At 38.4% G+C, this 127,919-nt stretch overlaps 2 protein-coding genes across 20 annotated transcripts; both read right to left on the reverse strand.

Annotated features, from left to right (window-relative positions):
- Positions 1–13,352: 13,352 nt before the first annotated feature.
- Positions 13,353–91,020, reverse strand: SETD5 (SET domain containing 5). Of its 19 annotated transcripts, XM_037055679.1 has the most exons (26): positions 54,699–54,776; positions 54,051–54,141; positions 53,671–53,895; positions 49,877–50,069; positions 49,490–49,595; positions 48,955–49,163; positions 48,555–48,613; positions 47,689–47,867; positions 46,709–46,747; positions 43,287–43,529; positions 42,614–42,762; positions 42,113–42,230; positions 41,285–41,394; positions 40,079–40,331; positions 39,618–39,728; positions 38,634–38,891; positions 35,920–36,240; positions 35,264–35,506; positions 30,312–30,441; positions 26,183–26,427; positions 23,280–23,336; positions 20,854–21,324; positions 17,440–17,735; positions 16,430–16,563; positions 15,860–15,948; positions 13,353–15,550 (listed from the first exon to the last, which is right to left on the reverse strand). In XM_037055679.1, the coding sequence occupies exons 4-26, from the start codon at positions 49,966–49,968 to the stop codon at positions 14,942–14,944; spliced, it is 4,521 nt and encodes a 1,506-aa protein (XP_036911574.1). In that variant the 5' UTR covers positions 49,969–50,069; positions 53,671–53,895; positions 54,051–54,141; positions 54,699–54,776; the 3' UTR covers positions 13,353–14,941. The 19 variants fall into 19 exon arrangements, with proteins under 19 accessions (XP_036911574.1, XP_036911578.1, XP_036911579.1 ...); XM_037055683.1 differs by lacking the exons at positions 49,877–50,069; positions 53,671–53,895; positions 54,051–54,141 and adding exons at positions 58,180–58,239; positions 90,691–91,020 and having other exon boundaries at positions 54,699–54,885; XM_037055684.1 differs by lacking the exons at positions 49,877–50,069; positions 53,671–53,895; positions 54,051–54,141 and adding exons at positions 58,110–58,239; positions 90,691–91,020 and having other exon boundaries at positions 54,699–54,885.
- An 8,614-nt stretch (positions 91,021–99,634) lies between these two features.
- On the reverse strand, positions 99,635–126,277 carry THUMPD3 (THUMP domain 3 tRNA guanosine methyltransferase). Its single transcript, XM_037055699.1, has 10 exons — positions 126,180–126,277; positions 125,024–125,312; positions 122,422–122,499; positions 116,711–117,187; positions 114,876–115,006; positions 112,325–112,394; positions 106,587–106,699; positions 103,336–103,446; positions 102,553–102,676; positions 99,635–102,365 (listed from the first exon to the last, which is right to left on the reverse strand). Exons 2-10 carry the CDS (start codon positions 125,276–125,278, stop codon positions 102,213–102,215), a joined length of 1,512 nt encoding a protein of 503 aa, XP_036911594.1. The 5' UTR covers positions 125,279–125,312; positions 126,180–126,277; the 3' UTR covers positions 99,635–102,212.
- Between the last annotated feature and the right edge of the window lie 1,642 nt (positions 126,278–127,919).

Genomic DNA, 127,919 nt, shown 5'->3' on the forward strand with positions numbered 1-127,919 from the left:
TACCTACTGTCTATGCTATTTTCTGTACCTTCTCCTCCCTTCTCCTCCTCCCACTCCCCTGTTGCTAACCCTCCATGTGTTCTTCATTTCTATGGTTCCACTCCTGATCTAGCTGTCCTCTTGGTTTGCTTTTGTTTTAGGTGTGGTTGTTAGTAACTGTGAGTTTGCTGTCCTTTCACTGTTAATATTTTTCATCTTCTTTTTCTCATATAAGTCCCTTTAGCATTTCATATAATAAGGGCTTGGTGATGATGAACTCCTTGAACTTGACCTTATTTGAGAAGCACTTTATCTGCCCTTCCATTCTAAATGAAAGCTTTGCTGGATAAAGCAATCTTGGCTGTAGGTCTTTGGATTTCATGACTTGGAATACTTCCTTCCAGCCCCTTCTTGCCTGTAAGGTCTCTTTTGAGAAATCCGCTGACAGTCTGATGGGTACTCCTTTGTAGGTGACTGTCCCCTTATCTCTTGCTGCTTCTAGGATTCTCTCCTTCATTTTGGTCTCGGCTAATGTAATTATGATGTGCCTTGGTGTGTTCCTTCTTGGGTCCAACCTCTTTGGGACTCTCTGAGCTTCCTGGATTTCCTGGAAGTCTATTTCCTTTGCCAGACTGGGGAAGTTCCCCTTTATTATTTGTTCAAATAAGTTTTCCACTCGTGGCTGTTTCTTTCCCCCTTCTGGTACCCCTATAATCCGGATGTTGGAATGTTTAAAGATGTCCTGGAGGTTCCTAAGCCTCTTCTCATTTTTTGAATTTTCATTTCTTCATTCTTTTCTGGTGGGATGTTTTGTTCTTCCTTCTGGTTCATTTCATTGATTTGAGTCCCAGTTTCCTTTCCATCACTATTGGTTTCCTGTGCGTCTCCCTTCATTTCAATTAGTTTAACCTTCATATGTTCCTCTAATTTGTGACTATAATCAACCAGTTCTGTGAGCATCCTGATGACCAGTGTTTTGAACTCTGCATCTGAGAGTCTGGCAATCTGTTGGTCGCTTAGAGTTATGGGCTCTGGGGCTTTGAGTTCTTCTTGTGCCATCTTTTGGGCTGTTCCGTGCCTGTTACGTATCAGGATCGGAGCCCTAGGCGTTCACCAGAGCAGGGCAACTCAGTTGCTGGGTTGTGACACTGTATGTGGGGGTGGGGTCAAAGAGGAGCAATGGTGGTCCTGTCCTCTGCCTCCCGCCACCGCAGCTGCCACGGTCATCCCACTGCACTTGAGTGTGCCACCGCTGTCAGCCCTCCACCACTGGGCTCGCCCACTGGGGCCTGAGTGGTCCGTCTCACTGTGAGTAAATGTGCGACCGCAGTCAGTCTGCCCCACACCCTGACTGGGTCTGGGCTGCCTGCACGCCTAGGTCGGAGGATCCTTCCTGCCCTGCCGTGCTCCGCTGCTGGCTCCGCCCCTCTTACTGTCCCGGTTGAACAGTTCGTATTCGGACTTCCGTATAATACAGTTTTCTGTTCTTTGGCTGTGTCTTTGTTTTCCAAACCTTTGTTGTATTCAAACTCGGTTGTGGGAGAAGGCACAGTGTTTCCACCTATGCCTCCATCTTGGCGGAAGTCGCCAGAAGTTCCCTGGCAACCAATCTTTTTACTGTTCCAATAGTTTTGCATTTTCTGGAATGTCATCTACAGTCATGCACCGCTTAGTGACAGCAGTACAACCTCGTCATTGTGTGCACATCGTAGAGTGCACCTACACAAACCTGGGTGGGCTAGTCCCCTCACACCTAGGCTCTGTGGCACAGCCTATGGCTCTTAAGTTACAAGCCAGTCCAGCACGTCACTGCACAAAATGGCACAAGATTAAGTCAAGCGTAAAAGAAAATACAATCAAAAGGTGCATGCAATGAGTATGATATGAGGCTACGGTTGGCGTAACACAGCATGTTACTTTACCACAAACCTCTTTTTAAAAAATATTTTAGTTATTTATTTTTAGACAGAGGGGAAGACAGGGAAAAGAGAGGGAAACAACATCAGTGTGTGGTTGCCTCTCACACACCCTCGACTGGGTACTTGGCCCGCAACCCATGCATGTGCCCTGACTAGGAATTGATCCTGTGACCCTTTGGTTAGCAGGCTGGTGCTCTGTTCACTGAACCACACACCAGCCAGGACCGCGAACTTCTTTTTTATAAGTAGAAAGAGTATACTCTAAAATAACAATAAACATACAGTATAGTAAATACATAAACCAGCTCCCTGGCCATGTATTATTATTAACAAGTATCATGTACTGTACATAAAACATCTAGTATGTGCTACACTTTTACACCATTAGCAGTGCTGTTAGCACCAGCATCAGCATGGACCTACGAACAACACACTGCTCTACAATGTTAGGACAGCCACGATGTCATTAGGCAACAAACATTTTTTAGCTCCACTAGAATCTTATGGGACCACCATCGTGTATGTGGTCTGTCACTCACTAAAACATTGTTATGTGGTGCCTGACTGTAATTGGAACCATACAGTTCTGGCTTCTCTTACTACTAGCAATAATCATGAGACATTCCAACATGTTTTTTTCATGGCTTGATAACCTCATTTCATTTTTAACACTGAATATTCCATTTTCTGCATGTACCAGTTTAGGTGTCCATTCACCTACCGAAGGACTTCTGGGCTGCTTCCAAGTTTTGGCAGTTATCAGTAAACTGTTGTAGTCATTCATGTACAAGTTTCTGTGTGGACGTATGCTTTCAACTTCTGTGGGTGAATACTGGTAAGTGCAATGGCCAGATCTTATGGTAAGAGTGTATTTAGTTTTTTTAAAGAAACTGCCACACTATCTTCCAAAGTACCTGTACCATTCTGCATTCCTGCTGCTCTGCGTCCTCACTAGCACTTGGTGTTGTCAATGTTTCGGATTTTGGCCATTGTAACAGTTAGCTAGTGACAGCTCGGTGTTGTTTTCATTTGCAATTCCCTAAGGACATATGATATGATACTGAGCATTGCTTCATATGCTTATTTGCCATCTGTAAGTGAGGTGTGTTTTGCCATTTAAAAAGGAATTGGTTGTTTCCTTGCCAAGGATGTGATTTTAAAAATTCTGCATTTAACCACACATGTAAGTTCTTTATTTGAACTCTAGCAGGTTTATACCTACTGGTAGGTATTAATACTATTGGACCTTAAAATTTATGCATCTTTAAGAAGAGCCTTTAAAAACCAATGTGCTGATTGATTCACTAAACCTTCATTAATAAATTGAACACAACCCCTTTTCCTCACTACTGTTTTTTTTTTCATGTTTCTTTTGGTAGGAATTTTCTTTGACTTGTACTTCAGGACCTTAACTTTATCTACTGGATTTTCTAAGATATTAGGAAAATCCATTTATTCCTCCAGGAGGTTAAATCTCTCCTTTTCTTCTCACCTCCCTTCTGTCACTTTCTCAAAGAATTAAGCATATTCCGCATGCAAAACTTTGGAAAATAAACAGTACCTCTGGCTGGTGTAGCTCAGTGGATTGAGCACAAGCCTGCGAACCAGAGGATCGCGGTTTGATTCCCAGTCAGGGCACATGCCTGGGTTGCAGGCCGGTTCCCTGCAGGCCAGTTCCCAGCAGGGGACACACGAAAGGCAACCTATATTGATGTTTCTCTCTCTCTCTCCTTCCCCTCTAAAGAAAAATAAATAAATAAGATCTTTAAAAATTTCAAAAAAGAGAGAAAATAAACAGTAAAATCCTGACTATAAGGAAATTATAGTCATATTGGGAGACATAAAAGATTTAAGTAGAGGAAATAAGGTTTGAAGTATAGGCTGGACCTAAAACAGGAAAACTACGCACACACACTGTTGTATTCCTCTCCTGGTTGTTTGAAATTGAGATATAACTGACGTAAAACATTAGTTTCAGGTATACAACATGATTCAATATATGTACCTATTGCAAAATGATAGCCACGATTTCTGACATCCATCACCACTGTTACAGAATTTTGTAATGAGAACTTTAAAGATTTTCTCTTTTTGCAACTTGCAAATATACATACAGTATTATCAACTAGTCACCATGCTGTACAACAATAAGACTTATTCTGAAACTGCAAGTTTGACGTTTCGATCACATTAACCCATCTTGCCACCTCAGGCCCCATCCCAGGCCTTTGGCAACCACCCATGTGTTTTCTGTAGCCGTGAGTTCATTTTGTTTTTGTGTTTAAGATTCCACACATCAGCGGGATCACATAGTGCTTGTCTTTCTGGCATGTCATTTAGAATATGCCCTCAAGGTCCATCCATGTTGTGGCAAATGCCAGGATTTTTTTTTTTTTTATGGCCAAATAACACTGCATTGTGTGTATCTGCACATTAAAAAAAAAATCCGCCCTGGCTGATGTAGCTCAGTGGATTGAGCGCGGGCCTGCAAGCCACACAATCGCGGTTCGATTCCTAGTCAGGGCACATGCCTGGGTTGCAGGCCAGTTCCCAGCAGGGGACTCATGAGAGGCAACCATACATTGATACTTCTCTCCTTCTCTCCTTCCCTTCCCCTCTAAAGATAAACATCCTCCTTGGCACTTGCTGTCACTTGTCTTTTCCATCACAGCCATTCTGACAGGTGTGAGGTGATATTTCATTATGATTCTACTTGAAATTGTATGAAATTTTATTTAGTAAAGATGTGCCTTAAAAATATTGTATAAGCATGAGGCTAAATATTACATGTGTGTAAATTTTGAGTTATTTCATTATGGTTTTGACTTGCATTTTCTTGATGATTAGTGAAGTTGAGCACTATTTTAAGATTTTATTTATTTATTTTAGAGAGATGGGGAAGGGAGGGAGAAAGAGAGGGAGTGAAACATCAATGTGCGGTTGCCTCTAGCACACCCCATACTGGGGATGTGGCCTGCAACCCAGGCATGTGCCCTGACTGGGAATCAAACTGGCGATGTTTTGGTTCGCAAGCCTGTGCTCAATCCACTGAGCTACACCAGCCAGGGCAACTATTTTATGTACATGTTGACCATCTGTATGTCTTCTTTCGAAAAATATCTATTCATATCCTCTACCCACTTTAAATTTATATTTTTTGTTATTGAGTTGTATGAGTTCTTCATATAGTTAGATATTAACCCCTTATCAGATATATGACTTGCAAATATTTTCTTCCATTCCATAGGCTGCCTGTTGCTGTGCAGCTTCACAGTTCAAAGTCATCTCACTTGTGTATTTTTGCTTGTTCCCTTGGTCTTTGTTTGGTGTCAACGTCATAAGATTTTCACCAAAACTGCTGTCACAGAGTTTACCACCTGGGTTTGATTCTAGAGTTTTATGATTTCAGTCATACACTTGTCTTGAATCCATTTTGAGTTAATTTTTGTGTATGGTGTTTGATAGTGGTCCAGCTTTATTCCGCACATGGCTGTCCAGTTTTCCAAGCACCATTGTGTACTCTTGGCACCTTCGTTAAAAAATTGAGCGTAATCTCTGTACATAGACTGGCTGGGCCTCACCACCTGCATGTGGTCCTCCTACAGTATTTTTAGAAAAATACGTTTTATTGATTATGATATTACAATTGTCCCATTTTTTCTTCCCTTTATTCCCCTCTGCCCTGCACCCCACCCTCCCATCAGCATTACCCTCCTTAGTTCATGTCCACGGGTCGTACATATAAGTTCTTTGGCTTCTCCATTTCCTATTCTATTCTTAACCTCCCCCTGTCTATTTTGTACCTACAATTTATGCTTTTTATTCCCTGTACTTTCCCTCCACTCTCCCTCCTCCCCTTCCCCACTGATAACTCTCCACGTGATCTCCATTTCTGGAGATCCTGAAATGTTATTCTGGATATTTCAAAATAAATGAACAGAATAACTATCCTTATTCTGTTCCTGTTCTAGTTGTTTGCTTAGTTTGTTTTTGTTTTTTTCCAGTTCAGTTGTTGATAGTTGTGAGTTTGTCGTCATTTCACTGTTCATATTTTTTATCTTCTTTTTCTTAGATAAGTCCCTTTAACATTTCATGTAATAAGGGCTTGGTGATGATGAATTCCTCTAACTTCACTTTATCTGGGAAGCAGTTTATCTGCCCTTCCATTCTAAATGAAACCTTTGCTGGATAGAGTAATCTTGGGTGTAGGTCCTTTCCTTTCATGACTCTGAATACTATTCTCCAGCCCCTTATTGCCTGCAAGCTTTCTTGTGAGAAATCAGCTGATAGTCTTACAGGAACTCCTTTGTAGGTGACTGTCTGCTCTTCTCTTGCTGCTTCTAGGATTCTCTCCTTAATTTTAACCTTGGGTAATGTAATGATGATGTGCCTTGGTGTGTTTCTCCTTGGGTCCAACTTCTTTGGGACTCTCTGAGCTTCCTGGACTTCCTGGAAGTCTATTTCCTTTGCCAGATTAGGGAAGTTCCCCATTATGTTTTCAATTTCTTGCTCTTCTTCTTCTCCTTCTGGCACCCCTATGATTTGGATGTTGGAATGTTTAAAGTTGTCCTGGAGGTTCCTAAGCCTGTCCTCATTTTTTAAAATTCTTGTTTTTTCATTCTCTTCTGGTTGAATGTTTATTTTTTCCTTCTGTTCCAAATCATTGATTTGAGTTCACTTTCCTTCTCTTCACTGCTGGTTCCCTGTACATTTTCTTTTATTTCACTTTTCACAGCCTTCATTATTTCTTCTATTTGTGACTATACTCAGCCATTTCTGTGAGCATCCAGAATACCAGTGTTTTGAACTCTGCATCTGGCTATCTCTTCATTGCTTAGTTGTATTTTTTCTGGAGCCTTGATCTGTTCATTTGGGATATATATATATATATATAATTTATTTATTGTCTCAGCATGCCTGTCATGTAGTAAGGGGTGGAGCCTTAGGTATTTGACAGGTGGGGCAACCCATATGGCTGTGTTGTGGTGCTGTGTGGGGGAGGGGTCGGAGAGGGAATGATGCCACTTGCTCAGATATCCCATCACTTTCAGTCACTTCTCCCACTATCCATAGCCAATTGGGCCCTTCTGGTTCTGACTCCCAAGTGGGTGGTTTTGTGTACGTTCTAGGAACCTGTGGGTGGATCTCTCCGATGAATTCTCCTGTGAGGGTGGGAGTTTCTCCTGCCACCTCAGCGCCCACAGGTTTTTTCAGAGAGTTTGAGGCTTTATTTCCCTGTGCTGGAACCCTGGGTTGTGCAGTCTGTCTCACTCCTCAGTTGTTCCTCCTGGTTTATGTGAACGCAAATGTGGGAGTGCCCGCTGCGCCAGCCGACACCTCACCAGCCCAGTCCTCCAGCCACCACGTTGCCTTGACTCTTCTCTCGTCCAGCTGCCCCTCCTACCAGTCCGGATGTTTCTTTTTAACTCCTTGGTTGTTGGACTTCCACACAGATTTTCTGGCAGTTCTGGTTATTTTTTGTTTTTAAATTTGTAATCATTTTGGTTGTGAGTCCTGCTCCCAGCCTTCCAAAAGCTGGGACACAGCCCCTACTCAGAACTCTTGACCACCACCAGACCCTGGGGTTAGCTAAGGGAAAGCATGCCTGAACATTAGTTTTCCTACCCTTCTGCTTATAATCACCAGCCACAGGAAAATCTGAGGACAACCAGAGACTCTGGGAGATGGACGTGGTGGGGGCCCCCACTCTGTCCCTCCTGCACTTCTGTAACTTTCCATAGCTGGAGCCTCTTCCTCCTCAGGGTCTCCTCAGCCTAGCCCTCTTGGCCCCATCCCACTTGGTGCTGTTGAGTGGGGGTTCTGCCAGGAGCTGAACTCAGTGAGGAACCACAGTGTGTATATGTGCACAGGCAGGGACAGAGGGGCTCATGGAGGGCTGCGCCTAGGTGTTAACCCCTAACCCCTGGGGAGAGTGAGGCAGGGCAGGAAGTCTCTGGAATCAGTCCTAGATGGCACTTATCTCTCCTTCCTCCACTCTAAACCCTGGGGCCCTCAAAAGGGGTAGGAGGGTATGGGTAGGGACTCTCCTAGTGTGGTTTGGAATGTTGGGTTCCTGAATACACTGTAATTGCTTTATGAAATATTAAGTTAAAAAAAAAGTCAATGCCAAACTTTCTAGATTCTCTCCTGTTTTCTGGGTGTTTAATTGTTGTTTTTCACATTTAGGTCTTGATCCACTTTCAGTTAAATTTTGTGTAGGGTGTCAGGGCTGTGTCTAGATTTATTTTTGTTTTGCATGTGGATGTCCAGGTGGTCCAGCACCATTTGTTGAAAACTTATCTTTTCTCTGTTGTATTGCTTCTGTTTGTCAAGTATCAGCTGACTGTTTGTGTGGGTATATTTCAGTAACACACTGTCTTGATTACTGTAGCTTTATATTAATTCTCGAATTCAGGTAGGGTTAGTCCTGACTTTGTTCTTCTCTACTGATACTCTGTTAGCTATTCCGGTTCTTTTGCTTAACACAAATTTAATATGACTCAAAATAACTTGCTGGGATTTTGATTGGGTTATGAATCTACAGATCAGGTTGAGAACTGATTTCCTAACATTGAGTTTTCTTATCCACGGCCATGAAATCCATTTACTTAGTTCTTCTCTCAGAGTTTTGTAGTTTTTGTTATATAGTTCTTGCACATATTCTGCTATATTTGTTTCATTCTTTTGGGTGCTAATGTACATGTTACTTTAATTTTCAAATTTCAATCATATATTGCTGGTATACAGAATAGTAACATAATAACATTTGTGTATTAATCTTCTATTCTACAACTTTGCTATCATTTATTAGTTCTGCAAGTGTTTTAAACTTTCTTCAAGACACTGTATCATCTGTGAACAAAGTTTTACTTCTTCCTTCTCTATCTGCACTTATTTTCCTATCCTGTCCTATTGCATTAGTTAGAACTTCCAGTACAAATATTACGAGAATGGGGAAGAGTGAATATCCTTAGCTCATTTCTGATCTCAGTATCAAAGCTTCCAGTCTCTTTCAATTCTAAGGATGTTAGCTACAGGTTTTTTGTAGCTATTCCTTATCAAGTTGAGACTTCCCTGTATTCCTAAGTTTTTGGATGCATCACTTTGCTTATCTGCCCATCTTTGGCATGCTTTTATTGTCTGTGGGGATATTAGTCTGCTCCTTTCTTTGGCATTTGACTGATCCTTTCTGTTACCCATATTTGTATTTTAGTTTTTCTGCAATTTTAAGGAGACATGATTTATGAGTTTTTCTAGTTTCAAGTTTCTACAGTACTTTTTGTAAGATATTAAATATGAAATGTGCAAATGTTTAAATTCAGCACAGAATATGATAGGACTTTATATAAACTGTTTTAAAAAAGATTTTTAGAGCAAGGAGTAAGGGAAACATCGATGTACAGTTGGTTGCTTCTCACTGCCTCCACCCTGCCCCCGAGCTTCGGACCTGGCCCACATCCTGGGCATGTGTGTGCCCCTGACCAGGAATTGAACCAGTGAACTTTTGGTTTGCAGGCAAGTGCTCAATCCACTGAGCCACACTGGCCAAGGTTATGACTTTCTTTCAGGAGTTAAAGCACAAGGTATTTAACATCCTTACAGTGTTCCTAGGACAATGTATCCTGCATTTAATGGAACAATTTTAGTTTCACTCATTCAAATACTTCACTGAACATGATCCCCCAACCCCATCTTTGTTGACTGTCCTGCTGAATTTGGATTGTTACTAACTTTTCAATGTGGAGCTCTGTCCTGGGAGCTTTGCTGGTTATAAATTATTTTGGGCCCAGGCTACGCCAGACCCTTGGCCTAATCAAGCACCCTTGGTACCCACTGCAAACCCTTCTCAAATTTTGGTTCTTGTCCTCAAACTGGCTCACAGAACTTTCAAGTGAGTACTTGTTTTGGAGTTGTGATCGGATGTTCCCTCCTCTGGAACATGTGATACCATGTAGGTCTTGTTGCTATTGGTACTTCATTTCTACATACCTTCTTTTGGGCTCACGGGGATACTGAATTTTCCTGTACTGCTGCTCAAGGTTTTGTTTTGCTACCATGACTGGTCTGTGCACTTTTTTGAGGGATTTGAGAAATATTCAAAACAATACTACCTCACAATCTCTGCCAGGTTAAGATTTGAATGTAGAAACAGGTAAAAGTTATAGGAGACCACCATCTTCTCCACTTATGTGTTTCTTCAAGCTGTTGCCATTATCAATCTTGAGCACAGGGTGTATTAAGAACCTTGGCAAACCCTTTTATCTCTCTGCACCTCACAGGTTATACAGGCAGCCCAGTTTCAGTTGATGAGTTGATAATCTATGTAGTTTCAAAGCAAATAGTCTACTTTATTTAGACAATTGTGCACTTTTTTCTTCAGGGTGACCTCTGCTACACAGAGAATCCTGTACCACCACACTGATGCCTAAGGGCCAACAAGGGCTGACTGCTGTTTACAAGGTAGATAAAGGCATGACATACTTTTTTAGCTAGTTAAGGGATTTCTAGTCCGTTTCACAGCATCTCTAGCTTTTCTTCCCCCACCCTGTACCTCCCTGCATGGATGTACTAAAAAATTTCCAGAATTGTCAGTTTAGGCCTGCCATTTAGAAGAGAGAAATCTTGAACAAGTTGTATCCTCGGAAGTTTATTAAAAACTTATGAAACAGAATACCTACCTTATACATTAAGTGCAAATGTGCTAGCCAATGGCATAAATGAAAGAAGAGTTTGGTATAAATGAAAGAAGAGTTTGGTAAACTGTAAAGCCACAAATAAGGTGCACCATTCCACTAGTTTAACACTGTTCAGCTTACACTTAATACTGTATCAAAAACTAAGTCCCCAGTAATAGAGTAGGTACTTGGTAACAATAGCAAACAGACTACTAATTCCTAATAGGCAGTTGGCTGGCTTACATTCATATTCCTAGCACCTTACGACAGTGCAGCACCTCATCTGTTTTGTAAATGATTATGGAACTGAACCTTCCATTTCTGACAAAATTCAGATAAGCTTACTCATAATCAGAGGCCTTCTGGTACAGCTGGAACGCTGCACTCGGCCTCAATCCGTCATCTTTAATCTTTAGTATCTGACGTGCTTTCATTACAGAACTAGCAGACCAAATACGACGCTATATACAGAAGTGCTTTTAAGTAAGATCACACACCTATTTTCTTACCTCAAGCAGAATTCACTTGTGGCTGTTGGAAGGGTAAGTATTCCTATAGGATTTGGGGAAGGCCTTCTAAAAAGACAATCGTTTTTAGTATGTGTTCAACTAGTTACTTTCTAAGCCCCTTAAAGAAATAGATAGCCTTGGTGGGGTAGCTCAGTTGGTTAGTGCCGTCCTGATACACCAAGGTTGCAGGTTTGATCCCTGGTCAGGGCACAAGCAAGAAACAACCAAGAATGCACAAACAAGTGGATCAACAAATCAATGTTTCTCTCTGTAAAATCATTAAAAAAAAACAAAACAAAACAAAACAGGATAGCATTTTCTCCATCTTTGAATCCCTTATATGCTTAGCAAAATGCAATCTATCATTGGTCTCAGTAAATATCTGTCAAATAGCTGTTAGAGCAAAATACGGTCACAGCATCCCATCAACAAGCACTGCTTGCTTGGCAAGACACGCCCTGGTAACAAGTCCTTCTCATCCCCATTATTAATCTCTTAACAGAAGCCATCACCGTATTATTGCTTGACTTAAATAACTGCTACAGCTTCCAAATGGTTTCCTGGCATCTATCCATGTCTCTCCCATAGAAATAAAACAATCAGAGTAATTAAAAAAAAAACACAAAAAACTAATCAACCGACAAAACGTAAGTTAGACCATGTCACCTCTGCTTAAAATTCTGCAATGACTTTCCCACTGTACTTAAAATCCTGATTCTTTAAACTAAACCCATAGGCTCTACATTAGGGACCAGTGAACTACACAGCCTGCAGGCCAAACCTGACTAGCCACATGCATTCTCGCTCCCCACCCCCGCATTTAACGATTTTACTTGTTTTTAGAGGGAGAGAAACATTGGCTGTGTCCTGTGTGCACTCTGACCAGGAATTAAACTGGCAAACATGTGCCCTGTGGGATGTTGCCCAACCAAGCCACTAGCCACTTATTCTGTAAATATAGTTAATGGAGCACAGCCATGTACTTACTGCCTATGGCTGTTTTTGTACTGCAACGGCAGAGTTGAATTAGGACAAGAGACCATGTGACTTACTTGTAAAGCCTAAATATTATCCCACCCTTCATAGAAACAGTGTGCTGACCCTGGCGCTCTATGATCCAATCCCTATTTCCTGTTTTACTGGGTATCTGCCATCTGTTTCCCTACCCTGGTGATGCACTGTATCCTAACCAAGCCTCTCTTACTCTAAGCTTTGCACCTACTGTTCTAACTCCCCAGGAATTGTCTTTATTCATCATCCCATGACTGCCTCTCTATCACTAAGGTCTCAGCTTAAACGTCACCTCCTCGGAGACCTTCCCTAATAGACCAATCTGGAGTGGCCCTTTCAATCCCCCTATGTACATGTCAGCCAGCAAACAGTACATGGTAATGACTACTTGAAATTACGGACTGGTTTAGTTCCCACCCTGCTCTAGGGTATAAACGCTTAGGGAGTTTTATCTGCCTGCCTCATGCCCATTTTAATCAGCATAAACCCACCACCAAAAACAATGCCTGGAATTGTTTAATAAAAAAAGCAAAAAAGCTGATAAATAGTTGCTGAATGAGTATAGCCAAAGTCAGGAACTCTAGTTCTGGTTCCAGCCACTGTGCAACGTGCGGTTCCACTGCTGCAGACTGACCTGCCCTTACTCACCCTAAAAGGCAGGCAGACAATCAATCTACACTCCTAGCCCCATGACGGGCAAAAAACTCCACCAAAAGTATATCATGCTGAATGTACACCTTGCCCTCTTCAGGTAAGGAAACAGGAAAACTAGGTAAGGCAAGGTCACAAAATTGGACAAATAAGTTCTCAACTTTATGATTATTATGGTTAAGAATTTTATTATCAAAATTATTACATCTCTTGTGAAAGTTCAAATGTTACATCAAGGTGTAAACACTCCACTTGAGAAAGAAGTGATACTTCTTTCCTTCCAAGAGTTCCCCCCACCCCCCGCCCCCATCCCCCCCAAGAGGTCTGGTCTTGACAGCACCCTGCCCACACAGAGTGGCTGGGGTCTCTGCACGTGCCAGGCAGGGTGAGGGCCGCCTGCCCGCTGGCCTCTCCCCTTGGTTAACAGCCAAGGGGAGAATGCAAACCCCAGCCCAAATGGAGAGACATTTACATACGTTTTATATAATATACAAAGAAACCAGCATCCCAGGCAACATGATTTCCACTCCCAAGGCTCTCCCAGACTGATGGGTTTGTGGGGGAAACAACAAAAAGAAAAGTATTCTGCTGAGGTTTCAGCATTAAAAAAGAAAAAAAAAAATCTCCCCTCATTTGAGCAAACACCTGATTTCAATTTTGAAGAAGTGAAATTTTGTAACAGTCACACAAAAAGAGAGAAGACTGTGCATATGATAGTTGTAGGAGAGGGTAGAAGGAAGGGGATACAAGAGGCTGGGGGGATAAAGGAGAAAACAAACTGGAGGGAAGGACGGAGGGAGACTCACAGTATTATCTTGTCCAAAAGAAAAGAAGTAAGGTCCACTGCAGCACCAGGGATTACACCTGTCATAGATCTGCTACCCCTACCATGGTTATAACTGAATACAAAATTAGATAAATAAAAACACGCCGGATATTACAGTAAACAAGTGAAAGAAATAAGCTGGCAACCGTATGGAATTTAAAAAGATTGTGTACCCCACCTGGGCTGGCTCCAGAGCTCCTCCAGGGGTGTACAATAGGCACAATGCACTGATGGGGAGAAGCCAGTCTGCTCTCGTCTCTCATCCCGAACAGTCAGGTGCATGGGCGGCTTTCTCACTCTCTCACCTGTGCCGCTATCAGATGAGCAGCCCCTAAAGAAACGTGGAACACGCCCACACACAATCACAGTCCTGTTGGCACCACTCCACACACACACCTTTCCACTCTTACCCTGCAGTCACGAGTGCATGCTCCCAAATCATGGAGGCGGTCCTACTCATGGGATCATTAACTCCTGATTAACTGAGAGCAGAAAAATAAAATTCAAGGAATTCCCAAACCACCTGGGGTCCTTCCTAGTACATTTATTGCCAACAGCTGATAAGTAGCACGGCAATGGGCCCATCTCACGTAACATTCGTCTTTTCTTTACCTATCTACTTTATGGGTTACTGAACTGTGAAACAGCTTGAGGAAGGGGAGTGGGATGGTAACAGTTGGGGGCTCAGACAATCTACTAGGATAATCTGCTCCTGAATAACCAAGAGTTGACCACAAGCTTTTCTTCAGGGAGCCAGGCACCCCTTAGAGTACTCACTGCAAGCTTCACTATCCCTGCCTATTTCATGGTGATTTAAAGCACAGGTAGGGAGCATTCTTGGTGGACACACCTTGGATGTCTGCTTTTGGAATGGTTGTCTTATGGTGGACATTTTACATACCTAACTTTCTTCTTAAGTGCATAAAACCCTAACACTACTCAGATGGCTTGGGGCTTTGAGATCAGCTCTTTTCACATCCCCCACCTTTGAAAACTTATTTTTTGGATTTAAAAAAGATGTCCTCACTGCACAAGTGACTACAGGCTACAGGCAAGGATGGGAGATGGAGGCTTCAACACAACTCATTGCACTTAGAACCGTTACTAACTGAAACACCATTTGCTTGTCAACAATGTACCCTTAACAGCAGGGAGAAACTTCTTTATAGTCTCTGCTTCAGACAAGATTTACATCTTTCTCCCAAGGCCAGAGCCAGTTGCGACCACAAGTCTTGTTTCTTGTTGACCAGACCCAATCCTCTGGCACCTTGTACCCTCTTCCCCAGCGATCTGCTTGGCCTAGGTTCCAGAGGCAGCTGGAAGGAAGCAGCTATGGGCTCATTCAGTTCTGTTTGCCCAAATCCAGAAGCCCTAGGAAAGTCCTGTCTGAGTCTTGACTCCTGACCCTTGCAGCGGCTGGAGTCGGTACTGGTGCACACCTCCACTCCCGCGGTGTGGATAGTGCTGTGAATTGGAAACCGCAGATACCCTGGAGGCCTGGTAGGCAACGGACTGCCCAGCACTGGGCAGACTGATAGTCCGTAAATCTGATGGCAATGACGACCTAGAGTTCTGAGGAAAGGAGGTGGAACTCAGAGTTCCTGTGCTGGACTGGGAAACCGAGTCTGAGGTCGGTGAGTCTGAGGGGCCCTGTGGGGTAGGGCTAGCAGCACTAGAAGGGCAGCTCCTCCTTGGAAGATTGCTGCCCGTGCTGTTTCCAGAATGTGGCTGGCTGCTATAATACCCTGGTGTCCCCGTAAATGAAGCCAAAGAGTCTGTGGACACAGGGTGGGCGGGGCTGGAGTAGGATGTGGAGGACAGGGAGGATTCTGAAGAACCGTGAGAGGGGGGGTTTCCAGGTCTCAGTGCAGTAGTTCGGTAACTGTATCCTGGAGATTGGGTAGGGTGTCCTCGAAAAGGGGAGGAACTCTGCTGAAGGAGGCTTTGTGATTCCGTCCGTGGACTATCACACTGCAGGAGCTAGAGTTGAAAAGAAAAGCATAAAGAGGTGAGTAAGTCCCTATTTCAGCCGTTAAGGTTTGTGAATATTCACAACATGCCGCTTTTTCTTCTTCATCTTCTTAACTATTTATTCTTTTTAGAATACCAAAGACAGTAAAATGGCTATTTCTGGTCACTTTATTTTTTTGGAATGATTTATTACCTGAAGGTGAGCAGATGATGGCTTACTTCCAAGGCTGCTGAAACTATATGCAAAGATGGCATCTCAAAACATTTGGAACCCAGAACATACTCCTATGCCCAGAGATGAGCAATTTCTCATCTCACCTGGTAGCTGTATCTGGAAGGACTGTAAACAGCTGCTCCTTTCGAGAGTGCTGAGCTCAGTGTCTCTGGGCCTTCTCCATCTGCAGGGTCTGGAATGTAATGGAGAAATGAACTTGGCTTCTTTGAATAAGTGAGAAATAGCCACTGTTCATTCAAATCACCAATGCCATCACTAATCCATGCTACTCTCTTTCTGACCAATCAGGTGAGTGCAGCATGCCAGAAGGGCAAAAGGAGTGGTTAATTATGGGTTATGTCTTAAATGCCTGATCTGATTCCTGTCTCCTCCTTTCTCTTCATCCTTCAACAAGGTAGATTTCCAGGCCTTTGGACAGATGAGTTACAAAAAGGTATCCCTTGGAAAAAAAAGAGCAGACAGAGAGCAAGCAATGCTAGATTTTAAGAATGCAGTAGCCCAAAAGAGTAGAAGCAAACTGAGCTGGAATCTTGCATACAGTACAGCCCGACTATGTAAGAAGCTGACACTTTAGCCTAGCATTCGTTCTACATTGTGTGAAGCCTGGCTCATGTGTCCCTGGAACTCACTGGCAGCACAAGACCGTAGCTCACCTGCATCTTTTTCTGTGATGTTACTCTCCCACGTGGGCGAAGGCTCTCCTTTTTGGGCCACCCTCACACTGCTTCGGAGGACTTTGGGGATGCTCCCTCCTTCTCGGAGTCGTTCCACTGATGTGGGAACCATCCTGTGAAGGCAACAGGTGCATGTTTATGACACAGAATTTTAGTGTCAAGAGTCTGGAACAAATGAAGGTCTGACAAAAGGTTGTAGAACATATTCCCTTAAAAACATCTTCTTAGACATTATTTTCTTCAGGACCAATTTAAAACAAGGTATCTTCTCTGCCTCAAACTATGTCAGGTACAAAAGAAAAAACACTGTTAAATAAAAAGCAATCAAGGAAAAAGTAAATGTTAAGATGTCTACTTTTAACCCCCATTGTGAAAGGCTAAGTTTTCTCTTCTGTGAAGTCACACGCCCGACATACAGTAGGTTTAATATAGACTTCATACATTAATAAACACTATTCATTGGAGCCCTCTCTCTTCTTTTGCAGACTTCATTTCTTCAGTTCAAGATCCCTGAATTGCCTCATTCTCTGTATTACTCATCTGATACTCTATATTTGCCATTAGTATTATTGATCTGGGATCTCCCCTAAACCAGACAAGTCCTTTCAGAATATATCTTACCTCTCTGTATATGCTAGCTGTGTAGAACTGAGACGTCTGTTGTTAAGTTAAGTGGAACTGAGCTGAACTCCTGACTTACCTTTCATATGAAATGAGAAAAGAGAAGAGGCAGTGTTAGTGCCCAGCAAATACTATAGCTCATCTGTGTTCACAACTATGCAGTCCCAAGTGGTAGTCCAAAGGTTCGGTGGCAATTCTTTGCTTCTGAAAGGCCAGTGCAGGGGGTGGGGAGGTGCATTGGCTGATATTATTTACTCGGGTGAACAGAACAGAGGCACTGTTGGCTGGCTCTCTAAGTGTTCCTGCACAATTTAGGTAAAACTGGGAATGATCCATTTAATCATTTAAAGCATCCAACACCAACTTACCATCTACTGCTGATATTCTCTTGAGGTCTGCAGTGAGATGAAGTGCCTCTGGATTCAGACGGGCTTACCGCCTCCAAATGGGACAAAGAGGAATGAGACGGGGAGAACTTTTTGTGAGGGGAAGATGGGGTTCGGGCTGAGGATCCCTGCACACCATGGGCACCAGTGTCAGAAAGTGAGTTACTGCTGCCTTGCCCAGCTCCTGCAGACTTGCTTTTGCTCTGTGCAGAGTCACCTCCCCCACCAGAATTCTCCTTGGCTTCTTGTTTCCGTTTGCGGTACTCCAGCAGGGATACCTAGGAAGGAAATAAGAAAGCAGGACTCCAGCTACTATTACTTAATCAGTAGCAACTGGGAAAGATGGAACCCTAGTAAACCATTAGCAAGCCATGCAAACAAAGCAGGCACCAACACTGCTGACTTTTTTAAGGTGTGAGAGAGATCTGGGCACAGCTACACATTTATATGAGAAATTGGTAAGGAGAAGATAAGGTTTCAGGATACGACATTTTTGAAGACTGATGTTCACTAATAAAACTCAGCTTTTTTTCTGCCTTTAGAAAAACCTGTGAAATTAGTTACCTGGTAACAGAAGTGTGTATATATATTATAGTTATCTGCAACAATGGTAGCTCCCAGAAAAGGGAGGGTAGAGAAATGGGAATTCATGTAGTTTGGAAAAGGCTCCCAGGTGATTCTGACAGCTTTCTCACTCCCTAGAAATAGTTGTTAAAAATAAAGAGAAAATACCTGCCTCCAAAACGAAAGCAAAAACCAATGCTTCAGGGTTCTTAAATGCACTCAATTATCCAACAGACACCCAGAGATTCATTAGTGTTTCTGTCTTACATATAGAGAAACTAGCGTACAATGAGAAAGGAAACGACTTTGGTTTTTATTTTAGTAAGCCGGCTGTACTAAACCTATACACACTTGGAAATTTCTTCCCAGCCTGTTGTTCACCTGCCTCCTTTCCTGACCTCCAAAACAAAATCCTCTCCCTGCCCCACTGGCACATTTCTCCCGTGCTGTTACAATCCACTGTGCTCACATGGCTGGCAACCTGTTACAATGTCTTGCTCGTTTCTCCACTAAACTGTATGTTCTACCAGGGCAAAGACCAGGTTTATTTATGTGTAACATCCAGCACAGAACTGGCCAAAAACAGATGCTTAGCAACAATTCTGAAACAAACCATGATTTCAGTTATTTTTGCATGTAATAAATGAAACCAGAAATCCAAAGACTGTTTCCATTTTTGTTCCTGATAATCAATAATATTCATGCAACCGTCTTCAAAACACATTGCTGTTTTATTCCACACTATCTGCCAGTGTTTCCTCCTTCTATCCTCTTAGGGCTCTCTTTGTTTTTTTCCCCCAAATATAAAAAATATCAAAATCTCAAAGACAATTTTGTATTTGCATTTTTTGTACACAATCTCGGAAAGAAGTCAATAATAATGACTTCTAACCCTGGCTGGTGTAGCTCAGTGGATTGAGCATGGGCCTGCGAACCAAAGGATCGCGGTTCAATTCCCAGTCAGGGCACATGCCTGGGTTGCAGGCCAGTCCCCAGCAGGGGCCAGTTCCCAGTAGGGGCCACATGAGAAGCAACCATACATTGATATTTCTCTCCCTCTCTCTTTCCCTTCTCTTCCAAAGATAAATAAAATCTAAAAAATAAATAAAACTATAAAAAATGACTTCCAGTAATGTAGTTTACTGTAAATTTAAAAAGCCACTTTTTACCAAGGACACTACAGATATTTTACAATTATGTGAGACTGTCACACACAGAGAACATTTAGCTTCTCTAGCCCTGCCCAATAAATAGAAGTTGCTATGTGGACCCAAAATACACCCATGCATATCCTAATACCCCTACCCGAAAACCAATGATATAAAAAGCAGATTTCTGGCCTTGTTATTTCTATAAGAGGCATTGCTTAGAAGCCAAGTCCCAACCCATTAGCCAGCTCTCAATGGCTGGGCCCTGCCCATCTCTCTTTATCCTCCTCTTGACTCTCCCCAGCTTCCCCCTGACACCACAGCAATATTCAACTGTTTGTAAACACACAGCAGCACCGTGCTGCCCATCCAGCGGGGTGTCACATAATTACTCATTCTGCTCCCTCTTTTTTTAAAAAAATAATATTCCATTGCTTGGATGGACCACGTTTTTTTTTTTTTTAAAGATTTTATTTATTTATCCTTAGAGGGGAAGGGAAGGAGAGAAGGAGAGAAATATCAATGTATGGTTGCCTCTCGTGAGTCCCCTGCTGAGAACTGGCCTGCAACCCAGGCATGTGCCCTGACTGGGAATCGAACCGGGATTGTGTGGTTCACAGGCCCGCGCTCAATCCACTGAGCTACACCGGCCAGGGCTTGCCCGCTCTTCTATAATATTCGCACCCTCATCTATTGGCTGATTGATTCTTCCTTATTGTCTGAGATCAACTAAATCAATGGCCTGTCATCTTCTACTCCAGCATCCCTCAAATTGGCCTAGAGCCTATCTATACTTAAAGCACCCTCCACGTATCTGACTAAGCCAGGTGCCCCCATTAAGATGTCTCAGCACATCTGGCTCTGGCTGGTGTGGCTCAGTGGATTAAACACCGGCCTGTGAACCAAAGGGTTGCCGGTTCAACTCCCAGTCCAGGGCATGTGCCTGGGTTGTGGGCCAGGCCCCCAGTAGGGGGCACTCAAGAGGTAACTGAACATTGATGTTTCTCTCCCTCCCTTCACCTCTCTAAAAATAAATAAATAAAATTTAAAAAAAAATCTCAGTACATCTGAATAACTAACTCCTTTGGAGAATCCATCACCATTGTAAATATTTATTAATACAATTATCTGCTAAGCTCAGTCTCACTTGCTATAAGCTCCAAGGGTAGAACCTAGGCAGCAATATAGCATGGTGGCAGTAAGAGCGTGCAATCTAGAATCCAACAGACCTGGGTAGTGTCCTGGCTCTTCCATTTACTAGCTGTATGACCATGGGCAAGTTACTTAACTTGCTGTAGTTTCCTCATCTGCAAAATGGGAAATTACCTATCTTACAGGATTATTATGAGGATTAAGTGCATATAAAGAACTTATCAGTGCCTAGAACATGGAAAGTGCTAAATAATACAAGTAATAAATAATATTCTTTTCCACTGTTCTATTCTTTGAACTGCTTACTGCATGTACAGCACATACATTATAGGCATTTAAATTTCCTGATTATGTACAACATTTATCAAGTTGTACTAAAGCAATCTGTCTCTAATGGGACATGGCAGAGATCTTGTCTTACTTATCTTTGTTTTCTTGCACCGGGAATAGTGTTGAACACATGGCGTTAACTTCATAGATATCTACTGAATGTTAGTGCTCTTCAAAAGGCCCTGCATCATGTGAAACTTACCTTTTTCCTCTGTGGTGGGTTCTGGGGGGCAGATGGGACTCCTTCACAAGCCCTTTCACCACCAGGTGACATGGATCCACGAGAGACGTCTTTCATAAAACCATGTTCATATCTGCTGGGAAACCCTTCTGCAGGGGAGCAATATCCCCCGTCCAAATGTAAAGGCTTCCTATCCCCTACTAGGGGAGACCCTCGATATAATCCATCTGCTCGAGGCATAGAGTTCAATGGGGAGTAGGCATACATTAGGTTAAATTCTGTCCGAAATGCCTGGTCTGAGTTTCTCATGAGGGTCTGATGTCCATCTCCACTCCTGCTTGGAAAGCCAGTCTCAGAGGTGGGTCCGATGGAGGGATGAGGAGGCAGGTCAGAGTGACCTGAGTTGATCAGGGAAGGTCTGTCAGCACAGCTGTTAGTGTTGGAGTCAAGGTAGCCTACTTTTGTCAAGTCCAGGTCTTTTCGGTGACAAAGCTGAAAGAACAAAAATCAATGGAGACATGGGGTAGGGGAGAAGGGAAAAAGTCAAAGGGGCAGAAAAGAAGGGAGGTAAGAGAGGCACAGGTGAACAGCAAAAACAAGAGGGATGGAAGCAGAAGAGAGAAAGTCATTAACATCTGTAAGAGTCCCATGTAGCAACAGTGTATACAGGCCAGATCGCTAAATAACCCCCACCTTGCCCAAATTAATGTCTTTCTGGAGGAGGATACTGGGAAAATCAGAATTAGGTAACTGGCCAAATGTGATTACTTTGCCTGCTTAGCCTTTCATCAGGTTTGCTGAACTACCTCACGCTGCATCAAGGGGTGGGCAGCAGAATCTGGGATTTACCTGAGCCCCATGTACGCTACACCGAGGTGAGACCAGCTGGTGTCTTAAGATAACTGGCTTCTGGAGTTACTCATTTCTAAGTTAATATTGATGGAAGGTGGAAAGAGGAAAAAAGTTGAAAGAAAGTAGAAAGTAGATGGGAAGTCAAGTATTTAAGGTACTGGTTCAGTAAAGGAGAATAAATAGTATTAAAGACATCAACCAACCAGTTCTCCACTCACTTTCACTACTAAGTAGATGTGTTTCTCATAAAAACCTTCTGGCCACTCAATTCTTTTTTCTTTATCCTCTACTGTATGTCAACATACCACAACACCACTAATGTCCATCACTGCCAAACACGTGAAATGCTGAACTGTACCAAAAATAAACCCCATGTACTATTTGGTTATCATTACCTCCTAATACCTAGGTTTCTCATCACTATGTCAAATAGCTAACTGTCTTGAAAGAATTGTTCCAGGAACCCAGACACCATACCATTGTCAACCTCCAAATTATGCTATCTTAGAACTTTTAGCACCTGAGGAGAGAACACTGTTACTTTCCTTATAAGACAGGGCAAAACCACCCAGAAAACCTCTAGGACACTAGGAATACAAGCTTTTTCAGTTTCACATTAATCTATAAAATCCTACTGATTCAGAATTTGGTCAACTATCACTGAGTTTAATATTAATTCTTCTTATTAGAAGGAGGGGGTTAACAGCTCAGTTAATTTCTAAAAGGTTATGAGAGACTTTAACTTTCTCTTTACGATGAAAAAGACTCCATGTGGATTCATGGCATTAAATCATTACTCTTTCCAAATCTTCTAATAGTTAAAAAAATGCCAGCATTAAAATCTGAATTTTACATCTCCACAGCAGAATTTCTGAACAAAGCACTCAACTGATATCCTAAGAGACACCACTTATACAGCAACCACATCCCAAACACTGTAGAAGGAGGCCAGTGCCACAGAAGCTCTGAGCTGATGTAGTTTCCTTGTGTACCCAGTAAGGAGCTATAAAGAAAATGCAGAACGCTGAGAGAGGCTTGACTCCCCCATTTTAATGAAGCTACTCAATCTATCAACCACAGTCCAGAACATCCAGTTAAATACACCTCTCTCAGGTTAACCCAGGAACAAGGCATAAATCACTGCTTAACTTTTCCAGGAAGCTGTTCCTTTATCAGCCTAAGATAATAAATAGCAAAAGAAAGCTCCTACCAACTTTTGATTCAATTTTTCTTATTTAATGAACACATTATTTGTTACTTTCTTTTACAAGTCTCCTACCATGTCTTCAGCCTCCTTTAAACTTTTAACTTTTAGATTCTGTTCTTCTTTTAAAAGAACTCTTTAGCCACTCCCTCCCCCAAACAACAACAAAAACCAACCCCCACCACACACACATAGCTACTTTATTTTCCTCCGCCTACACTGAGAGTTCTGAATAACCAGTCATACATGGGAAGATTCATTCAACTTACAGTGACCAATTGGCCACCCTCCAGCCCATCACCCCATTCACTTGAATACCCCAGCCCTTCCCACACACTCATGCACACTCACTCTCAGCCTCCAAGTGTGATTGAGATGGTGTGATAACTACCTCGGGTGACAGGGACTCGGGCCTATTCGCAGGGTAACTCTCAGGGGAGGATATGTTCTAGAGGAGGGAAAAGCATCTTGTTATTCATCTACTTGAATCCAAGAAGCAAAACAAAACAAAAAATAAAGAAAAGCAAGCATAGATGGTTAGCCACAACTTTTAGGGGGGTGGGGACAAGAATGCACAAGGGGAAATGTTTAACTGCAGAATTCATCTTAATGAACAGGATGACTTGTTAAAATGCTTCCTGGTGTCTTTGAAAGCATTTAAGAATAAATGTTTCATGCTACAAGTAAACATCTCAAGCAGGTATCAGGAAAGAGATAGGTGAAATTTTACACTATTACAGCAGACCCTTGAACAACACTGGTTTGAACTGTGCAGGTCCACTTATATGTGAATTTTTTAAATAAATATGTACAGTACTATAACGCTATTTTCCTTATGATTTCCTTGACATTTTTTCTCTACCTTAAGAATATATAATACATGTAACACAAAATATGTATTAATGGACTGTTCAGGTTATCAGTAAGACTTCTAGTAAAAAATAGGCTATTAGTGGTAAAGTTTTTGAGGAGCAGTAAGTTATACATTTTCAAATGAGCAGGAGCTTGGTGCCTCTAATGCCCATGTTGTTCAAGGGTTAACTGTATATTTCTCTTTATGTTAGATGAGTTTAGCAACCTGTGGTATTATTTGTTACTGGGCACCCAACCACTTATTCCTCCTTCAGGTAACCTTTTTCCTTCACCTCACAGACCCTTTTGAACATATTTTCTCATTCTCTTATGTGACTCAGTCCCATCACTGTTATCCAGAGAAACTACTTAGCATGCTGGGGGATGACATGGCTAGGAGGATGGCCAATTCTTCTTTAACTATAGTTACAGAAGATATGATTGATGGACTTTCTAGCTCATAGACTAGATGGTTCTTGGTATAATCCAATTAAGCCTGACCACACCTACTAACATTCTCTGATGTTATAATCCACTGTACTTGCGGGAACAGAAGGGAAAAAAAAGCAGATGTCTATACTCTGAGTCCCTATGTCCTAAACAGGTTTACTCTTAAGGGTTTGTACCTGAGGTATCACTCCCATATAAAACAGAAACTGGGCAGTGAGCTCTGGCGGGAAGATCTGAATGGTAAACAGTGGAGAGAATAATGGTGGTAGTTGTAACAAGGATTCAGGGTTCCAAGGGTAAGTAAGGGAAGGGATTCCTAATGTTGTGGCTATGGACAACTGTGTCTGTGGTAGGGGAAGTGAGCCTGCTTTAGCAGAGCTGAGTACTGGCTGTTAACTCCTGAACTCCTTCCCCTGGAATTGGAGAGATTTCTGTTTTTCTCCTGGAATAATTTTTATTTTTCCTTTCAAAAATATTCTCCCCCCTACCAAGCTGATCTTTACTTGTGACATCTTTTGGATATTTTTCTGTGCCACAGTCTTGGATGAAAATAAGGTCCCCCACTTCCTTATACTAAAAAATAAGAGGGTGTGGCAATTAGAATGATAAGAATGGTCAGGATGATAAGTTTTTTCACTTTCATAGCGTTTCAGTTATCCAAGATGCTACAAGAGACAGGAAATGCACCAAGTACTAAACCTAGCTCTTTAGGAAGGCGACTTACCTTCTAATTTTACATTTAATTATAATAAAACCTGTAATGACAAAGTATGAAACCCTATTCCTATAATATACTGCCCTCCAAGTCCTCTCATGAAATGTTACTTAACAAACTCTAGTTGGTAACTGAAAAGTCAACTGTAATTAGACCAGGTAAACGTAGTAAGGCTTGAATTAGCTGCTTTACTATCTGGCTAAAAAGAACACAAGAAGTAGTAACTTCTCTAGAAATCAAATGTAACCTCTCCCCACCAAAAGGAAAGTTAATATAATCTAGCCTAGGTATAGCTGCCTCTTAGTTTCAAGGAGGCTAGCTACTTCTTTCTGAGTTAGTCAATTTCAAGTCCATATATTTTTAACCCCCATTCTCTCATAAAAGCTGACCAGGGAGGAGGATGGCATTGGTCAGGACATTCACCTTTTGAAAGAACACATCTGGAGAAGTGCAAGTTAGGGGCAGAGTTGAGTGTGTTTTCTGGTAAGAACAAATTTTTCTGAGAAAGAAAAGATCGTGTCTGTTTAGTTTAATTATAAATCAAAGCAGCATGCAATAGATGAGTTTTTTAATACACATGGAATCTACTTGGCAAATCTGCTGTCACCCAAGTTTGAATATTAAAGTGATTCAGAATATTTTGAAACAGTTGATACACATTTCTAACTTAATCCAGAGAGTGAAGGTAATCAATGTCTTTATAAACACATGTTGCCAGTTTCTGTCTCACTTCTAATACCTTATGACAAAAAGGGAAGGTACTGTGGTAGGGAAAAAACCCATTTGCCATAAACCATATGCTTTCTCAATCTATATTCAGTGAGTCCATAATCAGAATACAAAACCATAGGGAAAGACACTTCACTGATTTACAGGCTTAGAAACAAAGACAAACAGTATGATCAGAGCTCTCAGGCTGGTGTCATTAATGATTACCAGGCACTTAGATGCCTATTTTAACCAAAGTAGTGAAGACAAAGATGGAGATCTAGCAGGCTTACTACCTAAAGTTAAGGAGACTGATGGACTGCATGCAAAAGGCAAATGAAAATGAACGTCACCTGTGGTAGAACTATTCCTATTTTGGGAATTATATGGACTGCCAAGATGAGAGGCTACCAGGTAATAGTTCACACTGACCCTGAAGTTTCCCATTCTATTGCTGAGACAGGCAAGGAACATGGTAAAAAAGCATTTGAAATGATACTGTATTTGAAATGAGGAGGTGCAAATGACCACTTTATATTCAGCACTCCCAAAAACCAAATCCAAATCACCTCAAACTGCAGAGGAGTATTGCAGCGACTAGCAGTAGTAAGAGACGTAATTGGTGAGAACATGAGGCTGTATCCATTTCGACATTCTTCTTCTGGGTGGGATGGGCCAGGTGTGGTCAGCTGGGGGCTCTTTGAGCCTGAATTAGGAGGGGGTGGTGTGACTGGAGAAAGAGGCCTAAGTAACTTGGTGACGTTCTGCTCCATTAGATATCGAGACTTCCATTTCTTTAACGGGCTCAACAGGTCTGTAAAACACAAAGCATGGATGAGAGGCTAAAACCACAGTTTAAAAGGAGGTTTGGTAGTGAAGCCAGTAATCTCTAGCCCACAATGGCTCTTCACTGCTCTTTTGCTTTATCCCATTGTTATCTCCTGTGATCAAACTAAAAGCCTAAAGAAACTCTTTTAATTGCTACACTGAAGTAATTTTCAAATCAATCTCCCAGAGAAACTGCCAGATGAACCTGACACTTCTGACTGATTCCTGGAGCTAATTAATCTTTTCTAGTAAAAAATGTAATTTTTTTAAGAGTTTCCAAAAATCCCAAATCTGTGTCAATTTAGTAAAATCACCCGTGACTTAACATGTCACCAACTCAAGCTTCCAGAATGCTAACTACATACTTTTCTCTTCTATTTTTTTGCCATTTTTTCAGCAGCCTTCTGTAACACTTTTTAGTAGAAAAGAGGTACAATTACCTGATCTACAATAAGTTCCTAATTTAGAGTGATTCAAAGTATGAAATGACTCCAACAAAAACTCCATACCATTTAAAAAAACTAGGCTGGTACTTTTTCTCATTAGAATGTCCTACTCATTATACTTTTTAGGTCCACTTAAAAATGAATTATTATTGTATATGTTTTAGTGATTACACTTAGGCCCAAAGTACCCATCTCACTTTCTTTGAGGAAAAAATCCTATATTTACTCATTTACAACAGTTAGAAGATTTTTATTTACTTAATACTCCTATATGAAAATCAGTGGCCTAGTTTATGTGGGGGGAAATGGCAATCATATCTATTTAAAGGCATTTACAAATTTGTATGAAACAAAATATATGCAAAACATATTTAGTATAAGTTTAAGAATTCAACAGAGGTGATCATACTGCTGTTAGTAAAAAATAATTATGTGTTTAAGTGCTTATTATAAACTAAGCACAGTATTAATGTGCTTTACGTGAATTTATTAGATTTAATTCCAACAACTCTATAAATCCAGAACTATTATCATTCCCCATTTTAAAGATGAGGAATTTGATGTGTAGAGAGATAAAGACTAGGTAATCTGGTTCTCATCTTTATTTTTAATAATCACTAAGTTAAATTATATCCCAAAGGCTTGGTAAATAAAGTAACACTTATTTATTCCAGGCCTTCAAAGAAAAGTTTTGGAACTACAGATCACACTGACGCTTCAGGAACATTAGTCTGGTAACAATGGTTAGAACTCGGAAACTATCTGAATTAATGGAGTTGTTAATAAAGTTATGAGGCACTGAAGTACAGTAGAGTTTTAAACACAGAGAATAAGTGCAAAAAAATATTGGAGACGCATATTTTCCTTTCTAATATCTGAGAACTTATTTTCCTAGATTAGAAATGTATTTGTATTTTCCTTTTGCTCCAGACAGTAAGTTTTCTTTCTTATTTACTTTTCTCCTTTTGAAAAGTGCCTAGGTATCAAACACACGTGTGATCCACGACTTATACTTAGAATACCTTTTCTATAGTCTAACAGTATTAAAACAATCAATCTTTTAAAAGACTACTATACTGCTAGGTCCAACGCTATTACTAAAGGCAATTGTATGTGATGAAGTTCATTGTGGAAAAGCTAGAAAGTACAGATGAACCCACTGCCGAGTCAACATACAGGTCATTCATTTAAAATATATTTACTGAGTCCTTATCATGATATCATAATCAACAAAAAAGACCAGATGCCTGCCCTTATGAAGTTTATGGGCCAGTGTTCATTTGCATTTTTCTGTTAATAGTACTATATTTATGAAAAAATGTTTTCCAGTTTCATTTTTCTTTGCCATACATAGCTTTCAAATTTTATGTGTTATAAATGTATCCAGCTTTCATGGTTTTTTACCTTTATTCAACTACTTCCCAAGATCACATAAGTGAACATCCACATATTTAAATATACAACTTGAAATCACAACCCCAAATTAATGTACTGCTAATATCCTGGTGTATTTTCATATAGACATCTTTTTACTTAACATGGCTTTATTGACTCTTGCCCAAATCACACTGCTCAATAACCAAGGACTCTCACTCAGAAATACAGGGCAAAAAAATCTTTCCATGACAATAGAAATCTAAATTAAAATTTTAATAGCAGTATGGCATTCATATTGTTAAAACTTAACCCACTTCAGGATTTTTCAATTTTTTTTATCTTGTTCTTCACTTGTAAGGACTCTTTAAGTAATAAGAATGTTGACCCTTTGTCAAAAATGTTGTACTCTCCCAGTCTGCTATCTGCCTTTTAATTTATATTAATCTGGTTTGAGTAATCTCTGTAATATATGAAGAAGGGAGTAAGATATTTTAAATAGACGGTGTCATTTATCTTGCCCATGTCCAACACTGGGGTTTTATTATACTAGGGTTATACATGTGGTGCTTTATAAGGCATAATCCAATGTAGAGAAAGAAGAATAAACTAAGCCAATAATGTGTGTGTGTGTGCGTGGAATCTAGCATCCTACTTTTTCCAAAATACAGTATACAAAATTTTAAAATAAAGCAGACAAATCTATCTAATTCAAGTTCGTATTTATTAAGCAGGTCAAAGAATAGAAACGACGAAGTGGTTTTTATAAAAATCTGAAATATTCTCATGTTAGCTGTAGCCTTACATAATCTTTAGCATCTAATTTATTTTGTTTTGATTTTGTATTATCTACAAAATTGATTTAGAGATAAACTTATAGAAATACAGAGACTTCTCAATTAAGTTGATATTGGCAGGAGAAACTTACTGGCAGTAAAAGAACTATCCCAAAATAAGTCGGTACCACAAATTCATGCCCCATGATTTCAACTGCAATTCAGTGAAACACCCTGCAAAGAGTCACTGTGAAAACCAGTGCGCCAGATTTTTCATGACCCTGTAGTTTTGAAAAACTTATGAGAACTTTAATTTGAATTCAAGGTTGTATCTTCTAAATAATCTTACACTAATAGTACAAGTCCTTGTCAAAACAAACAATTCATAGTAATTTCTCATTTATTCCCTTCATCCTAACTGTTCAACCAAGCCACACCCAACTGAGTTACCTACACTTATAATTCATTGTTGAAGTGTTCCACATCTTTCTTGCGTATTTTCCCTTTTATAAATGTAAATAAAGATTCCCTAAACTTACTACTTTAAATGTCTCTAACCTTTTCATAACCATTTCTGCTGTTATCTGTACACTGTCTAGTTTCCTCTTTGTTGTCCTGGGAAAACTGATCCCTGACTTGAGATCTCTCTCTTCCTCTGTAAAGACAGATGTAAAGTAACTATTTAGAGAACAATGCTATTTCATATATAATTTTTTTCTTACCCAAGGACAGACACACTTACTGATTTTATTTTATTTTAAAAATATTTTATTTATTTTTGGAGTGAGGGGAAGGGAAGGAGAAAGAGTGGGAGAGAAACACCAATGTGTCATTGCCTCTCATGTGTCCTCTACTGGAGACCTGGTCTGCAACCCAGGCATGTGCCCTGACTAAGGACTGAACCAGCAACCCTTTGCTTCACAGGCCCGCATTGAGCTAAACCAGCCAGGGCACACTTACTGATTTTAGAGAGAGGAGAAAAGAGGAAGGGGGGCGGGGGGAAGAGAAACAGTAATGTTAGAGAGAAACATCAGTTGCCTCTTATATGCGTCCCAACCAGGGACCAAACCTGCAACCTAGGTGTGTATCCCGACTGGGAATCAAACCTGTGACCTTTCTTTCAGTTTACCAGATGATATTCTAACCAAATGAGCCACACGGGCCAGGGTTGCTATTTCTTTTTTATATCAGACTTTCAGTACTTGTATGGAAATTTTTTTATGTGGACTGAAATAATCATTGCTCATATATTCAGAAAGGTTTGAGATACGTACCTGCATTGTCTTTGCAGATACTAGAAGAGTTACTATTCTCATTACTTTGGTATAGGTGCTGAGTTCTAGTCTCTTGGGATACAGATGATGTTTGAGTCATCCCTTCTTCCAAGGCTTGTTTTATCCAGCGCTATAATGGGAAAAGAACCAGGGAATTATCAATAATCACTTAAACTTCAATACATCTATTTTAAATACATTAACCAGGTTATTACATATCAACTGGTGACAGATGTAATCAAACACACATTCAGTTCCACAGTCAAGTATTTTTTTGTCTTGTGTTTCAGTATATTAGAATATCACCCACCCATCAATTCCTCTACGGGGCAAAATGGAGAAAACCTAGATTACACATAATGAGATCCCATTTGAAAAACCAAAACAATAATAAAAAAAAAGATTTTGCAACTTCTCACACTGCTTAGACTGGGGGAAATGGAAAGAGACAGGAAGAAATCTAAGCATTTATTTAAGAGAGACTGACCATACAGGATAAAACCAGCACGTAAAATAAGTGCTGAGAAGGAAGATAGTAGATCTTGAGTTGTCTATCCTGTGAGCTGGGGACGACATCTGAAGAGGTAACAGAAAAGATTCACAGGAAGACTTCGGATGAGGACAGCTCTTCACTACAGGTACCAAAATACTTCTAAAAGGTCAGCTCTTAGTTGGAGTATCTTGTGAGTTTTCTTCTCCCTATCAAGTAGTTTGCATGAATAATGCAAATCATCAGAATAAATGATCTTCTGCGGAAATCAAAAAGGGAAAAAAGGTCACTTTTTTTGCAGTGAATACTGACTTCACTAAATGATGAGAAATAAATTTAGGTCAGAAAGTAAGCCTGCAAAGATTAGAATAGTAAGATTATGCACCCTGTAAGAGATTTCTTACCTGTAATTGTGTTCTCTTAAGATACACAGTTATAAGTTGCTCACAAGTCTGTGGCTCTCCTGCCCTAACACACACCGAATTTTGATAAACATCAATTTCAGAGTCAGACCCTTCCCCAAATAGGAAAAGCAAGAGATTATAATTTCACACCTTCAAAGAACAAGTATTACAGGTAAGTAAATCTTCTCTTCACTAAACAGAACATTCTGCTTTACCCTCATAGAAACTTAGGAAATAATTACTTCTCAGGAAATAAGTGAGAAAAATTTCACCAAGAAAAATTTTACATTATGCAAATGGCATTGTGGACTGCCAAATTAAAGCAAAAATGAAGTTGCAAACATGAGGAGAAAAGCGTGAACAAATATATAAAAAGAGATCTCAATGATCAACTGAATTACATCAACTTTGCAAGCTATGGCCAGGTCTCTGAAAAGCCAAAACAAGACCAAAAATACACCCTCTTATACACAGAATATCGATGTAAAGATGAACTGTCAGACCACAGCTCCTTATGACTTAGAAAAAGATCTCAGAGGTCACCTTGTCCAAATCACTCAGTATGTATAGATGAAAAACAAAAATAGGGCCAGGAAGAAATGAGTACAAAATCCTGTTATAGGTATCTTCTTTAGTACATACAGGTTTTCTTTTCAAAGCAGACTGACAGGACTCATTTGGGGTTACTGTGCTTTCCTTATAAGAGAAAAGTGGATGCAACCATAAAGAAATTTACATTCTGAATCTGGTAACTACAAAAAGGTAAAATAAAACCAGGATGGGGCATTTTAAAAATTAAGATGCTGCTATGGTGATGTAAGGTCAAATACATAGAAGGTCAAGCTTAGCAAACATGATCTAACCCATTCCTCCTGTCCCTACTCTATGTCGACGTAATATTTTAGGGCTCATAAAAACGGAACACGAACATTTGTATTTAACTATAGTTATTAAGGTCAAAAGAACATTTCTTCCTTCTCTGAAACTCTGTATAGGAACCCAAGAAATGGGAGAGAGAAATGTTTAAAAGGGTCAAGAGCTGGGAAACAGTTTGGGTTCAAAGGTCTGTGCTGACACTTGGCTGTGCCTTTTACTAGCTGCCTAACTCTGGGCAAGTTACTGAACCCTTCTAAACCAAAGATTATCCCATCTTCACAGGGTTGTCATGTAGGCTAAGTGAGATAATGCATGTGAAGAAGGCTTGTATCAGAGTACTGAACACACATGTTCAGAGAGGACTTGTTCAGCTGAATTCAAAGCTATGTATAGAGGGACAGAGACTAATAGCACTCCAGAGTATACAATGAAATACCAATTCAAAGCAGGGTTTCATTTTCAGTCAGGATGGTTTCCTAAGAAAGCTGGGAGATCAAAGGACCCAACATACATTAATGCCAACAAGGTAAGTTTAGAGAGGATTTACAGAGAACAAGGAGGGACACTACTGAAATACTTGTTAGCCACTTATAAATGCTACAATTCTAAAATAAGATATGAAGGAAGATCCAACAAAAGATATACACACCATAATATGATTTTTAAGAACTACGATTCAGTTTAGAAACTCTAGGAAGATCATAAAATATTCTGTGAAATACTCTAAAAATCTGGGTGCAAATACACATATGTGACTTTATACTCTTTTTTAACTTATGAGGTCTGTGACTCCTTTAGTTAGATATAAAATAGTAGGCTTATTAAGAATAATAAGCCTATATACTGTTCTGGGGAGGAGCAAGAATGGGGGAAAAGGTACAGGGAATAAGAAGCATAAATGATAGGTACAAAATAGACAGGGGGAGGTTAAGAATAAGACGGGAAATGGAGAAGCCAAATAATTTATATATATGACCCATGGACATGAACTAAGGTGGGGGAATGATGGTGGGAGGGATGGTATAGGGAGGAGGGGAAAAAGAGAGGAGAATAAAATGGGATTAACTATAATAGCATAATCAATAAAATATATTAAAACAAACAAAAAAGAATATATACTGTTCTAACCAACTTAATGGATGATGGTTTTTCTTATCCGTGTAACTTACATTGTTCTTTAAGAGATCTTCAGAAACTTATCATGATTTTGTTTAATCACAGAAATCCTATGGCCTGCACTAGATGAATACTTTCTAACCAATCTATGAATAGTGCTCCAACCCCATCTAGAATAGAGCTGAGTTCAATTGCTAGATGAAATACCCAATTTCATTAGTTTTACCCCATAAAAAACTATAGTCTGATTTTAAAATATAAACAATTCAGATCTAAACAAGACCCAATTTAAGTAAGGTAATTTTGTTATATTAATTCAGCATACATAGCCTGAACTCCTGAAGAGTGGTACAATACAAACAGATGGAAGTGCCTGAGCAGAGCCTGTATAAAACAAGACTAAGGACAGACAGACACATTTGCAGAATATAACACAAACATGAGTTAAATGGGATTTCTATTCATTGCCAATGGAGATACAAAGATGAACCATAGATACAAGCTCTAAACCATAACCAGGTAAAAAGAGCTCTAAGAAGTGGATTTTCTCTGGAATTAGAAGTCTTATTTCTACACGTTTTTGGATTTTATAGGACTCTGCTAGTTGGAAGAGCAAGATGGGAATAGAATGATCATAACTCAGTATCAGAATAATCAAGGCGTCATTTCTAGAGGCTTGACAATACTATTTACAATTCAGACTTCACTATTAATCTGTACCAGATAATTGTCCACACTTCATAAAGGACCAAAATAGAGGAGATTCTACAATCTGGCTTGATAAGATACTTCAACAGTTAACATCCTTAAAAATCTAGTACTTTTGTTATTGCATTATCTACAAACCCTTTTTGCAAAGATCTCATTGTCAAATTTCTCTTTAGGAGTTCTTCTACTTGGGAATTTTCCCCAAACCAGTAAGTGACTCAAATACTTAAGTAGGTAAGATGTGCGATTAAGAAAAGACTTTCTTCAATGTATGCTGCTCAGTCAGTGGTTGGGCCCTTCCTTTGTGCACAGATCCCTGTTGCCCTCCTCCCCTCCATATCCCACACCACTCTGGCTCATCTTTCATGCCCCCCTCCCCCCAAGAAATAATTTCTGCTCTTTGGGGAAAGAGAAAAGCTTTAAGTTTGGAGGAGTCAGGGAAGACCTGCCTGGAGCTGGAGACTTCATCACATCAAATAATCTACATGCAGCATCCTCATGTACGTGATGCCAGTGGAGGAGGGCAATGGCAGACACTGAGGAAGGCAGCCTGAATCCAGATCTGAGGATAAGAGAAAAGGGTGTTCCAGGGAACAGACTACCTCAAAGGAAGACCAAATGAAAGTGTGTCCTATACTTCTTGAAACACAAAAACGACATTATGCTCTGAGGGAGTGATCTATTCCCGAGAGACACCTTTGGAAAATACTCAGGGCTTCTGGGAATTAAGAAAGAGCATTCCCAAAACAACCAACCATCAAACACTACTGCCACTAGATCCAAAAACAGTATGTAACTAGAGAAAAGGACAGATAGGAAGAGAAAGAGAGAATGAATTTTATAGTAGGTCCCATATTCACTAGGGAATAAACAATCCAACTTGTCATTTGATCAAGGAACAGGAATTATGCCAATTTAATAGGACTTTCTCTCTACTCACATTCAAATGATAATAGTGACTGAATTAATTTAAAACACAATTCGATCATTTTTTACTTATGCAACAGTGCTCTAGAACACCTGGGGCCCAATCTCACTCAAATTCACAAATGAACGTATTAACCAATACCACAAGAGCACACACAAAACATCCCTCCCTACCCAGGCATCAAATGCTGTGCGCTCTCAACTCAGTAACCTCAAGGGCTCTCTGAAAAGACAACAGCGAATACTCACAATCTGAGCACCAAAAAGACAGTATACACCCCACCTTGGTCCCACTGACTCTTGATGCATCAATACTCATGGTTGAAGAATTAACTTAATAAACTTACATGGGCAGAGAGTGCCTATCTGGAGGATGTGTTAGATATGTCATGATTACAGGCAACCTAGGTTAAAAATAAATATAGACATACCTTTTTACAGGAGCTGAATGTGCCATCAGGCAAAAGGGGCCTTCGACGCCTCTCAGGGATAAAGGGTGAGCCAAAGCGAATGTAGTGTTTGGGGGTGGTGCAAATTAACGGGGAATGGATAAGACCAGGTAACATGTTCAGGGTCGTTGCCAGTACAGTTGGGTCCGTAGTAATACGTAAAGGGCATTCAACAGGACATTCTTGCTTCTCTGCCTTGTCATTCAACCATTCTGTAACTAGATACTAAGGTAAAAAGAGATCATTAGTTGGTGCTGTAGGTATAACAGCCAGAGGCAACAGTGTTAAGATGATAAAGATAAACTCTACCTAGAAACTAGGACACAGGTAGATACAACAGCTGCAGAAAATATGAACTGAGCATTCGAAATGCAAGGATATCTTCCTTCGCTGTCTTTGTAACCACTAAGGCAGAAAAATCCCAGATAACACTATTTAGCTCAGCCTTAAAATTATGGGACCAAAAGAACTGTAGTAGAATGGCTTCAGCCCTCTGCATCAAAGCATTGTATCTAAAACTTTTAATTTAGTAATACTTAAGAGTATTTGTTTTTTTCCTGGGTATTATAGGTCCTCTCACTTTACTAAGTTACAATCCTTTGCCAGACTGGACTCATAAAGATGTTTTCATGACTTACCTTTTTGGTTTTGGGGTATTTAGATGCTGTACGGTTGACATGGGATCCAGCAATTGATATCATAGCCGGGTCAGACCCTGTTAATTGTCTGTTTTCTCCTGAACTGTCTATACTTCCAGCTTCAGTAGGAGTTACGGAACTGTTATTTCCTCCCTCTTCCAAGGCAGCTTGTGACAACTCTGCCTGCTGTGCAATGGCCTGCTTCTGACGCTTTAGTCTTTGGGCTGAACTGGTCCGGTACCGAGAAATTCGACTCTTCGGTCGGGGCCTAGAAGGCTTTGCTGGAGGTGGTTTGGGGACTGGTTTTTCTGCAGCAACATCCTATAACAAGAGCAGAGTAAAATGCTTACTAGGAATTTTTTAACAGCAAACATTCTATTTAGTCTTCTATTACTTTAAGCATTCTGAATGTTACTTGTGAAAAAGTGAGTATTTAGAAGAACTAATTTCAAATCTAATTCTTACAAAAATGTATACATTTGAATCAGCTAAACGGCTGTTGGCAGGTGTCTTGGTTAGTTGTTTTTATTTTCCTCTAAGTACTGGTATTTATAAAAGAGGTCAAATGTCAGCTGAAAGTAGTCACCTAATTTTAGGGTTCTTAGCAAAGACGACAACTTTTCCTTTTCTTACCAAGATACTGAGGTTTTAGCTTAAAGCTTAGAATTCATGGCTAGGGTAGGATAGGGAAACATGAGTTTACCCTGAGAACCCTACCAAAGGGCAGCTGTATAACTGTCCTATACAGAAGAGCCAAAAGAGAAATCATGTTTTTATGAACTCATCACCAACAGTTTATTTGGCAGAAACAGTATGAAGTTTCATTGTAGTCTAAAGTGTCTAGTCAACTTCCGCCAAGATGGAGGCATAGGTGGAAACACTGTGCCTTCTCCCACAACCAAGTTTGGATACAACAAAAGTTTTGGAGAACTAAGACACACCCAGAGACCAGAAAACCGAATCATACGGAAGTCCGACAGCTACGAACCATTCAACGGGGACGATAAGAGAGGCAGAGCCAGCAGCGGAGCAGGGTCGGGAAGGACAGACCTAGGAGCGCAGGCAGCCCGGACCTAGTCGGGGTGCGGGGCAGACTGACCAAGTTCGCACATTTGCGCGCAGTGAGACAGACCACGCAGGCCCCAGGGGGCGAACCCAGTGGTGGAGGGCTGACAGCGGTGGCACACTCGCGTGCAGTGGAGCGGGGCGCGTGGCCCTGGTGATGGTGGTGGCTGCGGTGCTGGTGCGGGTCGCGGAGGCGGGCGGAGGAGGGAAGCCATTGTCCCTCTTTGATCCCGCCCCCACATACAACGTCACAACCCAGCGACCGAGTTGCCCTGCTCTGGTGAAAACCTAGGGCTCTGTTCCTGCTACTTAACAGGCACGAACAGCCCAAAAGATGGTGCAAGAACTCAAAGTCCCAGAGCCAATAACTCTAAGCGACCAACAGATTGCGAGCCTCTCAGAAGCCCAGTTTAAAACACTATTTATCAGGATGCTCACAGAACTGGTAGAGTACAGTCACAAATTAGAGGAGCTTAGTCACAAATTAGAGGAATATATGAAGGCTAAACTAATTGAAATGAAGGGAGATGTCCAGGAAACCAACAGCGATGGAAAGGAAAATGGGACTCAAATCAAGGGAGTGGACCAGAAGGAAGAATGAAACATCCAACCAGAAAATAGTAAAGAAACAAGAATTCAAAAAAATGAGGAGAGGCTTAGGAACCTCCAGGACATCTTTAAACGTTCCAACATCGGATTATAGGGGTACCAGAAGGGGAAAGAAACAGCCACCAGTGGAAAATGTATTTGAACAAATAATAAAGGAGAACTTCCCCAGTCTGGCAAAGGAAATAGACTTCCAGGAAATCCAGGAAGCTCAGAGAGTGCCAAAGAAGTTGGACCCAAGAAGGAACACACCAAGGCACATCATCATTACATTAGCCAAGACTAAAATGAAGAAGAGAATCCTAGAAGCAGCAAGGGATAAGGGGACAGTCACCTACAAAGGAGTACCCATCAGACTGTCAGCTGATTTCTCAAAAGAGACCTTACAGGCAAGAAGGGGCTGGAAAGAAGTATGCCAAGTCCTTATTATATGAAATGCTAAAGGGACTTATATAAGAAAAAGAAGATGAAAAATATCAACAGTGAAAGGACAGCAAACACACAGTTATTAACAACCACACCTAAAACAAAAGCAAACCAAGAGGACAGCTAGATCAGGAGTGGAACCATAGAAATGAAGAACACATGGAGGGTTAGCAACAGGGGAGTGGGAGGAGGAGAAGGGGGGAGAAGGCACAGAAAACAGCATAGATGGTAGGTAGAAAATAGATGGGGGGGAGGGCGAGAATAGTGGGGGAAATATAGAATCTAAAGAAGTTGAGACACGTGGTTATAAACTAAGGGGGGGGCGAAGGGAGGGGGAGGGAGTGTGCGGATGGAGGGGAATGAAGGGGGGAATAGAACAACTGTAATGGTATAATCAATAAACTATATAAAAAAAGAAAACAAACAAACAAACAAAAATAAAGTGTCTACTCAGTCCAATTCTGTCTCCCTAAATCCTGCAGCTGATGAAAATGGCCTTATTTAATGCATTATGAGGCAAAGCTGAAAATGCTGATTTTACCCATTCCAAAACACAGGTCACTGACATATGTAAAAAAGCAAGGGTGTCGAAGGCCTGGAGCTTTTTCTTCTCTTACCCCAGCTTGGGAAGACCTCCGGGTGTTCACCCCAATACTCTGTGGGGTGCTTGGGATGGCCACGTTTAAAGCAGAGTTGCTAACTTCAGATTCAGGGGCTTCGGTTTTTGTTTCTTCCCCTACAAGTGTCTCTGAGGTGGTGGTAGTAACCTCTACATCAGAGCTGCTTTGTTCCAAGGACTGATCGCGTCGCTTCTTTCTTTTCTCTAAGTTTTCAAAAGCATGCATGATGGCTTCAACTTTCCTATCTTCCCGAGTCTAGAAAGAAATAGCATAGAAGAAAGCCTCAACCAAGATGAGGAGACAGTTTTTCAGAAATATTATTTATGAAAATTTAGAGGCATTTACAAAACCCTATTACATATATTGTGGAGAATAAAAGAGAGAAACTAAAAATAAAATATTTAAGTGTTAAGAGTTGCAAAGGAAGGTAAGGTCAAACATGAACTTTTCAAAGAAGGCCAGCTATTTTGAAACTTTAATATAAAAGAAAAACAGTCATCAAAACCAGTATTTCTCTCCATTTTCAGAGTTCAAAAATAACCAAATAGTTTTTCTTTAACTTCTTTGCAGGTACAGAAATAAACATGAATGGTTTCAGCAAAAAAGTAGATTTTCTGAACCCATATAACCAATAGGGATTTTTAAACGTTGGAACTCACACAAACTTAGAAAGTTCCTAAGTTAGAGCAAGTAGCTCCAACAGAGACATTTTGTTTCAACCAGACAGTTTTTGGGAAAGGAGGTTGTTAGTAACACACCTCTAAAGACCACCACCACCCACCATCATCACAACTAGACAAATACCTGTGTGCGCAAAAAAATTATCAAAACGAAATCTACTTTACAGAAAAAGCCCCATTTTTAACCTACAGATGATGGTATAGTATGTTGTCAAAGATGGTACAAACTAGGAGAACAGGGCTTCACATGCTGTAGGTAGAAGAAATCAGCAGAAACGAAAGGATGTTAGAAGGTACCCACCCTCCTGCTATGAGCTGGGTTCTCCTGGTCATCTGTAACCTCTTCTTTCTCTTCTTCTGGATTGTCTATTTCCTTTAAGACAGAGTCAATATTCAGTTGTACCCTTAAGCTCTAGGGGGAAAAAAAATCAATGTTTTTTTCCCTTCCTGGTAGCTTAAAACTCTCTAGAAACAAGCACAATTTCTAGTGCTTGATCGTGTTACTCGTGGAACCACAGGGTAAACAGAGATTATAAGCCCTATTCTCGGGACTAAAACTTGGAGAGTAGCTGAAGAGATGTTATTAACATTGCTTAAAGAGAGAGAGAAATAAAAAAATGAACACACACCCACACCCACCTTGATATGAAGGGCATTAAATGTTACTATCGATTCCCTACATCACACTTGTGGCAACCTGGGATCCTCCTCATTTAGAGAGGATCAGTACCATAGCAACAGCCTCTGGCCAAGGAAAATTACCTCATGGTCACTAGATACAGTCACTTTCTCAGAAACTTGTTCTGGTTGTGGGTTGGTATCCTCTTCCACAGCCTCATTCTGCTGCTCCATCTCTAGCTCTTTCCGTCGTGCTTTTCTCCGTCTAGTCTCTGCTCCGATGATGGGTAGGCTTGGGGGAGGTGGGAGTGGCAGTTCTACAGCACTGGGATTCCTTTTCTGTATAGGGCAATTCCGGTTCCCCTTGTGACATGCACAGTCCACTTTATAATTACTGCTCCAAAGAAACAAACAAAAGTGCCTGTCTCAGTACCCTTAAAATACCAATCACATTACCCATTCTTTCTCTTGAAATATTAGTGTATTTCTTGTGGTATTATCTTTGAGTAAGTAAAAGAGTCATTATAGTCTGTGTAATTTATTCAAAGAAAAGCTAAATGAGTATTTTCAATATTCTGTGCTTCTATATAACCTCAACTTTTACCACTGACATATAGTTAGTGGAAAGGAAAGAAAGCCCCCACCAAATCCAATTCTCCCAACTCCCTTTTGTTATTTAACGGGTAGCGAATCAGTAAGTTTGAAGTGGCCACACTTACTATTCTCTGTTTACATTCACCACATCCTAACTTTTACCTACTAATTCCCTACTTATTATTATCTTTTCTTATTGTACATGTACCAAACATCAACTTACCATATAACCTTTTTTTTTTTTTTTTTGCCTAAAAGGACCAAGGAAGAAAAAGCATCCATTTAATAAAACCCATCCCATATTCATCTGTGACTTGCCAGCTCTGTTTTTCTGCATTGTCATACATAACTGGATTACATGGTTGAGCAGATAGGGTGAAACTTTAACCCCTCATTCTACATGACCCCTAGCACAAGTGCTGTGTGCGTAACAACAGATGCTATTGCAATTTCTAGGAATGTCATACATAATCCCCCCCTTTACTATTCTTGCTATAAAGGAATAAGCCAAAATACCATTGATAGGAGACTATTAAGCAGTATCATACAATGTACCAATGTCTCCAAAAAAACAACCAATCAGCCAACCCCAAAATGCCCTAAGGCTACCTCTCCCTCCATAATTTCTAGGCAGAAAATGCAATACTTGTGAAAAGATTAGTTAAAATAGATGAAAATGGCATGAAACAAAAGCAGACTTAGTAACTTAATATGTAAGATAAGGCCATTCATGTCAGGAACATTTGGAGGTCTTACCAGTTACTGTACTCATAATCAAATGCTATGGTGACCTCGGCATCCTTGGTGATGGCAGACACAGCATAAATACACAGGTGAATCATCCCATCTGCAATCATGTGTCGCACCTGTGTAAACGACACATACGGTCGATGATTTACCATAAAAACGAGGAAATCTCCAAAGGAAGAAAAAACTTTTAATCCAAATAATTTCTCCCCACTTAAGAGTTATTAATTATAGTCTATTATGTATCATTTCATTTGAAACCATTATGCAGTAATTGTTCTAAAATTTACTTCAATAAATTCTGAGATGTAAGAAATCAGGGTAAGGTCACTGTTCTACACCTTAAAGCTATTTCAGAGAATGAAAATTTCTTACTTAGTCTGTAAGAAAAGCCCTGTAATTTTCTTGCTTCATTTGATATGGGTGCACACACACACAAAAAAATCAATTCTAAAAATGCCCAGAATCTCTTTTATAACGCTATTAACTAAAAGCTAAAAGATAGCTTAACTAAAAGCAACCACACAACTTAGTTTGGGCCCAATGACATATTCTGCAACATTATATGGCAACTTCTTTAATATAACCCCTTTGACTTCTAATCCAGCCTAGCTCTTTCTCTTCAGCAAATGCTTTTTTCCTTGCTAAAGAAAATCTATTTTTTGCCTACATCCTGTTGAAATAAAAGCATCATTAGTTTTGTTTTTTGTTTCTCTCACAATGAAGATCACAAGCATTATCTACAGACCTTAATCTGGGTGAAGTTTTCAGATTGCTTCTTCAGTAGACTTTTCTTTGGTGATTCCATTCAAAGAGAAGTTGCTACACAAATCTTACCTCTGCATTTGGTGTACATGATCTTCTGATGAACCGAGCGTCATTACCAAATGTACGTGCATCCACACACATCTCTACACCATTGAATTTTGAGTAGAAGAGCACAAAGGGGTATGGTCTAGGGATATAATTAAAATTCCTGTAATTCTCAACACAAATAAAAAGGCCACCCCATGACTTTAAATATGAAGTAAATATGAAGCATATGCTGACAGAAGCAATCTTTTGCAATCACTAAACTTGGAAAATATCACATGCTGGTCTGCTTTTGATTCAAGAATAAGCACAAAACAAGAAATACTTGGCTCAGAGTTATCACTACTTTACTCATTAAACAATTTGCAGGTTAATTTGTACTTCTCCAGCAATGCAGACAGAAATAAGCTTATTTGAGCTCTAATTCCCCACCATAAGAGCAGTCTATCAACCAGGTAGTTTTACAGCCACAGCATTCACCCAGGCCCTCCTTAGCTCTCAATGCTCAATAGATGATATTCTTACTTTTTGAAGAAATGCCCATTGACCTCAAATTGCTGTCGTAACATGACTTTCCCTCGATACTCTATTATAAGAGTATCCAAAGCCAAATCTCTTGCAGCTCTCAGGATCTTCCGGTGCTTTTGTACACGAGTGACTCTTCCCAACTGTAGCTGAATAAAACCAGAGTATTAACATTAGACAATAGCAACAGGAGCTTAGTACACTAAAAATATTTCCTAACTGAGGAATTTGTATATATTATTTAGGTCAACGATCAGCAATTTTTGATTTGCTAAAAGGTATTTCTAGGAAACAGATTCTAATGTAGTGAACTTGTCACCTCCTCTAAGGTAAGAAAAGATCCAAGAAAAATATATCATTAAGATTTTAGTGGTCTACGTCTAATGTAAGAGTGAGGAAAAAACAAGCTTAGCTTTCTATGAATCATAATAATTCCTACTGAGGCTGTATAAAATTTTCTATCTTTATTTTTAAACAATAAAAATAGGTAAAAAATGTGTATCTGGATAGTTTCCAGTGACTATAACCTGCTTTGGTTAAAGATTCTCAGTAGGTAGCTAATTAGTTATTCTAAGTCCTTGAACATTTGAAAAATATGATAACTCCAACATATGACCCCTTCTTAGGTTCTTAACAATCACTTACTTAAGAGTCATTAATCCTTGATCCTTACCTGCATTTGGGAACCAATAACTGTATTATTACAGGCCAATTCAGTCTTATTGATAGTGTCTAAAATAGCAGGTTTGCCCACAAATTCCTTGCTAGAATGCAGATGTTGTTCAAGGGCGTTCTGTACATCGGCACTGTACTGATTAGTGAAAGCTTCTTCATACTGATCAGTCCACAGTCTTATCCGATTTTCCCATCCCTCAGTTGTATTCTCATCTAAATTCTGTGCTTCAGAAGGAGAATTCTGCAGAGAACAAAGGTCAGGTAGGTTAGCAGAGTCCATGAATAAAAATGGGAAAGGGAGGAAAGAGACTGAGTCTCAAAGAAAATTTGTTTTTGCTTGGCATTTGGTGTAGCATAAACGAACAATAGCTTGGGAGTCAGGGGATCTGGCTTCTACCTTGGTTTCATTACCAATGAGCAGGGAAGCCTTGAACAACACAGAAAAGCTCAGTTTCCTTATTTCTAAAGGGAGAAATTAATCTGGATCATAGTTCCATTCCATCACTGTGATGTGGATGACCATGTGGATGTGTGTTTTATGACCATTTTTAAGTCATAAAAATCAATTTTGTTATTAGAAGAACAGTATCAAGTTAACAAGAAAGTTTTCATGAAAATGAACAAGACACCCCTCAAATATCACATCCCTTAAATTTCAACACTTCTTAACATCTGCCTTAGTGTGCCTGCCCAAACTGCTATTATTTTACTTCTCTCTAGGAGAATGTTTTTTATACAATTAATACATGTTTATTCTAAATATACATGTGACCCAAAATAAATAATCCATCATTTCACTTCCCATAAAAAAGTTATTATTCTGGAGTATATCTAACACTCTTTTTTGACAGTTTAAATAGCTGCATTCTAGTAAGGTGAGGCGGGGCGGGTAGGTAGAGTGTAGAAAATGCTGAGAGGTACCTTACTATACTTCTTTAGGAAAACCATTGCTCTCTATGGGGACAGTGCTAAGAAAAGATTATTACAGAAACATTATCCTAAACAGATAATTTTATGTGTTTGAACTACAGAGACAAAGCTTAAGTCTGACACATGTTCTCCTTCATGGTGCTCAAGACTTAAGGTGGCATCAGAAAACAAAACAAACACTGATACTGATGATGTCATACCAGCGATGACTAGAAAGAAAAAGACAGTATAGTACCAATGCTCTTTACAAGTCACGTCCACACTAAACTTGTAAAAACAGGCATAAGAAAATTAAACATATACTCCATAAATTATATAGAAAACATTTATACCTATTACAACAACAGTTTTCTTTCATTTTTGTGTCACTGGTTTTAACCAACTGTTGTCTACCATCCTTTCCCTATGAAACGGAAAATGGAAAAACAAACCCCAATACTATTGTTCTCTACATTTCTCACTAGTCCGAAAAACTGAACAACAAACAAAGAATCTAAGGACAACACACTGAGAACACAGTATCATTTCTTTGCTTGACATGTCAGTAACGGCTGAACAAAAGAAAAGTGCAAAACTTGGGACTTAAGGGTACTTGCTTATAAGACTGAGGATTATGGGTGCACAAACATTGTTTTCAAGTTTAAGCAACTAGTAGAGATCATTAAACTTTTGACTCGTTAAACTTAATGCATAATGGAAGCCTCTGCCACAGTATCATACGCTATTTATTAATATAACTCGTCTACTCTGCTGTCCCATTCTTCTGGGTGTTAAACATCCCATCTCAGAGGATTTAGAACAGTGGTTTCTCAACCAGAAGTAATTTGCCCATAAGGAGACATCTCATAATACTGAAGTCATTTTCCAATACCATACCTGTGTGTTACTGGTACTGAGTAGGTAAATGCCTGGGATGCTGCCAAATTGCCTATAATGCAGAAAACAGGTCCCTGCAACAGCCCAAGAATTTCTTGCTTCAAAATGGTATCAAGGTTGAGAAATTGAGTAGTCTCCAAGTAGGGAAGCTCTTGACTTTGGGACTAAAAATCCAAATGATTTCCCCCCCCATTCTTATAGCTCTCACCCAGATCTTTGGTGGAGTTTAACAATTAGGAATTCTAAGTACGAAATCTGTAACTCAACATAAAATTCTGGTGTGAGAATTAAACTAAACTGACCAGTATTTTTTATTGTCTAAATTTTAACACGTTTATTGAATTATTTGTCAACATTTCAAAATAGCAAGCAATACTTGGGGTTTATGTAGTTTTTCAGGAGAGTCACTACATATCTTTCAAAACATTTCAAGCTCCTGAAGGCACTTTACAATAGTTGATAATATATAGAAAAGGGCTTAACAGCTGGGACCAGGGATGTGTCTGTTCTATGCATCTATCAACGGTCCCCTGTAAGCAAAGGAGACAAAAATAAAGGGGTAGTTAAAGCAAAGTTGGTCCCTTGCAGTAGGATAATTAAGTTGTGTTCCAAGGCATCTCAGGACTTTGATGCTCTTGGGCTCTAAGTCCTCTTCCCATCTCTTTTACAGATGTGCACAAGGCAAAGCCTTTAAATTTTAGGTAAAGTGCTACCTGTGATCTTATCTTAACACTGGTCTTAAAGCTTATTCTCACTAAAAGATGTTAATCTTTTCCATATATAACTGTGAACAGGATCTGTGATAGATCCTTATTCTATATACTTTACACATTTAGGAATATGAATACTTAAAAAAGTAAAATAGATCTTAATTATAATTACATGCTTGGAAGCCCTAAGGAATTGTTTGGGAGGTATGTCATTCTATATATACATAGGTAAAGGAAGACACCAGGCTACCTAATCAAATCTCCTTCAGGCAAACTGTTTTTATCACCTAGTACCTAAAAGTTCATCCAACATAACTTCTCTATTCCCCAACTGCTACCCAAAAATCATACCTCATAAGCTCTTCTATTTGATAATCGCAGAAAAGAAACACATTAGCACCATCAAAATCTTCTATACCAAATTGATATGAGAGGAGAAGTCAGTTCAAATATAAGTAATTCCAATAAGAGTAATTCCTATCAATAAACACTACATTCCTACTGATGAAAATTATCCTTCCAAATGGCGATTAAAGCCCATATGGTGCTTGGGTGGGTACATAAGAGATGCTCTATCCCCAGAAAACCCTTGGTCTTGAGGTTGAGGCTAATCACAATGACAGAACACATCAGCCCCATTTTGTTTAGGAAAATGTCACCCCCAGAAAAGCAGCTAATGAAAAACCAACACATGAAGTCTTAATTACAGAAAGGGAAAATATTTCAGAAAATGGCCAAGAAAATCTACTTTGGAGAAAGGCTCTATGAAAACCGAATGGCAACAATTACAAACTAATGAAAAGCAGAATCCAAGATTCCCAGACCATCAATGTCAGGAAAGAAGCTGACCAAAATGCAAGATCACAGTGAAGTAAACACAGCATCAGGGAAGAATACCCCTTACCTTCATCCGCAAGGACTTCCGGGATCCCTCTCGAAATGCCTATCCCAAAGAGGAAAACAAGTAGAACAAAACAAAACTTGGTACCAAGAATGACAGTTATACCTATCTGAGACTAAAACTAAGGCAAGAATTAGTGTTCTAGTCTGTCCCCTTTCCCTAGGTAACAAACACAACTGAATTCCCCACACTGTTATCAAGAGTAGGGGTCGCTCAAGGCCAGTGAACTCTGTGGCTAATTCTAGTGCACCCCCATTGTGAAACTAGGTAATTAACAGGGAAGAGCATGCACCACTTAAACCCTAAATGCACCCCGACACTAAAAGAAAAAGCAAATCAAACTGTTAAGGTACCAGATTTACCAATTTTGAAATTAAGAAGGAAACAAAGACCAATCCCCTAAACAAGGGATGGGCAAGTCACCTAGGAACAACAAAGTTGCCCTGATGGGGAAGAGAGAACACAAAACAGAAGAGGTTTCTCCTGGAGACTTTTTATTTGAGAACACAGGAAAGTGACCACGACACTGAGGAAGCCTAGACCATTCAAGAGAAGTTTCCTGATTTATTTTTTTTGAAACAAGGAAAAAAAATCAACCCAATGACATGAGGTGGGCATGTACCAGGACAAGAACTGCTGACTGCTTTGGGCTGAGGAGGCAGGGAGACACTGGAAGGAATAGTGGAAGCCTAGACTGGAGGCTGCTGTAGCACATATGGGCTTGTGCCAGGTGGGGCCGGGATTTCATACCTGGGATGGGGCTTGGAGGAGAAGAAACTGTGCCAGCTGTGATGGTATGGAGTGGCAGAAGAGAGGTTGGTCTACATGTTCACGACACAGATTAGCTGATTTTTGCAAGTAGAGCAAAAGTGGCCCTTCAAACATCTGGATCAAACTTCTTAAAATTTTTTTGGTGCATTCTTGGTCCAAAATTTGAGCTATTTCAGAAATATTTCTATTTAAGATACTTTTACCCTCCATACCTTGATTTTCTTTGTCTTTGGTGCTGCACGACCCTTTTCTGGACTCTTTTTCCGCTTCTTGGGTTTGGTTCTTCTAACAGTTAAGGTGATGCTAGTAGGTGTGTGCTGTGTTGCTGTATACAACACAGTGGAAGGAGAAAGCTCCTCATCCCAGCTTTCTGTTGCACTGCTATCCCCACCTGAAAAAAGATTATTTTATAGTTCACACTGTATAGATTTAAAGGAGCATTAAAAACAGTTTATTCCATTAGATCTATACCATATCCAGTGGGTCATTACTTCCACTATCATTGTATTTCACTGTGTACGATGTGTACTTTTTTTGCCCAAATTTTTGAGGGAAAAATAAGCATACACATTATACATGGATATGATGATTACACACCATGGGCACAATAGTCCTACATATAATGTACACAAAAACACTGTGCCCATTATACATGTGAGCACATCACATGCAGCAAAATATGGTAACTATCACCTGCAGAACAACATAAATACCCACCTTATTTATGAAAATAAGATTCTTTCTGTACCATTGGCAATAAGACATAAACTCTACATTGTATGTATTTCTCTCCTTATATTCAGTCCCAAAGTTCCACTGCCTCAATATGTAACATATAAAAAAAAAATCTGATTTTCTGTGCTCACTAGACATATTTTGATTGCTACAGGGCTAAACGCCATTTATGGATACATTTAATTCACAATAAGAGAATTACATAGCAGTCTTGTGAGGACTTCTTTCTCTTTCCATGAAACGAGCTAGGGGACCGACCACAGGAACTTAGAGGAGGAGTTTAGACAAATATTTAAAATACAAAATTATGTCAAAATAGGGGCATAACCCATCTTCTGATTACCTGATATGTTGTCCTGCTTCCGCCGATGAAGTCTAATAACCTTCCCCCTGCTCATTCCCCTAAAGAGGGAAAATAAACTTAAAGTAGTCCTTCCAATAGCATGCAGCACATTATCGCAAAAATGGGAGAAGTGTCTCTGCATACACTACCCCCTTCTCCTCCCACCTACCAAAAGTCTCCAGGACATTAAATTTCATATCAAATTCAATAGCTTTAACATCAATCTCTCATTCCTTGTTGTCACCAATTCTCACCTAGTGCAGAGAATTCGAGCCAAGGAGCACTAAGGAATCATCTACATTAACAAACACAAGAAAGAATACTTTTGAGCTTTTTCCTACTAATAAGAAACCCTAATCCCAGCAACCCAGGCTTGAATTTAGATGGAACATGATCTTACCTGCACTTGTCACAGTTGAGAAGGAAGCCATCCTGAGAAAGACCACAGGGACACCAGGTAGGAACGGTCTCTCCTTCAGAGTTCGGGCTGTCTCCACAGCGTTCCTCTACGGGCGACGGCAGGCCATTCAGGTCAGAACGAGGGATGATCGTCTGGACAGGGGGAGAAGCAGGAGGTGTCGGAGGAGGAGGGGCTCCGTAATTATGATCCTGAAAATAAGATTTTTTAAATCAACAGTGTCCAAACACTGGCCCCTCTCTCCCCTAAAGTATGGTACATATGGAAAGAAAGAAGAAAGTAGTACCCTTCGTTTTTTGGCTTCAACCAGGAAAGTGATAAAACAAAATGCCAAGGTCAACTGGGACATAAAAACAAGAACAATGATGCAGGGCTAGACGTCCGCTGGAGGCAGGGAAGTGCAAAAGGGGCAACTTCGTCATGCTGCATATAAACATTGCAAGAAAGTCACAATGTATAAGAATGGATTACACTCCAGGAAGATCACTGCTTTGGAGAAAAACAAATGCATACTCACAGCATAAGGCAGTCCTCGACACCCATGCCTCTGAGTGGTCCCATAATTATGAGTGGAATACACGCTCTTCTCATTAACTGCTGGACTAGCCTCCACAGATTCAGGGCTGCACAAAGGCGAAAAGCAATGCATGATAGCATAACACCTAATCTTTCCTTAAACTAAGACTTAGCTTCCCATTCTAACCCCTCCTCTTTCCACAACCACCAGCTACTAGGATAAGAGAAAGAACTCAGTGAAACAATCTTATTAACATACTAAGCCTATAAATAACACTGGAAGTCTTATTAAATGTGGATTTGTGTGTAACACGAAGCCAGTACAGGCAGATGTCTCAAGGCAGGCACCTGGGATACAAGGTGTCCCTAATGACAAACACAAACGTACCAGCTGAGCAGGGAGTTTCCCCTAGAGAAGCCACTCTGGGCTGCTTTAGACTCAGAACTATTCTTCTTAATTGGATCTCTTAATACTTCCATGAAACCTCACATGACATTTGCAGTGAGTGAGATGATGAAAGTGCCTTCTGTACTGCCCCAGGGACCAGGCCCTCTTCCATTCACTACCAAGACAGGATACCCTGAAGAAAGTACAGGTAAAAACAATGGCATCTTATATTTATACCTCTCATCTTGATGAACCCCCAAATATCTTTAAATAACTTCTCATCCACCAGTGACATGCAAGCATATAAAGGACACAATTATTTTACAGCTGCATGGTAGTAATATAACAGAACTTCAAAATAAAACTGTACTTAGAAGTTTTGTTAATCTAGTGACAAATAATAACAGTAGTAGTGGCCACCATTTTGAATTTCCTATTACTTTCTAGGTACTTTATATATATTCATTCATCTACTCTATGACTACTAAACATGGTAAATAGCACCCCATGTTTACAGAAGGGTAAACTAAGGTGGTGAGTTTCTGTGACTTCCCCAAGGTCACATACTAACACAGCCAGGGTTTGAAATAATGTTTGAGTCCAAAGCCTGTGCTCTTTGCACTATGCCTAACTGCTTTGTAAACCAGGACAACATTCTACCTTTAAAAAAAATTATATGAGATCTTAAGTAATCACGCTTAGTGAGAAGCTTGGTTAAGTATCTTGCTGTATCCCCCTGAGTGAAAAACAAACAGTTCAGGCACAATTTAATAAAAGAATTTTGTAACTGTTCAAATTTAGAAATTTAATGTAATCCTTTACTTGGTAATAAAAAGGTATAGTTGGCCAAGAATAAAAATTAAATTTTAGGGAGAAAAAGAACTTAAATTGGTTAGGCTTTGGGGAATTTGAAAGGTAATTGTATTATATAACTTTCCAGAACTGGGTAACAGATACGTCATTTAAACTAACCAGACCAGAGACTCACAAATTAGAAATTTCAAGGACACCGCACATAGCTCAGCCTTATATATCAAAGCACATCAAATAGCGCATACTATTTGCCTCAAGTAATGTATGTTTTCCTGCTTAGAAACACACAACATATAGTACTTTGCAGGAATGAAGTGTGAGGTTCAATGTGGCACAATGTCAACTGAGAAGTGAGGGATAAAAGAAATTTCTGACACATGTATCCAACTCACTCAGTTATATGCTCCAAAACTGAGAAGGGATCTTATTTATACTGGCAAAGATACTTTCTAGGTGAAGAACTTCAGACAGAGGAAAGTATTCTCTGTTGGTGAGTGCATGCATTTTATTACTCTAAAAGAGTGCCTGCAGATGGGAACTGGGGGGGATAATACATCAAGAATGGAGGTCAGTATTCTTGGGAAAAGATGATCTGAACATGGCTCACTGGGAGGCAATCAGCTCCGAGTATTAGGAAACAGGTGGCGTTTTCTAAATGAAACCAAAGGCAAATAAGCATTAATAAAATGAAGGTAGAATTTAGCTTCTATGATGGACAGTTAAGAGAAAGTAATTTCACACATTAATTTACTTGATAACCAAGTATTCTAAAGAACCGAACCAATTCTATATTAAGAGATTTTTAATGTGAGAAAGTAATTTCACACATTAATTTACTTGATAACCAAGTATTCTAAAGAACTGAACCAATTCTATATTAAGAGATTTCATGGGGTGAAACATGACAGCTGTTTATCAGGAATGGTTTAGGTTTTTTTTTTTGGACAGGAAAATGGAAGGTGATATGAACTAAAAGATGGCCATGGAGATGTAGCTATGTTGGTTTTATCTTACCCATCTCCAAACTGGGTAAATATAAACATATGCACTTCATGTGCAAGTCTAGGGAATAAAAATAAAATGTATGTTTTGGAGGTTAAAAGGCCATCTCACTGCACAATACTTTCTAGTCAAGTATAGCATTTAATATATAGCTATGCATGCCAAGTACTAAAATTTAAGCTCCTATGTTTTGATGATAAAAATTTTTAATTTCCACATTGGCCACTGATTCAATACATAGTTACAAGTTAACAGGTAAATATAGGATTTCTTAGGATATCCCCTGATTTTATATATATGTGTACACACACACACACACACACACACACACACACACACACACCCACCAGCTTTTATCTATATTTTAGTATATGTGCTACTGAAGCGAGCACAACTCTTATCTATATTTTAAAAGGATTAAAAACTTGGGAGTGTTACAACTGCATCTCTTTATTAGTCAACCATTCTATGCAAATGTTAACTACAGTCTTTCTTCCTCTATGTCTGAACTGCTATGACAGTTGGGCACATACCTGGAACCCATGCTTAAAACAGACTCCATCAATTGTGTTAAAAATACAGTATGCAACCTGGTGCTATAATGCTACCTATCTGGAAATGTCTTAAATTCATTTGTGGCAGGACTGTAAATTCAGAAAAATCTTTGCGCCCATTGTTGTATCTAGAGTGACCCCCTACAAATATACTAAAAATGCATAATGCATAATGTTGCCATCAGCTTAAAAAAACTGTAAGATTTGGGTCTTTTTCCTTGTTTGAGTACTTCATCCTTCATACCAGAGCCCAGAATAGTGACATATGCATGACAATAGAACATACATGGTAAGTATTAAATATATCATTAATAATTTAACAGAATGTTATATAAGCTAGTTGTTGACATTCTCTTGCTTTGTAGAAATATTAAATAACTGTTTACAACAATTAGTTATGACCACAGCATTAAAAATCTGTCTGGAGATTGTGAATGAAATGTCTCAGGAAACAGAAACACCGCAGTCCATTTTTCAAGCCAGAATTATTTTTTCTTCCTGCAATTACTTCTGTACTCCCTAGCAACACTTATGGGCAGTCATCTGTATACTCTGGGAAAAATACCAGTTTTAAGAATAATTGTTCTTGGTCTTTATCTACTTATCCAAAACTCACTGATTTAATTTCTTTGCAGAAATTTCTCACAAATGTTAATGCTGTGTACCTATACAGCTTGCTAGTCAATCCATATAGGAGTTAGTGGCTGACTGTAAAAAACCTCAACGCTACCTAACAAGTTATCTACTAATGCAAGAAGATTTTTAAGTACCTTATTTGGGAAATAGTTATAAAATTGGAAACCTCAGCTATTAGTATAACTAAATCTCTTTGGCATGCAAAACAAATAAACAAACAAACAAAAACTCCCAAAACCCCAAAAGGGGGGGAAAAACATGCCCAAGACCCTCTATCCCCACCACCTCAAAAAACAAAAACAAACCAAAACCCCCAAAACCCCACACAACACACACACACACACACGAACAAAAAACCACACACACACACAACCCAAAACAGGGGGGAAAAGGGGGGGAAAAAAGAAAAAAAGGGTCCTGGAATAAACACAATCCACCCTTCCCCACCCCGCACCCTCCATCTTCCTTTTTGTATGGCAATAAGGCCAAACACTGCTTTAAACTGCAGACTACCCCAGAATACAATACACTGCTGCTTAGGGTAGCTTCTTTGTAAGCCTTCCTCTTTAAGGAAGTCAGTAAACAGTTAAATTGTCCTAGGTGGCTTTGTGAAGAAATATACGAGCTCTTTACTAATATTCTCAGTTTTAAGGAAGAAAACCACTATTAATCAGGGATGCAGTTGAACCCAGAATTCTGGTGCAGTTACTTTTCTTTGCTGAAGGGGGAAGAATCCCCAGGGGACTGTGAAAATGGCAAGAGAAACAGGGGAATTAGAGCAACACCCACCTCACTCAAGAAGTGGCTGTGGGATCAAGAGTCTGAACTGGACCTGAACATATTCAAAACACCAGGATTTTTCCAGCCCAGACCCTAATCCCTGGTACTGCCTGGAATAGACTTGGCTTCTGGGGGTGTGCTGCCCCCTAGGCCCCTTGGGTCTCTTTCGCTGGACTTTCACATCCTTGTGTAGTGCCACTTCGTCTTGAAAGGTAGGGGGCTTCCACTTCCTTTCTGTAAGCAAGGAAGAGTGGGTACAAGGGAGGTAAAAGGACAAGAGGGGGAATCTGTAAGCAGGGGGAATCTCGGACATTTAAAGAGAAGGGATACAAAAGGCTAAAAATTTTAAAACTGTGAATAATATATAAAGTTTTATAACAAAGGCCTACCTTCATTGCCATTTGGCATTTAAATTCTTCAAGAATTGAGAGTCTATTTTTAGGGATTGGGCTTTTCGACAATTCCTAAAGCTGCTCTTAGCTGAAAAAAAAGTTTGGTACCACTGATTTTGAAGGTCCTCTTTCTAGGCAATGAATATTATAATAAAATAGATGACACTGCTTTCCACGTTTTCTATCCCAAAATGTCAGGAAGCTTAAGTAACTTGTCTACATAAAAGTTCAGCCCCTTTACTCTAGAACAATGAGAAGTACATAGGAAGAGGCCTTCAAGGAAAATCAGTTGGAGAGAACTCCCCTTTATCTCCATCCAACAGAATAATCATTAATTCTACGAAAGCAGGTAGTGATACCTACTTTATTTCAATCTCCCCCACCCATCAAAACAAATGAAAATATAATCACTACTTTGCACATTTCATTCTACTATTTACTTAGAGTTCCCTCCCCCCATTCTTTCCCACCCTTTTCTATTTTCCCCCCTCCAGCATCTATGGGAGAAAGGGAAAGGTCTAATCTCATTTACAGTGGGCTAGGCTTGAGTTTAGAAAATACTCCATATTTATTATTAGATGCCCATAAGAAAGTTGTCTCCACACAAACTGGTAATTCACCTACTACCTAGGAAGTAGCACTTACTCTGATCCAGCAGCCATATCTGAGTAGGATGTATCTGGTGTGGTGACTCCCAGAGGGATTGCAATGCTCATGACGTCCAGCACAGCAGAAAGTGGAAATCACGGGGTCCAATTAATGGAGACTGGCCACTCTGAGAGTGGGGGTGAGCTGCAGAGCCTCAACCAACATGTTATGGACATGAGGAATCCTGCCACAGAAAAGGAAAATAATATCTAGTAACCAATAGTTCTTCAAACTTATCTTCAATGTTATTACTATTCTCCCTCTTCCCCATTTTTTAGTAAGACTTTAAAGGGATAAATATAAAACAAGTACAGCAAGGGATCTATACATTGTCCCATGTTTACTATGTACTGCATTAATGAGGTAAAGAAGTTATGTTTTCTTTTCATTCTATGTTTATTTTTTCTTTTTCAAGTAAAGAGAAAGTAATAGTCTGCTCAGCTTACTAATAAGCACATTTCCCCCATTCTACAACTGCTCATCAAACAAAATTTTCTAGTAATGTAGAACAACCTTAAAGATATGAAATGGCTAATAGAAATACCACAGTTTAATTTTTTGACAATTCAAGATCTTTGTGTAAACCCTGCCCTGCCACAATTGCAATTTTTCCAGCAGCCAATGTTATTTCTTCCAAATATAAGAGATCAGTTTGTTTCTATTTGTTTGGACACAGCTGTTTCTTACTGCCTTATTCTGTCACAGAGCAGTCTTCCTTTTTTGAAACAATTTTTCTTTTTTTAAAAAGATTTTAAAAATTTATTTATTTTTAGAGAGAGGGGAAGGGGAGGAGAAACAGAGAGAGAAACATCAGTGTGTGGCTGCCTCTCACACACTCCCTATTGGGGACCTGGCCCACAACCCAGGCATATGCCCTTCCTTACCAGGGATCGAACCGGCGACACTTTGGTTCACAGGCATGCGCTCAATCCACTGAGCTATACCAGCCAGGACTAAAATCATTTTTATTTTAACTATAATTTTGGGAGAAGATGCAATTACCTTAACACCTGTATTTGTGAGGTAATATCCACTGGTAGGTATGAATAAAAACATAAATCAAAAAGAGTACAGCTTCATGATAAAGATCAGAAAATATTATATGGAAAAGTAGTGAGAATACCTTGAGTTTGCAACCATAAGTAGAGGAATTTGGGAACAGAAAGACCCACAAACAACTTAAGTGTAAAAATGCAAAAGTAGATTAAGAGATTTTGAAGTATGGTACAAAGGGGGAAAAAAGTGTACTTTATATGAGTGGTTTTATGTTATAAAAATAACCACTATAAGAATGAAGTAAGAAGCACTGTATGTGGGAGACAGTCAATGTCAAAGATCCAGATTAATCAAGATTTCTGCAAAAAGAGACTACAAGGAATCATGATTGATATAGTGATTCACGATAAAACAATTAAGATGGAAGAAATGTCAGATGACTGTTTATACTAGAAAAATTAAATAAAATGAAAAGTATATGTTATTGAGTCAATCCAGGGGACCAATGCGAATTTTAAATGGTAGACAACCCGAGATGCTTGAATCTTATTTTGATGTCTGAAGCAAATTAATGTGAGTAAAACACCTACTTGTGAACAGTGAAGTCAAACCAGTATTATGCATTAAGATGACAGCACTGGTTTGTGACGTTGTTTTAGAACGCTAGAACGGGTATGAGCTAAAAAGTCCTCCTTGGCACCTACACTGTGCAGGAGCTTGGTCTCACCAACGGATCCAGGACTCTCCAAGTACGGGTGTGGCAACAGATCTGTTCCCACTCAACAGAAGGTGACACATTTCTAAAACTTGGGACTAAAATGAAAAGGGCAAATCTTCCCGTCTATTGCTTCCTCACAGTTCGTAAAAGTGACTAATAACTTCTGCCTTTGGGCCCATCTTATGCATAACTGTTTCCTTTCACTAACAATATAGATAAACAGAGATTTAAGCAGTATATCCTTAAAGTCTCTGGAAAATTGAAATAAAATCTGCAAATGGTAAAAGAGAGAACACATCAAATAAGTCCAAAGGGCATAAAGTTAAATACTGGGGCTTGTTGGTTTAATTTTCTCTAATTTTAGTATCACTGTATAATTCAAATTAAAGAAGAAGATAAAAAAGCCTTCAAACTCCTGGTTTGATAATCTAAACAGAGTCTGATAATAATCATACCTTTCCTGACCAATATACAGTAATCTGAATTACTATTATATTACCATTATATATGATATAATTACTATTATATTATTATATTTTCAGTAAAGAATAACAAAAAAGTTACTTAGTACCATTAAAACTCCTGTCACAGGCATTATTAAATGCCCATAAAAAATGTACACTTCTGGATACTTACAACTTATAAATCTACACTGAGAGTTGTTATTTTTCTGAGAGTAAAACTTTAAAAGTTACATTAAAAGGAAAAGATGAAAAGATTGTAGTTTCAGATAGTATCTCCTTAGTACATTACTTCATGAAATCCCACCCCAGCAAATTTGGATAGCTGAAAATAACTTTAAGAAACATCAGGTAGTTAACTATAGATTTATCTTTAATGGATTGCTCCATTTTCATTTTGTCCAGTTTTACACAATTCTTCCACTCTTCTGATGAAAGCAATTATAAGGTTACCTTGGCCATCTTGTTCTAAATAATGTTTTCATAATACTGTAGGAGTTTCTTAACTAAAAAAAAAAAAAACACACAAAAAACACACAAAAAAAACACCAAACAAACCCCAAATCAGTAACAATAAGCCCTGGCTGGTGTAGCTCAGTGGATTAAGCAGGGGCCTGTGAAGCAAAGGGTCACTGGTTCAATCCCAGTCAGGGAACATGCCTGGGTTGCGGGCCAGGTCCCCAGTAGGGGACACATGAAAGGCAACCACACATTGATGTTTCTCTCCCAGTCTTTCTCCTTCCCTTCCCCTCTCTCTAAAAATAAATAAATAAAATATTTTTAAAAAAGGTAACAAAACCAAATTTCTGACATAACCCTGAAGATAGTTCCTTTCTTAAATAACATTCTTCAAAATGTAGCTATTAAAATGTTCACTGAAGACCTTTTAACAGATCATCTACATATAATATTTTCTTATGATAATGATACTAGTTTTGTAATTCTAGTAATTCTATTGTAATTCTATACAATAGATTCATAGTTTACTAATATATATCATAGTTTGGAGATGTGTCCTAGAGAGACCGAGAAGAATTAACACTCTCTCTGGGTGGAACAATTTCAAGATATTTTTTACTTGCTAATCTGTCTGTCTATTCCTACTAGAATATGAACTCTCTAAGGACAGGGATTTTTGTATTTTAATCTTCTGCTCTAGTTCTAATGTCTAGAACAGTGCCTAGCACACAGATGGTGTTTGAGAAATATCTGCTGAATTTTGATCATCCTTACCTCAACATTTGATTTTAGCATTTATCAAAATACAAAAATCAAAACAAAAAAATTTATTTGGCTCAGTCACCTTTGTATAGACCTCTGAATACGAAGTCCCAAAAAATTATCTGTCAGTAGCTCTGAAGACCTAGAAAAAGTTGAGATACAAATTAGTATAGAAAGAAATAACATCAATAAACTCACAGAATAGAACTCTACAGAAATAATATTTTAATGGCAACTGTGTTTGTTTCATCTTTGCATACTGTCTTGTTTACCCTCCTATGTTCCCTCTGGTACTGTATTTTTTTTTTTTTGGTGGTACTGTATTTTTGTTCTTTAACCTTTACATTCTATTTTCCTGTAACCAAGACCTAAATAAAGGGTGGAAAGGGAGATTATTTTTTGACTTAAGTGTAAAAACTTGTATCACTGGGTATTCCTTCTCTTTCCTGCAAATCAGAATTCTTTCCCATTTCCCAAGGGATTCCTTCTTTTGATCTCTCCCAGAAGGTGCTGCTCTTCTCCACTGACCCCATCCCAAATTTAGAGGCTTTTCTTTAATCAAATGTCAATTTACTCTTCAGTCAGACAAGGAGCTGCCACCATCCAGTTAAGTTCGTATTACTCCTTTACCACCCCCTACCCCGCCATCCCATTTATGTCCTCTTGTCCTACTATAGAAAAAGACTGTAAAAAAGGGAGACATTTCTATTTGTGGTCAACTCCAAAACAGAAACATGTGAAAAAATAACGCCTTCATCAACTTTCTACCCTCCAAAAAAGGACAGAAAAGCAGGTGATGGATGACCCAGGACTTTTGGGAGAAGAAAGTGAAATTCAACACCAGCCAGAATGAGATGTTAACACCTGAACTGTTAACACATTATATAGGTGAAAGAGCTGTTCATATGTCATTTCATTACTAAGGAGAGGAAATGTACTTTATGTTGATATTTTATTAATCTCAAATTGATTAAAAGTTGGAAAATAAACTATTCTTTACAAACAATTCACAAAGAGCATATTAGGAATTATAAAAACAAAAGAATAAAGGTAACAGTACAAGAAAGAAGAAATTAAATCCAGAGAGATGTACATCTTTTAGCAGCAACAATTAAGAAATACAAGAAATGACAGAAGGAAAAGAACAAGTAAGTAGGAATGTACGATGGGGGGGAGGAATGAATGTATCAGAATTTCAATTTTATTTCAAATTTAAGTATCTCCAGAACAATCCGTTGGAATCCACAAATACACTAGTATTGTTCTCAGATTCAGAAGCAGGACCAGCCTGTCTCCTAATACTGAGTACTCCTTTGAGAAGTCACCATTTACATAGTTTCTTAGGCAAAGGCCATTAAATAGAACATGTCAGAAATAGTTTATAATTACCTCCTGTCTTTTTAAAATTGAGTTCAGAAATGGTCAATAGTCTCTGGTTTTGTCATTCTGAGTCTTCTCTATGACTTGCTGAAAGCAAAAGCCCAAGTGATCTGCCTGGTCACTCTCAGAAGACAGACAGTGTTTTAAGAACAATTCCAACAGAGATTTCAGAAAGAGAAATTGCATCAGCCAGGTGAGCCGGAAGCAGCTGGGAGACAAGAGTCCAATAAACAGCCAATCCAATGAAAGAAATTCAGAACAAGTCTGCTTCAGTAATCGTGTGAAGAGGACTGGCAGGAAGAGGAGTGCCGCTTTAGAAAGAGAACAGGCCTCATATGCTTCAGACAGTCTTTGTACTGAGGCTGTGGACCTTGGCCATTCTCCCAGAAATGATGCAATCCTGATGAACAAGATCTGCTGCCAGAGAAACAATTGTTAACAACAGCCTAGGCAGACAGCAACTCAGCCAAGGAGCAATCTCTGATCAACTTCACAAACCAAAAGAAAGCCAAATCTCTTCCTCAATTTTGGTCTCTAATAAAACACGAAAAAAATTTAAAAAATACATTTTATATCAATATATCTATATCTATCTATATCTATCTATCTATCTATCTATGAATAAACCATTTTCTCAAAATGTCCCTGTCTTCCAATTCCTTTGGCTTTATAATACCTATCATCTATCATTAAATTTTAATAGAACACTGAGACAATTTTTACTGGGAATATAATTCCCCAAGCATATTAACAGCAAGGTATTCACACCGATATTTTACACTTATTTTCCTCACTCTTCTAAGAAAATCTTTTGGGAGGTAATGGCTTCCTTAAATATGAAAATCACTCTGGAATCTGGGGCCAAATTAGCAGATTTCAAAATAAGAACAAATATGCACAGTCAATAATCCAGGGCCAGAAAGGTATATTTTATAGACATTTTGCGAAACTCTGTTACAAACAGGCATGTCTTTAAAGAAAAAGAGAAACTACCTTCTTGCTTAGGCTGACATAAAAAGTAGACTGAGTAATATCATCACACTGCAATGCCTACTTTTCTCAAGGGCAACAATATTACTTCAGATCTTAGCTTATAAGAGGGTCAATAACTATTTTCATNCCAGGGCCAGAAAGGTATATTTTATAGACATTTTGCGAAACTCTGTTACAAACAGGCATGTCTTTAAAGAAAAAGAGAAACTACCTTCTTGCTTAGGCTGACATAAAAAGTAGACTGAGTAATATCATCACACTGCAATGCCTACTTTTCTCAAGGGCAACAATATTACTTCAGATCTTATAAGAGGGTCAATAACTATTTTCATTCTATTAGCCATGACTTACTATTTTAGAACCTAGCTTAAAAATATCCTCAATTTAACCCCCCCCCCACCCCCACCCCGATTCTTCATCTCCTAGGCCTGGTTCCTTTTTCAATGCAGGTTCACACAGCATTGTTACAAAATTATTAGGACTTTTTTCCCCCTTACAAACTGAAAGGCTCTGCATACAACAAACTTCAGTTCTCTAAATTCCAACCAACCACAATCAACCAACTTCTTCCCTTAAACAATAACCCTCAGACTGACATTCACTAGAAACAAGAGTCTAAAATAGCTCCTGAAATCAATACATTCAGCCTAACCTACCTATCTATTTAAACTATTAAATAATGAAAATTAACAGACATAGAGAGTAACTCTGAGGCCATAAAAATTCTTTAATAGGTCCACAAATGAGTAAATTTAACTTGGTTAAGGAGAAGAGAAAAAAACATGTCAGAAAAAATTTTAACTAGGGTTAAAAGATAATAGTCATTAATTTTAAGTTTCCATTTCTGAGCCCAGCAATTATTCAAATTTTGTTATATATGTAAGTTGAATTTATTCTTAAACTTCTATATTTTATTTAATGTCCTTCTTTTGAATGAAATTTACAAGAAATTCATAAAATTGGTAAAAAGGAGAAGGGGATAATATTTGAAGGTTTGTTGGTATGATTATTACCCTCAATTTATTTTAGAGAGATTTTATTTATTTTTAGAGAGAAGGGAAGGGAGGGAGGGAAAGAGGGAGAGAAACATTAAACTGCCCCAACTGGGGGGCCTGGCAGGCAAGCCAGGCATGTGCCCTGACTGGGTATCAAACCAGCAACCCTTTGGTTTGCAGGCCAGAGCTCAACCCACTGAGCCACACCAGTCAGGGATCAATTTAATTTTTAAATCACAGAAAAGAAATGCAATAAGTACATGAATGCATTTTATCTCTTACATGACCAACTTGTATGAGAACTAATGTGCAACTACATTATATGCTTCTTTTCCATCTCCAACCGAAATTAAAATACACACTGCCGTTTGTCCTGTAACAGCTTTTTACCTTGAAAAAAGTACTATTGTATTAGGAGTTATGAAATTTGAGTTCTAGTTTACAACTTAATTAGTTTAGTGATCTCAGAAAAATTACTCTTAATAGATGAACCTTAAATTCCTCAAAGTAAAATTTTCATTAGGGGGATGGGCTGGGATGGGAGTAAAAGGCAGAAAACTGTACTTGAAAAATTAAAATAAAAAAATTATTTTTCATTAGGTTTTTTCCTGCTCCAAATTTCTATGAATCCTGTCACTGGCTTATCTAATTCATTCAATGTCTCAAAGTCTCAGTTTTCTCATCCGTATAATAAAAGGAACAATACCTGTCTTGCTGACTTAGGTGCATATGGACTAGCATTTGTGGCAAACAAGAGCTTAAATGGCTCTTTGGAACCTATAAATACATGCAAAGAAAAAGGAGCTCTGCTACTAACCTCCAAGTGGCTAAAAATAATTTTCACTCTTCTTCAATTATGTATTTCAATCTTGCTAAAGTAAATAATGTGAGAACACAATATGTGGGAAACAAAGTATAGGAGTGATAAATGGTAAGCATTAGAAGAAATAAATTCAGTGAGAAGTTTATATAATCGGGATAGTATAAATTCTAAGTTAGGCTTACAAATGTTGAAGCACATTAATGCAGGCAAAGATCTAAGAAAAGTTCAGGGCCAAAGAGAAAAAAGAAAAGAGAAAAACACTGGGAAAACAATTAAGAAACTAAAGAAATACCATGGCTTAGTAATTTAGAGCCAAGAGAAAGTCCCCCCACCCTCCTGTTCCCCTGCAACACTTGTTGATCCCTTGGCCACTGTGCCTAAATTTATATTCCCTTAGGGGCTACTAGGCTCTGCACAACAAACCAGTACCTAGAATAGGAGGTAATTAAAATCCAGTTTAAAAAAATCCTGTTTTATTTCATAGTAAGAATTTCTTTTCCTCATGAAAAATTTCATTAATGGTAATACTATGGAGGCCAAGCCATATTTACTTGGAGGGGAGGGGGAAGAGGTGGTAGGATTAAGAGTAGATGCCATAAATAATGAAACTAAACACAAACTGAATACATACCACAATATGAAGTTATTATAAATTGACACTGTAGAAAAAATATTTTATTTATAACTCATTTAAACAATGATAAATACATATTTACTGCTAAACAAACCAAGGATGAACACACTATTCTTAACATGAATTAGAAAAGTTTAGGCAAATAAAGATGACACAATCTTTGGTTTACCTCTTTCAAGAAAGGGCTGTAATTCAAGACTTTCTGAATGTTCTGTCCTACTGTGTTTGGAGCCTCAGCATGTGCTTTAGAAACATATTCCAGCTCACATAAAAAAAAAAAAAAAAGAACAACAAACCTCTCATACCTCTGTCTCTCCTCTGTCCAGACCCTTTCCAAACCCTGAAACATGAACCAGATTTACTTGCTCCAGACAAAGTGGTTTATGCATACTTGAGGCATCAATGTTATACTTTCTGTATTTAGATAAAATTGATCCAATTGATAAAAAAGAGTTTTAAGATTAAAGTCTATTGAAAATATTTCAACATTACAAATAAAACTTTTAATTATGTTTTATTGAAAAAAGATTAAAGTCTAATTCATTATTTTATAAATGAAATAACAGTTATAAATATATTAACTGTAAAAAGTCGTAACAGCGGTGGAGTTCAGAAAAAAATTAGGATTTAATGTATAGATTCTATTTATTAATTACTACTTACTTTAGGCAGCAATATTTGAATTAAAACAAAAAGACTTTTAAAATAAGCACCAATTATTGGTGCTGTTAGACAAAGAAGTTCAGATTAGAATTCCTGGCTCTTAGAATTTATATTATCTAGATTTGCCAGTCTCCTCTTGTCTTGTCTTTTCTCTCTTTCCTTCGTTCATTCCCATCCATCCACCCAACATCAAAGAACTACTATGTATAAAAGCTATGTTTCGTGCTATTTTAAGGTGTTTCTCTTATCCAAAGAAAGGGTAGGCGATCTGCAAACTCTTTAGTTTTGCCTATGTGCCAAGTATTGTTATTTCCACAACCGTGAAGGGGGAAAAATCCTAAGTATGCCTTTACAATTAATGAGTAAGTTTGAAGATAAACGACACCTTTTCTCCAAAGAAAGAAAACCCCCAAACCACCTCATCAATTTACACAGAGGCCTCTCTCATGGAAACAGATTCTTTTATAAGTCTCTTACAAAACTTACTGAATGGTCTCATGAAAAATTCTGTTAAGAACGAAGGACAATGGGCAGGAAGAACCTGCAAAACACAGATGAACAGAACCTGACCATACATGTTCTGCAATTATTTGGCAGACCAGGTGTCTAAGTATAGAGTAGTAAAGGAATTTAAAGCTTAATAATTCTGATAATGCACAACAGGATTCCCCTCCCCTCCCAACAGCTGTATCTTTATTCTTATTTAAAAAGTGCTTCTAAAAATTATGCAAATATTACAAAAGCATAAAGTGAAATTCTTATAATTCCATTTCCCAAAGATATTCAAAGATAAGCAACCCTACTGTTCAGTAATGTTTTGTTCTTTTAGCAGTAAGTTTTAAACATCTTTCTATATGCAAAGAAGATGTACAAATTTACTTCATCTTAAATGATGGCACAGTATTCTATTCCATGGATATACTATAATTTAAGTCAGTTTTCTGCTGGTGGATGTTTACATTGTTGCTAATTTTCCAAAACATACACAACTTATGCACTGAATGGTATGTACATATGCCTTTGTTTATATATATATATGTACAAACATTTCCTTAGGACACATTCCTAGAAGTGGAACTGCCAGAATGGCATGAGCATATTTATTAGTGATGCCAAACCACTTCTCAGAAAGAAAAAGCCATTTTACACTCCCACACAGTGGAAAGGCTACATTTTCTCTTAAGTTTTAAAATAATTTCAATTCTTTCCTCAGAAGCCTTTTTCTTAGAAGACTATATTCTAAAAGAAAAGCCTAAAATGTAAGTTAACTGTAAATTCTCATCAATTCTATGATACACTTTTAAGACTGATGTGCTGCTGTCCTCTAAAATTCTATATAGCAAATAGAGAAAATCTCAGTTCTTTGTCACTAAATTTGGGCTGGGATCTTCAAAATAAAACCTAGATAAAGCACTATTTCAGAGCCAAAGTATTTTCTTAAGAGTTGTCCCATGAGAGAACATTTAATTCTTTTAATAGAATGCACTAAGCTCTAAATTTCTTCTTCCAGTAAATAATGAAAAAACAAATTGTGCTGGCCATCTGTAATCTAGTTGGCATATGTAGGATTCTGACTGAAAAATCCAAGTAACCTAGAAGATCTGAGCTCTTCAGTTTTAAACAGGTTATCAAAACTGTTTTAGTAGTTGTGCCTCAGTAGTATAAAATGATACCTTCATTTTAAATTACCCTTGGAAAGAAACTTTGAAACTATAATAAGCTTGTCAATACTGATTTACTAGAAGAGCCAAACTATTGACTGAATTTGTATTGTAGCTACAAATTCATTTGGTATACTCCATAATGACAACAGATGACCACTACACAAACCTAAGCCCTCAAGAAATGAGGCAAAAACTTCTCTTTTTTGCTGGGCTGGACCAGCACCTGACTAAGAGCCTGGATGTAGAGCTATTCTTTCTCCTTTGAAATGCTTCACAGACTGTCTTTCACCTATCCATTCACCAACACTACACAGATTATGATTTCAAGGTTGCAAAATAGCAATGAACTGGTCTCATTCACTCTGGGCTCTCAACCCTCCACTCTCTGCTTCATTCTTCTCTGACATTAACTCTTCTGGACCAGAACTTGGATCCTTATTATTCCACTATTAGGAAACTACATGGGTTCCCTAATGCCTACTGGGTTAGTTCAAACTCCACTGCCTGAAAGGAGTAAAATTTTCCTTGTTAATTAGCTATTTAACTGTTTCTTCTCCTTCAAAAATTTGTTCACATTATTTATCCCGAGTAATATGCTAATTTTTTGCACTTAAAAACCAAACAAACAAAAAACTAGCCCTGGCTGGTGTAGCTCAGTGGATTGAGCTCGGGCCTGCGAACCACACGATCGCGGTTTGATTCCCAGTCAGGGCACATGCCTGGGTTGCAGGTCAGTTCTCGGCAGGGGACTCAAGAGAGGCAGCCATACATTGATAATTCTCTCCTTCCCTCCCCCATAAAATCTTAAAAAAAAAAAAAAAAAAACCTATTGTGAGCAATTTCCAATACAAAAGCAGAGAAAACCCTGCAATTAACTCAAGGACCCTATCCAGCTTTAATCAACAATCAACTCATGTCTATTTTATCTGTAATCTTTACTCTTCCACAGGATTATGTTTCAGCAAACTCCAGAAATATCAGTTGTACATACCACAATTATCGAGTGGAATTGTCTCCTTTTTTATCATAGGGATTTTGCTTACAATGATAGATGGTGATGACAAGGAAAGAAAGGCCATATTTTTTTGACAAAAATTAAGGTGGATAAAGAGCTTAATGCTCAGGTTTACATTTTAAAATTATACACTTATGGTTTTAAAAAATGCCTTAATAATTTTTTAGGAAAAAAATCATTGTTAGCAATCAATTTTTTTGATGACATGAGTTGGCTGATAATAAAATTTCTTGCATTCTCGGGAATGCAAAAATCTCCTTACAGCAGAGCTAAGTCCGCAAGTACACCCATGACCCACAGCTGTGACACAGCAGTCCTATGTACGTTGTATGTCAATAAATAGATAAAACTCAGGAAAAAATACCCCAAAGCAGGCGAAGTGTGACATTCCATCAAACCTGTATATTAAAAATAAGGACAGATTACATCGCAGAACCAATGGCTCGCATATAAAGTAGTGACCAGGTGGTCTCCTCATTTTTAGTGAGCAGTTTTTTAGAATACTGGGGGGGTCTCAGAGTGATAACAGAGTAAAGAGGCTCACCCTACTTGACTGAGGTACACTTGCCAGTTTAAAAAAATAACTCTGTAATGATGGTTGAGTATCACAGAACATTAACAGTCAGGACATATTATATATGATTCCTATTTGTCCAACAAAGCACATGTATGTACCTTAAGGTTCAGTTTAGTGGAAAACAGGCACACTCCACTACAAATACACAACACTACAACATTCTGCTACAAAACTACTGATAACAAAATTAAACTTTGATATACTAGGGTGGGCAAAAGTAGGATTATAGTTGTTTGAACGGAAAAAGACATGCAGGTTATGATTATCACATTATTAACTCAAAAGAATGTCGCAGTGGCACAGTGTATTTAGGTACAATCTCTAAAGTGCTCAAATTGCTGGCCTTCATTATTTACACATTCTTTTAGTCCACTTACTGTACTTAAGCACACTTTGGCACAGTTCTTTATTATCATCAACAAACCTGCTTTTTGCCTGTCTCTGTACAGTGTTTAGTCTACACATAAAAGTAGCCTGTATTTACTTACATAGTAGGTTACTGAGTAAAATGAAATCTTTGGAATGTGAGTACATTATTTCCCTAGAAGCCCAAGAGGATGAACACCTATGAACCAACTGGTTGGTTATTTGATACGAGACTCAGAAATTTTAAGAGTTCCCATCACAGAAAATATTATAAATATATCTTGAGATCTTTATATAATAATAATTTAAAAGCTTTGACACAGATGCTCATCTTTGGTCCAGTTTCAGTAAACCCTTCAGTTGTATTTTGCCCAAAATTCTCATTCATTAATATTTGTAACAGATTAGTCCCAGAACATTGATAAAACAGTACTTTTTAGTTAATGAATACAACTGGCATAGTAAACTGCTTCAAATTCTTGTGCAAAAAAACACACAAACTTATACTATGCTAAATTTTCCCAGTTATTTTATTCTCCTTTAATGTATGTGGGATTTCCTACATCAGAATTTGACCCTAAGCAAAGCCAGAAATCTAGTACTGAATAAAGTAGAGTAAAACACTAAGTATCTTAGGATTTATCTGCTATTTCCCCCTTTTTGTTGAGATACCATCTGTTTACAAATTTATTTTTTCCTAAGTGAAATATTTCTAAATGCTGAACCGCACTGTTTTTGAATACGTTATTTCCTTTTCTGGTTATAAAAATGAAAATATCTTGAGAAAAAAAAAGTCCTATGCCCCAGATTATGATAGATCTCTTGTAGACCACCACTAATAACTTTAGAGTAGTGGTTCCCAATCTTTTCAGAAGAAAAGTATAGTCTTTTAAAAAAGTGCAAAGATGTAGGGACGGGGTGGGAGAAATTGGTGGAGGGAATCAAAAGGTAGAAACTTCCAGTTATAAAATAAATAAGCCATGGGGATACAACATACAGCACGGTGACTATAGTTAACAGTACTGTGTTGCACATTTGAAAGTTGCTGAGAGGGGTCTTAAAAGTTCTCATCACAAGAAAAAAATTATTTTTGGTAATCATGTAAGGCGATGGATGTTAACTAGACTATTGGATCATTTTGCAATGTATACAAATACAGTCACTACGTTGTACACCTGAAACTATTAAGTCAATTGCACCTACCTCAATTAACATAATTTTAAAAAATGAGGCCATTACAGTGGACTCTAATCCAATATAACCAGTGTCCTTATGTGGAAAAAAAAATCTGGACACACAGAGACACTAAGGATGTGAGCACACAGAGAAAAGACCACATGAAGAGGCAGCATGAGGGCAGCCACATGTAAGCCAAGACGAGAGGCCTCAGGAGAAACTGATTCTTCAAACACCTTGATTTTGAACCTTTTCCTCAAAAAGTACAAAAACTTTAATATGTTATTTAGGAAAATACAGTAAATATATACATTTATATACACACACTGTTATACCCTTTGCAACTGGGGCTCCTGGCCCACAAAGTACCAGTTTCAGTAAACCCTTCAAACCAGTGTTCAAGAATAATCATTAGACAACTGACAATACTTCTGTATAGAATCCTTTTTACCTTACATCCTTAAGAAACATCATTTAGCCCTGGCTGGTGTGGTTCAGTGGAGCGTGCCAGCCTGCAAGCTGAAAGGTCACTGGTTCGATTCCCAGTCAGGGCACATGCCTGGGTTGCAGGCCAGGTCCTCAGTTGGGGGTGTGTGAGAGGCAACCTGATCAATGTATCTCTCGCACATCGATGTCTGTCTCCCTCTCTTTCTCCCTCCCTTCCCCTCTCTCTAAAAACAAGTAAATAAAATCTTAATTTTTTATTTGTTTAGCCAGTAAAGGACCACACAATTCATAGCGTGATAAATATATCAGATGATACTAAGGATAACAACAACAACAACAAAAAAGGCAGCGTGGGCAGCGGGGGGGGGGGAGAAGAGTGCAAAGATTGCTGCCCAAGAAGTTACCCCCTTGACCTACTGGGCCAAATCACCACCAGGTCACCTTGTTAAAGCAGTGTCTTTCATACTTATCTCTGAATTCTTAAAAAACCAACAAACAACCCCCCCTACCCCAAAACAAGACCTATGGCTCTTCAATGAATTTAGGATTTAAAATCCACGTAGATTCAATATTGTTTCATATTTTAAATTCCAATTCTTCTCTCATCTGTATATTAAAGCAAGAAGGAAACCCACTAGACTTTTATTTGCCCTAGTGTCAATATTCAAACATTCATTCTTAGTGTAACTAGTTTGTTACCGTTTTTTAGCAGATTCAAACTTTGAACACACATATGAATTCCTACCAGCTCTGCTTCAGTGAACTGCTCAAAGGAGACAGTATGTGCCTAATCTCTTCTTTGAGGGGATCTATAATGAACACTTAATTGGCTATCACCTGATTATAATATAAAGACACTAACTTACCAGCCAGTGTTTGGGAGTTGCTTGTTATCATTCCATATTCTACCAAAATGCAAACCCTTTAGGAAGCTGTATCTGACTTCTATATTTGTTATTAACTAAGACCTTCCTATTTAAAAAGTATTTTCTTTCGAAAAAAATTACTGAATTCACTAAGCACAGCTGAGAGCACAGCTAGGCCAAGTTAATACAAATAAAACTAAGTAGGTTTCCATCTTTAGTAACAAAATTTTTTGAATTTTCAAAAATAAAAACTGAAAACACAGGTTAATTTTAACTTTTTTTCAATACTAAAAAAGCCAGAATTTATGGTCACTCTCATAGGGGATAATCCCCAATAAAAATCCATCTATTTTCCCCTTCTTTATCCAGATCCAGGAGCCCTGTCATATTTCAGGCAAAGAATCCTAAGAAAAAAACATCAAAATTACAGATGGGTAGAAGTACCACAAGTCAGGAGGAGAGGAAGGGGCAAGATTATATTGATCAAGATGGGAATGCTTTTACATAAAATAGGTCATCTGGTATAATGAAAAAATTTTGGAACTATAAACGCTTGGCTAACCCTATTACTAGCTGTGTGATCAATCTGGTTCAGTTCATTTGTAAACCATCTGACAGGGCTATTTTGAGAATTAAGTGACATAGCATTCACAAGAAAACCTAGCAAGATATTTGACACAAGCACCCAACTTATGGCATGCATGATTACAATAATAAAGAAGTAAATAGAGGGAAAAGGAATGCAAACAGGAACCACTCTCCTGCGTCCAAGCCAACAGGATGAAGTGGGGGAGAGAAATCTATATAGTTTGAGTCCTGTTAGTAATTTGCCAAATCCACTAATAGTAAGACTTGCTATTAATAACCTTCACAGAATAACCTTCACCTTTCGTCAAATAGACTACTAACTTTCTTAAAGAAATCTTGGCTGTTTGGCACTGATCAGGTCTTTATAAGATACCTTTTCAGAAATTCAACCATCTTGTAATAATGAAATCTATTGCATACTGAACATCCTGTTAATTTACCCATTTGCTTCCTCAATCTTCCTGCCTGGTACACTTTTCAGAACTGTATGGACTCTATAATCTTTAAAGTATTAAAATTTCCTGTTACCCTGGCTGGGTAGCTCAGTGGATTGAGCGCGGGCCTGTGAACCAGACAATCACGGTTTGATTCCCAGTCAGGGCACATTCCTGGGTTGTAGGCCAGTTCCCGGCAGGGGCCAGTTCCCAGCAGGGGATGCACAAGAAGCAACCATACATTGATGTTTCTCTTCCTCTCTCCTTCCCTTCCCCTCTAAAGATAAATGAATAAAATATTAAAAAATAAAATAAAATAAAATTTCCTTTTAGTATAAAGTCATTATATACCTACAAGCCATTCTATTTTTCCGCTGATTAGAAGTATGTAATTCCTTAGTCACAAGAGGAATTGGGTTCAGACAGTAAGCAGCACTGATGGGGAGAGACTGAAAAATCTGGTTGTGTTTACTAGCCTAATATAACAAGATCCACAGCCAAGTCTATAGATATTTTATTTAAAACTTTTTGTTGTGAAAAATTTCAAACAAGTATAAAAGTAAAATCTTATAAAGAACTTCATTCACTTATCATTTCAATAATTACCAACTCATTCAATCTTGTTTCATCTATTACCTCTCCTCCATTCTAAATCAAATACCAACAACATATTTCACCCATAAATCTTTTAGCACATTATCTCTAAAAAAGTGTGCATTTTAGTTGCTGTTTTGTGGGGAAGGGAGAAGATAACTTTGGCCCACCATTCTGTTCTTTCCTAGAACTCCCCATATCTGAAATAAGATAGGGCCCTGGAGGGGTAGCTCAGTTGGTTAAGAGTCTCATCCAGATTTGCTGATTTGCCAAGGTTGCAAGTCTGATCCCAGGTCAGGGGACACACAGGAATCAACCAACAAGCTGACCAGTGTGGCCTGGATGGTTGGGCATCGCCCTGCAAGTCAAAAGGTCACTGGTTCAATTCCTGATCAGGGTACCATGTCTGGTTGCGGGTTCAGTCCCCAGTCCACATGCATACCAGCAGCAACGATCGAAGTTTCTCTCTCACTATGATGTTTTTCTCCCTTCCCTCTCTCTAAAATAAACAATTACATAATAAGAAAAAGATTCAAGCAATGAATACATATATAAGTAAAAAAATAAACTGATGTCTTACTCTCTTTAAAAATCAATAAATAAAAATTCTATAAGAAATAATAAGACAGGTAATATGGTATAATGAAAAAAATCCTAGAATCCAAGGGACTTGTCATCCAAACCAAATTCACTTTAGCATTCCTCAATCTCACTCTAATACCAATGAATTGAAAACAAACAAAACTTCCAAAACATCCAAGAGGGAACACTACCAAACTTTCATGAGATTAGCATTATCCTATACTACTAAAGTAAGATAAAAATACTACAAAAAAAAAAAAAAAGGAAAAGTACAGGCCAATATAATATACCCGATGAACATGGATGTAAGTCCTCAACAAAATATTAGCAAATGGAATTCAACAGTACATTAAAAGAATCATAAATCACAATCAAGTGAGATTTATTCCTGGGATGCAAAAATGGTTCCACTATCCAAATCAATAAACACAATGTACCACATTAAAAAAAGGAAGACTAAAAACCATATGATCATCTAAATAGATGCAGAAAAGTATATGGCTCTTCTGGTCAAAATAGATGCATAGGCAGACACGGCTCTCCTTGCTGCACAAACACATCAAAATTACAACTAAAATATAGAACCACCATCATTCAGAACCATCACAAATTGAGTTGAATGGAACTCTGACAACTACAGAATTAAGATGCCACATAGAACCAGACTGGTAGGAGGGGCACAGATGCAGAATGGGCTGGTCCCACATCCAGGTGTGGTGGATAAAAATTTGGAAGGGCTATCTCAGGAGCGAGGAGTTGTACACCACAGTAGCCTCCTCGCCCCCCCGCCCCCCCCCCCCGGGTTCCAGTGCAAAGAAGATAATCCCTATAACTTCTGGCTGTGAAAACTAGTGGGGATTGAGTAGGTGGAAGGGAGCAGTTTCTCTTAAAGAACTCATACACAGACTCACCTACTAAGACTTACTCCCTTTGTTCCATGACTGGGGTAGCAGCTTGAAAGGCACCAGTGGCATACAGAGTTCAGTGTCCCTTTTCTAAACCCTTCCTTCACAGAGCCAGCAAGCTGGTGCCATATCTGGGCCTCCATCACATTTCTGTCTAACACTGTTTAACCTGCCTTGGAGATCCCCCAAAACTCTGCCCCACCCAACATAGAGGTCCACCCCAGCTGCTTTTCCATACAAATGGCTGGTCTTGGCACAAGCTCCACAATTTCCTAAATTCTCTCAAAAAAGCAACAGCTGGCCTCAGTGAGCCCCAGACCTGACACTAGCAGCAGCCAGCCTAGATTCACAGCTTGGCTTCACCTGGAAATCTCCAAGCCCCACACAAGTAGCAGCCACCTCAGACTGCTTTATAGCTCAGGCAGGGTGGCCCTGGGCAAAACACAGATGAGAGCCGACCTGGGCCTGCACCACCAGGGGAAATCCTAGGGCCAGTGCACCCAGTGGACAACTACAGACTACGATGGAATATTGCCACCCTGCCCCTACACAGCTGATCCTCCACAGAGTAAGTAGTCACGGCCAATCTTTGCAGCTGGTTAGATCCCTCCCATTGACCTGCCAATAGCAACCAAGGCTCAACTACAAGAGGAGGTTGTACTCAGCCCACACAAAGGATGCAAGTATCCAGCTTGGATGATAGTGGAGGCTGTGCCACTGGACCCTATAGGACACTTTACTATATTAGGCCACACTACCAAGACATGGAGTCAAAGCAGCTCTACTGAATACAGAGCAACACACACAGGGAGGCTGCCAAAATGAGGAGTCAAAGAAACATGGCCTGAATGAAACAACAGACCAAAACTCCAGAAAAAGAGCTAAACGAAATGGGAGATAAGCAATCTATCAAATGAAGAGTTCAAAACACTGGTTATAAAGATGCTCAAGAACTCAGGACCTCAACAGCACAAAAAAATCCACATAAATTAGTGGATAAATTTATGTATAACATAAATTACATAAATTTATGTTACACATAAATTAGTGTAACAAAGGTTACACTAATTGAAATAAGGAACAATTTACAAGGAAACAACAGTAGTGTGGATGAAGCCAAGAATCAAATCAATGACTTGGAACGTAAGGAAGCAAAACAAAAACAACAATAAAAAACCCCCACAACAAGGCAGAAGAAGAAAAAAAGAACCCCCACCCCCCCAAAAGAAAAAAAGCAGGAAAAAAAAAGAGGATAGGTTAAGCAGCCTCTGGGACAAACTTCAAGAGGTCCAACATTTGCATCATAGTAATGGCAGAAGGAAAAGAGAAAGAACAAGAAATTGAGAATTCATTTGAAACAATAATGAAAGAAAACTCCCCAAATTTGTTGAAGGCAAATAGATAATGCAAGTCCAGGAAGCACAGAGAGCCCTAAACAAGATGGATGCAGAGAGGCCCATTCCAAGACACATCATAATTAAAATGTCAAAGGTTAAAGATAAAGAGAGAATCTTAAGAAGCGAGAGAAAGGCAGTTAGTTACCTAGAGGGGAGTTCCATTAAGACTGTCAGCTGATTTCTCTAAAGAAACTGCAGGCTAGAAGGGATTGCAAGAAATATTAAAAATCATGAAAAGCAGAGACCTACAGCCAAGATTCCTCTACCCAGCAAAGCTATCATTTAGAATCAAGGGGCAGATAAAGAGCTTCCCAGGCCAAGAAAAACTAAAGGAGCTAGTCACCAAACCATAATTATATGAAATGTTAAAGGAGACTTATTTAACAAAAAGATCGAAACTATGAACAATAAAATCCATAACAATTGAATCTAAAAAAATAAGCAAAGAAGAACAGACACAGAAATCATGGAGAGTGTTTTGATGGTTGCCAGATGGGGGGTGGTATGAAAGAACAAGTAAAGAGGTGAGGGGATTAAGAAGTACAAATAGGTAGTTACAAAAGAGCCATGGGGATATAAAGTACAGCGTAGGAAATGGAGTAGCCAAAGAACTTATACATGGACATGAAGAATGGTGGGGGCACTGCCTGAGGGAGTGAGGGTGCTGTGTGGAGGAGGGCAAAGGGGAAAAAATCAGGACTACTTTAATAGCACAATAAAATATAATTTTAAAAAAAGTATTTGATAAAATCTAACATTTTTTCATGACAAGAACTTTCAACAAATTGGGTATAGATGGAATGTTCTTCAACATCATAAAGACCATGTATGACAAACTCACAGCTAACATCACACTCAATGGCAAATAATCAAAAGCTTTTGTTTTAAGAGCAGGAACAAGACCAAGATGCCCACTCTTGCCACTTTTATTGAAAAACAGTACTGAAAGTCCTCACCAGAGCAATCAGCAAGAAAAAGAAATAAAAGGCCTCCAGATCAGAAAGTAAGACTGTTTGCAGATGACAAGGTATTCTAGATCTAGAAAACCCATAAAAATTCCAACAAAAAACTGTTAGAAATTTGGTAAGCTGCAGGACAGAAAATCAATATATAAAAATCAGTTGTACTTTATATACTGATAGCAAACTACAGGAAAGAGAAATTAAGAAGACAATCCCATTTACAATAGCATCAAAAAGAATAAAGTATTTAGAAATACATTTAACCAAGGAAGTGAAAGATCTGTACACTGAAAACAATAAAAATATTGATGCAAGAAATTGAAGACAAATGAATGGAAAGATATTCTGTGCTTGTGGACTGAAATAATATTGTTAAAATGTTCATACTACCCAAAGCAATCTATATAGATTTGATGCAATCTCTACCAAAATTCCAATGGCATTTTCCACAGGAATAGAAAAAAATCCTAAAATTTCTTTTATGGAACCTGAATAGCCAAAACAATGCTGAGAAGAACAAAGCTGGAATATCACTTTCTGACTTCAAACTATATTACAAAGCTACAGTAATCATAACAGTATGAAATTGGCATAATAACAGACACACAGATCAATGGAACAGACTAAAAAGTCCAAAAATAAATCTATACTATACAGACAATTAATTTTTCACAAAGATGCCAAAGTATACCATGGAAAAATGATAGTCTCTTCAATAAATGGTGGTGGGAAAGCTGAATGTCCATAACAAAAGAATGAAAGTAGACCACAATCTTACAACACACAAAAATCAACTCAAAATGGATTAGACTCGAATGTAAGACTTGTAACCATACAACCCCTAGAAGAAATCAAGAGGGGATAAGGTCCTTTGCACTGATCTTGTTAATGATATTTTGGATTTGTAAGTGGGACTAAAAGCTTTTGCACAGAAAGGATACCATCAACAAAATAAGAAGTCAACCTATGGACTGGAAGAAAAATATTTGTGAACCATGCATCTAGAAAGGAGGAGTTACTGTATTTTGCTGTGTTTAAGGCACACTTTTTTTGGCCCAAATTTTTGAGGGAAAAGTAAAGATGTGCATTATACATGGGTATAACGATTATATAACATGGGTATAATAATGTGCACAATAATCCCATGTGCATAAGGTGCACAAAAATGCAGGTGTGCATTATACATGGCAAAATAAAGTGAATCAAAAAACATAAGGAATTCAAACAACTCAACTGCAAAAACAAACAAAAAACCCAAGACAAAAAAGTTTTTTTAATGGGTAAGGGACCTAACTAACATTTCCCTGAAGATGACATAAAAAGGACCAATTGGTCCTTGTAAAGGTGCTCATCAATAATCACCAGGGACATGCAAGTCAAAACCATAATGACATTTCACCTCACACCTAGTAGGATGGCTATAGCCAAAAAGAGAACAGATAACAAATGCCAGTGAGGATGCAGAGAAAAGGGAACCGTTGTACACTGTTGGTGGGAATGTAAACTGGTATAGTCACCATGGAAAAATAGTATGGAGGTTCCTCAAGAAATTAAAAATATAACCAATTCCACTTTGGGGAATATATCCAAAGGAAACAAAATCACCATTGGGAGAGATACCTGTACTCCCATGTCCATTGTAGCACTACTCACAACAGGCAAGGTATAGAAACAACCGAAGTGTTTGTCAAAGGATGAATGGATTCAGAAAATGTGATATCTAGCTATTTACCCACAATGGAATATTATTCAGCCATTAAAAGGAGGAAATCCTGCCATTTCTGACAACATGGATGACTCTAGAGGGCATTATGCTAAATAATGTAAGCCAGACTGAGAAAGACAAATAATGTATGGTACCACTTATAGGTGGAATTGTTTTAAATATAAATATAAATAGATAAATAGATAGATAGATAAATAAATAAATATATATATATATAGAAACAGAGTAGAATAGTGGTTGCCAGGGGCTGGGGTGGAGAAATGAGGAAAGGTTGGTAAAAGAATACAAACTTTCCATTATAAACATGACTAAGATGCTCTGGCTGGGTGGCCCAGCTTACTGTAGTGTACACCAGTACACCAAAGATTTTGGGTTCAATCCCTGGTTGGGGTGTGTACAGGAGGCAACCAAAAGATGCTTCTCTCTTCCCCCCTTCCCCTCTCTCTTAAGTCAATAAATATATCCTTGGGTGAGGATTTAAAAAAAGATGAATAAGGTCTTGGACCTAATGTATAAACACAGTGACTTTAGTTGATAATACTGTTATGTACTATGTAACTGAAATCTGCCAAGAGTTTAGAAATTAAAGATTCTTACCCTTCTACCCAAGAAAGGGTAAATATAAGGGATTACTGAGTTAATTAGCTAATTTTTTGGAATCCTTTCACAGGGTATCAAATCCTGTTGTACAGTGTTAATTAAGTGTATTACAGTTTTGACAATTATATGCCAATATAACTAAAACAAACAAACCAAAATACCTGATGTAATAAGCAATCTGGTGTTACATAGATTTATCTGAAGGCACTTAAAAGGCAGATGTATCTTAAAATTTTAGAGTTAAAAAAATTTCTTTAACTTTGGTCAACATACACAGTGCCCTAAAGCCACTTCAAGTAAAACAATTTTTAATATCTGAAAAGGACTTTGGCTAGCTGAAAAGAAAATGTTTCCTTAAAGCTCCCTTAACCTATTAAATTTTTAAATGTGATTATATTTATATAGTAAGCACTGGCACATTGTAAAGCAACAAGCCTCAAACAAATTTCAGCTGGGCCTTGATTATTCCTTTGATAACAGTTGTCTCTCTTCAAACAGTTGTCTCTCTTCATATACTAATGGAGTCCTGAAAATAAGTGTATTTACAGCATGTAATAAGCATTACTTACCCTAAAGTAAGGTGCACATAGAGTTTAAAGAACTGATTAAATGTTCATAACAAAAACTTCCAAATAAAATCTAACAGTTACTGGATGCTTATTTTGTATCAGCCATTGTGTCTTCAATCAGTTTACAAGCATTAGCTCCTGCAAACTAGAACTGAACCGAAGTCTATTCAACTTCAGAACCCTTGCACTCTCAAGCATTATTCCTTCACCATTGGACATAACTTGATTTAATACTTTTTGGCCTATAATACAAATATATCGTATTAGAATGGGATATATATTACTTAACCATGATATTTCAATTCCTTTAGGCTATTATAATACAATAAAAGAGATGTAGTATTCAACAAGTTTAAGATTTAATTTAAAACTTATAGAACCAGTGTCCCAGGTGTTAGTCAGATTTAAGTATCTGAAATTGTTGGAGACAAATGGAATGTCACCCAGCATGTGGAGATAATTTTTATTTGAGAAAGGAAGTTTCTCATTTTAACTGTTTATATTAAGGCAAAAAATTGTGGTCACTAGTAAAACAGAAAAGTCTACCTTTCTCTTCCATGGCCTAAAAATACTTATTAATTCATGAAAAATGCAGATACTTTAGTAAGTAACTAACTTAAATGCTTTTTCTGTTACAATAAAAGTACCACCACAAAAAAGTCACTTTAAATAATTATGAATAATTTGTTAAGTTGTACATAAAAGGACAGAAAGGGAACTGGGTAGAAAAACACTAGGAGCTAGACTTCTTGGACTATACACAGATGTAAATTTTACTAAGTAATCATATTCTATGTAATTATAAAACAAAAAGCAATCCCTGAAAAATCTGAAAGGGAAATGAAAAAAATTAACCTCACTGTGTATCAAGTTAGTGATGTAACCACACAGAGAACTATTCCAAGTGATTTTAAAACACTGTAACTTGATCACACATTTTTAGAGGAACATATCCTAAGGGCAAAAACAAACAAGCAACTCACTTTCCAGTAATCATATTGTTCTGAGATTCTAAAACTGTGGTGTATGCACTGTGGGACAAAGCAAAGACTAATTACATTGGTGTTAGCAAAAACTGAAATTCAAAGAGCTTATTAGGTTTACTAAAATACTGTGTAGTACTGAACTCAAAATAAAAGTTATCAAACGTTAACAGCTGATATTTAAAAAAAGAAAAAAAAAAGGACAGAAAAGAAACCATTTTTTAGTTCTCTCCATTGAAAAGGTCTAGAAACAAGGACCAACCCAAGAGCAAGAACACTCTTAGCACCGAGACTATGGTCTGTAAGTACCATTTCCCACTAAAAGAAACCAGTTTTGCAAATAGGAGTAATTCTGGATTTGGGGCAGGGAATGCAAAAAAGAATGATCCTGAAACATCTTGTCATATGAGAAAGCAAGGAACCAATTTAAAAAATACAAATCAGGGCCCTGGCTGGTGTAGCTCAGTGGATTGAGCGTGAGCCTGCGAACCAGAGGATCTCGGTTCGATTCCCAGTCAGGGCACATGCCTGGGTTGCAGGCTGGTTCCCTGCAGGCCAACTACCAGCAGGGGATGCACGAAAGGTAACCATACATTGATGTTTCTCTCCCTCTCTCCTTCCCCTCTAAATATAAATAAATAAATAAATAAAAAATAAAAAAATAAAAATAAAAAATACAAATCAGGAAGCGACTGAGCATGAGTGAAAAGGTCTTAGAAGCAAAGAGCCAAAAGTGGGATACTTTCAATATCAAAAATAACTGCAAGAAACTGAAACACATTAATATATTTAAAAACCACAAGTACACAATAATAACACCTCATTAATCATCTTTGGATATTGTTAGGTTCCATACCTATTATTTAGAAAATTGGTAAGGGGAGAAAAAACAGGTACCAATCTTGCCTTTTGTATTCAAACTGCATCTTAGTGTAACCAAATTAAGAAGTTCCTGAGATTCTTTCAGGGAGTATGTGAGATCTTTCCCTTTTCAAAGACTTGTCTGTGTGAGGACAGATTTTCTTCATACTCTTCAACCAAAACAAACACAAATTAAGTGCAAAAGCAGCTGTGAGAAAGCAGTTATCTTCTATTAAGCCCATTATTTTTAAATTAATGGATAACTTAAAATTTGTCGGTTTTACTATCTGATCTGGTAATCTCCATATAATTTTCAAGAATGTAAAGTTTAAGAATGGCTGATCTAGGCAATAATAATAGCAGCTGCTGCTTAACATCAAACAGACAAGCAGATATTAGGTAACTCTCAATGTAAGTACACAGTACTTTTATAACAGTATACTTGTGATTGTTCCAATCATTATTTACATGAAACAATGGGAGTATGGGTGCCAGTCATCTAATAGAATATGTTAAGTGATACCACATAGGTGCAACCTCCAAGACCCAAAGAAGAGAAACTTTATACAACGATAAATTCCTTTAAAATGGAGAGATGGGGGAAAGAGAAGCTATAAATTAGAAAGACTTAAATTTATCAACCAAGAGCAACATATGGACCTTATCTTGATCAAATGGAATGGTTTAGATAAAATCCAAAGGGAGTCTCTTTTTCTATTCCCTTTATTTTGTTGTATTTGTACTTTTTCATAATAGAAAAACTAATCAAACTTATCCCTATCCCCTTCCTCACCAACTAAAAAGAAAAGAAAAGGCATTCTAAATGCCACTCACGTCAAATGGGGGTGCGGGGAGGGTTTCAGAGAGGCCAACAGATAAATTGTAGCAAAGAATCAGAAGAACTCTATAAAAGACACAAACACCGATAGCCACAGAGTGACAAAGTTCCAGGATCCTCTATAATTAGGGTGAGCATATAATTCATGGTCCAAACAGGGACATTTTTGAGAAAGAAGTGCTATTACTAATTATGCAGTAGGTATAAACAAGGACTATCCCAGGAAACCAAGACATATGGTCACTATATCTGTAAAAGATTAAATTATAAAATGATTTTCACAAAAGATTCTCAATTCAATCCTTTGGGTAACTATTTTCCATAAAAACACATTCTGAATATTACATTTTCAGAAAAACTAAGATGTCCTACATTAAAAAAACTTTTCATCTCTCTTGCCTGGCACATAGTTGTTTCACAGAGGAATATGTCTACTTCTCTCCTTGTTGCTCAGTTACTCTGCAAACTCCCAGCCAATTTCTTTTCATGATAAACTAACTATAAGAGGAAAGTTACACTTACCCAGAACTCTGTCTAAAATTACATGTCTTCCCATATGGCCCAAATTCCTACTCCATTTATGAACGAATAATTTATTCCTAGCAACACTTAAAATTTTAATAGCCTAGAGGTTAAGGAAGAGTAAGGTAAAAACAGCCTGGGTTAGCCAAGCAGCCCAGGTTCCAAAGAGTCTTGGAGCCGGCAGTATTATCTCCTTGGTCTAAGTGGGTTAGCTACAGTAACTTCTGAGCTCCATATATTATGTCAACATAATTTTCATTTTTTAAATTTCTAATAAATTACCATGTGCGAACAATAAGGTAACTACCTATTTAATCTGTGAATATTTTATGCCACATCATAGATTTAAAAATACTAGTAAACTTTAAAAATAAAAATAGCCCAAATATGTAACAATTTGGTACAATTTTAGCCTCATCCTATAATGTGCATCGATACCATGTCAATCTACCCTTATTCTGTTCTATTACTAACCTATGACTTAAACTTCTAATCCCCACAAATAAAACTAAATTTGTATAGCAACAACAAAAAAAATTAAAAGGGGACTTTCAAGATTTGAACTAGCTCCCACATTTTCCTCAGCTGTCTTTTTTTTTAAAGAAGTGATTCCACCTAACATTTTTCAGGCTGTGGGCAAAAAGACACTTAACTTGCATAGTGACAGTAGTTTGCACTACAGAGACTAAGAAAATAAAAACTTATGCATTCATGTCATAATCTAGTGCCATGCTGAGCATGCAACCAATACACTGCCTCAACAATTCTTTGTTTTATTTTAGGAGTTTAAATTTTTCTGTCTTTAGAACTAAAATAAAGTTAAAAAATGTGCCCAAAGATTCTACCCCAAATGTTATAATAATAAACATTTATTTTTTAAATATCCATATCTAACTGTGGCCCTTCCATTTCTTCTGGTTTCTCCTAAAAAACAAATTAACGCAACAGTTTATGTTAACACCTTAAAAGGTAACATGAATGGAGAGGCAGTCTAACTGCCAACAGGTCCTTCCAGGTTCTTCCTCATAAACAAAACTGTCCTCGGATCCCAAGAATGCCCAAAGAGTTGATTATTAACTGCAGAGCTGTGTGAGTACAAATTATATGTGTTGTGGCATGCACAGAGGTTGGTGGGAGGAAATAGAAATTTTCAACACAGGCCAAAGATCATAACAGGACAGGAATACAAAACCATGGAGACCGGGTGGGGGTTGGCAGGGAAAAACATCCTCATATAAAATGACAAACAGCCCTGGGTGGTGTAGCTCAGTGGATTGATTAAGCATGGGCCCGCGAACCTGAGGATCATGGTTTGATTCTCAGTCAGGGCACATGCCTGGGTTGCAGGCCAGTTCCCAGCAGGGGACATACAAGAGGCAACCATACATTGATGTTTCTCCCCCTCTCTCCTTCCCTTCCTCTCTAAACATAAATAAATAAAAATCCAAAAACAAAACAACAAAAAAAACTCAACCAACTAAACAATGGGTACAAATATGAAACAATGAGATCCATCTGGACATATATTAATAACATGTCCACATTATTAAATATGCTATCATAATACTGAAACAGCCTAGTCAGGTCGTAATTTCTAAGAATTATGAAATAATCTTACTATATTCAGCAACACACACACCTCATTAGATTCCTGGATTTTATTTATGTATTCACATTTTAGGAGTGGGGAGGAGAAAATCTCAGCAGCAGAAGGCGGTAAAAATAAAATGTCTTTTTTTGGGGTGGTGGTGTGGGAAAAGAAGGCTTGAATTGAACGTTGACTATGTAGCCTGAAGAACTCTGAAGAATGAAAAATTTATATTCTAACAATTTCACCTCCACTAAGATAAAGGGATAAGCATCAAGGTTTAATTTTTTAACCTTATTCCAGTCATAAATCTGAGTTACGCAAATTAGTAATTCCCAATACAAATTGCAAATAATATCTACAGAAGAGTCTCCCTTTCAAGCTAATAAGACAGTGGCATCTGGCAGTAATAATGATTGTGTAAACAGCCAATGAAAATTAAGTATGCTTAAAAACAGTATCAAGAAAGTAGAATATACTGGAGTTATAAATTCTTTCACTATTTACTTTTAAGATTGGAACAAATGAGCTTTGTGTTTAAGTACATATAAACAAACCCATAACCAAAGTAAAAATCATATTAGCCCATCCAATTTTCCTCTTGTCCTAGTTTGTTTTGGGGGGAGAGGTGTTGTGAGATAACAAAGCAGGAAAAAAGGTGGAACAGCTGCAAATGCAAGATGAGGTACAGTGCTGCCTTTCACCTTCATTCTAGTCTATTGCTACTGCTGGCAGAGTTGTAACAAAAATAAGATTAGCTGTTTGGGGGAGCCAAAGCAGTTATCAATGCCTTTGGAATGAAAATGTGTCTCCTACTCCCCACCTGATTTTTGCCAGGAACTTTTTGGGGCCTCTGGCAAGATTCAGGTATTAGGAGAAATAGAAGCTACAATGAAGAAATTTCTACTTGGGAAGTGGATGTGTGCGCACACGAAGACCAAGTTTTCCTTAGAGCTAGTAGTACATGGGAAAAAACTGTATGGAATGGAGGCCAAGGTTTGAATCAGATAGTTTCTCTTTTAGTCCCACAAATCTATGGCAATAATCCATATGAATGGATTACAAAAAGAAGAAATGACTATCCTAAATTTCTACAGTAGCAGAAAATAGAGACTACTAAATTTCATGTTAACATTGTCCCTATTTTACTGATAAGTAAGTTCTAAGTAATGTCGATGATAATTAGTCAAATTTCCCTTTTCAGACAAAATATATCGTTATTGCCAAGACTAGTACATACAGAAACATAACATTAAGTAGGTTAATACATGTATCTTTCTTTTACAGAGGGAAAGGACACAAAATTTGTAATATTACAATGTACATTAAAGGCGGTTTTTTAGTTATTCTAATAAGTTAAAACAAAATATCTCTTCTTTGCTAACAGTCACCAGCTCTGGATCCATAAGCAAAAATTAGCATTCCAATTTCCTTACTATCTCCTGCAGTCTAGATAGAAGGGAAAACTTTAAGAGTAGTTTAATAACGTAATACAGGTGGCATTTCAATTTAAGCAACAGATGTACTTTCGGAAAACTGAGTTCTGACCAGTTATTTCTAAAATTCAGATTATTTTAAAATATATTAAGCATTTAACAGAAACTGAGCACAACTCATATATTTCTTTATAAAGGAGGAATCCTTTTGCAAGCTGAAGAATTGCTATCTAATTTGTCTATGAATGTAATTCTCTAATATAGTGGTTTTAAAAAGCCTAGCACACATGCACTGTTTTGACATTTATTTAAAAACTAACTGAAAATACCGTTCAGGACACCGATACTTTTAACATATTAATGAAAACTTCCACAGGGGCCCAAACTTCCAAATATAATTTTGCTTAAAGTGCCAGATAAACCCACAGATCTCCCCCAACTCTATGATTCATAGTAATTCTAGTAATATGGATGCAACCACCTCACTTTTAGTAGGGAGTAAAGTATCAAACGAGATTGTGTCAACACTAAAAAGTGGGGGAGGGAGAAATCTTGTGGGGGGGGGGTCGGGAATCAGGTTCTCCAGGAAGTTGCCTTTCTTCAGTTAGTATTTTAGGTGCCGGCAAGCCAACACATAAATGCTGGAGGTGCTCTCCTGTTATAAAACTGGAGCTAACAATATGCAACTTTCACAAAGGAAAACAAATGACTTAATCTACTGTGATCTAATCCCAACACAAATAAAGATAATGTGTACGTTGGAATATTAGTTTTATTCAGATAGAATATTCCTTCCCAATTCTTTCTCTTTTTTAAAAATTTTATTTTTTAGAGAGGGGGAGGGCAGGAGAGAAACAAAAAGGCCTCTATGATGCGGGAAAGAAACATAGATTTGTTGCCTCTTGCAGGCCCCCAACCCAGGTATATGCCCTGGACGGGGACTCGAACCACCAACCTTTTGGTACAAGGGACAACGCCCAACCCACAAAACCACACCAGTCAGGGTTTCTCTTTCCATTTTTAAAGGAGAATTCTCCTCTGGATGCTCTAGAACTGGTCTACTCAGGAGGTAACTTGTATTTCAGGAGGGTGGAGATCAAGGAATTTATTTTCTTTTCGTCTATACAAAGGTTTAATTTTTTATTTTTTCCTTGGAGGAAGGGATGGTTCCCCACCAGATATTCAGGGATATACAAAATTTCAGGTTAATAGTATATGGCTGGCACAAATTCAATGCTTCAGTGGGAAGCACAAATGATTTCTTTAATTGTATGCCAAAATGAATAATCTCCCAGGGAAAAGAACCTCCTCCTCCTGTCTTCCCTACCTCCTGCCCCTCCCCCACCTACATTGCCTCCCTGCTGCGCAAAGAGCCCTTTGTCCTGCCCCATACTTATCTAGCTGTTTGGCCATATTGACAGGCCAACTAGAAGCATAATAAGGGAGTCAGTCTGACATAAGCGGCTGGCAATTTGAAACAAAAATCTTCCTTTCTACCTAGACAGAATCCTGCTGCAAAGGTCTCAGGCTCCTCCCATGCTTCCATCTATTTTTTTAAACAGGGCAGCAAGAAATTCGGTATTTTCCCTGTATTAGGTAGGTAGCACATCAAAAACTTGATTTCCCAGACAGAAAAAAATTGTTTAACTTCCTATATCCCCTGTTTTTTTGTGATTCATAACACAGGCCAAAGAATGTTCCCAGCTCTGGGTATATACACATAATTAACAAGGCTAAGAAAATGATTCTTATTCAGTTTGCCATCAAAACTCTGAGAATTTTCATATTGCGAAGACAGAAGAGCATAAGAGAAAGCAGTCAGACTAAACCATCAGTCGAATACATAAAACAGGCCAATAATCTTACTGTTTTAAAACTACTAAGACATTATTCCAATAAACAGAAAATTCCTTTCCCCTGTCTTTATATAAAAGATAGTTAATGTGACCCTTACACCTCTCCCTGAGGTCCTCAGCAAACAAATCAATATGATGGAAAAACTGAGTGAGGCAGGATGGGATTACAAATTCCTTGCTCAGTGAGGGCTCATTTAAGTAGACTGAGATTTAGCTTCATCGTTCCTTTATTATATTTCAAATTCCTTTCATAAAATGTTAAAAGATTTTGAATATATTTTGTCAGAATAAGAATTCTCTAAAATGATGCTTTCTAATAATCTTCCACCTCCAAGTTACTGGGTACCTTTTACTTAATTTAGACTTGAATATACAACAGGATACTTTTCACAAGACTCTAACAAAGTATGTATTGGTAAGTTAAAAAAATTGTATTTTCTCACCTTTCATGAACTTTCCTGAATTTTTACAAGCGAAATCAATCACAGCATCAAGTGAAAAGTTAAAAATACAATTTCACCGCATATTTTGGGATTTTTGTCTGTAAGGAATGGTATCAATCACTGTCTATCATAAGTACATTTACTTTTTTTAAGGAGCACTTCTGAAAGGATATTTTAAATCAAATTATAAATAATCACCAGTTATACTAAAATATACATTATCTCACACATTTTATAAAGTAATTTTTGTCTTAAAATATCCCTATCAAAAAGTTTTAGTTTATAATACCTGAAAAAATTTACAAACTAAATTTCACTGCTAGGCCTTTTAGTTTTAAATTAAACTGACAAATCACCAGAGTGGAGCCAAAAGTTACAAGAAAGTTTTATTCCATTCACGATCCACTTTCTCAATGAAAGATGTGCCCAATAATCACTGACTGTCCTTAACTATGGCCTACTGTTTCATAAATTATTTTGAGATGAAGAGGACAAAGTAAAAGTTGTTGTCTGCATATTATTTTCCTGTCCAAAGACAAAATTAAATAGCCTCTACCCCCTAGAAAGGCCAGAGTAACTTCAGAAAGTATGTTAAGTTCCTGGACACAAACAGTATCAGAAAATATGAAAACTTTCAATCATACTGGTTAAATAAATCCTGTGAAAAAGGCCTCTATGATCTTTCAGCAAATGATTACACCAAGATCACAGTGGGTTCCAAACAACAGGAGATACAAATGAAAAAGCAATTATTTTATAAGGTAACTTTAACATGTAATAATTTAAACACAAACCATTTATATCTAAAACATTAACAGCCACCATGAGTGAAACCATATTTATCTGATATGGCATCTTTTATACATAATAGTAATAAGAATTAGAAGCACCTAAAAATATTACCTGTGAAAGATTCTGTTTCATTAGTCACTGTGTATCAGCGAGAGACAATGCAAACCACATTTGTGAATGACAAAACACATTCTTTTTGGTTCCCTGCCACAAATTCCACAGTCATGCTATATATTATAAGTGACTGTGAAATTTAAGTACATTTACACAAAAGTCAAATAAATCAAATTCTGAGAAAAAAAATACAGGATATTAAGAGTCTTGGGTGGGGGGGCAATGCATCAGTTAAGTACTGCATGAAATTGGTGGTTTATTTGGAGGGTGGCTCTCCTTCAAGTACTTCCATACTCAACAAACTGTTCTGCTCAATCAGAGATCTTCCTAATGTACAGGAGCTGTGGGGGAGGAGAGGCTAAGGGGCTAAGAGGCCATCTTCTCAAGCATGTGTACACTACCCGATTTCTGAATATTCCTTCTAGTCTGGCCTTTGTGCAGATGGACTGCTGTCAAACGCACATCCTTGTGGTCCTGGAGGACTACATCCAATATATGTATATATATACACATACACACACGTATATAATGAGTCCATTTTATAAATAAAACTCCAAAAAAATAATTTAATCTGGAGAAGTCTATTAGCAATGGAGAAATTAAGAAAATACTTGAGATTTATATTGACGATCATTCTGAAAAGGGCACTTCTATTCTGAGTTTAAGATTCCAAATTTAGTAAAATGTTTTTTAAAACATCTATTCCATACAGTAAATATGGCCTAAAAACTGAAAAGCAGGAGACACGTAACAAAATATTAAAACTGAATCAATGATTAAAGAGTTGGAGAAAAACATGTCAATAAGAGGAAAAAACCTGATTTTATTCCTGTCTGGTTTTCAGAAAGACCCTTAAATTATTACTTTCATTTTAAATAGATTGAAAAATTAAAACTCGAATGGAACTTTCAGTTCTATTTAAGCAGAAGTCTACAGATAAAAACCAAAAGTCTGCCCCCAAAACAAAACCAAACAAAAAATTTAAAAAGACTTTACTATGATCCAGTTTCCAGATGCTGATATCCATAAATGGGTAGGTTATGAATTCTCATCTCTCACCAATAAAATGCAAACCAGCTCAGCAGTGAAAATTCCCAGGAAAGCAAGGTTTCTTCTTAATACTGAAGCAGCCATTGCCTAAGTGCAGCTCCCTGCAGCCAACACCATTAATGGACGCTGCACTGCTGTCCTTCCCTGGAGACAGCAGCCAGCACTACTCAAGCTTCTCACGTAGCAACCAGAGCTCCAGAGCCAGCAGCTGCTGCTGCCTTGTATACTCACCCCTGTGATCCAACCCAAAGGAACAACCTTCTTCTTACCCCACCCCCACTCCTTACACACTTTTTTTTGGGACCAATACTCCATGCCAGAAGAGCTGGGATTACGCGTTAGAAAGAAACAATCCTAAGGTCACCCTTTCAGTTTTAAACTAAGGGCCTTTTATTAGAAAAATCAATATTTACCAAATTCCAAATACCCATTTTAATTAAGCCAGCAATTTAGGAGTGAAGATTAAGCTTTAGTCTTTAAAAGGCCAATTTTTCAAGCACTCTTTTTTACAGTCAAATTTAAATTTGCAGCCAGAGACAGGGCCTTGTGTCATGCCCTACCAAAAGACGTAATTCATTTTTGTATCTTAATGACAGCCTGAAAAAACCCGAAAGACTGTAATCCTGTAACGGGCAGAATTTTTGGCTATAGAAGAAAACAAATGATCTTCCTGGAAGAAATCCGATAAAATTTTTTTCCTGTGTCCTCCAAGAGGTCCCCAAACCTCTGATTATGTGAATATTCTCTACTTTAGTCCTAGCTCAGATTCCACACATCTAAAATTACAACTTGTAACTCTTTTCAGAGCGACCTAAAAACATTAATGATATAAAATCAACCACCAAGAAATTTTCAAAATACGGGGTACACATTCTCCTGAAAAAGCTCACAATGCTAAACTCAAGAGTATACCTATGTAACATCTGCCCAACAAAAAATGTAAATATGTAAATATGACCTTGGTTACAAATAAGTCATTTAAAAGCGACTTGTTTAGTCAAGTGATGGAATAAATTAGCACAGAACCTGGGGATTCTTTCTGTACTATAAGCACGGGGAAAACGAGAGAAAGGAACTAAAGTATAGACAAAGCCCAATGGAATCCAGAGGTCTGGGCACGAAATGAGTTAGTGGTGGTGAACACATTGCACAAGTAACATGAGAAAGCAGAAAATGCAGGTCATATATGCACCCCTGACCCAGACCAGCAGAGCTGGCTGCAGCATCAGTATCCAACCGAAAAATCAGTTATCCCTAAGAAATGAAACACGCAAAAGACCTCTACAGAATAAATTAGCATAAAGGGGGCTTTCCCAACAGTTAAACTTTCCCTCTCACGCGATTCACCTACTTAAAAACCAGGACCTCTCACCGCCATACATTTGGCATCCCTAGCTTCCACGCAAAGGGAATGGGAATTCATAAAGGGTAAATTTTTCTGCCTGTAAAGACATTCTCAAGTGATTGCTCTCCACGCCCAAGGCTGGGAGAACGACACAATCTGGCTCAACTCCAAACCCGAACCCTACAAATTCAATACGACTATTTCAGAGATACTGGGGCAGACGCCACTGAGAACCCAATAATGTTAAGTAGGGGTGGCAGAGGTAATGTCTTTAGTGTGGGAAAGGAAGCAATCACCTCAGATGGGGGACCCAATAACGATAGGGAAGGCGTCCAGAAACATTATGAACGGGATATAAAGGCCTCCTGAACGATCAGTGTGTCACCAGGCCGCGCAAATTGGGGTGGGGGTTGGGGGTTTGGGGGAGGAAAAAAGTGTGCCTGTGTATTTTGAGAAGAGCGAGAGGCTTATCTTGAAATCAAAGGTAAGCGTGGAGTAGTAGGCAGTTCCCAGGAAAAGGGGTGAAGAGACGTTGGGGGAGGGGAAGCGTCCTGATCCAGGAAAAACATGGAAAGGGTAGTGGGGTCGACTAAATTACTAAGGGGGCCTCTCTCCCTGGGAAAGAGGGATGCAACGGTGTATAAGGCGTGTCGAGGGAGATGAGAAGGGGCAACATCCTCCTGCTAAAGGCCTGGGGAGGGCCAGGCCCACATCCCGAGAGCGAGTGCGGGCAGACGGAGGAGGTGACCCTTCCCTCCCCTCGGGGCCCGGTCGTGAGGGTAGGTCCCTCTTTTCTGTCGGACCCTTACCTTGTCCCAGTTGCTGCCGGGGCCTGGGCCCGGGCTGCAGCGCACGGCACTCCCGGGAAGCAGCAGGACTCGAGTTAGGCCCAACGCGGCGCCACGGCGTTTCCTGGCCGGGAATAGCCCGAGCCCGTGAGGTGGGGGTGGGGGCAGAAAGGCGGAGCGACCAAAGGCAGGGTGGGGGAAGGGCCAGGGGAGGAGGGGGGGCCGGCACTACAGTGTTGGCGGACTGGCGGGATTGGGGCTGCGTGAGTCTCTGAGCGCAAGCGGGCGGCGGCCGCCCCTCCCCCGGCGGCGGCAGCGACGGCGGCGGCGGCGGCGGCGGCGGCAGCAGCAGCTCACTCAGCCGCTGCCCGAGCGGAAACGCCACTGACCGCACGGGGATTACCAGCGCCGGCGCCAGGGGCACCTGGGACACGCCCCCTCCCGCCGCGCCATTGGCTTCTCCGCCCACCGCCCCACACCCATTGGCCAACTCGCCGCTAATCAGCGGAAGCTGCCGCGGCCGCCTAGAGAAGAGGCTGTGCCTTAGCGCTCGGGCTCTTCAGAGAGCCTCGGCTAGGTAGGGGAATGGAACTTTGGTGGGAGGTCTGTCTGGTGGCTACGGAGGGGGTAACGGGTCGCTGAGGTGGTTTGACCGGTACTTGGGGGTTCCCTTCTCCCTGGAGAAGTTGGGAGAATAACGTTTGTTGGGTTGGTAGGGAAAGAGTAGATTAGGGACAGGCGGGAGTGAGGTACGCCCGGCAGTGACCAGAGGGGGAGGGAGGAGTAGAAAAAGGCTCGAATCCAGACGGAGCCATTGCTACTGCAGAGGGAGGAGCGCTTCCTGTTCAGCTTTTGCCACTGATTGGCCGCTCTTCCTCCCGCCGTGTGTGAAAACACAAATGGCGAGTTCTGGTTGGAGTAAAGGACTTGTCAGTTATAGGGAGGGAGTGCGTAGCTGCTTAGGAACTCTCGCGTTGCTCCCTGGGTTGTGTGGGTAGGTAGGTGGGGAGAGTTGGATCTACGGGTGCGGTCGGCCTCCTGCGGGGGTGGGGTATACGGGGGTGGGGGTCGGCAAGGAGGAGGGTCAGTGAAAGTGACTCCTGTGCGGGCGTCCCGCTACCCTCCCCTTTGGGGGAGTCGGTTTACCCGCCGCTCCGACTTGGCAGCTGATTGGTTGCTGAATCATGGGAAACGGCCCCTTGCTATTGGCTCGGGTCCCAAGTGAGCGAAACCACTGCACGGGGTGGGGGGGAGTGGTTGGAAGCTCATTGGTTCGCCTTCTCCCGAGGCCCAGCGCCGCAGTGTCTGGCCCCGCGCCCCTGCGCAACGTGGCAGGAAGCGCGCGCTGGAGGTGGGGGCGGGTTGCTGAGCTGAGAGTTCAGGGTGGTGGCGCCGCGGCTCCGCCCCGGGCGCCCGCCACCCAAAAGACTCCTAGCCCGACCAGCTCCCGGACCTGTGGGAGTGAGGAGTGGAGCAGGGGTCGGCTCGGCTGTTTATGGGTGGGAGGCGCATGTTCTCTGAAAATCGGCGCGAGTTGCTACCCTGAAGGAGCTGCAGTGGAAGAGGCGGGGAGAGGGCCGCACCCTTTTAGGAGGGGGGAGGGGAGTGCCGCAATACCTTTATGGGAGTTTTCTGTTGCCTCCAGTTTCTCAAGGACCGCCCTGGGCCTAGAAGAATCGCTCCCTCCCCCGTGATCTCGTCATCGCCTCCATGTCGAGTCGCTCTTTCTAGATTAGGGGCGGGATTCTTTTGCTCGTGCTTAACCTGGTGCCGGGGCGTTGTCCTGCAGGGGTTTGAGCAGGTGTATTTTGAGGGTGAGCCCAAATTCTCTTGTCTTTCCACAGACTTGTGTCACAAAGTAATTATAATAGAGTGGAGGAGGGAAATGGAGGGCAGACTGATTTTATACTACAGCAAGACTGCGTGTGTATTTCTAATTGAAGTCCGTTTTGTAGCCTTTTTTTCCCCCTTGGGGATAAAATGAGAGAGTAAAGGCAGACTGAGTTTTATTGTCACTCCATTTGAGGCCCTTCCTAAGCTCCGAAAATACAGTATTTCACTTTAAATCTTAAAATTTAAGATTTAATCACTTTAATCTTAAAATTTTAGGCCCCCTTCCTTGCAACACCAGGGTCAGGCACCTTAGCAGCTCTCACTCATACTTGGAGCGCGTTTTCTATTTTCTGTTTGTTGTGCTTGCTCATCCAGTCCCCTCACACATGCTATTGGCTTTCTCTCTTTTTTTTGATAGCTCCATGAGTCATGAAACCAGACAGATTGGTTCCACCTCCAGTTAGCCTGCCTAACCTGAGCAGAGGCCTCAACTCATACACAGTATTACCTTTTTTTCCTCAGTATTTTACTTCTGACCTTGACTACTGTTTGAGAATTGGACTTGAGGTTCAGCAACATCTCCCTTTTACCTTCTTGGAATATCGTCTCAATCCATCCTGTTTTTTATGTTCTCATCAGTAACTGAGTTAGGTTGCCATGATAATAGCCTCCAAACTAGTGCCTTATGTCTGCGGTATCTTCTTTCAATCCATCTTACATGGTATGAGGACAATTGTGCTAACATACAGCCTGTGCATGAAAATGGCTGATGTAACTCCTTTACTGGCTTAACACCTTATAGAATGAATTCCATCAGTAATGTGATATTCGAGGCTCCTCAATAGGCTAACCCCATTTGTTCCTAACAGCTTTTTCATTTGCAGCAATTTTCCACCAACACAGCTTCTCTGCTTAAGTCATACTGAATTGATTACTGTTTACCCAAATTATAGTGACATGCCACTTTGTAGGATAATTCTGGCTGGAATTCTACTCTTGGTGCTTGTTCCCCTTCAAGACTTAAGGCTCAGTTAAGGTAATCATCTCCCCTGTGTTCTTGCCTTCTGTGATGTATCATTCTAATAGCCAGATTCCCCTATAAAAAAGTTAGCAGTGCTTTTCCCTGATTTCATAACAAGCATGTTGAATCATAGCTCTTCCCAGGTTGTTGTCATTGCTTGTTTAAATTCACTTAACTATTCTGCGCACAGGCTCTTGTTGAGTCTTGTATCACTAAACTAGTATATTCCTTAATGTGTAGCCAATACTAAGTAAAATGGAGTGACAGGTAGATATCTTTGTAAGGTTTGATAGCTTATTGGTCAAACCATTCTCTGTATGCTTGCTAGTGCTCTAGATTGGCACTATCCAGTAGAACCTTCGGTAATAATGGAAATGTTCTCTATCTGTGCTATCCACTATGGTAACCACTAACCATAAATTAATACTGAGCACTGGAAATGTGGCTAGTGTGACTAAACTAAATTTTTAATTTTATGTAATTTAAATTGCCACTATGGGCAGTGTAGCTGTAGCCACAAGTTCGTGTTGTGGATTGTAGCATACTTAATATGGACGTTGATAATTTTCTCCGGCTTGTTTTATTTTGCTTGATTCTATACTTCAGCTGAACCTAGCTGTGAGCTAAATCCAACAAGCCCTTACTAAAGGTAAATCTTCCTTAGATAAGAGTGTGTTGAGAAGGCAGGTATTGACTAGTTTGGATCTGAAAAGAGAATGCATAATGAATTTTAGGAAAGTGGAATTTCACAAAACCATATGGTGATAGGACTATATCTAATGTAAATGAAACCAGCCCTAACTTCATCAGAGGAGGCCCTAAGTATTATATTTTCAGTTACAAGAAACCACCACAAAGTTAAGTTTCATCTGGAAGTATAAATTAATAGATGTATTTTAACACTACAATGCTTTTTCTGTGCTAAAATAGCATCTTACAGATTTCAATTATAATTTTAAAGTTGTTTACTTAAAAATTTCCCCTAGAATATGAGACCCCTTGGATGGGGGTTTTCTAACCTTTAGTGCACACAATTTAACTTGCTTTATAATGTAGATTCCCATCTCCACCCAGATAAGAGTTCAGTTGAGACAGAGGGGAGAAACACTAGAATTATCTTTTTCAAATTCTTACTTGCTTCTGATGTTGGCAGCCCAGAAACCACACTGCAAAAACAGCCTGGGGCCATGGTTTATGTGACAAAAATGATTACAATTTGAGAAACACCTCTGATACAATGGTTCCTCTATTTTGTCCCTGATTTTTTCCTCAACTGAGTTGTTCCCCACCCCCACCCCCATCTTTCACTGAAACCTGAATGGGAAAACATTTGGAGAGGCAAAGAGTAGTGAAAGTTAATACTTTTGGAACTTTGTAGATCAGATTGTTTTCCATATAAAAGGGGATGTTAAAATATTCCAAATATTTTTTTTAATATGAAGGTTCCCAGTTTTTGTCTGTTTTCCCACTAAAGCATTCCTCGAAGATAGTCTTATTTTTTGATTTGCCAGTGCCTGAACACAGAGTATTCAATAAATGTTGGTTTAACTGATTTGTGAAATGATTTTAAATAATAGTTTAATTCCACAAAAGACAAACCAGTCTTCTATGGTGAAACTTCAGGGTCATACTTGTCTCCTAATTTGTTATTCATAAAGGAAGTTGATGCCTCATGGTCTCTGAATACATCTGTCCACTGTTCAACCCTTGTTTGGGTTTCCTGTATGAACCACTGTACTTTTCCTGTGCTTTAACTTCTTGGGCTTTATAATTTTTTAATAAATGAGCAGCCTATCTCTTTTTGAAGTAGAGCCATATTATTTTAGGACAAAAATTCAGTATGTTGCTAGCACTTGCATGAGTAAAAGTTTTGAAAGGGCTTTTTATTTTTAAGATATGTAAAATTGAACTATATATTACATACTAATTTTTTTGCATGGAGGAGGTCTGGTTCATTTATGGTTTGCAGTTGTTAATCCAGAATGTGATAAGGATCAGCGTTACAAGGTTAAGACTGGTTTGACTGTTTTACGTCAATCTTAATTGTAGAACACCTTGTTGGGTCACATCCAGGAATCTGGTACTTTGCTTTACAGGCTGAGAAGCCTTCATTTTGTTACTGTACCTGGTGGCATTATACTTTTTATTGAAGGGTACACTTCTACAGAAGTTTTTTTCCCTGAGAATCTGGATTGTTACAGAACTGTTCTATAACATGAACTGTTCTGTAACATGAACTGTTCTGTAACAGGAGCATGAAGTCAAATATTTAATTTTAACTAGGTCAGGGTTAAACCTGATCAATTATTCCTGGTATCATGATGTATACCTTCATGGTGATTAGAGAGACTATTTCTGCCTCTGATTATATCTCAAAGTCATAGTTACATGTACTAATACAATTTTCCAGCTTTTTTTCCTAGAATTCAGTCATCATTGACCTTTAGTTTGTCCTGGTACTTAGTTACCCTTTGTTTTCTAGTATTTTTCTTTTTAAAAACATGTTTAAGATTGGCTTTTCATGCTGACAGTAGGAATGCAACCCATTTTCATATGTTTATAGAATTGGTTATTTTACAAGCTAACTAACCCCATCTCTAGTATATGAATTCTCGTCAGTGTAGTCAACAGTCCTCACAGCCTCTGGTCTTTTCACTGACCCTTAGTTAAAATCTCATGCCGTATTTTTTATTATACTACATAATGGCAACATTCTAGTGCATACTATAGGCGAAAATTAATGGAAACAGATGAGTTGAAGAAATCAATATTGAGTACCATTGTAGTATGGTCTTGATAATGTAAAACCTAGAATTACAAGGTAGGAAAGTAGAACTTGGTGAGGCTGAACAACTTTCCTGTAGTCACAGCAATAAGGGCCAGGGATTCAAACTCTGATCTGAATGACATAAGTCAAGTGTTCTTACCAGTTTGTGGTACTGCTTTCTCTGATGGAAACAGCCTTTTAAGAAATTTAATACGGCTGCAGGATATAGGATTGTAGGAATGGAGAAGTTTGAAGGCAGAGAGACCATTTATGAGTTTCTTTCACAGTAGTCTTGACATGAAATGATGAGATCTGGTATAGCAATGGCAATCAAAATGGAAAAGAAGTTAAAGAACTCAATAACTGAGTTACTGAGGGAGGATAGTCTCAACACATCAGTCACTTCTTAAAGAAGTCTTGCTTGGTGCCTTCTCTTCTGCTACATTAGGTCCCCCATTTGAGTGTTGTCATAGCATCTCTCTCAGTTGTAATTATTAATTAGTATTGAGTAATTGTTTTGTTTTTACTTTTTAGGTTGCTCCTTGAGGGCAGGACAGTACTTGTATGCTGTCTGTCCAGAAAAAGTGCAACCATTGTTAATATAACGAGAACGGTTTGTGCGGCATCAGTGTAACCTGACAGCCAAGGAGAGAGGACTGGAATGTGCGTGTGTGAATGATAATAACTTCACTGTACTAGTCAGTGAGGGTGGTAGGTGTTGAATGAGCATGTGTGTTGTGTGGACATTGCATTAAAAAATGACAGTAAAGCATCAAATCTACATCAAATTTTGTGTTAAGCTTGCACATTCTTGCCCGGAAACTGGTCGGATGATTCAGAAGGCTTTTGGGGATGACACAGTTAGTGCAGTGCAAATAAAAGTATGGCGTACATGCTTCAAAGATGGTTGAGGATGCATTTAAAGTGATTCATGTTCTGGAAAGCTGAGCCACCTGAGAATACTGAATGTGTACAGGCTACAATCAACAAAGATTGGGGAATTGTGTGAGGTCCCAAGGTGTACCTACTTTGAAGAGGACTGAGGTGTTATTGTCCTGTGTATAATGTTTCTTGTATTATTTTTAATAAATGTTTCTTTTCCATAGTACATGGCTTGATACTTTCTGGACAGACTCTGTATTATGGCTCTTTCCCTATTGCCTAAGCATAGGGAGGTCTTCGAGGTCAAACTGTTCTCATAATACTAAGCTGTTTACCTTTTTCAGAAGTGTGCAAAAGCCTACATGATTTTGGTGTTAATTGAATGGTGTTGTATATGCATTCTTGAATTTTCTAGAATTTCCTAAGGTAGTAGGTTTGGGGTACAAATATTTGTTTCTGGGAATTAACACCCTTTTTCGGTTATACCTTCTATAATGCTAGCAACCCTCAATATTGTACAATTGTTAATATAAAATTGTTTCCTTTGTGCCTAAGCATAAACATAAAAGTACATCCTGCTGCTTGTTATGCAATCATACGCTTTAGATATTTGCTCAAAACTTCTAAATTTAACTACAACTTATTTTAGAATTCAATAACTTAGAAATCAATTTATATTTTTCTTATTTAAGACTGGATCATTTGCTTAAAAGATTACCTGTTCAACCTACAGCTTATGTGTAAAAATGGTAAAAAGGTATTGTAGAGTTCTGTTATAGGAAGAATCAACTTCAAAGAAATTAGGAGAAAAAGCTACTGAAAGAAGTTCTTGTATGACACTGGCTGGAGAAACAGAATAGCTGAGAAACTACAAAAAGCCATGTACATTTAACACTGCTGCATGCTGGATGAAAAGTAAACCATAGTGCCACTTTTTAACAATACAGTAACTTACATTAAAGACTTGTATACAGACATGAAGTCTGTTAATACCTTTGTAGAAGTGTATGCTTGCCTTACAATGGATCAGTCTACAAATGATGGGCTTGTTATTTTTGTACAGGGTAGGGCAAAAGTAAGTTTATAGTTGTTTGTATGGAAAATAATACAAATTAAATAAAAATACAAGAATAAAATCTGTGTTTTGTGTACTCACAAGTGTAAATTACTTTTGCCCCACCCTGTAATTGTGGGTGGGGCAACAAGCATTAGCATCAACTAGCATTAGCGTCAACTAGTCAGATTTTTAAGTGAAAGCTTGGCAACAAACAAAATGTCTCAAAGTAGTCAAAATGTTGAATAGCATTTTAAAATATGGTTTATCCTGATACCTTTACTAATGGTGAGAAGGCAAAGATGGCAAAACTGCTGGCATCTTAGCATAAATCAAGGCCAGAGGCACAAGACTAGTAGTCATTCTCCCGTGTCATGCATTTGCAGTACACACCCAGAGGGGAAAAGGAGCAGTTTCACTTCATACCTGTTTGAAAACAGTAAATTTTTTTAGATCTGAACCCTGAGTACATAACTTTATTATGAGCGATGAAATGGAATAGTTGCATGTAGTACTACATGCTTATGTACAATGGTTGTACAGTTGAGCTGCAAGTTGTATTCAGTACTGTTTTCTCAGAACACCATTTTTAATGGGAAAGGACTATCATATTTTGGTTGTCAGTAGCCTATCTGGCAGACATCTTTTTGAATGTAAAGGAAAGTGAGCTTTTCCAGGAAAACAACTGAATGATACTTATTTTTAGAGGGGAAGGGAAGGAGAAAAGGAGAGAAACAATGTGTGGTTGCCTCTCATCTACCCCCTACTGGGGATCTGGCCTGCAACCCAGGCATGTGCCCTGACCGGGAAGTGAACTGGTGACCCTTTGGTTTGAAGCTCCATACTCAAACCATTGAGTGACACCAGCCAGGGCTGAATGATGTTTCAGAGAACTTGTATCCACTATCAGGGAGCTTGGCATTTTTCCAGTGTTTAGGTTTTTTATGATATAGGTAGTGATATTGATGATTTTTAGATATGTAAAGAACTGGGTCAACATTTGAGATTTATATTACTAAGTGAACCAGTATTTTCCAAATGATCAATATATAAAGTTAGGAAAAATTGCAAATATGTAACATCTCAACCAACTGACTTGAGGAAAGATAAAAGTCCAGCTGCCTTTAAGGCAGGCATTTGACGCAAGAATCAGCCAAAGAATGCATAAACAAGTGGAACAACAAACATGTTTCTCTTCCTTCCACTCTTAAATACTTCTGTGAAAATGTGAAAGTAATGCATTTGTTACTAGTTTTTTTTGTTTTAATTTCTAATATGGTAAGAAGTGGTCCAGAGACCAAAGTTTGAGAAACAGTTACTCTAGCACAATGTAAAACACTCAGATACTTATTGAATAATTGGATGGAGTAAAAAAAAAATGACTTGGTATTCAGGCTGGATGACTGGGAGAATGGGTATGTTAGCAAGTTTTAGTGGAGGAAGGTCTGTTCATGTTGAGTTTGAGGTGGGACACACAATGATCACAATAGCAGGCAGTTGGAAATTTAGAATTTGGTCATGAGAAAGACTAATACCATTTTCCTTTCTAGTGAAAGCTGCTTTTATCATAGAATATATCATTACATAGCCACAACTTCACAACTGATTAGCAAACATGTCAGCTTTGATGCAAAAGTATAAGGGTGATAGGCCTCTTTAAACAAGGATATATTTTTTCCCATAGTTGGCACATTTAAAAAAATTGGTATGGGAGACATTTTTTTGTCTTTAATAAGAAAATGTAGGGAGACACAGTAATTAAATGTAATATTTTTTCCTTTAGAATATTTAAACTGTTAACTATATCCCCACTGAAGTTCCCACATAACACCTCACCTGAAATTTTTGGAAAAGGCTATGCTGAGAATAAAGATGTTTTACTTTTTCTATGCCTATCACACCAATATTAAGTACTTGTAGGTTTAGTTGCATTTTATTTTACTTTAAGTTACTCTACAGGCCTTTCAAAATACCTTTATTTTCAGTCTTCACTTACCTTTCTGTTCTGGTAGTGGAGACCTGAACTATATCTGACACTGATATGCTAGAATCTGCAATTTTGGCAGAAAGTCTTAACTGCCATTTTAAAAGAAGTGTTATTTCCCTAGTACATTGTTAGTCTCTAGGAGATAATCGTCTTCCTTTCACTTTATTTATAAAATCTGTCTCAATGTTTATGTTGTTGACTCTTTCAGTAACAGAATGTCTGGATCATAATTGACTCATTTTGTTTTCAGATTATTAAGATTACCTTCCCATCTTTTCACATTACCATGGTGTAGGAGGCCCATTTGAAAGCTAAAAAACCAAGGTCACAGAATGAGTTAAGTGGCAGTGTCATAAATAACTCAATCCCAGCCCTTCCTGATAACCTATATCCTGTTCCTGTCACCAGATTACAAAACAATACTAGGGAGAAGAGACTTCAAACTTGCAGATAATGCTCTCTACATATTTACAGCACCTTAAATCTGGTCGTGTTTTTACAGTAGTGTTTAAGATTACAGCTACGATGGACCAGGCACAAATCTGTTATACTTAAAAACTAAGCCAATATGCAGAAATATTCATTTGTTCATCAAATACTAAAAGTCCACTCTGGAAGGTACTAACTATACTGAGCACTTGCTAAACAGTGGTGTGTGTAAATGGATGTGGTCCTTATACTTCCCATTTCTGTGAACTACACTAATATCTGGAGGTTTAAATGAGTTTTTTTGTTAGGTATAAAGTTGTTTTATGTTGAACCCAAAATACAGCTACATTCTGATGATGGTAAAAACTCCAGGCTAGGATATTAAAACACTCATTCTCAACTGTGAGGTAGTATATCAGAAAACCAGAGTAGGAATGTTGACTATGCTAATGTGAACTTGATTCTTTCAGAGAAGTATTATGTCCTTTTATTCTAAATGTGAGACATTAAAAGACAGTATGAGTAGTACTATTATATTACCTAATATGACACTGAAAATCTAAACTCAGTGCAGCCAGAAACTATAAAATAAACTCAACACTTTAAAGAACTCCACATAAAACCCCAAGTACTGTGTTCCACGGAAGCACTGTTTTTCACAAGGACTTAATACTGTGTTGAGGTCATTTTATTTTCCACTACCTCAAAAGGGCCTTTCTGCAACTAGAAAAACATCTAAATATGAATAGTGACCCAAGAGAAAACAATCAAGAACTTGAAGTTTTTAATTCAAAGATACATCAGTCCTTCTAAGAAACCAAAAATACTGACAGACTTATGTTTGACTTTTAAAAGCAATACCACTTTTGTGTATGGAAAGAAAAATACAATTTCTTTAAATTTTACTTGTTGGTCCCATACTTCCTCTATCAATGTATTTACTGTTATTTACAAATAAAAATATTTCTGTAATTCTTTTGCTAAATCCTAGCCTTCTTTATTTTAACCTGAATAACACACATTTTAATTAAGGCAGATGGTAAACTTTCCTACAGGTCTTGAGGAAGACTTTATCTTGTCATGAGGCAAACACTATTTCACAACATGTAATAATGCTTCATTTTTTAAGGCTGAGATAAAGAGAACTTGAACAACTAAATAGCAAAGCTACACAGGCAATGTCTGGGTTGCCTAAGATGCTACGATTATGTTCTCTTGTCTATTAGGCCAGGGTGGCTACAATGGAAAATAGGAACTGATATAAAGCCTGAAAATAAAATGTTCTAAACCCAAATCCCAGACATTTTAGTAGGCTTAGCATCTTTAAAGCTTTTTAAGGAAAGTACCAATTGCCCAGCTACCTCTTCACAACAGCTCCAAAGAAAAGTTCTCTCACAAGACTCAATTCCATGATGTTACATTCCTACCTTTTGCTAACCAGGGTAAAGAACTTTAGACCAATTTAAACAGTGCACACTGTACTTTTGTTAATACTATTTTTCTCTCAAATTCATGCTGGCATTTCCGGTATCGGGAAGCATAAATACTATTAATCATCTTCATTTTTGCATTACCAAGGAGTTCCTCTTCCTCCATCTTGTTTTGAAGGATGAACAAAAGCTTGAGGTGTACGTTTCAGAAGGTAAACTGCAGCATGAAGACCACCTATGTTCACCCAGACAGTATGCACTTTCTGCCATACATGTCCCATTCCAGATAATGCCTGTGTATACACAAAAGGCATAAAAGTAATTAGCTTCTATGACCTACCTGCTTCTAGGCCAACGTCTTAGTTGCTAATAAATACTGAGGAAAAGGAGCACAATCCTGCTGAAACCAATATCCCCAGGTCTACTTAAAATAGATCTTAAAGATACCATAGGCTGAGTTTTTGAGTTACTGTACAGCACCTTGGTAAAGCATTTCTTGTCCTGAGTAAGTAGTGCAGCTCGGCCTGTCCTTGGTCTGCAGACACGGCTCATCTCCAATAGGCAAGCTGGGTAAAGGTTCCAGTTTCTTTTCTTGGATCCCATCCTATAAAAGAAGGTCCACTGAATCAAACGCTGTTGCAAAAAATGCCTAGGATTATGTGACAAGTTATTAAAAATTCACTGCAATAAGAAAATCCTGAGGTATGAAGAACAGTTGCTGTTTAGAAGTCATAGCTTTGCCATTATATGTCACTGAAATCAGTGATCAGACTTAACTGCATAGAATTTTGAATTGGATTAATCAGAGAAAAAAACTTTTGACAACTTTTAAGTATATAAACTGCCCTCTTAATGATCGTGAGCAGTCAAATTATAGAAACCAAATCAGTGAAAAAATCATTTATACTGAGAAAGAAACCAAGTTTTTCCTCAACCTTTCTGTATGAAGTGTCATATGCAATGATGCACTAGAAGTAGATGAACCTCCTGTGATGGTCAGGATTAAAATGTAGTTAATACATTCCTCAGTTTTCAGAAGAAAAAATGGGTGAATCTATCATCTTGTTATAATTCTTAAAAGAAAAATTGCTCTGCTGACAGTCTGCTAAAAGGAAAGTTATAATTCTTAAAAGAAAAATTGCTCTGCTGACAGTCTGCTAAAAGGAATGAAAGATTTCTGACATAAAACAGGTTTAGAAGACATGTGGGTACTAGTATAACAAGCGAAGGTAAAACCCATTTTAAAAAAATTTTAAGTCTTACCTTTTTCCAAATGGCATGTCTGTTACAATAATGTCCACAGAGCCAGTTCTCAGTGGCAGATTGCAGATATCCCACTGAATAGCATCTATGGGCAAGCCCCAGGACAGTTTGCTGTGAGGACAAAGGAAAGGTGCTTTAACATATTCTTAAGGGAAATTTTAAAAAGTTTTTTTTTTTCTGAAGACATTGACAAAGTAAAAAATGCTACTACAATATTGATACTGACAATATCAACAATCAAAATTTTAAAAGTAGAATGCAGGAAGTAAAAGGTTATAAATTAAAGATTAATGACCAAATCTGTAAGAATGACAAAATATTTTTTAAGTTGTTAGAACTGACTTTCAAAAGATTATATCTGCTTCATTTATGATTTAAGAAAAAGGATTAAAGAGGAAAACAAGGCTGCAACACATCTGCAATAGACAACTTTGAAAACTGTTGAGTAAATTATGTAATTGATGATGTAAAACATGAAAAGGACACTGGAAACAATGCTAAAGAGGAAAAGATGAGACATATCTGAAGGATAAAATTTGATAAATCTATGTAGTGATAACAGGAGACCTAAAAACATAGATATGTAAAATTAGTAAATATAGAGGTACTTTTAAGATTAAAAACAAATACATGTATCATCAATTAAACAAGAAGGAAAAAAATTAAATAGACGACAAGAGACAATAATAACACGATTTAAATCTCATTAAGGCAACACTACTGGTTTAATAAAACACAACAGGCAGTAATACACAGGTTAAGAATTAAAGGCAAATCAAAGATTATGAGCTGAAATGAAGTTATACTATTGATATTTGATAATTTAAGAAAAAATGCAGTGAAGGCAATCACAACATAATGTGCAAAAACACAGATATTGAAAAGAGCTTTACAATCACAAGCACCAATAACTGCAACAAAATAACAAGCTGAAAATATTACAAGCTAGGTAAGATTGATATAATAGAAATAGCACAGGTTGAACAGACAGGTGAAGATGCCCAAAAGGGTCTGAAAAAGAAGAAAATACTCAGAAAAATGATGTTTTTAAAATGTCTATCAGGTTTCAAAAAAAAGCCTGGTCATGTACTCTCAAGAAAATCTCTTGTGAAATAAAACACACCATAAAAATTCATGACAATAAAATATAAAATATCAAAAATAAAACTATCCTTGCTACTCAAGGTTGGGCCACAGACCAGCAGCATCAACATCACCCAACTTGCTAGGAAATACAGACTCTTAGGTCTCATTCTAAACCCCATGAATCAGTATCTGTATGTTAATAGGACCCCAGGTGATTCATAGGCACATAAAAGGTTGAAAAGCACTATCCTAAACAACTGACCAGAGAGCGAAGTATACAACTAACAATGCAGAAAGTAACTAAAATAGAGAATTATCAGAATCTATAGAATATGGTTAACAGGAGTACTTTGCATAAAAGTCAGCTCTAATAAACTTTTATTAAAGAGATATTTACAGCATATAACTAAAGGTTTTAGATAAATGTTAAAACCTCAATAGGAAATAGGAATAAAAATAAAAGGCATGGAGCATAAAACCACAGAACAAGTAGTATATGTAAACAATACAAAGCATTGGCAATTCTAATCAAAAGGGGAAAAACAAAATTAGCAAAGAAAAGAGGATAACCAATATACAGACATAAGGCCCTGGCTGGTAGGTCATTTGGTTAGAGCATCATCACTATACACCACAGTTACATGTTAGATCCCCCAGTGAGGGCACATATCAGAATCTACCAGTGAATGCATAAATAAGTGGAAAAACAAAAATCAATGTTTCTTTCCCTTCCTCTAAAATCAATTAAAAAATACGCACACAGAGACATAAAATAGTAAAAAGTATACCATGTATAACATAAATATTTGAATAAAATGAATATATATTTTTTAGAACTTACAAATACAAACCTAACACGAAGGGTTATGAAGGCAGGCGTTTCTAGTTCTGTTAAGGCCAGTCTCGGGATATAATGACTTCCTGGGCTATGTACTTCGGATGTGAAGCAGTTGTAAAACCTGAAAGATCTGCTGATGACTACCTACTCCTGCTGCTTTATAAGAAAATGAAGGACACCAGCACTGGAAACCAGAGAAACAATTTTATGATGAGGCCTCTGGTAAGAAGTTGTAGACTAAGTGGCATTTCAATCAATTCTTTCCAGAGACAGTTGAGACTCTGAAAGAATGGTGAGAGGCTGGCACCAATGGTACCCTCAAATACAATTGTAGTGGGCTAAGGCTTAATACTATAACATTTATTTCAGACGAAAAACAAAATTTCCCAGAGGCTAATGGAATTCTAATGCACAGATATCAAAGAGATACATTTAAAAGACTTGGAATATTTTGCTTGGAGAAGAGAGGATTTGGAGGGGTGAGGATGGAGGAAGGGGGAGTTTTGGTAGCCCTTCAGATACCTGATGTCAATCATTGTGTGACACAAATTTTTTTTCATGGATCCAAGTGGGAAGAGAAAAAAAATCTAGAAAGCTCAGGGAGAGACTCAGTTCACTAAGAGATATGACTAGCTGTGCAAAGAGGGAATCAAAGCCATCAGAGATGAGTCATTAGAAGGGTTTACACATGCTGGAAAGACAATGGTTAGGATCTCTTTTAGGATACTTAGGAACCATGGAATGGATGGCTTTCAGGTCTCTCACAACTCAGATTTATTTCTTATTTTTTAAAAAGATTTTATTTGTTTATTTTTAGAAGAGAAGGGAGGGAGAAAGAGAGGGAGAGAAACATCGATGTGCGAGAGACACACTGATGGGGTTGCCTCTTGCATAATCCCAACTGGGGCCTCAGCTGGCAACACAGGCATGTGCCCTGACTGGGAATTGAACTGGCCACCCTTAATCTACTGAGCTACTCCAGCCAGGGCGCAACTCATTTTTTTTTAAAGTGCAAATTAATAAAGGAAAGGCTAAATAAACTATAGTATTTCTATAGAATAGAGTATTATGTAGTTATTAAAAATAGACTATATAATATTCTTCCACTGTGTGGGGTAAAAAAGAAAAAGAAATAAAAACAGTGCATTAGGGCAGTGAAATCAGAGTTAAAAATATTTTTAAAACTATAAATCATTTTCAGTATTTAAAAATTTAAATGGAGTCTTGACATGTTCATTTTGGTTAAATGTCACAGTGCACTGTGAGTATTAATCATAAAGTCAGTATCTACATCTAAGAGATGCTACAGAAACTTTAAAAATTTTACCCTTTAATTTGGTTCTTGGTCAGTAAAGATGAGATGTTGTTTGCTGCTCTATTCACAGCCAACGGATTATTATCACCAGCAATATGAAAACAATTAGACCACTCAGTAGCCCCCTACAAGACAAGAGTATATATTGAAACAAAAGTAGCAAACTGTAAAAACATGATTAAAGAAAAAAATCACTTCAATTGATTATCAATAAACAAGACATGGAATCCAACAGTCCAATGCTTTTCTAAAGTGGCAAGATACTATATGTTGTTAACTTTGCTATTACCCCTGCTTAAAATGCCCTCCTGTTCTTTCTGCTTGCTGAATTCCTACTCATCTTTCAAGACCTGGCTCTGTGACATGAACCCCAGCTCTCCAAGCTGCCTCATTTGCCTCTCCCTAAAGTACTTTGTATATGTCACTGCACTTTTTCATTTTAATTATTTCTATACCTGTGTGACTCTTAATGAATCTGGGAACTCAGGTCTGGTATTTTATTCAGTCTCTCACCCACAGTACCTGGCACATAATACATATTACAGACCTTAAATGCAAATGTAGTTTGAAAACAACCAAATTGGTGGGCTCTCTCAGGAGCATATCCATGCCTTCTGTCCCTCCAGGTGCATCTTTACTCTTCTCTCCTAAATTCTTAAGAGTCCCCATAGACTTGCAACCAGGGGAGCACTGGGAAGTGGCAGCTTGTCCTGGGCTTATGCCCTGAACCTGTCTCCAAGGCTCCCATTTTTCTGACTTATCAATGAGCTAACAGCAGCCCCATTGTGGCTCAATTCTTTCTACAATATTTCTAGGGAGCCAAAGCAGAGCACTGCCTAAGCTCTCTCCTGTTGCTTCTTCCACCCTAACCCCTTCTTTATTTCACTGTCCTCAGAGCTTTAATAAACATCCTCAAAACAAAGGAGAATAAGAAAAAACAACCAAATCAAAATGACCAACCTATATATCTTTTTGTGATTATGAGATTTTACATAATCTGATATATTGGAATATTTGAGAATTTCAAAATAAAATATAATCTCCATTGTATAGGCTTTTAAATAACTACCATAACCCTGAAAAGCTTTTTTAAGTTTAAGTGAAAAACATGTCAGCAGAATATAAATACCAAGGTGTTACATATCATTTTTTGAATGAAGTGCCATACTAAGTTAGGCCTGAACAATGTTGTGTGCAAATTAACAGGTTTCTGACATGAAGACAGAGAAAGTTCTGTACTCTTTTCGGGGATGAGTGACAAACCACCTCTTCCTTTGTAAACAGTAATGCACCCTCATCCATGAACAGAGTGCTTTGCAGCTTTTTCTTTTGCCCAAGTACTCGAGGAGGGTGAGGTAGAAGGGTGATGTACAGGTGATGTGGAGGAGTCCTAGAGAGTTTGATGAAAGCCTCTCATGTGATTCTACTTCCCCAACATTCTTTTTTTTCCCTTCAAACCATTTAGCTTTTCAGTCTCTAAAAGTAGAGATGGGTTTTGTAATACTTCCAAGTTTAAGGGGAGGATGGTAAATCAAGAATTTTATACTTTGGCCCTGGCTGGCGTAGCTCAGTGGATTGAGCACAGGCCTGCGAACCAGAGGATCGCGGTTCGATTCCCAGTCAGGGCACATGCCTGGGTTGCAGGCCAGTTCCCTGCAGGCCAACTCCCAGCAGGGAACGCATGAAAGGCAACCATACATTGATGTTTCTCTCCCTCTCTCCTTCCCCTCTAAAGATAAATAAATAAATAAAATCTTTTAAAAAAAGAATTTTATACTTTGGTGAATAAATCTCTCTCTATATATGCCTTGTCAATTCCACTGATAATTTCATTCATTTTAATCAAACACCAGCTTAAGTTTTTATATTTACATCCTCATGTCTACCCTTACATGGAAATGTCTCAAATTTTTTCTTTTTATCTTTTATTTGGTGGGGTAGAGGGCTTCTCTGGACTTTTAGTTCTGTTATATATTGTTTGACATGTAGTGACCTTCCATGTTATTTCATTAATACATTATAGCTTAATGCTAAAGAGAAAACACTCTGCTTTGTTCCCAGAATTATTCTTGACAACAACTGCGTTTTTACTCTTATCAGTTTCTTTAGCCAGCATAAACTTCTCTGACATGAGCAGAAAGCAGCAGTCACCTAGACTACTATGATTTCCTTCTGGGATTTATTTAATATTGAATTTTTTTAAAGATTTTATTTATTTATTTTTAGAAAGAGAGGAAAGGAGGGAAGGAGAGGGAGAAGAAGGGAAACATGGATGTATGGGAGAAATATGAATCGGTTGCCATCACACACCCCCTTCTGGGGGTGTAGCCTACAACCCAGGCATGTGTCCCAACCAGGAATAACCAGAAACCTTTCAGTTTGCAGGATGACACCCAACTCACTGAGCCACACCAGTCAGGACTCCTTCTGGGATTTTAACTCCCAGATGACAGATGTCATTTTCTAATTGCACTCTGGATTATTTTCTCCTTTGTAAGTTGTTTTGGGCTTGCTTATCTATCCAGTTTCTGTCCACTCAAAGAATCTGTGGCAGTGATTTTCTACCTTTTTCATCTCATGGCACACATAAAGTAATTTGTAAAATTCTGTGGCACACCAAAAACTATACATTTTTGCCAATCTGACAAAAATAGGTGTAATTGTCACTGACTTACAAAAAATAATAATAATAGTAATTACCTACCCCTTTTTGCTCCAAAGTGACTTAAAAAGCCAAGTGCCTAGCCCTAGCCAGGTAGCTACCTGATAGTTAGTTAGTTAGTGCATTGTCCTGGTGCCCCAAAGTTGTAGATTTGATCCCCCAGTCAGGGCACATACAAGAATCAACCAATGAATGCATAAATAAGTAGAACAACAAACTGGTATTTTTCTGTCTCCCTTCCTCTCTTTCTAAAATCAGTAAATAAAAATAAAATAAAATAAAATAAACCTCAGGTACATACATACTTGTATATAAAGATTTCTGGTACCCAGAATTAACAAATCAGATACAACCTTGTTATGTGATGTGACCAATAAGATGCAACTCTTATATAACCTATATATTTGTGGTTCAAGACAGGGCATTCACACCAGATAGCTATTATTGTGTTGACTGTTGTAATTTTTAAAATTTGATAACCTAAGGGAAAAAGAGGTCAGTGCCCCTGACTAAATAGTCAGGTACTACGTGTTTTAAAAATTCTTGCAGCACATTGGTTGAAATTGCTGATCTATGGTATCGCTCATTGGTTTCAACTATATGTAACAACTTACTTACTATGTTTCACAAATTGAAGCAATTTTACTGGAAGTGGCCTCTTCTAAATTATTTATAAAAGTATAGATAATATGGATTCAAGGAAACTGTCATTAGATGTTCTCCACTTAGAAAATGCCTTTCCATTCCTTCCTTTGCTTTAGGCAATATTTGAGTCCTCTCAATGTCATAGTAATTTTAAAAAGTACTTAAGAACATTTGATGTAGTCAGATTTTATATTTCTTTTGCTTCTCTCACCAGAGGAGATATATCAGATAAAATATTGCTATGGGTAATGTCTGAGATTTTACTGCCTGTTTTCTGCTACAGTTTTTATGGTTTCGGGTCTAATAGTTAAGTCTTTTTTTTTTAAGACTTTATTTGTTTATTTTTTAGAGAGAGCGGGAAGGGAAGGAGAGAGAAGGAGAGAAACATCAATGTGTGGTTGCCTCTCTCATGCCTCCTACTGGGAACCTGGCCCGCAGCTCAGGAATATGCCCTGACTGGGAATCAAACTGGTGACCCTTTGGTTCGCAGGCCCATGCTCAATCCACTGAGCTACACCAGCCAGGGGTAATAGTTAAGTCTTTAACCCATTTTGAATTTATTCTGTGTATGGTGTAAGCAAGTGGTCTAGTTTCATTTTTCTGCACCTGTCCAATTTTCCCAACACCATTTATTGAATAAACCATCGTTAGCCCACTGTATGTGCTTGCTTCCTCTGTCAAATATTAATTGGCTATAAAGATGTGGGTTTATTTCTGGGCTCTCTTATTCTGTTCTGTATCTGTTTTTATGTCAGTACCATGCTGTTTTGAGTACTATGGCCTTATAGTATAGTTTGATATTAGGTAGTGTGATTCCTCCAACTTTGTTCTTCTTTCTCAGGATTGCTGTTGCTATGCAGGGCCTTTTGTGGTTCCATGCAAATTTTTGAAATACTTGTTCTAGTTCTATGATATTCATCACTGGAATCTCGATAGGAATTGTGCTGAATCTATAGGTTGCTTACATAAAACTAAAAAGCCTCTACACAGCAAAGGAAGCCATCAACAAAATGAAAAGACAACCCATGGACTGAGAGAACATATTTGCTGATACATCTGATAAAAGGTTAATATCCAAAATTTATAAAGAACTTACAAAACTCATCACCAAAAAAACCCCAAACAATCCAATTAAAAATGGGCAAAGGTTCTGATTAGACACTTCTCCAAACAGGACATACAGATGGCCAGTAGACATATGAAAAGATGGTCAATGTCACTAATCATCAGAGAAATATAACTTAAAACCATAGTGAGGTATCACCTTGTCAGAATGGCTATCATCATCAAATCAACAAACAACAAGTGCTGGCGAGAATGTGGAGAAAGGGGAACTCTTCTACACTGTTGGTGGGAATGCAGACTGGTGCAGACATTGGGGAAAGCAGTATGGAGATACCTCAAAAAATTAAAAATGGATCTGCCTTTTGACCCAGTGATCCCACTTCTGGGAATATATCCGAAGAAACCCAAAACACTAATTTGAAAGCACCACTATGTTCACTGCAGCATTATTTACAATTGCCAAGATACAGAAGCAGCCCAAGTGTGTCCATCAGTAGATGAGTGGATAAAACAACTATGAGACATTTACACAATGGAACACTACTTAAAAATGAAGAAAATTTTATCCTTTGGGACAGCATGGATGGACCTGGAGAACAATATTAAGCTAAGTGAAACTAGCCAGTCAGAGAAAGACAAAGACCACATGATTTCACTCACATGTGGAATCTAATGACCAAACTGAACTAACAAGCAAAACAGAGATAGACTCATAGAAAGGAGGATGGCAGTTATGCAGCGGATGGGTTAAGGGGGTGGAGGGATCAAGCAAAAAGGGAAAAATACTCATGGACTTGGACAATAGCATAGTGATTCTGTGTGTGGGGGGGGAGAGGTATAATGGGGCTAAGTGGTTATGGAAAAAATACATGAAAATTAAAAAAATTAAAAATTAAAAAAATAAAAACTACTTACAAACATTTGGTATGTAACCTTTTAGACTTCTTGAAAAAAAAATAGTCCATAGGCTTCCCTTTTTTACAACTATACTTACTCTAAGAACCTAAATAGATTAAGAACCAAATGACTTTATAAAGATGAAATGCCTTCCTCCAGTTTATGCTTGTGCCTTCAATTATCTTTTCCACTCGAGTCTACCTGCTGGTCCATCATAGAAAAGGGACTCTCCAGTCTGTAATTCTCAGCCTTCTATGTAATCCACTGAATAAATATAATTTACAATCTATCAAGTTCTTGGCTTTTGTAATAAGTGGTTACATCCCAGACACAAACAGTTCCAAATTTACCACAGTAATTCTTTCAGAACTTTGGGTCCATTGGCCCAATCTTGGTGTTTCATTATATCTAACATGCCCATTAATTCTAGGACATTCTGGATGTAACGTCTGCTTTTTAAAAGCTAAAGAGAAGTTATTACCTCTATTGGTATTGCCCCTGTTCCACACATTGGATCAATTATTATATCAGTAGGTTGAGGTGCACAGAGCCTAGAGGAAAGAAAACAGCCTGTGTGAAGAGACTTCAACCAATAGCCTGGGCTTCCACGGTGACTATTTCTGAAGCTGTAAGATCAAGGACCTGCTATATTAGGATGAAGAAACACCAATCGATATTCATTTTAAAAATCAATTTGTAATTACATGTTGACTCTATATCCTAGCATTTAAAAAAAAGCATTACCTGTAATTAAAAGTACACTTTTATTATTATATAAAATCCCATTTCATTCAGATGGACTTTAGCTTCTAGATCTTTTATGATCATGCCTTTAGAAAACACATTTTTAGTTTTTCATACAAACATGTTGTTACATTAAAAATTCAAACATATTTGAAGTACAACATGTATTAATGGAAGTTGAATGGCAGTTAGATATTCAGTATTCCTTTCCTTATGAATTTTAAAGATAGTGACCTTGATGTAAAAATATTTGCTTTAGCCCTGGCTAGTGTAGCTCAGTGGATTGAGCGCGGGCCTGCGAACCAGAGCATCGCGGTTCGATTCCCAGTCAGGGCGCATGCCTGGGTTGCAGGTCAGTTCCCGGCAGGGGCCAGTTCCCAGCAGGGGATGCACGAGAAGCAACCATACATTGATGTTTCTCTTCCTCTCTCCTTCCCTTCCCCTTTAAAGATAAATAAATAAAATATTTAAAAAAATATTTGCTTTACTGTGAGTACTTAGTTTAGTAATTCCTCACTTAAGCAAAAAGACATACAATGGAAACAATTTTACCTCAGGCTAATGGATATAAATGAGAGTTAAGTTCTTACAGCATCTCTGATACCTCATCAAAGCTACAAGAAACAATGTCATTGGAAGACCTGCTGTATTTGCCAGGCATGGATTTAACTCTTTGCATGCATCATCTCATTTAACCCTATGAGGCAGGTCACTATTATTTTCATTTTACAGATAAGCTGATGCAAAACCCCTTCAGACACAAAACTAATAGGGGATAGACTCAGAATTAGAAACATCACTGTTAGTGGCTTAAATGTTACCCCTCTATGAAGCACCCCCTCCTCAGGTCATTAGGTTTCTCCTCTTGTCCTGATAATCTTTTCACATTCTATGAGTGTTATGGTATTTACTACCTTACATGTAGTAAAGACTTGAGATTCTTGGGGATAACATTGAATTCTTACTGTAAAACCTGTTTAGCTCTAACTCCCTGTTCCTGCCCCTCAAAAATGGCAACAGAATCCTTGACAACCCTGTTGGCAGTAAGCAACCCTATACTCCCAGTCATCGCTGTCATGGTGTGGGGGAACACTTGACCAAGACTATGTCAATCAGATTCTCTCTTCTAAGAATTGGGAATAAAGAGCTAGAAGCCCTAGGCAATATGAAGCTGGTCATCTGGAATTGGAAATGTGTAAATTTAGATGAGGGCAGCCATTTGCACACATGAGCAGAAAAAAAAGAGCCCACAAACTCCCAGGAGAGACAAAAGTGACTGTCTAGGTTTAAAAGGTAGTTTTCTAAGATCTAGTTCCTTTCCTTCTTGATACATGGCTTTCAGTTTTCTGTGGATTCTCTAAGATTTCTCAGTACTTTTCTAATAAACCCCTTTCCCATACAATCATCATGTTTTTAAAAATCTTAAATGAGCTTACTTAAGGTTTATAACAGTGAACCCAAAATAATTATTCATATCCCTGGCTCCTCCACCACAATGCTTGGCAGTAGATAATAATTGTTTGTTGAATGAAGACTACAAACTTTTCCTTAGTCAAATGGCCCCAGTTATCTATTATTGTCATCAAATTGATAGGTTCCAATTGTGTTGAACTGTGATTCCATGGATGCGCTATTAAAAGAGGGCTCCCAGGATATGCTGACAGTGTTGGTGTGTATAGTAAGTGTTTTGTTTCTCCAATTACTCCTCTGAATTAATCCTTTAAGTATCCAGGAAAAAAACAAGAGAAGACAACTTGTCTGAGTGGTAGAAAGAAGTACCCAATATAAAAGGGAAAAGGAGAAAGCAAGCTAGATCTTGAATTTGAAAAAGTAGAAAATTCCAGGATGGTCCCTCGGTTGCAGTGATCATAAAACTTAAAAATGCAAGTAAAAGTTCTCTGTGCTCATTTATACATTAGACATTTCTTTAAAAATCTCTGCTTTCATCTGCTTCACTGACAGAAATGAAAACAAAGTAAAATTTGCTCTACTTCCCAATATATAGTATATTCTTTCTAAATTGAAATGTGGCAACCCCATTCAAGAGGTAGATGAAAACTATCATTCCCATTTTAAAATCAGAGACAATAATTAAGTGATATTTTCAGGATCACAAAGAATCAACACTGGATACAAGGGAAAGAAAGGAAAAGATCATTATCAGCTTTTTATCCTATTCTTTACCCACTGAATTCCAATACAGTACCTCACAAGAAATTAAAGTGTTTTGGAGGGAAACCTGAAACCAAGTTATCATTTTAATCTAGATGGCAAACCCGTTCTCTTACCTGAGCATCCCATAGGCAAGAGTAGATCTAAGAGTTGTAGGTCCAAAATGTGTAATATTTCTTCGGTGAAGACTCTCTTCTGTCAATGCAATGCCCACAATGATTTCATTATCATGGATATTCAAAAGCACCTGAAATAAAACAAGACAGAATAAAATGTTTTAGAATTGTACAAACTGCATTTATTACCAGGATTTTTAAATTTCAGCCTTTGTTGCTTTGTTAAGTTTATTATGGAGGTATACTGTGCATACACTAAACTACACAAATCTTTGTATGCAGTGCAGTGAATTTTTACCTACATACATTGTTACTGCCCCCAGATAAAGATATACAATATTTCTAGCACACTGGAAGGCTCCCTTTTGCCCCTCCCAGTAACTATAAATCTCACAACTTCTACCTTATATTAGTTTTGTCTTGTTTTGAACTTCACATAAATGAAATCATGTAATATATACTACTTTTAAATTTTAACATCTATTTTATTCTTTTCATTTACGGTGTTTGTAGGTTAGCCATAACCATATTTCCCCCATATTTTTATAATGTAAACATATTTTGAATGTCTATGGGTTTAATACACATTTTTTAAAATTTTAACTTTTTTTATACATTTGCTTTATCACCTACTATTAATTTTTTTAAAAACTTGACTCAATGTCTGTGAAACGTTTTTATGTCCTAGTTATAGTTTCTTCTAACATAATTAAATAGAAACTATTCAAATAAAGAAAGTAGAAAAAAACTGTTCTCCAATCTTCCACTTAAAATTTCCTTACTAGGACCTGAGCAACAGCAGGTGCCACTTGTCTAGCTACATGCCAGCCAGTGCTCCACACGCCCTACATGCATTACCTCATTTCATACTCACACCACCTGAGCTAGGTATTACTACCCTCTTTTATAGATGAGGAAATTGAGGCACAAAGATGTCTGTTACTTGCCCAGAGTAATAAGCCTCATAAAACTAGACCTGAACCCAGGTAGTCTGGCTCCAGTATCTGAACCCCCTTGGTAACTTTTGGACATTACTGTTCTAGTTAGCATATCCATTTCCATTAACAGCTGTCTTGAGAAAAAAAGGAATGGGAAATTGTTCCTCTGATTTGATATGCAATAAAAGAAAACCTTACAGAGAGAGTAAGTGACTTGCCCCAGATGCAAGTGTCCCAAAAGCAACAGAAAATGACTTCTTGGTAAAAACATCAGCTGCTAGGGGCCTTTTGAGCTGTCAGAGATTTAAAGACAACTTCGTGTGGTCCACATATGAATTACCCGTGTAGTAGACAACTGACACTAGGATGCTAAAATCGAGCAGAATTTAAGAAAGAGGAGAAGCTGGCTCTGGGATTAGTATTAGCAATGATGTCCTGATTTTAGGAGGTCAAGGTTTGTTTTAAAAATGTATTCTGGGCAACATCTGATATCTTGTTCCCAGGCACATGTCAGTTCTGCCCAAATAAACTCTTACAAAAACTCTCTTTCTCTCTCTCTCTCAAAAAAAAAAAAAAAAAAGCATTCCACTTTTTTCAGTAGCAAACCTCTACAATCAAGATACACAAAAACAAAAAAACTGTTTTAAGTCTGGTTGAATTTTACAATCTGAAAGTCCATGTAATGTTGTAAAAAGTACAAAAGTAAAAGTAAAGTAAATTAGAAGTTAGAAAACTCAAGTCTTAATAGTTCCCATCTATTTAACAGTTTATTGCATCAAATACTTAAAATGTAGCCCTGTGGCCTCAGTTTAATTATCTATGAGACTGAGTTACTCTAAAAATTCTATAAATCTATGACGGCATTCTTGAATCATCAAAATCAGAGCCTGTACCTACCTCCACATCAAAGTTGGTCATGTCAGCCTTCCATTTAAAATAGTCTTGAACAGCACCCCCAAAATCTCTTGCGGCTTCATTAGAAGAAAAGCAGTGTTTCTCTCCTGCCCTGTTGCATGTGACTCTAAACTTCAGTACTTCAAGACTAGTTTCTTCTTTTGAGCTCTCGTAAGTCTCATCTTTGCAAGATGCCAAATCATCACCTACTAATGTTGCTATCTCTTCTTTGATGGCTGGCTTTTCATAGTAGTCTAAAATATGTGCATCTAAGGCATTGTTAGTGAACTCTTTTTTAACATCTTTCTCATCTCTTTTGTCTCCTTGTCCATTATCAATCTTCTCTTTACTTGAATTCTGATTTATCTTTTTGTGTTTTGTTTTTTTCTTCTTGAAATTGGTGTTAATTTTCCATACTTTTAAAGGGTCTGACCATGAAAGCTTCCCAGCCAATTCTTCGAAATCCTTTAGGACTTCTTCCTGTAAGAGATGGAGAATGAAATCCATTCACTTCTCACCAGTTTAATGGAAAAAGTAAACTCTTACTTTGTCTACAGATGACATTAATTGTTATTTGGGGAATGGTAGAGATGCAAAACAAGAGTCAATAAAATACTGGCTATGAAAAATAAAAATCTCATTTAAAATTAAGTTGTATACAAATTAAGCCACTAAGTAAAATATAAGTTAAAATGGTATATTAGAAGTTGGGCTCCAAAAGTTACCAAGGGGGTTCAGATACTGGAGCCAGACTACCTGGGTTCAGATCTAGTTTTATGAGGCTTATTACTCTGGGCAAGTAACAGACATCTTTGTGCCTCAATTTCCTCATCTATAAAAGAGGGTAGTAATACCCTCTTAAAATATGAACAATAAGAAAACTAAAAATAGTGGTTACCTCTATTACAAGGGATGAAAGACAGAGAGAAAGGGCAATTTACCTCTTACCGATTGACTACCCTTTGAACTTTATGCTGTGTGTACATACTATTTTTTAAAAAAGATTTTTTTAATTTACTTTCAGAGAGAGGGGAAGGGAGGGAGGGAGAGAGAGAGGGAGAGAGAAACATCAGTGTGTGAGAGATACATTGATCAGTTGCCTCTCATGTGCCCCCAACTGGGGATCTGGCCTGTGACCCAGGCACGTGCGCTGAGAATCGAAACTGGAGACCCTTTGATTCGCAGACCGGTGCTCAATCCACTGAGCTACACCAGCGAGGGCTTACCTATTTTTTAAAAGAAAAAACCCGTTTTCAGTTAAAAATGTATCTATACAATTTCTAAATAGTATCTAGAGCCTTTTAAAAAAAATAAATCTGATCATGCCCTTCCCTTGCTTAGAGCCCATCAACAGCTTTCCATAGCACCTAAAAAATATAAATTCCTTAAAAAGCCCAACATAATCTGACTCCTGCCTACTTCTCACACATCACTTTAGGATCATTCTCTCCCTCACTTCCTCTGCTTAGAAGATACTCACTTCATGTGGTCTCTTTGCACTGCTAGCTCCCTCATTATTTAATAGCAATTTAAAAGGAATATCCTTTGAGACACCTGCTTTACTTATAGTAGTCCTCTCAGGTCATTCTTTTCCCATTTTATTTTCTTTACAGAACTTAGCATTATCAAAAGTTACTAGGTTTAAGCATTGTTCACTAACAAGGCTCCTCCCAGAAGGTAACTGGGAATGACCTTACCTGTCTTGACCACTGCTATAAACTACACACTTAGAAAAATGTTCTTAACAAACAGATGTTGGATAACGTGATTAAATGTTAAAATGGGTGGTACAGAGCCATGCTGCCACATGTAGTTATTGATATCTAAGTGATTTAAAATTAAAATTCAGTTTATCAGTCACAAGTCACATTTTACACACTGGTAGCCAGAGGCTACCATGGTGGACAGCAGAGACACAGAATATTTCCATTAGAAAGCTCTATTGTAGAGTGCTGGTACAGTACAGTATTGTAGAGAGATAGTACATGTTACTGAAGATCAAAGCAGAACAAAATCAGTGCTGGCTAGTGAAACTGAGACTTGAAAATGGAAGTGAGTAAAGGTTTTGATACTATGTGAAACCTGATAAAATAATGGCAAGTTTGGGTTTGGCAAATGCAATTCCAAATAATTTTCCTAAAAAGGCATCTAGGGTTGCTATGGTAGAATAACGCTGGTATAGCCCTGTTCTTTCTTTGGAAACCATTCTAAAAGAAAAAAACAACAGAAATACCAGCTCTATTTTAATAGAATCTACATGGTATCTATAACCTTGAACCATGACAAGAATTCTAACATAAGAATTCCCAAGTGCAGTGAATGTCAAACAGGTACAGGAAGACAGAATGTCTACTGACCTCAAATAAAGGGCAGAGCAGTCTGCAATGTAGTAGCAAATAAACTCTTCTTTGGAAACAGTAAGGAAGAAGTACATGCACTGGACTTCATTTGTACCAAGAAGAAGCAGGGCAGAGAAAAGGAGGCTGAACAAGGAATCAATCTCACAGATAAGTTATATTTGCTAGAAATAGCCCATTGGTGAGGTAGAATTCTCTACATAGTAAATAACCCTGAAGTTGCTGATCTCTTTAGGCTAGAGAGAAGTAATGGTTAAAAGAACTTACTTAATGGTATAGAAATTATCTCTCAGTAAAGCTATTTTTTTAAAAAGAAGGAAGAAGAGAAGAACTCATTCATCCAAAGCCCTTTGTCAGAAGGAACTTCATAGTGAACCAGAGGGATTTCTTGCTGGCCTCAGTAGTTCTTGGCTTCTATCAGGAGAACCTTCTCTTAACAGCAGGTCCAAGAGGAACTCCCTTGTTCAAAGATGAGCAATTATCAAAAGTTATCAGCAAAATTTACAGAAACATAAAAAAGGGAAAAGGAGGAAAGGAACAGAAAAACAAATAGACCCAAAATACCCCCGCCCAAAACCAAAAACTGACCAGAAAGACAATGCCAAAGAGCAGCTGAAAGCTATGATCAAACACAATGACATCGCATCAAAAAATGTAATAAGGACAGACCTTTGTAAAAATGAGAGCTCAAGGCAGAAATAGAAAAGTAGAAAGATGAGGTGAGCTACCAGAAGAAAAGGAGTTCGCAGAGCTCAAAGAAAAATAAGTCACAGATGCTAGCCTTTAAAAAATAAGCTATATGCCCTGGGTGGTGTGGCACAGTGGATTGAGGGCCAGCTTGCAAATTAAAGTGTCACTGGTTCAATTTCCAGTTGGAACACATGCCTGGGTTGCAGGCCAGGTTCCCAGTAGGTTGTGCTCAAGACGCAACTACACACTGATGTTTCCCTCCCTCTCTTCCCCTCTCTAAAAATAAATAAATAAAATCTTTAAAAAATAGGCTATAAACTCATGGTATCATCTGAATACTTAAGGTTTTGATACTTAAGTATTCAGATGCTACCCATTAAACAATACCCATTAAAATGCTTAAAATACCCATTAGCTATTGGAGCTAATAGATTTTTAATAAGATAGGGGAAATTATAATGCTACAAAGACTAAAACAGATGGTCAACAGGATAAATGTTAGAAGCAAATGTTTAAAAGCATGGTTTTACTGGGGCACGTTGCAATTTAAGTCCACAAAGTTGGAAGGTCACAATTTTTCATGGTCACACACACAAAAAGTTGCTCATGCACAAATCTGAAAATTCATCTAAACACTTGCTGCTCTTCTTTGGGGACTTCACCAGCAACCTCTTTTGTATTTACTCACAAAGCAACACTGAAAAGCTGGCTCACATAGAATTGTTCCATAATATCAAATTCACCTCTAATTAGAGATCCAAAACACCAAAATAATAAATTCTAAGGTGAAAAAAATGTAGGAATTGAAGAGAATATTAATAATGCCCTACCTTAGAGGCAATAATTTAATTTTTAGAAATTTTTTATGTATTGATTTTAGAGAGAGGAAGGGGGAAGAGAGAGAGACACTGATTTTTGTTGTTCCATTTATTTATGCATTCACTGGTTGCTTCTTGTATAGGCCCTTACTGGGGATCAAACCCACAACCTTGGTGTACTGAAATGCTGCTCTACCCAATGGAGCCACAAGCCAGAGCTGAGAATTTAAAAATTTAAAAAAAACTTACAGTTTTTAAAATGCTTGTTAATATTTATTCGTGGCTATTAAAATTTTGAAATACTTAGCAGCAAAAATTTTCAGTACATGATTATTATTTACTAGTTTCACAGATATAATTCAGTTGGCAATGACTATCAGAAGTCTAAAGGGGCCCTGGCTGGTGTAGCTCAGTGGATTGAGTGCGGGCCTGTGACTCAGACGATCGCGGTTCGATTCTCAGTCAGGGCACATGCCTGGGTTGCAGGCCAGTTCCCTGCAGGCCAACTCCCAGCAGGGGACGCCCGAAAGGCAACCATACATTGATGTTTCTCTCCCTCTCTCCTTCCCTTCCCCTCTAAAGATAAATAAATAAAATCTTTAAAAAAAAAAAAAGAAGTCTAAAGGGTTACACTAGTATTGAAAGTTACACTTTTGATTATTAAAATTTTAATCTATTTTCAGTCTGAATTCTTCTAGGTCTGGTTTTATTTTCCCAGGCCGTGGGTTCATACCACTTTGACTGGTTTTGAGTAATGTTTTGAAACCAACCTTTTGCAATAAATAAACTGAGAGAATTAAGCAGCATAACACAGTTTTTAAAAACAGGTTATTTCCCACATAGGCAATGAAATTAACCAAAAAAATGTTACAAGCATTTGATTCTGGAAACCTGACCAAAAAGCAAGGTGGAAAAACACTAAAGCCTTACTGAGATCTGTTTTCAACCTTTAGCTCAGGCAGCATCTCAATATTTACGAATCAGATGCTAAATACAAGTTGGAGACAAAGCTGTTGTTTTAACAACTGAAGGAATTATTTAGATATTTATTTGGCTTTATTTCAAAAAATGAAGTTAGAGAAAAAAACAGGCAAAAGCGGAATGGTGAAGGAAAGTGTCATTTTTAGGTGATATAAACTGTTACTTGCTCTTTGGTTCACAGTGAGGAAGCAATTCTATTCTGAAACCATATATATAAGCAAAGCTAATCTAAGGTATGTATGTTTCATAAGAAAGTCAAACAATCTGTTTTCTTATAAATTTTGATGTTTTCAATATTGATTTTAAATCAGTATTGAACTTTAATAATAAAGAATTTTATTATTCTTTCATCTTTAAAAAAATAAGTTATAATTGATATAACATTTTAGTTTCAGGTGTACACTACAGTGATTCAGTATCTGTGTACATTGTGAAATGATCACCACAGTATGTCTAGTTAACATTTGTCACCACATATAGTTACAATTTTTTTTCATGTAATGAGAACTTTTAAGATCTACCCTCTTAGCCATTTGCAAATATGCCACACAGTAATATTAACTACAGTTGCCATGCTTTATATTGCATCCTCATGACTGACTTATTTTTATACCTGGAAGTTTGTACCTTTTGGCACCCTCCACCCATTTTGCCCACTCTGTACCCTCTGCAATACAGATTTTTAAAAACAACTTTTAAAAAGTTGGCTGTCAACAAATCTCTGGATTTTATTGTAAAAGTCTACCAGTATTCTGTATTGTAAAAGCAGCAGTAATATTAAATGACAGACAGAATGTGAAAAGTAGAAATAATTTCTTTGGAAATGATGGATGAAAATCAGCTACTACGTTTGGTTGGGATAGCTCACCTTTGTTTCTTTGAACTGGTAATCTTTAAACTCGTGAACAACCACAAATAAATTATCAACTGATCTCAGACAATGAACCTGGTAAGGGAAAAAAATGTTAGAAACAAATTTCTGAGAATGCACTGGCATCACATAAACTACTGACATTTAAATATAAAAATTACATAGAAGACTTAAAAATGCATTGTTTTTAAATCCTCAGGCAAGGATATGCTTATTGATTCTAGAGAGGAAGGAGAGAGAGAAACATTCATTGATCAACTGCCTCCTGTACATGCCCCAATTCAAACCCGCAACCTAGGTGTATGTCCTGATTGGGGATGGAACCCCACAACCTTTTGATGTATGGACGATGCTCCAGCTGAGCCAGCCATCTGGCCAGGGTTAGGTCCAAAGACTTTAAAGCAGCTAATGTGGTCCTGGCCGGCGTGGCTCAGTTGTTTGAAGCGTCATCCCATAAGCAAAAGGTTGCCGGTTCAATTCCCCATCAGGGCACATGCCCAGGCTGCATGCCCAATTCCTTGTTGTGGCACATGCAGAAGTTGGCTGAACTGTGCTTTTCTCACATCGATGTTTCTTTCTCTCCCTCCCTTCCTTCTCTCTTGCATAATAATAAAATAAACCTTTAAAAAATAAAAATAAAGCAGCTAATATGGTAGTCCCCTTCCTTTTTAATTCTTACCTGGGATATGATTTTACTGAATTTTTAGAGAGATGGAGAGGGAGGAAACAAAACATTGATGTGAGAGAGAAACATAGATAGGCTGCCTCATGTATGTGTACCGACCCAGGATTGAACCTGCAACCCAGGTATGTGCCCTGACTGGGAATCATACCCATATCCTTTTGGTATAAGGGATGAGAGTCCAACCTACTGAACCACCTGGCTAGATAGTCCCTTCTTATCTGTGGTTTTAGTTACACATGGTGGACAATTGCCTGAAAATGTTACAGGGAAGAAATAAAGAATTCTTAAGTTTGAAACGGTAGGCTATTTTGAGCAGCTTGATGAAACCTTTTGCCATCCTATCTGGGACAATGAGTCATCCCTTTGTTTAGTATATCCTACCCACCCATCAGTCACTTAGTAGCCATGTCATGGTATCACAGTGCTTGTGTTCAAGAAACCATTATTTCACTTAAGACGGGCCCTAAAGTGCAAGTGGTAATCCTGGCAATTTGGATATGCCAAAGAGAAGCTGTCAAGTGCCTCCTTTAAGTAAAAAGCTGAAAGTTGACGACTTAATTGGGAAAGAAAAGAACTGTGTGCTGAGGCTGCTAAGATATATGACAAAAATCAATCTTCACCCTGACTGGTGTGGCTCAATGGGTTGGGCATTATCCAATGAATTAAAAGGTCGCTGGTTCCATTCCTGGTCAGGGCACATACCTGGGTTGCAGTTTTGGTCCCTGCTCAGGGTGCGTTCAAGAGACAACGGATCAATGTTTCTCTCCCACATCGATGTCTCTCTCCCTCTATTTCTCCCTCCCTTCCCCCCTCTCTAAAAATAAATAAGTAAAATCTTTTTAAAAAAATCAATCTTATACCCATGAAATTATCTAATTCATAAATTAAACTTAATCATAGGTATGGATGTATAGACAAAAGTTTATATAGGGCTCAGTACGACCTGCAGTTTCTGGCATCAACTGGAGGTCTTGGAACATATCTTCATGGATGGGGTAGTCTACTGTACCTGTAATTTGTATTTAAAATTTTTCTCCATATCCCCAGTTTCCCATCTTTTTTATTATCTATTAGTTTCTATTCCTCTAGATAAAAGGAAGACAGGTGGAAAGATACAAGCTTAGTGTGTTAATTATGCGGGTAACACAGGTTTGGGAGAGAAGGGAAAAACAAAGATAGTCAAGTAAGGCTTTATCGTATTTCCCTCATGGCTCTCTGGGGTACACTGTACAGTACAGTGGTTAAGAGAATAGGGTTTGAGCTCCAGCTTTATGATTACTAGCTGAGCAGCCCTGAGCATATTACTCATTACCAAGCCTAATAACAATGTCTATCTTCACAAAACTACAGTTTGCTTATTAAAACACTGGATGGAAAATACTTGCATACCAATTCATCCCACATTTTGGGGGGGTATCTACTATATGCTACACTCTAAGAGCCTGGGAGACACCAATCAATCAATCAATAAACAAACAAATAAATAAGACAACCCCTGTCCTCATGTTGCTTAAGTGATAATGAGATATAGCTTAGCTTTTTAATTCTAGTAGGATGAGAGTTTGCTGACTTTCATGTCTCACCTTCTATGTGATTTTTAATTACTTTTGAGCAAGTATTTCTTGATAGATTTTTTTGTAAGGAACCCTGTTTATGCCTCACTCCCCAAGTCTAAACTTCAGCTAGACGCTGAAGTAAATAAATTCAAAGATGTGTAGCAGATACCAGCATTTCTTTATAAATCACACAGAATTCTTCTGGTGAATTCATCCTCAGGAAATATTAGTATCACTTCTAAAAATATGGCAAACCTATCAGTCAAACTTCAAAGCAGTATCCAATAGAAAATGCAACAGAAAATATTCACAACAGGACCTATTTAGAAAATTATTTTAAATATTGCTTCATTCAAACCTGAGCCAGACTTTCCATGGAAATATCAAAGTATATCTTGCCCCGGTCCTTGCTGATTTTGCATGATGACCTCAATTTTTCTCTCACTTCATCTGCAGCTGTTTGCTCAAAACCAGTAGGTACAGTGGCTCCAATAGTGACTTGAATGTGCTCAGACTCACTTCTGGGGCCACTTTCTGTCACCTGTAGAGACCTCTGGTTCTCATGAAGGTTCATATCCAGAAGTTGGTTAGTGGCTTCTTGAATGTCAGACATGTTGGCAGTGTTTCCAAAATCCTTGATACGGTCCCTTCAAAAGCAATACAGAAAAGAAAAAAGTCTTAAACATTATCACCTCACATCATATTTCAACCATAAATAAAAACATCTGCTTTGGAGGGCCAGAAGAACAAGGCAACGCAACTGATGCAGCCATATTCAGTCAGGGCACCTGAATTAGTATTCATCCAAAAGGATTAAGAAATATGGGCACAGATGTAAAATAATATCATTAAACAAGCAATACAGATACAATGGGAGAAAAGGAGAAAGAAAAATAAAAGGATTTCCACAGCACGTGATATTTGGTTTGGGATCATTTATGTTAATAATACTCATAACTACAATAGTTAACAATTTGAAAATAGGCTACTAGAGCACATTCAAGTATATTTCCACATCTTGGCCTTTTTTTAGCTAGCATTTAAGAACACGGGGCTTCCAAACTTCAGCCATGGATTTCAATTATTGTCCCCACCATTCATAGGTTGAATAAGCTAAAACAAGTTTATTCTCTCGTGCCTCAATTTCCTCATCTGCAAAATGGGAATTAAATACTACCTCTCTCCTAGAGTTGGAGACTTAAGTGAAAACAGCATACTGCCAGACCCATGACTAAAACTTACTGATACCTATCTTCCTCCTGTGACGGAGACGGCGATTCATCGGTGGCGCAGACTGAACTGATAACCTAGTCTCGGCAAACCCCCACCTCCCCTCCGCTCCGGGGCCCTCCTCACAGGAATCCCGGGAGAGAGTAAAGGCCCGGGAGGAGCGAAAAGGACTCCACGACACCAGGCTGAAGTCCAGCCTGGCACTAGCCCGAATATCAAGACAATAGTCGCCCCTCCCTCCCAAGGGTTCCACACCCAGCTGCTCCCCTCCGCCGCCCGGTTACCCGCAGGCAGCGCAGACCCCTCCAGCTCCAGCAAGCCACGGGCCCAGCACGCCACGAGCCCAACCCGCTCTGGTGACGCAGCCGGAAGCTTCCTAGACAGCTCCGGAAACGGAAGTCAGGTGGCGCTGTCACGGCGGCGGCTCCGAGGTAGTGGGGTGCCGGCACTCGGCAGTGGAGAGAGGAGCTTACGTGAAAGGTTTGTGCACCGTGGCAGCGAGTATGGTTAATCCGCCCTTGCAGTTGGGGGCGGTGTTCTCTGCTGTACCTGCAAAGTTGCACCCCTCGTCGCCCGTCGTTCTCATGGCTAGCATTTATATAGTGCCTTAGCCTCGCCAAGCACAGAGTGCTTCATGTGTCTCGTTTCATCTGTTCCAACAATTCCTTGATGTGGCCAGGCCATTCCCGTTTTCTCAAAGAGGTTAAATATCTTGGGTAAAATGTCAGGGTACAGCACTCTCCAGGCAGAGCTGGGATTTGAATTTGGATGATGGGACCAGAATTCTTACTCTTAACATCCAAGTTAGTGTTGCTCAAAGTAGTTCCTTAGTTATGTACAGCAGTCTCCCTCTACCCTACCCCGCAACACACACATATTCATAGTTTTGTTTTCCACAGTTTTAGCCCCGCTGCGTCAACCCTGGTCTGACAATATTATGTGGACAGTTCCGGAAATAAACAAAATAATTTTTAAATTGCAGACTGATCTATGTAACACGATGAAATCTTGTGCCCCTGCTCTGACTTGCCCAGGGTGTGAAACATTCCTTTGCCAAACGTATCCACATTATGCATACAATACAATGAGATATCTTGAGAGGGACCACATTCAGATATTTTATTACAGTATATTGTTATAATTGTTATATTTTATCATTGGTTAATATTAATCTCTTCTGTGCCTAATTCAAAAATTAAACTATGATAAGTACATATGCATATAAAAATACATAGTATATGTAGGATTTGGTGCCGTCTGTGGTTTCATGCAAATACTGGAGTCTTGAAACATATCCACTGTGCGAAAGGAAGGACTACAAAAATTGCCTTCACTATTTTTGTCCAATTGCACTATTGTTTACTTAATATTTTTAAAGTATCTTATTTTAAAGTTATTTTAGAAAGTTAGTATTTTTAAATTATTTTATTTTTTTATTTAATTCTTGTTCAAGAACAGTTTTCTGTCTTATATTTAAGACAGAAAGCCCTGGCCCGCCCCCAGTGCTCCCCACCTCCCTCCCATTTCCGCCCCCGACCTTTTTTATTGTCCATGTGTCCTTTATACTTGTTCATGTGAGTCCTTCCCCTTTTCTCCTGTGATTCTCTCCCCTCTCTCCTCTGGTCCCTGTCAGCCTGTTTCGTATTTCAGTGTCTTTGCTTTGGTCATATTTTGCTTGCTTGTTTGTTTTGTTGTTTAGATTCCTGTTAATGGTGATATCATATGGTATTTGTCTTTCACCGCCTGGCTTATTTCGCTTAGCATAATGCTTTCCAGTTCCATCCATGATGTTGCAAAGGGTAGGAGCTCCTTCTTCTTTTCCGCAGCATAGAATTCCTTTGTGTAAATGTACCACGGTTTTTTTGATCCAGTCATTGACCAATGGGCATCTAGGTTGCTTCCACCTCTTGGCAAATGTAAATTGTGCTGCTATGAACATCGGGGTGCATAGGTTCTTTTGGATTGGTGCTTCAGGGTTCTTAGGATATACTCCTAACAGTGGAATTGCTGGGTCAAAAGGCACG

The sequence above is a fragment of the Sturnira hondurensis genome, unplaced genomic scaffold (assembly GCF_014824575.4).
Source record: "Sturnira hondurensis isolate 20B ecotype Veracruz unplaced genomic scaffold, ASM1482457v3 Scaffold0008723, whole genome shotgun sequence".
Taxonomy (NCBI): Eukaryota; Metazoa; Chordata; class Mammalia; order Chiroptera; family Phyllostomidae; genus Sturnira; species Sturnira hondurensis.

What these genes read in the sequence shown, in the direction of transcription:
- SETD5 (XM_037055678.1), bottom strand. Translation starts at nt 49,968, where the DNA reads ATGGAAGTATTAAGAGATCCAATTAAGAAGAATAGTTCTGAGTCTAAA. An exon ending in CTGTATCTAGTGACCATGAG is followed by an intron (nt 39,729 to 40,078) that starts GTAATTTTCCTT and finishes TTTTCCCCCTAG; the next exon opens with AGCTTAAGGGTACAACTGAA. An exon ending in ACCCACCACAGAGGAAAAAG is followed by an intron (nt 17,736 to 20,853) that starts GTAAGTTTCACA and finishes TTTCCTTCCTAG; the next exon opens with GTATCCCTGCTGGAGTACCG.
- THUMPD3 (XM_037055699.1), bottom strand. Translation starts at nt 125,278, where the DNA reads ATGTCTGACATTCAAGAAGCCACTAACCAACTTCTGGATATGAACCTT. An exon ending in CAGGGGCAATACCAATAGAG is followed by an intron (nt 106,700 to 112,324) that starts GTAATAACTTCT and finishes CTTGTCTTGTAG; the next exon opens with GGGGCTACTGAGTGGTCTAA. An exon ending in ACCAAGAACCAAATTAAAGG is followed by an intron (nt 103,447 to 106,586) that starts GTAAAATTTTTA and finishes TTGTCCTCACAG; the next exon opens with CAAACTGTCCTGGGGCTTGC.